This window comes from Sciurus carolinensis, chromosome 19 (assembly GCF_902686445.1).
Source record: "Sciurus carolinensis chromosome 19, mSciCar1.2, whole genome shotgun sequence".
NCBI lineage: Eukaryota > Metazoa > Chordata > Mammalia > Rodentia > Sciuridae > Sciurus > Sciurus carolinensis.
This window is the reverse complement of record NC_062231.1, coordinates 1,283,229-1,406,005: the sequence shown is the minus strand read 5'-3', so window position 1 is coordinate 1,406,005 and position 122,777 is coordinate 1,283,229. Positions and strand designations below refer to the sequence as shown.

The window sequence follows — 122,777 nt, the reverse complement described above, 5'->3', positions numbered from 1 at the left end:
ACCCATGTGTATCTGCTGCTGTTGGGAAATGTTGTATAAATGGTTATTAGGTCCATCGACTGTGCAGTGTAGTTTTGCTCTGATGTTTCTTTGTTGATTTTTCTCTCTGTATGATTAGCTTCATTGAGGCTAGTTGGGGACATTCAGGTCCTCAAATATCAACTATCAATGAGTCGAAGTCTGTCTGTCTCTTTAGAGCTGATATTACTTGCGCTACGTAGTTGGGCGGCCCCGCGTTGGGAGAGTGTATATTTGTCATTGTCTTCTTGCTGAAGGGATCCTTAATCCATGTGTAATAGCCTTTTCCTCTCTTTTTACCGTTTCCGACTTAAGTCTTAATTTGATGTGAGTATAGTTACCCCTGTTCACTTTTGATTTCTGATACAATGATATGTCTTTTTCTAACCCTTCAATTTTTGGGGGGATACCAGGGATTGAATCCAGGGGTGCTTAACCACTGAGCCACATCCCCAGCCCTTTTTATATTTTATTTAGAGACAGGGTCTCACTGAGTTGCAAGTGACTGAGGCTGGCCTCCAACTTGTGATCCTCCTGCCTCAGCCTCCCGAGCCACTGCTATTACAGGGGTGGGCCACCATGCCTGGTCAATTTTTCCTTCTCATCGGAAGCAGAATTTAGAGGTGGTGACTGTTTACGTAGCAGTTTTCAGTCTGTCCACAATCAGGGGGAAACAGATGACCTCAGCCTCTGCAGCCAGGGAAGGGGTGGGGTTTCCTTGGACCAGAAATCCTGCTTATTGGTTCTTGGCAGATATGGTCTCTGTCAATCAGGCTGTTTGGAGCTGCGTTGTGGAGCCATGTGCCTAGCTTCCAGACCCAGTTTTGCTCTTTAGTAGCTTTGTGACTTTCGGCAATAGTCTCCACCTCTGCCTCAGTTTCCAAATCTGTAAAATGGAGACAAGCAAAGAAATGCCCTGTGCTGTGAGAGTCAACCTGACATGAAAGGGGTGCTGGGAAATTCTCCAAGGCCAGGCGACAGGGACGGGGGCTTCTCAGATGCCATCAGGAACCGAAGTGTGAGACTGGAACCCTCCGAGACCCCCTGGTGAAGGAGGATTTTAGTCTCGGATGAGCAAAAGGATTGAACACAGCCTGACACATTACAGGGGTGCCAGCGTGTCCTTGTGCTTTGACCTCTCACCTCAGTCTGTCCCCTCAGGTTCTGGAACATTTCTGACCAATTGCATCTGGTCAGAAGTGAAGAGGGCCCCTTTACCTGTTGTAATGAGTCCTTGTACGACAGGGAGATGGTTTCTTGACTAAATTGCACCAGGTAACTTCCCTTCCTAAAGTACATCTATATTATTTAGCAGGGCGCGGTGGCGCATACCTGTAATTCCAGCGACTTGGGAGGCTGAGGCAGGAGGATCGCAAATCGGAGGCCAGCCTCAACCACTTGTGAGACTCTGAGCAACTTAGCAAGACCCTGTCTCTAAATAAAATATAAAAGGACTGGGGAGGTGGCTCAGGGGTTAAGCACCCCTGGGTTCAATCCCTGGTACTAAAAACAAAAAAGAACTCCCAAATCAAAAAATCCCAAATTCCTGCATAATTTTAAGAGATCTTATTCTTATAAAAATATTAGGTAAGTAGATGGGATCACAGGTGAAGGGAGGGCATGAACCACCCCCCCACCCCCCCCACCCCCCCATCCCGAGGACGGGACATTCTAAGGCGCTGCCCTTGAACTCCTGGCCGCGGGCCGGGAGAGCCCTGGAAATCCCCACCAACCCCTCCCTGCGTTCGGTGAACGCGCTCGCCACCTAGTGTCCCTACTGTGGAACTGCAGGATATTTTTTGGTTGGTGGATGCGGGCAATTTAAGGTCAACAGAATATTTTTGCCAGAAGGTGAGAGAGAGGACATTAGCATTTCCCAGAAAACATTTTTAATGAGTTGCAGACCATTTGAATAATCCCTCGGGAGCCCTTCTAGAAAAATGCAAAAGCCAGGCGCCGTGGCACACGCCTGTCATCCCAGCGGCTTGGGAGGCTGAGACAGGAGGATCAAGAGTTCGAGGCCAGTCTCAGCAACTCAGGGAGAGGCTCTAAGTAACTCAGCAAACAAACAACAACAAATTGGCAGCTTAAAATACTTTTTCTTTCTTTCTCTCTCTTTCTTTCTTTCTTTCTTTCTTTCTTTCTTTTTCTTTCTTTCTTTTTTTCTTTCTTACCAGGGATTGAACCCAGAGGTGCTTGACCACTGAGCCACACCCCCAGCCCTTTTTGTTTTATTTAGAGGCAGGACCTCGCTGAGTTGCTCAGGTCCTAGTGAAGTGGCTGAGGCTGGCCTCCACCTTGGGGTCCTCCTGCCTCAGCCTCCTGAGCTGCTGGGATTCAAGGTGTGCACCCCTGTGCCTGGAAGCATATTCGTTTCTTTTCCCACATGGTTTCTGTGGGTCAGGAACGTGGGAGTGGCCTCACTGGACAGTTCTGGATGGGGCTGCTGAGGTTTCGGCTGGGTGGGGCTCCCTGACGGCCGGAGCAGGTGCTTTGGAGACGTGAACCTGGCACTGGCAGGAGACTGTGGTGACCCTCGTGTGCTCCTCTCCATTGGGCTGCTCGGGACTGTGGCTGGTCGCTCCCCACCCCAGGTGATCTGAGGGATACAGCAAGTGGGGACCCCTCGGCTTTGAGTGACAGTGTTGGGGGCCACCCCAGCTTGTCAGGTGTGAGTCGCGACGTTAGCTCACCTTCAAAGGGAAGCCATCGGGCGTTACCGACTGAAGAAAGAAAACCAAAGACCTTGCAGATGTAGATTCCTCAAGAAATTTTCTTGACTTTCAAATTCAAATAATTGCCAGACATGTGTCAAGAAAACTCTAAAACTTTACTGAGCAGCATCAACCAACGGAGTAACTGATGAATAGTAGCTCTCAGGCCAAGCGTGGTGGCCGGCACTGGTCATCCTGCAACTGGGGAGGCTGAGGCAGGAGGATCACAAGGTGGAGGCCAGCCTCAGCTACTTCGCGAGGCCCTCAGCAACTCAGCGAGACCCTGTCTCTAAATAAAATATAAAAAAGGCTGGGGAGGTGGCTCAGGGGTTAAGCAGCCCTGGGTTCCATCCTGGGTACCAAGAAAAAAAGAAAGAAAAGAACAGTATAGAGTGGAATCCGCAGCTGCTGAGCAAGGCAGACTGGTTGAGTGGTTTGGGAGGGACAGGCTGGGCCTGAGTCAGCCCTGGCTCTGATATTGAGCTGGGAGGTCGTGGGTGAGGGTCCTTGTCCGCAAAGCGTGGAGGTGGGAGGGTGTGGGGTTTGGGGCTGAGGCCCCCACAAGCTCCTGTGAGTGAGTGCAGGACTGTTCTGAGGTGACCTTCCAGTTCATCTGAGTTTGAATGGACTGACCGGGTAGGGCCTGGCTGGAGGAGGGGAGTCCCTGGGGACGTGTCCTGAGCTGCTTCCCTGCACCTCACTCTTCCTCCATGATGTTCAGCCTCCCCTCAGGCCCGAGGAACGGAGCCGGCCGTCTGTGGACTGAGCCCTCGGCCACCCTGAGCCCCAAATCCACTCCTCCTCCTCTACGGCTGTGCTGGTGGGCATTTTGGCCACAGCAAAGCTCCAAACAGACAGAAGCAGCCCCTCTCCAGTGGGGGAAAGGGAAGCAAGCCCATCTTCCAGCCAGTGAGGTTTGGAGGGCCCAGGACGTTCCCAGCACAGGGCTTGCTCTCCGTGAGGACCGTGAAGAGGCTGCCTGTGTTCATCCTTTTTCTTTTTGGTCCCTGGGATTGAGCCCAGGGGTGCTTACCCACTGAGCCACCTCCCCAGCCCTTTTTAGATTTTATTTAGAGACAGGGTCTCGCTGAGTTGCTTAGGGTCTCGCGAAGTGCTGAGGCTGGCCTCCACCTTGTGATCCTCCTGCCTCAGCCTCCTGAGCTGGGATGACAAGTGTGCACCACCGCGCCTGGCCCATCATTATTTAACCAATTAAATAAATTCTTTAATTTAGCACTCATTTTACACACACTGCACTAGTAGCTCTCTTTCCCTCCTGTGTGATTTTAAGCTAGGAAGGTCAAACTAGTACCTAAGATGTATTCAGGAAGGTGGGGCTCCAGGTACTATATTAATAGGGACCCTTGCTGACACCACACCATTGCTTTTGATGTCACCACAGACTGAACGCCCTATTTGCCAGTTTTTGCCCATCTAAATCCTACCTGGATTTGGGGCTGCACTAGGCAGGAAAGTGAACCCTCTGTTCCGAGGACCAGGGAGACAGCATCAGGTGCAGGCTGATCCAGCACCTGCATGATTTTCCTTCTCTCTGTCGGTCTGTCTGTCTCTTTTTGTTGCGGCACTGAAGATTGAACCCAGGGACACTCTACCACTGAGCCACACACCCCAGCCTTTTAAAATTTTTTATCTCGAGACAGTGTCTTGCTAAGTTTCCCAACATGGCCTCCAACTTGAGATCCTCCTGCCTCAGCCTCCTGAGCCATGGGGATTCCACCGTGCCCAGCTCTGCAGGGCTTTAATGTGGACTTTGACGTCAGGAATGGAGGCGCTGTGTTGGAGTAGCAGTGACCTCCAGGGCCTCCACAGTACTGATGATGTGACCGCGGCCAGACTGTGTACAGAGGGCGTTCCGACGGCCTGAGTGTGGTCACAAAGATCGCGGAGGCCTATCACGGAGGCTGTTCGGATGGTGGTGAGGCCCATTGTGGAGGCTGGTAGTCGGGCTCATGGGCGGTGCCCACCGGCTGTGCCAGCGACCTCAGCAGGAGATGAGAAGGGGGTTGGCGGGAGCAGGGTTTGAGGAGGCCTGTCCTGGAGGCTGCCTCTGCAGGAGCTCACAGCCAGCCAGGGCTTGGTGCAGGGCGTCCAGGATGGCCGAGGGCCCGGGGCTTCCTTCTGCAGAGAAAGGACAGTCGGGAGTCGGGAGCAGGGTCACTTGCTCACCCCAGCTCTGCCCAGTTACACCCCTTCTTGTCCCTCTTCCACTGAAGATCCCTGTGATGGCGCTTCTAGCACACATTTCCTGGCCTCCTCCTGGATGCTGGGGACAAAGGCTCACATCTACTTGGGAGGACATTTTATTTTTTGGTCCCAGGGATGGAACCCAGGGGTGCTTAACCACTGAGCCACATCCCCAGCCCTTTTTCTATTTTATTTAGAGACAGGGTCTCGCTGAGTTGCTCAGGGCCTCACTTTTGCTGAGGCTGGCCTCCACTTGCGATCCTCCTGCCTCAGCCTCCCTAATGCTGGTAATACAGGCGTGCGTCACTGTGCCTCATTGACTATCTAAAGCCTGTTCCTGCCTCCCAGGTAGATGGGGGACCACAGTGTGAGCCCTCACTTGCTGGCAGGGCTCAGGTTGGCCCAGTGTCCTGAATGACCTCCAGCATCCAGGAGGAGATCAGGAAATATGTGCTAGAAGCCCCTCTGTCTGCAGGGGTGTTCAGGGTTGGAATAATGTCACCATTTTGCAGACAAGACACTCAGGATGGCTGGGCATGGTAGTGCATGCCTGTTATCTTAGCAGCTGGGGAGGCTGAGGCAGGAGGATCACAAGTTGGAGGCCAGCCTCAACCACTTAAGCAACTCAGCGAGACCCTGTCTCTAAATAAAATATAAAAAGGGCTGGGGAGGTGGCTCAGTGGTTAAGCACCCCTGGGTTCAATCCCTGACACCAAAAATTAAAAAAAAAAAAAAAAAAAGGCTCAGGACCGAGGGTTTCCTGGCTGCTGACCAACGTCTGCAAAACAGAGAGCTCCCTACCCTGTGCTGGGTTCCTCCAAGCGTCCAGTGTGCTGAGCAGAATCTTCCCCAGGGCTCTTTTCGATATGTTCTTCAAAAGAAATGGAGACAGGACTGGATCAGACACGGATGCCAGGTCCTCATTCAGCAGGTGGCTCTCTGTGCAGTATCCCCACCCCCAGGCTGGCCACGCCGAGCTCCTCAGAGACTCTTGGTGGGGGATGGAGCTGGGTGCAGGTGCCATGATCTCCCTCAGAGATCATGTATGCAGGGCGCACATGCCTGTCATGCCAGCGGCTCAGGAGGCTGAGGCAGGAGGATCGAAAGGTGGAGGCCAGCCTCAGCAATTCAGCAAGGCCCTGAGCAACTCAGCGAGACTCTGTCTCTAAATAAGATATAAAAAGGGCTGGGGATGTGGCTCAGGGGTCAAGGCTCCTGGTTGGATGCAGGGCACACTGGGTGACAGTGGCCCACATGAGGGAGCCCAGAGCCGGGTGCCTCCTGCCTTAGCTCTGCAGGCATGGCTGCCGGGGGCCTACCAGGTCCAGGAGCCTCTGCAGCAGCTGTAGCACGTCCACCAGCTTCTCTTCCAGCAGGGACAACCGCACCCGCTCCGTCTCCACCATCTGCAGCTCCAGCCTCAGGTGCTCAATCTCAGCTCCCTTCTGCCGCTCTGCCTGTGGGGACGGAAGGGGACCCTGCTGTCTTCCCAGTAGTCAAAGCATCCCAGAAGCCCCTGGCCTGCGGGACCCTTTTGTGGAGGACATCCTGTCCAGCTTCCCCCTGCCTGCTGGGCGGATAAACCACCCAGATTCCCTTGGGTTGACCCTGAGGCTCAGAGAAACCAAGGGCCTAACTCAAAGTTGCACAGCAACTCGGACTGACGTTAAGAGCTTTTATATTTATGTCCTAGTCTGAGGACTCCATTCTCCCTTCTCTATCGGTCTGGTTTCTTCTCTTTTTAAATACATTTGTATTCGTGGCAAAGCAAAGAAATCCATCTGGGAACTGGGTGCCTTGACCTGTTCTCCCAGTGACTCAGGAGGCTGAGGCAGGAGGATGGCAAGGTAGAGGCCAGCCTCCGCCACTTAGCAAGACCCTGAGCAACTCAGCGAGACCCTGTCTCTAAATAAAATAGAAAAAGGGCTGGGGAGGTGGCTCAGGGGTTAAGCACCCCTGGGTTCAACCCCTGGGACCCCACTCCGAAAAAAAAAAAAAAAAAAAAAAAACAGAAAAGCAACAAACAAAACTGTTGAGGACCTTTTTTCAAGATCACCAGCCGGTGATGTGGCCCGGATTTGAAGCCACAGTCTGGTCACAGCACATCCCCATCCTGTTGGCTCTGGGGAGAAACCTTCCCCAGCTCACATTCTGTGAAGGAAAACTCCCAGGACACAGTGCTTTAGAGTGAACGTCTGCACTGGGCCCAACAGAGCAGAAAACCAAGAAATCAAAATGGAGTCCCTTGTGCTAAAAGTTCCACCAAACTGAAACCTTCTGAAGATATGAAGAGGGACAGTGTCACATACCCAACCGGCCAGTTTCAGTTGACATAACAAAATTCCCTCTTTTTTTCTTTTCTTTTTCTTTTGGTACCAGGGGCGCTTACCCACTGAGCCACCTCCCCAGCCCTTTTTCTATTTTATTTAGAGACAGGGTCTCACTGAGTTGCTCAGGGCCTCGCTAGTTGCTGAGGCTGGCCTCCAACTTGTGATCCTCCTGCCTCAGCCTCCAGAGTTGCTGGGATGACCAACCAACCCCAGGGCCTTTGCACTTGAGGTTCCCACGTCCTGAATGCCCCGCCCCCTCATTTGCATTGCTGATTCCTGCACCTGGCTTGAGAGGGAATCTTTGAAGTCACAACCAAGAAATCTAAATCGAAGGCAATCGCATCTCCTTTCTGAGTCCTGGTTTCCTCCCCCGTGAGTTGCGTACAGGACCCCTGGTCCTTCCCGCTGTGGGAGACTCTAGAATTGGGCCCCACTGACCTCCTGCATAGGTGTCACCAGGGTCTTCCCACTGAAGCCCTGGGCCTCCAGCTGCCCCAGGCTGCGTGCGTGATCCACGCCACCCACGTGGCCGCAGGAAGTTTTGAGCTTCTTTGCTGTCTGGTCATCACCCCTGCTGGAAGGAAAGTGCCAGAACTGTGCAGAGGTACTTCCCAGCGTCTGCTCCGCTCGTGAAGAGCGGACCTCGTCTTTGAGCCCGAGTCCTCCTGAAAGTGACCCCAAGCTGGGACACCCGCCTGCTGAGCATCCTTCTATGCCCCTGTGCCAATCTGAAGAAATGCCAAAGGCCTCACCTGGGCCTCTCCAAGGTCCCTCCCCCTCCCCCCTCTGCACCAGCTACAGCGCCTTCCTGGTTCGCTAAGTTGCTGAGGCTGGCCTCCACCTTGCGATCCTCTTGCCTCAGCCTCCCGAGCTGCTGAGATGACCAACCAACCCCAGGGCCTTTGCACTTGAGGTTCCCACGTCTGAATGCCCCGCCCCCTCATTTGCATTGCTGATTCCCTCCGTCCCTTAGGTTCCTGGCTCAGAGAGCATCTCCTGTCCTCCCGCACTCTCTCTGCCAGTGGAGAGCCACCAGCTTGGTGATTGCTATTTTTCCGCTGCCTCCGTGCTCGGCACATAGTAGGTGACTCAGAAAATTCTGACGTGGGGAAGCGATGAGGGCGAGAACCCCACCCCATCGGCAGCCCTTCACGATCTAACGGGAGTAAGAGCGTCCTGCACCCGGTCGGCGTGCTCTACCCTGATCTCTGATGGACGATTGTCACCGTCCCATTCAGGGTGGGAGGACTGAGGCTCAGAGAAAGCAAGGGACTTGTCTGAGATGCTGGACCTGTCCTCGTCCTTGAGGAGTGACGGATTGGGAACGGACCGGAGAATGAAGGAAGGCTTTGGAGCCACGTGTTGATGGCGGAATCCACCAGCGGTGTCCTTGAAGGTGATGTCATTTCTTTCTTTTCTTTGGTCCCAGGGATTGAACCCAGGGGCGCTTAACTCCTGAGCCACCTCCCCAGTCCTTTTTATATTCTATTTAGAGACAGGGTCTCGCTGAGTTGCTCAGGGCCTCGCTAAGTGGCGGAGGCTGGCCTCCACCTTGCGATCCTCCTGCCTCAGCCTCCCCAGCTCATTTCCTCAGCTCCTTCCATTCAAGCTGTCACTCAGTGAAGGGGCCTACAGGGTGGGTCCTCATCCTCCTGGGGACTCTGGGCTTCCTGGACGACCTCCCGGAGCCCCAGGCCCACCGCTGGCAGGTCCCGGATGTTGTCCCACAACATACCCGCTCTGACAGCCGGAGGGACATGCCAGCAGCACCTCGGCCTGGGCCGCTGGTGGCCTCTGCTGCTTCCGCCACTTCTCTTCTTCCTCCTCTTCATCAGAGGCCGCCTGGCCCTCCACGGAGCGGAACAGCTGTTCGTCCCCTAGGAGGAGAAGCCAAGATGCAGGGACATGGGACCAGGGTGGGGAGACCGAGGCCCCTGGGGAGCTGGGCAGGGTCTGGGACACCAGGTCAGGCGGATTCCCAGCTTCTGCATCTGGGGGGACACGGAGGACGGGGGTGTCCCACAGGGCGCCCTCTGTGGTCTCCGGCATCGCGGGCTGTGGTCTCACTGGGCAGTAGGAACCCCCAGGGCTCGGCTGCCCTGCTGCCCAGTCTCCAGGGACAGCCCGACCCTCCTTGGGGACACTTCTCTTCCTCTTCCACGTCAGCTCCGGGGCTTGTGAGGCAGACCCGGCCGCTCAGGGGCAGGCTGCCCGGTCACAGCTGGGGCTCAGGAAGGGCCGGCGACCCCACGGGAGCCACTGAGAGCCAGGCCAGGCCTGGGATTCACGCGTCCAGACAGGGGACTGTGCTCTGTGCCTCAGGCTGGGGGCGGGGAGGACGAGATCTGGGCCACCAGGGCCACCAGGTCTGGGAAGGAGTCAATGCACAGGACAGCAGGCCAGGTCCCGGGGGACATGGGGCTCCGTGGACAGCTCACCCCACCTGACACCTGAGTGGACTCTAGTTATGTGAACCAGTAAACCTCCTTTTATTTATTTTTATTTTTGGGGTTCCAGGGATTGAACCCAGGGGTGCTTAACCCCTAAGCCACACCCCAGCCCTTTTTCTACTTTATTTAGAGACAGAGTCTCGCTGAGTTGCTTAAGTGGTTGAGGCTGGCCTCCAACTTGTGATCCTCCTGCCTCAGCCTCCCAAGCCACTGGAATTACCCATGTGCACCACCGTGCCTGGCTCCTTTTATTTTTTTTTGCCATATTATGAATTGAACCCAGATGATTTATCACTGAGCTCCATCCCAAGCTCTTTCCATTTTTCTATTTTGAGACAGGGTCTTGCTAAGTTCCGCAGGTTGGCCTTGAACTTGAGATCCTCCTGCCTCAGCCTCCCGAGTCACTGGGATTTTGTAGGTGTGCATGGCTCTGCCTGGCTGATAAATCTTCTGTTAGCTTAAGCTGATTCGAGTTGCATGCTCTCATATTTGCAGTCATACCACATCAGTTATTTAAAAACAAAATCTGATTTAGGGATTTCTTGCCCCCATGTGGTAGATCTGGGGTGGTCTGGATGTGTTTCTGTTTGTTTTGGTCCCAGGGTTGAACCCAGGGGTGCTCAATCCCTGAGCCATATCCCCAGCCCTTTTTCTATTTTATTTAGAGACAGGTTCTCACTGAGTTGCTCAGGGCCTAGTGAACTGGCTGAGGCTGGCCTCCACCTTGCGATCCTCCTGCCTCAGCCTCCGGAGCTGCTGGGATGACAGATGTGCGCCACCAATTCTTAAGGTCAAGGTTTTTATGATGATGGACCTGAGGGAACAGGCTCCTTTGGGCTCAGGAAGCCCAGGGGAGTGGGGCTCGGTGCTTCCAGACCTGGAGAGCCTGACAGCTGGACAGACGCATGCCCGGCGTGTCTCAACAGCTGGGGACGAACCTCCGTCCAGGGCTCTGCTTCCCAAGCTGCTGTCTGACCGCCAGCGTCGCTCTGCAGTGGTGGCTGTGTCTCCGGCCCCGCCCTCCTCAGGTCGGTCCCGCGGGTCTCCGGGCTCTGGGCGGAGCTGTGTGGGGGCTGGGCGCTGGGGCTCCTGCGACCTGTGAGCAGGGAAAGAGACAGGTGTCGCGGAGGAGGAGAGAGGCATGTGCCACTCCTTCTTCTGCACACCCTCCGGGCAGAGCAGCGTCCTGCAGTCCAGGAGGAAGTGCCAGATCCTTCCGCTGCCAACCCAGGCAGAGCCACGCAATCCAATTTTAGCAAGTGAGATTGCAGGGCAGATCTTCAGTAGGCACTGCAAGATCCTTACGCAAGGCAGCCTGGGAAGGAGATGCCTTCCCCCATCTTTACCCTACCTTTGGGCATTGTCAAGTGAGGGTGTGAGGTTTGGAGCTGCAGCAGCCATCTTGGGACCATGAAGCAATGTCTGAGAGAATTGCCAAGTAGCGGAATAAAAAGCACGGACATCTTTTAACTACTGAGCTTGGAGATATCTGCTTCTGGACTTATTATGGGTGAATTTTTTTAAAAAAAAGTTTTCCTTGTTTCAGCTACTTCGAATGACATATTCTATTCCTTGGCCCTGAAAGCTTTTAACTGAAGCATCTTCTCCCGTCTGGGCTTTGGATGACCTTTATTCTCTATCAATCATATTCCTTGGCACGCCAATTTTTTTTGAACCAGGGATTGAACCCAGAAGCACTTAACCCCTGAGCCACCTCCCCAGCCCTTTTTATATTTTACTTAGGTACAGGTTCTCGCTGAGTTGCTTAGGGCCTCGCTAAGTGGCTGAGGCTGGCCTCCAACTTGCCATCCTCCTGCCTCAGCCTCCGCAGCCGCTGGGATGACAGGCGTGCACCACCGTGCTGGGCTCATGAAGTTTACATATTTTTTTAAAAAAATAAATGACTGAAAATATTTCCTGGTTTTAGCAATACATAGTAAAATAAACTCATAGAATCCATTTCCTTTTTATTTTTCATTTTTTGGTGGATTCATTTTGGTGGCTTTCCCAGGCCCAAATCTGATTTGGAAAACAAGGACCCTGATTGGGCTTAGCAGCCATTGCTGGGCCTCCAGCAGAGCCCCTGGAAGGAAGGAAGCCACACGCCACCCAGGAGCGGCAGGGCGGGCGGCCCAGAAGCCATGAGGGTGGCCAGGAGCCGTGCTGGTGGGGAGGTCGCAGCAGCAATTCAGGACTGGCTGCAACAGGTGCAGCAGGTACAAGGTGCAGGCTTCGCAGTGGACACAGGCACCCAGGGGATTGTGGGTGCTTGAATGGCCCTCTGAGCCCAACAGAGGGTTCTGTTAAGCTGCATGCGCGACATGGGGAGGAACCTGGGCCAGAGCGGTGGCAGCTGCCAAAAGTCAACCAGCAGGTCTTGCAGGAAGCGCGAACAGGAGGTAGAGGGGCACTGGCCCCTCCCACTAAATCAACATAACCACACCCCTGGCGGCTGTGATTGGCTCAGCGCTGCGCAGGGTAGCCAATGAGACACGAGGAACTGTCTGTAGGGTTGGAGGGGGCGGAGCAGAACCTTTCCTTCCCGCAGCTCCCTTTGCGGCCGCTGGGTGGCATGGGCATGGGGAGAGGATCAGTTTGGAACTGTGACGGCCACCTGTGACTGAGGGGACCGTGGGGACATGCCCCGGGGCTAGGGGTAGAGCCTAAAGATGACAGCAATACAAACAGGGTCCTTAATAAACAGGCGTTGCTGGGTCAAGCTTTGCCTAAAGCCAGGGGTAACTCTAAATTTTTGTGATTTATAAGCCCATGACTGTGTTCAGAGACAGGCAGGGAGGAAGATGCAAAAATGATGGGAATCCACCCACGGATGAAGTAAAACGCGGTGCGGCCCCAGGTGGAATATTACTCAGCTTTTAAAAAGAAGGAAGTTCTCAGCCAGGTGCAGTGGTGCACGCCTGTCATCCCAGCAGCTCAGGAGGCTGAGGCAGGAGGATCGAAAGGTGGAGGCCAGCCTCAGCCACTTAGTGAGATCCTGAGCAACTCAGCAAGACCCTGTGACTAAAGAAAATATAAAAAGGACTGGGGATGTGGCTCAGGGGTTCAATCAATGGGTACCAAAAAAAAAAAAAAAAAAAAAAAAAATTCTCATACTGCTACAACATGGACAAGCCTGAGGACATTATGCTAAATGAAGCAAGACAGGCACAGAAGGACACATAACTGTAGGATCGCCTTAGATGAGGTCCCTGGAGCGGTCAGATTCAGACAGGAAACAGGATACAGTGGAGGGGCTGCGGGTGGGGAGACTCAGGGTTTAATAGTTCCAGTGGGGGGAAATGAGAGTTTGGAAGTTGGGTGGGTGGATGGTTGCTTAATGCACCAGATCTGTGCACCATGCCCAGCAAAATAAAAAATTTCAAAAGGGCTGGAGTAGCTGGGTGGTGGCTCAGTGGCGGAGCACTTGCCTGGTGCATCTCAGCACCTCATAAAAAAAAAATGAATCTAAAAAAAAAAATAGCGAGACTGGGATGTGACTCCGTGTTAGAGCGCCCCCTGGGTTCTTCCCCGGTACTGCCAGGGAGTCAGTAGAACAGGAACCGTAATACTGTCCTCGTGTCACCTGGCTGGCAGGGACTGTTCTTAGTACTTTAAACAATGAACTCACAACCACCCAGGGAGACAGGTGGCGTCATTGTCCCCACTTCACAGAGGAGGATCCGGAAGCCCAGACAGTGAGTGGAACCTGTCAAAGCCACACACCTTGGAAACGCAGGAGCTGAGATTTGCACGGAGGCTGGTGTCCTGTGACCCGCCAGGCAGAAAGGAAGGTCTGGAATGATCCAGCCCAGCTGCCGACCTCCTGAAGTGACTACGGGTCATAAGCAGCAAAGTCAGGACGAGGAAGCCACTGAGAACAGAGCCCTTCCACAAAGGAGGACATGCTTTCGAATTTTCCATGATGTGAGATGTGGCTGTAGGGAGAGCTGAGTGAGTTTTCCCCGGGAGACCTGGGCTGAGCTGCTCTTGCCTGGTCATTGGTCCCAGGGATGGAACCCAGGGGTGCTTAACCCCTGAGCCACATCCCCAGCCCTTTTTATATTCTATTTAGAGACAGGGTCTTGCTGAGTTGCTTAGTGACTGAGGCTGGCCTCCACCTTGCGATCCTCCTGCCTCAGCCTCCTGAGCTGCTGGGATTCCAGGCGTGGGCCACCGCACCTGCTATTGTGATTGGAAGTTAATGAACTCTAACTACTGTCCCTCTCTCTGTTTGACCATTATGCAGGGTCATTGCAGAGCCAGCATGACCAGGGGTCCAGCCTGATTGCTTCCCCACCCTGTGACCCCGAAGGTCACCACTCTGCTGCCACTGTGAGCTGCTTTCCTTTGGGTGTCATGGAAAGAATAGGGGTGGGGAAGGGGTGTTTCTGGGAGCTGGAGAGATGCCCACCACCCCGCGGGCACTGCGGGGCGTCTCCCTCTTGGCTCCGGGCGGTTCTGGGGAAAGGCGCGCCCGCTCTTCCCTCACACCCTCACTTCCTGACAGACTCCAGGGTCCCCAGTGTGGTTGGTGCTTCCTCCAGCTGGCCACATCTGCAAGCCTCCCGGATCCCCCAGGGAGAGCCTCTGATGTCTTCCTCCTGCTGGAGGCTGAGGGCCACATCTGGCTGCCAGCCCGGCGCTTACATAATCTGACAAGGGCCAGATGTTGCTCTTCCCCCGCCCCCTGCCGTGGTCCTGGGCCTGGCAGCTTAGGGGTCCATCAGATGCATCCCTCCCTCAGTTCTCGGACGCAAAGCAACAGGTCCCAGGAGCCACCAGCACTGGGTTTCCCTCCGCAGGACCTTTGCTGTGTGACCTTCACAACTTTCTGCCTGTCTCTGAGCCACCTCGGTTTATTTTTCCCATCCATTCGTTCAACAGTAAGCAGCAACAGGGGCCTGTGAATGGGGACCTGGGAGTCCTATGAAATGACAAGGATCTCCTAGACACTGCCTTTGCTAACGTGTGAGATGATTTTAGGTACCACTCAGATGAACTAATAAGGGTGTGTGTGTGTATTTTATTTTATTTTATTTTATTTTTTGGGGGGGTACCAGGGATTGAACCCAGGGGTGCTTAATCACTGAGCCACATCCCCAGGCCTTTTTATATTTTATTCAGAGACAGGGTCTCACTGAGCTACTGAGGGCCTTGCTTTTGCTGAGGCTGGCCTCCAACTGGTGGTCCTCCTGCCTCAGCCTCCCGAGCCTGGGATTATAGGTGTGCGCCACCACGACTGACCGGATGGATATTTTGGAATGCTTTCCTACTATCCCAAAATGAGCTGAAAAAATAGCCCTATTTTTACATTATTTTAAAAATTCAGTGTGCTAACGCCCTAACGGTAATTTAAATGAAAAAGAAAATTACTTTTATAATACACTATACATTGCAATATGTAAATACTCAGACATAGTAAAGTACTTCACGTCTTTTGAAACTCAGTTTGCCTATTTTTTAAATGACAATAAGTCATCCTAGCTCATGGGACAAGAATCAGAGATAAGCCAGGTGTGGTGGCATACCACAGCCAGTCACTCAGGAGGCTGAGGCAGGAGGATCACAAGTTGGAGGCCAGCCTCTGCTACTTAGCAAGGCCCTAAGCAACTCAGCGAGACCCTGTCTCTAAATAAAATATAAAAAGGGCTGGAGGTGTGGCTCAGGGGTTAAGCACCCCTGAGTTCAATCCCTGGTTAAAAAAAATTAATAATTTAATCCTCACATTCAGATGTTGGTAATATTTGGACATGGAGCCTTGGAGCCTTTGAGAGATAATCAGGGTTAGAAGAGATTGTGAGCCCCCCCCATGGCATTAGTGGCCTTATAAAAAGAGAGAGAGGACTGGGGAGATAGCTCAGTTGGTAGAGTGCTTGCATTGCAAGCACAGGGCCCTGAGTTCGATCCCCAGCACCGCAAAAAAAAAAAAAAAAAAAAAAAGAGAGAGAGAGAAAGAGAGAGAGAGAGCTGAACTTTCTCTCTCTCACCCTGACAACAGGATGGTACAGGAAGAAGACCCTCGTCAGGTCCTAGCATCATCCATTTGAACCTCCATTTAAATTTAAAAACCGCCACTCTATAAATGACCAAGTCTCAGGTACTTTGTTATAGCAACAGAAAATGGACTAAGAAAGTCCCAAATCCATGCAGAAACTATTTGACTAGTTATCACCTCATTCACTGATTCAGGATCTGACTGGGTTTCCCAGTCACATGTGAGTAAGGACAGCCACTCCTTGCCTTGTCCCTGGCCACACCACCTGAAGGGCTGGACTCTGGGTGGATTAAAGACAGGGGTGCCTGATCCTGGGGAATGGGTGGGGGCAGTGCAGTGGGGAGAAACAATGAGCAGATGGAGCCAGCGACACCGTGGGTCTGAAATCTAGCCCTGGTGATATGCACAGAAGCAGAGACAGATGGCACAGCGACATTTACGCAGACGCGAAACAGATGCAAATATACACATGGTGCGAGAAGATATGCCAAGAGGAAGATATGACTTCCGCTTCCCTTATTTCAGGAGAACACATTGCAAGATCCGCTATGGCCACTTAAATCGTTGATAGCACTGAACATTCTGTACACTATCTTTTTTCCCTTATACCTACGATGTGCCTGATGTATAAATCAGGCACAGTAAGAGATTAACAACAGCTAATAATAAAACAGAATGATTACCTTATTAAGTAAGTGCTACTTGAAAACAAGCACCAAGACACCAGTCAATCAAATGAGACTGCTACTATGACGACCGGGTGGGTAGCATATACAGTGTGGAAACACTGGACAAAGGGATGATTGACATCGGAGGCAGCAGAGGCAGACCAGGGTGGGCGGGGTGAGACTCCAGCCCACTATTTGGAACAATAAGCAAATTACAACTTGAGAATTGCTCATTTCTGGAATTTTCCATTTTAGATTTTCAGATGGTGGTTGACCACTGCTAACTGAAACCACGGGAGATGAAATTGAGGATAAGGAGGTTCTGTAAAAAGAAATCGCAGAACAGTTCCCTCCAGGACAGGAAGGATCAGGGGAAAAGCCCGTTCCTGTCCCCTCCTGGAATCCAAGCTTCCTGCTTTAGGGTACACGAAGTGTCCCCGGGTCAGATGATTGGTGTGTCCGTTTGTTTAGTTTTTGGAGTACTGGGGATCAAACCCAGGAGTCCCCCCACCGAGGTATATCTCTGGCCCTTTAAAAAAAGTTTTGAGACAGGGTCTCACTAAGTTGCTCAGGCTGACCTTGAGATCCTTCTGCCTCAGTCACCTGAGTAGCTGGGGTCACAGGTGTGCGGTGCGGCACCCAGCACAACGTCAGAGATCATGGTCACCAAGGACAGCATGAGGACTTTGCTTCTTTTCGTCTTTTTTTTTGGTATATATATATTTTTATATATGTTTTATATATATGTTTTAAATATATATTTAGATATATTTATATATAATCATAATTATATATTTATATATAATATATATTTATATATTTATGTATAATTTATATATAATTATATATTTAGATATACTTTAGATATGATTTATATTTATTATTTATATTTATGTGATTTATAAATTATATATTTACATTTCATATTATATAAATTATATATAAAATATATATATATAAATTATATCTAAATATATAATTATATATAAATCATATAAATATAAATTATTTACATTTATTACATTTATTTTATTATATAAAATATATAAATTATATCTAAATATATAATTATATATAAATCATATAAATATAAATTATTTATATTTATTATATTTATTTTATTACATATAATTTATAAATAATGACTTATAAAAATTATACTTATAAATTATATAATTTATATAATTTATGATTATATAATTTATATAATTTATGATTGTATCTATTTATATATATATAAATATATTTTTAAAAGTCTATTTTTTTGCCTGCTGGGGATGGGACAGGGTCTCATGCATGCTGTGCCCCTGAGCTGTGTCCTCAAGCTGACATTACTATTCAACTTTTCTGCAAAAAGCCAGAGAAGAAATATTTCTGGCTTTGAAGCCCAAGATGGTCACTGTCACATGAGCTCAGCCACGGAGAGCACACAAATCCACGTGACTGTGTCTAATGCGATCTTTATTTCTTGGGCACTAAAATATGAATTTCACAAAAATGTCTCATGTCATGAAATAGTAGTTCTTTTCCCAGTTTTTTTTTTTTTTTTAACTGACCATTTAAAAACGCAAAAACTGATTTTGAGCCGGGCGCAGAGGCACACGCCTGTCATCCCAGCGACTTGGGAGGCTAAGGCAGGAGGATCGTGAGTTCAAAGCCAGCCTCAGCAAAGGGAGGCCCTGAGCAACTCAGTGAGCCCCAGTCTCTAAGTAAAACACAAAACAGGGCTGGGGAGGTGGATCAGTGGCCGAGTGGCCCTGAGTTCAATCGCTGACACCCACTTCCCCAAAATAATTTTGACTTTGTAGGTTGTCCCCAACTAAGGCACGCCGCTGGATTTGAACCCAGGGTGCACAGTTGGCTACTCCCTGACCTAACTCGTTTTGTTCAAGGGGTCCGTGTTTGTAATCAGACCTGGGCCGCCGGGGTCTCATGTCCGGGGCCAGCAGCACGTTCTGGGTTTGCTCCCAGCGCTGAGGAGGCTGTGGACTAACCAGGCCTCTGGCTGCGATCGTGGGGTCCTCCTATATTTGGGGTCCATCGCAAGCATACCAAACACCCACGAGCCCGGCGACCTGAGCAGGGAGAGCTGTTGTGTCCAGCTGGACCTTAAGGGAAGCAGGTGATGACTGTCCAGGGCTCAGGAGGGCCCCAGCACAGCCACCACCGACACGGCCCGCTCTGGGATGCCCTGTCAATCAGCACCTGAGCAAAGCCGAGCCTCACGCTCTTTCCCATGCACGGCCTCCGCCCTGAGCTGGGGTGCACAGAGTTTCTCCAAGCAACCTCCACCTTCCCACGCTGGGAAGGGGCTCCCTACCCCCCGTGATCGTGTGGACCCCGTGGAAAGGAGACAGTCCATCCCTAGCTAGCTACTCACTCCACTCCCTTTCAAGGCACAGAATGTTCTCGACGGACCAGGAACAGGAAGCCAGGGCGAGCTGAGTGTAGGAAGGACTTGTAGCCGGTGGTCGCTGGTTGGAAGAGGGAGAGGCCCACTTGAGGGGGAAGGCAGAGGACCACCCCAGGCTTGTGAAGAAACAGCACCAAACACTGCTGTCCCCAGGACGCCTCGTTTGACATCACCAATGTCCTGAGTTGGGGTTTGTGTTATTTGCAGCTTAAGCACCAAGACTTAATCCCTGAATGAACCCGGTGGTAGATTCTTCCTCCGAGCCTCCAGTCAGAGCCTCTGGTGGAGGCCAAGGACCCTGGATTCTGGCCTTGTGAGATCCCGAGTCAAGAACCCAGCCAAAGCCCGCCTGGACTTCTGGCCTCGCCAGCTGTGAGCTCATGCACGGGTGTTATTTCAAGACACTCAGTGTTTGGCTATTGGTGACCGTTGTGATAGAAACCAAATACAACCATCCAAACAGTCACACCCCATCTGCCGCTTAGCACAACGCAGATTATACCCCTGGCAATGAATAGCCACGGGGTCCCAGAGAGCAGGTAGGATTGGTCTAAGTCATCATGATAAGCCTCTGCCAGGGATTGGTTTAGGATCAGGCACGTGATGTGATTCTGGCCAATGAGAGGTGAGAGAGAGTTTCTCAGGAGGACCTCTGGAAAAAGGGAAGTCCAAGGAGTAATAGTCAATTTTCTGTCTCTGGATGTGGCAGTGATGGCTGGGGCCACGGCAGCTCTTCTGTGACTATGGGGGTGGGCCATATTGACAGGCCAGGAGGATAATAAGCTGAGGAAGCAGAGTGGGCAGGTGGAGAATTAGGTCCCCGAAAACATTGAGTTGACCCACATGTTCTCCCCCTGGACCTCTCAACATCCTTGCCCTGTAAGCCATTTCAAATTGGGTTTTGTGTCACTGGCAGCTTAAAGCATTATCATGAGTAAACCATTCATATTATCTCTTGGGGGTTAAATGGGTTGCATAGATCAAGTCCTTGGCTCAGTGCCTCAGGCGCAGCAGGTGCTTAGACATTTTTGGCCTGCGTTTCTGAGGCAGTACTGCCCCCTCCTGCCTCAGAAGCAGAAGATCCATTTATAACCATGCCTAGCTCTGGGTCCAGGGCTTTATTTATTAATTTATATTTGTGGGGTACCAGGGTTTGAACTGAGGGGTGCTTCACCCCTGAGCCACACCCCCAGTCCCTTTTATATTTTCTTTAGAGACAGGGTCTCGCTGAGTTGCTCAGAGCCTCGTTAAATTGCTGAGGCTGGCCTCCAACTGGCGATCCTCCTGCCTCAGCCTCCTGAAATGTTGGGATGACAGGCCTGGGTCACTGCACCCCACAGAATTTGTTCTCTTTTACATGGAAGCCAGAGCCTTACTGGACTCCCTGGGATCAATTCTCTTAATAGACGCCTGCAGAATACCCCACGGCTAGTGTTCACAGATCAGTGTTCGGTTGGACCATCTGAGTCTGTAATCGAGGTGTCATATCAAAACCCAGGCGACTCATCAGAAGACCATCACCCCCGCTGGGCTCCGCTTTCCCTGGCCTGGATGGAAACTGGCACTGGAGTTTGTTCCTCTGGGTCACTCAGGCCTTGGCAAGCTCCAGGAAGCGGCAGGACTGGCGGGACCCCCCACCCGCCCAAACAACAGCCAGATCCTGCGGGGGCGGGTGTAGACGGCAGGTCTGCCCCTCTGCCAAACCCTCCCCGGGAGGTCCTGGGCTTTGCACAGAGTGGCTTCCTTTTTGCATGGTGTTTCCTGAACAAAGAAGCTCTCAGGAAATAAGAGACCAGCATGAGAATTAAGAGAACAACAGTAGGAAGAGCCAAAAATAAATCACCAGGAGGGGAGCGACGGGGACAGTCCTGGGGGTCTCTGGGCTGGAAAGCATCCTCTCTTTTTATTTTTGGTCCCAGGGATTGAACCCAGGGGTGCTTCACCACTGAGCCGCATCCCCAACCCTTTTTATATTTTATTTAGAGACAGAGTCTCACCGAGTTGCTCAGGGCCTCCCTAAGTTGCAGAGGCTGGCCTCCAACTGGCGATCCTCCTGCTTCAGCCTCCCTACCTGCTGGGATGACAGGTATGTGCCTCTGCACCTGCACCACTTGGGTCTTAATTCCAATGTCACCTCCTCAACAGTAGTCTCCTGGGATGGACTTTGTGTCCCCAAATTCACCCACTGAAGTGTAGAACCTTCAGATCCTCAGAATATGATGATTTTGGAGATGGGTCTGTGCAGAGGTAACTGAGGTAAACCGACGTCTACGGGTCTCAGCATGGGCTCTAATTCAATTTGATGTCATTACGGAATTGAGAAAGGTGAGAGGAAAACTCCCTTCTACAAGCCAAGAAGAGAGTCTGAAGAAGAAGGACCCCTGCGGATCCCTTGAGCTGGGATTTGCAGCTTCCAGAACTGTAGGCACCTGCAGGTGCTATTTGTTACAGCAGCCCGAGCTGACAGCTGCATACCCTGACACCGTGGGGAAGAAGCAGCCAAGTGGATGCTCTCTGTCCCACCCCGTAAGGTCTCTGACTTTGGAGAGCTCTCAGTTCTTCCAAATTGCCTCAAACCTCTCCAGGGAGACCCCACTCACCCACATATCTGCTTTGTTATGAAGAAATCACTGATCTTTCCTGGGCCAGGCCCTCTGCCAGGCTTGGTGGCACTGGGGGCAGAAAAGCAGGCGTTGGGGACCATCAATGCCCATAGGGAGCTCTGGGTGTAGAGGGAAAAATCTTTTTTGGACCATTGGCTCCTCCCCTTCTCCATTATTGGCTCCTCCCCTTCTCCACTATTGGCTCCTCCCCTTCTCCATTATTGGCTCCTCCCCTTCTCCACTATTGGCTCCTCCCCTTGTCCACTATTGGCTCCTCCCCTTCTCCATTATTATTATTACTACAGTATTGTCATACCCAGGGTGCTCTACCACTGAGCTACCTCCCTACCCCTATTTACTTATTTACTTGAGACAAGCTCCTGCTAAGTTGTTGAGACTGGCCTTCAACATGGGATCCTCCTTCCTCAGCCTCCGGAGTTGCTGGGATTATAGGCATGAGCAGCAGTGCCTGGCAACCCTCCCCAGGGGGGTCAGGGATGGCCTTGAGACCTCTGGCGGCAGTGATTGGTCCAGAAGAACTCACATGACCCTACCTTGGCCAATCAGCATACTCCATGTCCCACGGGACCAGTGATTGGTTCAGGAAGGGGCGTGGCCCACGTCAGAAAAATGAGTCACTCTCAATATTTTGTTTGAATTATTAAGAAAGTGAAGCTCTTTCTGTTGAGGGTGGTTGGGAGGGTGGGAAGGGATCCTGGTGGCTACCTTGTGATCTAATGGGAAGCATACAGGTGGCGTCATTAGGGGAAAACAGAAGAGATTGAATGCAGAATTTGAAAATGTTGGAATCAGAAGACTCACATCCCTGTTCCCAGCCAGAACAGGCTGAGGACACAGCAAATACATAAATGGAGAATTAGGTCCCTACCGACAGGGTAGGTCCAGCCAATGACAATGACGATTATTGAGTGTTTACTATATACCATCCTCCAAATACCTTTTTATATATTATCTCATTTAATTCTTTTTTTTCCTAATTGCATTGAACCCAGGTCCTCACACGTGCTTAGCAAATGCTCTACCACTGAGCCACATCTGCAGCCCTTTTTAGATTTTATTTAGAGACAGGGTCTCATGGAGTTGCTGAGGGCTTCACTAAGTGACTGAGGCTGGCCTCCAACTTGCGATCCTCCTGCCTCAGCCTCCTGAGTCTCTGGGATGACACGCCTTTGCCACCACCGCACCTGGCTTATTTTGTTTAATTGTTATCCTATGGGGTAAGCACCAGATTTATCCCCATTCTCCAGATGAGGAAACTGAGGCATAAGTGGGTTGAGTTGAATCTTCCCAAGAAGGGTCAAAGCACCAAAGAAAACTGATGGCAGACACAGGTACACAAGTTAGATGATGGCTGAAGGCAACTGACTGGCACCCAGGGCACCCCAAGGGTGAAGTTCATTCTCAACTTATTTGTGGGAAGCAGCAGAAGGAGCTATAAACCCCTGGACTCTTGCAAGGCAGAGTTCAGCCTGGGCGGTGGCCCTGGATTGCTGTGTGACACTGGTAAGATCGCTGTCCCTCTCTGGGCTCCTTCCTTCTCTAAAGGACACATTTATCTCATGAGGGCCTTGTGAAGGGACACAAGGCTCCGCACTTGAAAGAGGGTACATCCCTGGACTGTCAGCCAAAAGCGTGGACTCAGGTTCTGTCCTCAACCAACTTAACACACAGTCCCACCCCTGCCGTCTCCACCGCAGAGCTTGAAAAGGGCTCCATCACCCCGGAGGCTTGGTCCTCTAAACCCTGTTCTGGCCCACGTGCTTACAAGGAGGTTCATTAGTGGCTTCTGGGCACGTTTTGCTTCGTTCTGTTTTCCATAGAGTTGTAGAGGCCACGTGCTCTCAAAAACATTTCATGCAGCTGAACGTGGTAGCTCACACCTGTCATCCCAGCAGCTGGGGAGTCTGAGGTGGGAGGATCACAAGTTGGAGGCCAGCCTCAACAGCTTGGTAAGACCTTCTCTCAAATAAATAAGTAAATAAATAGAGCTGGGAATAGAGCACTCCTGGGTTTTATCCCCAGTCTGAAAAGAAAGAAAGAAAAACAGCTGGGTGAACACCTGTCATCCCAGTGACTCGGGAGGCTGAGGCAGGAGGATCACAAGTTGGAAGTCAGCCTCAGCAACTTAGTGAGGCCCTCAGCAACTCAGCAAGGCTTTGTCTTTAAATAAAAAATAAAAAGGACTGGGGATGTGGCTCAGGGGTTAAGCACCCCTGGGTTCAATCCTTGGTACAAAAAGAAAAAACCAAGCAACCAAACAAACAAACAAAAATCAAAAAACAGGGAGGGAACAAAGAAAGAAGGAGAAAAGGAGCAGCCTCCAGGGGAGTCCGATCCTGGCCTTCTTGTGATGAGGAGATGATTGACAGGCCTGTTGGAACATCTTGCTGCTGAAGATATTCCTGATTGCTAAGTCCGCCTGAGAGCGCTCTTTCTCGCTGCTGCCCATGGTCTGTCCCATCCTGCAGGTGTGGCCACTGCCCTCATGAGGTCCCCATGGCCAGCGTGGCGAGAGGCAGCAGGTTGCAGTAAGAAGTTGTCCCCAGAACTGGGATTTAGAGTCAGGCGGTGCCTCTGGCTGACGGTGGTTCTGCAGCCCTGACAGCAGCCGCAGGCTAGTGCGGCTGGGTATAGAAAGTTTGGCTCCCGCCCTGCCGACTCAGGGCTTCCTGTGTCTTGAGGAGCCGCCAATACCCTCCTCCTCGGCCTGCACCCAGGAGAGCTTCCCCAACATGGGCTCCTTGTCCCTGTCAGGGCCTCGGGAGCCCGGCTGCTCTTCTTTACCGACCTCTGAGGTCTGAATGCCTCTCTCACCTGCCCACAGTGATGTCTCAGAGCTCTGTCGACTCCCGGATGTCCCTGACCTACCCAGATGTGCCAGATGTGCCAAGACTTATTCTGGGAAACCCTCTGCTGCTCCTCCACCCAGAGCAAGGTCCTCGAGGTCAACCGGCTACTGTAGCATGTCCAGGATCTGCCTGAGCTGGCCAATGTTGAGACTCTGTCTTGGTTGGAGAATTTCCCCACCAGGATGGCCTCCAGATATGAGGCTGGAGCCTCCTGCTTTCTTAAGCACTGGAGGTCAGACCTCATCTTTTCTTTGTGGACGCAAGACAGCCTCCTCACCAGCCTCCTTGCCTCCTGCCTCTATCCCTGCACTGTCTCTACTTCACAAGCAGTCAGAGAATGTTCACAAAGCTCAAATCTGATCACTTCATTCTCTCCCTCAAGTCCTTTTCTGTCTCCCTCATTCTCTGGACGATAGCCCTTATGCCACTTCAAATCCTGCAGCCACAATAAAAGTCTCCTTCTAGCTGGGCACAGTGGCACATGTCTCTCATCCCAACAGCTCAGGAGGCTGAGGCAGGAGGCTCAAAGGGTGGAGGCCAGCCTCTGCAATTCAGCAAAGCCCTAAGCAACCTAGTGAGAGCCTGTCTCTAAATAAAATCTAAAAAGACCTGGGGAGCTGGCTCAGGGGTTAAGCACCTCTGGATTCAATCCCTGGGACTAAAAGCTCCTTTTTCCCAAGAATCACCAAACCATGTCTACAATGTCTGAGAAAACTCCTACTCATCCTTCAATACCCAGTTGACATCACCCCGAGAAGCCTGACCCTTAGCAGCGTCACTCAGGCCCTCCTCTGTGCTGGGGTGTTGCCACACTTAAACAAAACTGTCCAGAAAATTCCAATACCTAATGAGCACTTTCTGAATGCTTAGTGCTATTCTAGGTACTCTGTACACACTGGCTCTTTAAATCTCCAAACACTCTGTGAAGTGGGAATTCCTGGTGGTCTTCTCTTCCTCCCATCGAATGGATGAGGAAACCGAGGCCCACGGAGGTCACACGCCCACGTCTCCACCCCACTGCGCCCCTCACTCAGTATTCACACCGAGACCCCGAGGGACTGACCTCCCCCCCCACACGCACTTTATAGAAGAAGAGACTGAGGGTCACAGAGGTGAAGGGAGGCCTCAAGTTCTCACTAAACCTGTGGGAAAACTGAGCTGTCTCTGCTGCCTGCGTGTCTGTGGCAGCCTTGCTTCTTTGTGAGCCCTGGTATTGTCCCCGGGAGAAGGGCCTCTGTTCCCAGCAGCGGCCACCCACACGCCCGCCTCTGTGGATAATGGAATCTGAGGATCCCCAGCCCCAGCTGTGCCCAGCAGCCCGGCCCTCCCTCCCTCTGTCCGTCCCTCCCGACCTGCTCACTCTGCCCCCAGCTCCGGGTCAGCCGGGCCTCTGCAGTGGGCCAGGAGAAAGGAGGTGGCCCTGGGAGAGCCGCACTGTGTCCCCTCCCGGTGGATCCTCCTCCTCCTGGCCTTTTTATCTCTTCCCAACAACAAAGCCTCAGAGGCCAGGCGGGTGGCCCTCCCGCTGCAGCTGAGCTGAGCTCCTTTCTCTGCTCTCTGAGCTCCAGCCCCTGAGCCCTGTGCCACCGAGCTGGCCGCAGGCATCTGGAAGGTCCCAGCAAGAAGCCCAGCGAGGCAAAGGGCCACCAAGCTCCAGGAGAAGGAAATGCTTTGAACCTCCTGGAGACGTCCCATCCCAGGGCCAAGGAGCAGACAGCCCTTTAAAGCAGGACCCGGCCACTGGGCCACTGAGGGGCAGCCTGCGTCCCAGGTGTGAGAACCTTTCCTGCAGAGACAGTTTTTTAAAGATAATTTATTCTTCCTTAATATGTTTTTTTGGCACCAGGGATGGAACCCAGGGGTGCTTAACCCCTGAGCCACCTCCCCAGCCCTTTTTATATTTTATTTAAAGACAGAGTCTCACTGAGTGGCTTAGGAACTTGCTAAGTGGCTGAGGCTGGCCTCCACTTTTCGATCCTCCTGCCTCAGCCTCCTGAGCCCGACTTGCAGAGACATTTTTGAGGACGGGACCCACTCGCATGCTTGCCTGTTCATCTGTCCCTGCAGACTTACTGTGTGTCTCTGCCAAGTTCTCACGCTTCTCCAGGATGACTCCCAACTAGGGCGGAAGCTAGGAATAACTACCTTTAATGCCCATTCTCCCCAGCAAGCATGGAAACACCCAAACAGCACAGACGTTCCCCCAAATCACCCCTAAAGAATTTGTAGCAGGGAAATCTGACTTTTTTTTTTTTTTTTTTTTTTTTTTTTTTCGGTACTGGGGATTGAACCCAGGGCCTCATGCTTGCAAGGCAAGCACTCTACCAACTGAGCTATCTCCCCAGCCTGGAAATCTGACTTTAAGACAAACCTGTTCCTTGCCTAACCAGACTTCCTGCCTAGGCCTTCACCATCCAGAGAGTCTTGGGAGCATCTCAGTCCCAGAGTCTGCTAGGCCTTGCTCTGGCTCTAGGAGCGGATACGAAACTCAGATTCGGCCCATTTAATCATCCTGGCCCCCATAACAGGTTCAAGGCTGAACATATTTCCACATGGGTCTACTGAGGTTCAGTTCTGAGACTCCGGCTCAGACAAGAGATGATCTTTCTACTGGACTCAGAACTTTGAAAGATGTTGGTGGCACCCCAAAGGCTACTGAGGGAGAGAACTTGCCCAAGAGTCAAGCAGAACTTCAGTGCTAGTTATTGAGTACCTGGATCCAGCCATGCCTGAAGCTGGCCACGCCTAGATTTTTTCAGTTCTAAGCTCCAACTTTTTTTTTTTTAAATCCCATTAGTTTGAGTTAAGTTTTCTGGCTCTTATCTAAGAGACCGGGTTGATAGGAAGAAAAAAGAAGAGAAAACAGAACAGAAAGGCGGAGAGTGAGTAGGTCTAAGCGGGGAGACTGTCAGTGAATCAGCATGGTTGGGCAGGGGTTCGAGGACATTTTACGAACGGTGATTCCCTAGGAAGCTGTTGGGATGACTGCAGCATCGTCTGTCCCTGTCAAATCAACAATGAAGTGTACCAGGCACAAAAATGGGTTGTGGGGGGGATGGGCTGTTTTGTGGGATTTGACTTTCTTCACTCAGATCCGCTGGCGGGAGACCACAGCCCAGCTGTGGCAAGAGGGAGACAGGGACTGATGGGGCCACACCCTCTTGCGAGGGTTCCATGTCTTAGCAGACGGGGCTGAGGGGACAGGACTTTTCCCTAGGTCGCCTTGAACCTCCAGCTTGCTCCTATACGGCTGGACACTCCTACGACTCTGTAACTAGCCGTGGCTTCTCTGTGACCCCTCTGTACCCAGCACACTTGTGGCCGGTGTACACATGTATGACTGGCCCAGGAGAGTCTGAAGGCATGGGACAGGTCTATACCAGTTCTGTGTCCCCAAGGTGTTTGGCCCGGGGCTTGGTCCATAAAAGGTACTTAGAGCCAGGCGCGGTGGCACATGCCTGTCATCCCAGCGGCTCAGGAGGCTGAGGCAGGAGGATCGCAAGGTGGAGGCCAGCTCAGCAAAAGTGAGGCTCTAAGCAACTCATTGAGACCCTGTGGCTAAATAAAATAAAAAAGGACTGGAGATGTGGCTCAGGGGTTGAATGGAAACCCCCACGTCCCCCCAAAAAAGGTGTTTATAATATATTGTCGAATGCATGTCTCCAATATGTTCTGTGTATTTTTGGAGAATGGTAGTCGACATGGTGAACCGAGGTACTATGGGAACACCCTTCCTGTCTACAAATACAGAGATGCTGCATAAAGATGCATTTAAAAGAACAGGGACCAAGGTCAAATGCAAGAAGAAAGGTTTGCACCTTGGGTGGGGAGCTGGGGGTGAGGTTGAAATGTTTCCAGAGAGCTCAGGGTACTCTGAAGTCAGAGCTATTAAGGGCTGGCTCACCCGTGAACCAAGATGAGAAAAATTCCATCTATTGGTGTTTGGATTTTGTTCTCGAAATCCTTTGGGTCTTCATTGCTCCCTAGTTAGGAACCTCCAAGCAAAGAAACTAATTATAAAAATGATCCAGAATCAGACTTTGGTGGAAGCAGATGGTGAGTGTCTCTGAAGGAAACTCCACAACCCTAATTCTACCCGAGATTCCCAAGAATCCACCAAAAATGAGCTCACAATCAAAAATTACCAGGCACCCTGGGAACTCAGTGTTACAACAGAGACAGAGGATGTAAAACACCCCAGGACATTCAGGCTCTATGGCAACCCAAGGACACTATAAAATAAGTAGAGTTGTCCCTCGGGATCTATAGAGTCCAAACTATTCCTGGATACCGAAGGATACCCAAATCTAGGCTGCGCAATTCTCTTATTTAAAGTGGTGTAGCATATGCATGTAACCCATGTCCATTCTTTAAATCATCTTTAGGTTACTTATAGTACCTAATACAATGTCGATGCTATGGTAAAAGTTATTATAGTATGTTGTTTAGGGAATAATGATAAGTCTGTATATGCTCAGTACAGAGGCAATATATATATGTACATAAATTGTACAAAAATTATACATAAATTGTACAAAAAATTTATAAATATATATATATTTTTTTGTACTGGGAATTGACCCCAGGGGCACTTAACCACTGAGCCACCTCCCCAGCCCTTTTAATATTTTATTTAGAGACAGGGTCTCACTGAGTTGCTCAGGGCCTCACGCTCAGTTGCTGAGGCTGGCCTCCAACTTTCAATCCTCCTGCCTCAAGCCTCCCAGTGCGTCACCGCACTGCCCAGGTTTTTGTCTATTTTTCCATCCCATTTTGGCGAGATCCATGAATGTGCAGCTCAGGGATATGAAGGGCTGACGGAATGTTTATTATCCGAGGAATCTGGCATCTGGGAAAGTGTTTTGAAAACTAGAAGATGCTGGGAAAGCGTGAGTTGGGTCATTCCAAAAGGCTCCAGGCTGTCATTCCTGAAAGGGAATTCAGTCATCCCACTCTCCCCGGCTCCCGCCTCCCCAGAGCCCATCTGCAGAGCCCTGGAACATTCCAGCGTGATGTCACTTAAGAGGGACAGATGGGTTCTTTCCTCCCGACTGCAGGCCCTCAGGTCCAGCTGCAGAGGAGGGACAGGACTGCTCACCAATCAGTTTTACTGTCCTGCCCACACAGAGTCCATTCGTTTATTTGTTTATTCAGAGATCATAGTGGACTTACTCATTTTTCTTTTTCTTCTTCTTATTTTTGGTACCAGGGATTGAACCCGGGGTGCTTAACCCCTGACCCACATCCCCAGCCCTTTTTATTTTTTATTTAGAGACAGGGTCTCGCTGAGTTGCTCAGGTCCTCACTAAGTTGCAGAGGCTGGCCTCCAACTGGTGATCCTCCTGCCTCAGCCTCCGGAGCCACTGGGATTACAGGTGTGCACTGCATCTGGTGTATTTATTCTTATTTGTTCTCCGTTTGATCCTGAGGAGATCAGCATGGGCAAGCCCTAAATTAAGGTGGCTTGCCACTTTTGATAAGGTAGCACCATGAGGTGGGTACTCTTAGGTTCCTACCCTTCAAATGAGGAAACAGGTTTATAATGACCTTGCACTCACTGGACCAGGACAGGAAGCCGGACGCAGAACCAAGGTCCAAATCCTGGCAGGGCTGCTGACAGATGTATGACTCTGGGCAAGTCACCAGCCCTCTTGGGTGGAGTCCCTGCCTGTGAGATTGGCTAGGAGGTTCTGACTAGCACACAGTAGGTGCTCAATAAACAGTTCCCGGGATTTGAAATGCAAAAGTAGAGGTGACCTTGTAGCTCACAGCCTCCTCAGATTCCTCATTCACTAGCCTCTCCTCTGGGGTCTCTGCAATTGCAATTTTCTCTTCTTATTCTTTTTTTTTTTTGTGGGGGTGGGTACAGGGGATTGAACTCAGGGACACTGACCACTTAGCCACTGAGCCCCATCCCCAGCCCTATTTTCTATTTTATTTAGAGACAGGGTCTCACTGAGTTGCTTAGCACCTCACTTTTGCTGAGGCTGGCCTCCAAAACTTGTGATCCTCCTGCCTCAGCCTCCCGAGTTGCTAGGATTACAGGCTGCCACTGTGCCTGACTCCTCTTCTTCTTTACAAATGAAAGTCTTATTTCATTTGGGACTAACAACTCCCTTGCAGGTGGGAGGGGGCACATGACAATTTCTGCCTGGTGAGACATAGGTGTAAGTTCTATTGGGGAACAAAGGCAAGGCTCCCTTGGGAGAAAATCTTCCCCATTCCCAATGTTGCCTGTGATCTTTGTGCCTGAACAGCGAAGGCAAAGGCCGGAGGCTCTGCAGCCACCTTGTAACCATGAGTCAACAACAACAAAAAAAGTAAAGTGGAAAGAAAGAGAGGACAGAGCTTGTGGGGAGCAGGCAGACCTTACTTTTCTACTTTCTGACCTTGGGAATGTTATTTGGTTTCTCAGAGCCTCACTTCCACCAATCTGTAAAATGGGAATAAAACTTCTACCTTGTGTAGTCTTGTGAGCGTTCAATGGGATAATGGATAGGAATCCACTTTTTCTACTGTAAAGAGCAACTTTAATGTTTGCAGTTCCTTCTACAAACATGCCATAAAGGACTGATGGTGACTTCATGGCAAAACAAAGAAGAAATCCTTTATTTCTCTCTCTTGGAGAGAGTTCCAAGGCTGCACGTGGGCCTCAAGCCAAGGAGCCCTGCGCTTTAGCGGATCAGCTATGCAAACAGGAAGCCACTCTCCAAACACGCGGAGCTGCTGGAGGCTGGCCCCCACAGTCGGCCTCCTCCAGCCTTAGGCCTCTGATCTCCCAGCTGTGAGCACCTCAGAAGTCAAGGCTGGGATCCCTCCTAGGGCCACCAGCCGCAGCCTGAGCGGGTCACCTTCCTCTCCAGCTGAGGAGGGCAGGTCCTTTCCTGGGGCTCTTAGCTGTCTCTCTTCCCCCTCCTCCTGTCTCTTTGTTCCAACTGGAGCCGGATAATTCTTTATTGAAATGCAAATCCGTCTCTGTCACCGTTTTCCATGGGTTCTTTGGAGGGAAAAACTAAATTCCTTCTATCCACCTTCCAGACTCTAACTGGCCTGAACTTTCTGAACTTTAGTTTCTGGAATGTGCTATAAGGTCTGTCTTGCCCACACTGACTGCGTTTTCTGAGACAAGAATGTTCTTCCTTCTTCGTCTTCCCCGGCCCAACCTGCCAGGTAACGTCCCGCCGTCCTCTGCCTTCACTGAGAGTCACTCCTACAGAAGCATCAGGGGTCCCTGTGCCCTCACCCCCAGATTCCAGCCTGCTGCCCGGCACGTATTCTTGTGGGACGGGGATTTTGGTCTGTCTTGTTCACCGTCACATCCCTGGGGCAACGCACCCTTTCGGGCACAGTGCAAGCCAGGAGGTTGGCATGCCTTGAGATCTGAAGAGACAGGAAGCTCTGTGTAGGGAGCACCTACTATGTGCAACACAGAACCTCCCAGCCTCTTCCCAGCCAGCCTCGCAGGCAGGGACTCCACCCAAGAGGGCTGGTGACTTGCCCAGAGTCATACATCTGTCAGCAGCTCTGCCAGGATTTGGACCTTGGTTCTGAGTCCGGCTTCCTGTCCTGGTCCAGCGAGTGCAAGGTCATTATAAACCTGTTTCCTCATTTGAAGGGGAGGAACCTAAGAGTACCCACCGCACGGTGCTGCCTTGTCAAACGTGGCAAGCCACCTAATTCAGGGCTCGCCCATGCTGATCTCCCCGGGATAAGAATGACACGTTATTCTTAAGGATAAGAATAAGAATCAGCTGCGCGCGGTGCACACCCGGCGACCGGAGGCCGAGGCAGGAGGACCGCAAGTTCAAAGCCTGCCTCAGCAACTCAGTGAGACCCTGTCTCTAAATAAAAAATAGAACAGGGCGGCGGATGTAGCTCAGTGGTAAAGCACCCCTGGGTGCAGTATCCAAAATAAAATAAAATAAAATAAAATGAATCAATACATCTGTAACTCCACATCACGTTCAGCCACAAGAATGAGAAGCTGTACTCCATGCATGTGCTATATGTCAAAATCCATCCTACTGTCATGAATAACTAAGAACAAATAAAAAATTTTTGGAAAGAATGAATACATTCATTGCGATCTCCGAATGAATGAATAGACTGCGTGAAGAGAAGGCTGGAGGTAGAAATGCAGAATAAGCAAAAAAGTCGCGAAGCATTTAAGAACACGAGTAAACCTGGAAATGCTTGGGCTGGGGGAAACGCAAGTCTGAACTTTGGTAGAACCCGAGCTGGTTGGGCGCAGCCTGGCCACGCCCCAACTCTCCTTAGTGATGATTGGGTGCATCCTGGCCATGCCTCCTCCCTTATGGAGCGCTGATTGGGCGCATTCTAGCCACGCTCCCCATCCACAGCAATGAATGGGCGTATCCTGGCCTCACCCTTTCTCACAGGTAGCGCTGGTTGGGCGCAGCCTGGCCACGCCCCATCACTCCTTAGTGCTGATTTGGTACATCCTGGCCACGCCTCCTCCCACATGGAGCGCTGGTTGGTTGCATCCTGGCCACGCCCCTCCGCCCATAGCGCTGATTGGGTGCACCCTGGCCGTGCCCCTCTTGCACGTAGCACTGATTGGGCGCATTCTAGCCACGCCCCATCTCACCTGTAGCGCTGTAGCTCCGCCTCCAGCCGCCCCACCCAGCGCTGCAAGCCGGGTACCTGCTGCGCCAGCGCCTCCAGTTCGCGCACTCGGCGCAGGCTGCGCAGCACGGCCTGCCGGGCCTCCTCCGCACGTCGTCGCACCTCTGCCTGGCCCTGCTGCAACCTCCCGGCGCGGGCCTCCGCCGCCGCCAGCGCTCCCTGCGCCTGTCGCAGCTCCCGCGCCACCGCCTCCGGTCTGCCGCATCCCGCTTCGTGCGCGCCAGCCTGGCTCTTCCAGAGTCCGACCTGCGGAGAAAGGGCACCAGGGGGCAGGAGGTGAGCCCCGGCACCAGGTGCACGACAGGGACGCCAGCCACGACGGCCGCCTCCATTCCCGCGCTTGCAGACGCACGCTGGCAAAGCAGCGGCGCATGTCAGCTGCACGCTGTGCTTATCATGCCAGGCTCTGCTTTAAGAGTCTCCTGTGTCTGGATTCATGCGATACTCAGAATGTCCCGACGAGGCAGGAACTTGAACGGTTTCCCCCTTTTAGGGCACGAAGCCCATATTCTGTCCTTTTGCATGGTGACAAGGATTCCTAAACTGTGTGACTTTTTCTCGGCCTCCCTCCTGCATTTACACCATTGAACCTGGCATGGCTTCTCGTGCCCCAGACTTGGCCTAAGGGACCTCAAACTGGAAGAGTCCAGCCTTCCTTGAGGTTGTTTGAGGAGGGGCAGGGTTTGTCTGTCCTGTTGACCCCTGTGTTCCCAGAGCCTAGAACATACCTGGCACACAGTAGGTGCCTAATAAATGCTAATGCATGATCAGGGACCGCCTTTTCAGCCCTCATCCCAGGGATTCCCATAACGTGACTTGGGATTTCATGTCCTGGGGAAACTTTCCCCTCTCCACCCTTGGCCCTGCCACCTGCCCTTTCGCTTCTGCATTCATATGGCCACTGAAAACCAGCACGTTGCCACTTCTCTGCATCAGGAGCATCCTCTCTGCCCACTCCTAGCCAGGTGACTGGCAAGGGAGGAAAAGGTGTTCATAAAAAACTGAGGCAGAGAATCTCAAGTTCAAAGCCGGCCTTGTGGTTCCCTTGGGGTGGAGGCTATTCCTTTCCTCCTTTGAGCTTTGGCTCCCAGCACTGCCCCTGATACACGTTGGGGCATGGCACTGGCATTTATAGGCTGATCTCAGATGCCAGGACTGGGTCCCTAGCTCAACCAATGACTCCATCTCAGAAGACCAGATTGGGTCTGGCGCCTACAGACACTTGGTGACCAGGGATTGCTTGATCCACAGTTAATGCTAATTCTGTCTCACTCGGGCTGTAGGCCTGGCCCTGAGGGATTCCCATAATACTAGTTAAATGTGGGAAGAAACCCCTGCAGGGTGCAGGTAGGGTCTTCTTTGCTTCTCTTTCTCCTTAGCCTCACAGATATCTGTCAGGAAGGAGAGGAGAGAGAAGGCTACTTGTTGAACGGATAACTGAATATGCGACTACCCAGACAAGTTCAGTTCCTGGGTTAGAAGGGCAAGACTAGCTGGGCATGGTAGCACACGCCTGCAATCCCAGCAGCTGGGGAGGCTGAGGTAGGAGGATCCCAAGTTGGAGGCCAGCCTCAGCAACAGGGAGGTGCTAAGCAACTCAGTGAGACCCTGTCTCTAACTAAAATACAAAATAGGGCTGGGATATGGCTCAGTGGTCCAGTGCCCCTGGGTTCAATCCCCGGTACCAAAAAGGGGGGCAAGATGAAATGGGGAGAGGAAGGGGCAGAGAGGTGGCGGAAGGATGTGTGGGACTGAGGTTTTGAGGTGGTGGAATGGGTGACAGGGTGGGACTGGAGTGGACAGGCACAGGATTGGCACAGGAAGCAAGGAGGCTGAAATGGGGCGGGGTGGGGTCGGGCTGCCCGCTCTTCCCTTCCCCATTCTCAGCCCAGTCCGGGCTCAGCACCTCGCCTGCCGTTCGGATGCCGCCCACGATACCTCGCCACCTTTGCCATCGGCCGCCGGCGCGCACCTGCAACGCGAGGCAGCGGGCGTCACTGCTCTGCAGCGCGGCGCGCAGGTCCTCCACCAGCTCGCGCAGGCTGCTGTTCTCCTCCTCCAGCCGCGCCACGCGCTCGCCCTCGGCGCCCCCGGGGCCGCCCTCGGGACCCGGCGCCCGGGGCGGGTGGCGGCGGCGGCGGCGCGGACGGCGCAGGCGGATCTGCGTCTCGATGTGTTCGCTGAGGGCCCCGCGGGGCAGCCGGGGTCCGGCGCGGGTGCCGAAGTAGCCGCAGAGGCGCGCATGGAACTGGCGGAAGGTGAGCTCCGGAGGCTCCGCGCGCAGTGCCAGACGCGCCTCCTCCTCGGCATCCGCGTCCCCGTCGGTGGCCACTCCAGCGGCCCCTTCCCCGGAGGCCACATCCCCGGAGTTCGCGTCCCCAGGGGTCGCATCCCGGGGGGCCTCCCCGGAGGCGGCGCCCTCGGCGCGCAGCCCCAGCACAGCGCAGAGCGCGCGGAAGTCTGCGCGGGGCAGGCGGCCGGCGCCGCGGCAGTCCAGGTGGTGGAAGACCTCCTGCAGGTACTGGTCCAGGCCGGTGGCCAGCACCACGATCTCGTTCTCCACGCCGCGGTCCAGTCCGTAGTGATGCGCCAGGGCGCTCAGCAGCCACTGCGTGCGCCGCGCCGGCCGCCGGTACGGGTCTCCCGCCGCGCCCTCCGCGCCGGCCTCAGCGCCCGGGCCGGCCGGCTCCATCGCCGCGCGGCGCGTCGCTCCTCCCGTCCCTCCTCCGGTCCCTCCGCCCCGCCACTTCCAGGGGCGGCCCCGGAGTGTCGCGGAAGGAGGGGCTTGGCGATGGCAGTGCGGTGGGCCGCGTCCAGCGGCAGACGCTCCGATCGCCTGTGTTTACCCCCGTTACTCTGGAGGGACCCGGGGCAGGGGCTCCCCGCCCCCGTCTGGTTTCTGCGGGCGACCCGGGCGCTCCACTCTCCTCGCCCCCGCGGGGCGTTGCCGGCGCCTGCTGTCCTCCCACCTCGGGGCGGTCAGCTCGCTGCTCTCTCCACCCTCGGCTCCGCCTGCCTGGCGCGGGGAAGTTTGCGGAATGGCTCAATTCGGCCTCCAACTTTCCAGACACTTCTTGCCCGACCATTGTGGTGCAGAGCCCCCTATGGGAACCAGAGAAGAGGAGGAAACAGGTTTAGCAGGAGAGGGGACTGGGTTAGGGACAGTCGGCTGCTGAGAAGCCACTGAGAGGAAGCCTCTGATCTCTGTGCTGCCCGAGTGCGCGCGCACGCGCCCCGGAGGGTGGGGATTGGACTCCCCAGAAAGTCAGTCCCACCGGTCAACTGGCCTTGGGACCCGAGTTTCATCTCTGGCCCGAGATTAGCCTAAAGGCTACTTGAGCAATTTTTCTCGGGTGTCTTAGAACACTTTTCTGGAAGATGAAAGAAAAACCTACTTCTCGGGTGACTGCTGCTCTCTTTTCCCCCTTTTCCAGTCACTTTGGAGCAAAAGGTCCCACTGTCCTTGTCTCCAAGATGGGCAGAATCTTGCATTGTGTACAGCTCTGTGGTTTTATATGTCAAATCCTGCCGGGTGCGGTGGCCCACGCCTGTAACCCCAGCGGTTTAGGAGGCTGAGGCAGGAGGATCACGAGTTTGAGGCCAGCTTCAGCAATTTAGCGAGGACCTAATCAACTTAGCAAGACCCTTTCTCAAAATATAATAATAATAATAATAATAATAATAATAATAATAATAATAGGGCTGGGGACGTGGCTCAATGGTTAAGCACCCCTGAGTTCAATTCCCAGTTACCCCCCAACCCCCAAAAAAGATCCCACAAAACGAGACTAAATGTTTTCTGCAAGGAAGCTCATGGAAGATGAATGGAAGCTGTATAAAAGTTCATAGAAGCTTTTTTGGAAGCTCATGGAAGCAGCTCCGTTTTTTGTATGGAAAGCCATAGAAGATGAATGGTTCACAAATGGATTCAGTGGGTATTTCTGGGGACACGAATCTTTTAGCTTTCACTACAATCTGTCTTTTTGGACAAGATGATGCTTCCTCCCTCCCTCTCTCTCTCTTTCTCTCTCTTTCCCTCTCTCTTTTTATGATTGATGCTCCACCACTGAGCCACATCCTTTTTAATATTTTATTTAGAGACAGGGTCTCACTGAGTTGCTTAGGGACTCTCTAAGTTGCTGAGGCTGTCCTCCAACTTGCGATCCTCCTGCCTCAGCCTCCAGATCCGCTGGGATGACAGGCACCTGCCACTGTACCTGGCTTCTCTTTTTAAAGGGGAGAATACATTTTATCATTTACATACCCTAAAGTCCACCCATTTAAAATATATAAATCAGTAGATTTTAGTATGTTTACAGCTGTAAAACCATCTAACTGTTGAACATTTTCCTCACTCAAATAAATTCTCGTACATGCAAGTAACTCCAAGGAATCTCTTTCCTTTCCCACATCTCAGCTGCTCTTTCTATGGATTCACCTCTTCTGAACAATTTGTGAAATGGGAGTCACATACCCAGTGGCCTGTTGGCTTTTGGGGAAGAACACGTTCACATGATCTTTTTGAGACGGCTCTGTGCTGTGAGATATTCCTCTAATTCATTCCTTTTTAGCACTGATATTTCACTGCATGGATAGATAACATTTTATTTACTTAGTCATCAGTTGATAACATTTGCATCTCTTCTACTATTCGACTATAGGAAATAATTTTGCTAGAAACATTAGTGCACAAGTTTTTGTGTGTTTATATAATTTCGTTCCTCTTGGGTGTATACTTAGTAGTGAGATGACCGAGTCCTGTGGTAGTTTTTTGTTTAACGTTTCGAGGAATGTCCAAACTGTTTTCCAAAATGGCCACACCACTGTTATCTCCACCAACATTATTTATATATAACATATAAATTCTTAACACCAGGATTGAATCCAATGGAGCTTTACCCCCAAGCCACACACCCAGGAATTTTTATTTTTATTTATGTATTTATTTTTAAATTTATTTTTCAGTTGTCAATGGACCTTTATTTTATTTTATTTTATTTTATTTTATTTTTTTGCAATGCTGGGGATCGAATGGACCTTTATTTTATTTATTTATATGTGGTGCTGAGAATTGAACCCAGTGCCTCACAAAGGCCAGGCAAGCGCTCTAACCACTGAGCTACCACCCCAGCCCCCATTTTTTATTTTTTGAGACAGGTTGTCTCTAAGTTGCCCAGGCTGGCCCTCAACTTGCAATCCTCCCGCCTCAGAGATTATAGGCATGCACTGCCGTGCCTAGCTGCTGTTTTTGACAGCCAAGGGATGCTCTTAACAGTCTGGAGCAGGGTGCACACCTGTAATCCTAGTAACTTGGGAGGCTGAGGCAGGAGGATAGCAAGTTGGAGGCCAGCCTCAGCAATTTAGTGAGTCCCTAAGTAACTGAGTGAGACCCTCTCTCAAAAACATAAAAAGGGCTGGGGACGTGGCTCACAGGTTATAGACCCCTGGATTCAATCCCTGGTACCAAATCAAACCAAACTAAACAATAACCAACCAATTAAACAAACCGCACCTCAATCCAGATCATACTTATTTCCTGCTTTCTCAGGACCTAATACTTATTTCCCTCTCATAGGAGCTAAAGTCTTTAGCCTGCTCCCCAAGACCTGGCATATCAGCATATACGTCCTTTTATAACCACCGTGAACTCCTCTGCCACCACTTCCTCCTTCACCCATCTCCTCCTGTTCTTCTATCTGGTTTCTGCCACAGGACCTTTGCATCTGCTTGCCCCAGATACATACTGCTTATTCCTCAACCCCTTCAAATCCAGTGCTTCATTCCTTCACGTCCATGATGACCTCTAGCGCTTGGCTCTTCCTCTGTGTATTGTCTGTTTCCCTGCATTAAACTGATAGTGCAGGAGGGGAAGGATATTGCCTGTTTGTTCAGGTGGAACTGCATCTGGCACATGGAAGAAGACCTGTACCTCTGGCTCCCATCTCTGCTGTTCCCTAGGATGGCCATTGCAAATGGTATTCCTGGCATGCTGCATACTTTCTTTGCCTACAAGTGACAGGTTCCTTAATTGTGTGTGTCACAGCTTGGATATGAAGCATCCCCTACAGCTCCCGGGTTAATGCAGAAATGTTCAGAGATAGTGGCCCATGCCTGTCATCCCAGCAGCTGGGGAGGCTGAGGCAGGAGGATGGCAAGTTGGAGGCCAGCCTCAGCAACTCAGTGAGGCCCTGAGCAACTCAGAGAGACCCTGTCTCTAAATAAAATATAAAAAGGGCTGGGGAGGTGGCTCAGAGGGTAAGCACCCCTGGGTTCCATCCATAGTGGCAAAAAAAAAGAGAAATGTTCAGAAGTGAAGGGATTGGATTGTGAGAGCTGTAACCTAACCGGTCCATCCAGTCTGATGGGACTAACTTGGTGGTAACTGGAGGCAGGTGGGGCGTGGCTGGAGGAGGTGGGTCACTGGGTGTGTCCTGGACGGGTCCCATCCCATTGGACCCTCTTCCCTATGGTCCCATCCCATTTCCCCCTCTCTGCTTTCTGAGTTCACCACGGGCTGAGCTGCTTCCCTCCACGACTCCCCATAGCCATGGGCCCAGAGCCACGGACCCAACCGGCCATGGACTGAGCCTCTGATCGCATGATCCCACAACATCTTTTGTGCTTCTAAGTTGTTCTGGCTGGATCTTTTGGTCACACCATGCAAGCTGACCAAGACAGTCTGTGTTTTGTAAAAGCAGCCATTGCTTCTGTGGACCCCTCTCTGGGTGACCCAAGGCCAGGGACAGCACAGAGGAGGCACTGATCATGTTGGTGTGTAGGAACGAACTTATGTCGAGGTGAACTCGCGGCATCGAAAGGGAAGGAGTGTCCTTTGGCCCAGCGATCTTGCAGTCTCTGAGGCTCCAGATGTGGCTAGTGGATCATACCCTCAGATGGACTGCAGAAGCTTCCAGAACAGGAGCTTGGAACTGCATTCAGAGCCAGATTCTTGGACTCGGCTTGTTACAGAGTTGGGGGTCTTCCAGGAAACGGAGCAGTGTGAAGAGCCCCCTCTTCAAACCCCAAGTTTCACAATCAACTCAGAGATTTCAGATATGTCACTCAGAGTACCAGGCCTGAGTCTCCTGAAGGGACAGGAAAAGGGAAAGGGGACACTCTCAAGGGACAGAGTGGGTCATCTCAGAGAGGAGAGGGACAAGGTGCCTCTCCTGTGCTCCAGTTTTATTATTGGGGGTCCCAGAGAAGTTTCTGGAAAGTCCTGCCCAGGTCCACCTCTTGACTTTTGACTGACAGCAGGGTGACATCAGACTTTCAAGTCCCCACTGCCATGGCCACTCCAGGTCCCCTTGCCCTATGATGACAGATTCTCACTGGATTCTTTTATTTTTATTTTGTTTTTATTTTTTGGTACCTGGGATTGAACCCAGGGGTGCTCAACCCTTGAGCCACATCCCCGGCCCTGTTTATATTTTATTTAGAGACAGGGTCTCACTGAGTTGCTTAGGACCCTGTGAAGTTGTTGAGGCTGGCCTCCAACTTGTGATCCTCCTGCCTCAGCCTCCTGAGCTACTGGGGTTCTAGGCATGCTTAACCATAGGAGGAACTATCCTTAATTCCCAGAGTTTCAGGATCTGGTCTCCGAAATCTCCCCTCCAGGGTGACTTGGCTCCTCTTATGCACATTATTTGGGGCTGCATTTCTCCTGCAGGGAACAGGGAGTTTGCGGAGGGATGTGACATACCCTGTCCCCTGAGGCCAGGCAGGGTTGCAGGTAAATAGCTTCTTGGCAAAGAAATTATGTGGGGCCAGCGCTGTGAGCCCGCTGTGTGCAGTCCTCCTCTTAACCTGGGTTCCCAGCATCCTCTCCTGTCTGTCCCCTGACATGGTGAGTCCCATCTCTGCAGATGAGGCTGATTTCACTTCATGGCATTGCTGAGAGTCGGTCACCCAGGCAAAGAGGAGACGTGGATCTGTACACTGTCTGCATTTGCAACACTGCTTGGGCTAAAGGGCTCCTTTGGACAGTGGCGTTCCTGGGACAGTCGATATTGAAAAGAAAGCCTTTCAGGATCTGACTGCGGAGGCCGTCCCCTGGCCTCGGCTCCCCTGCGGCTCAGAGGCTGGGTTTACAATGGCGCGCTGTCGGGTCTGTCTGTCTCTGGGGCCGGGTTACCAGGGGCCTCTGCAATAATTCCGCTCCTATCCATAAGGGTTTTGTTTGAGGTTCAAAGGGAGCAACTCATAGCTCTCCCAGGGATCCTTTGTGGGGATGGGGGGTGGGTGACTGTCAGGGGGTCGAGGTCCTGGCAAAGAACGATTTTCTGAAGTCACCTCTGTATCGTTTGAGGCGCTTCCAACAGTATATTGTTCAAAGTCTAGAAAAGTGCTCAGAGGCAAAGGAATCCACCATCCTGCCACCAAGAGGGGACCGCGGGTCTTTCTGATGTATTTATTTCCAGACTCTTGGCATGTGTCGGTGTTCGAAAGAGCTTTCTGGGGTCTGTGATTCCGGCGAGCCGGGGGTCCCATGACTGTATGCATCTGTCAAAACACTTACGCAGGAAGCTTCCACAGTACGTCCATTGTTCCTCTTGGGATGGGACATAAAAAGCACAGATCTCTGCACGTGAAGCGAGCTTTAAAATAAACAGATTTAACATTTCTCTGCAGAGCAGGTCATCAGGTTAGTCCCCGTGATGACTGGACTAGAAGGTGTATCTGAGCAGAGGCTGTCCTCCTCCTGCTCCTCCTGCTCCTCCTGCTCCTCCTCCTCCTCCTGTTCCTCCTCTTCCTCCTCCTGCTCCTCCTCCTGCTCCTCCTGCTCCTCCTGCTCCTCCTCCTGCTCCTCCTCCTCCTCCTGCTCCTCCTCCTGCTCCTCCTCCTGCTCCTCCTCCTCCTCTTGCTCCTCCTCCTCCTGCTCCTCCTCCTGCTCCTCCTCCTCCTCCTGCTCCTCCTCCTCCTCCTGCTCCTCCTCCTGCTCCTGCTCCTCCTCCTCCTCCTGCTCCTCCTCCTCCTCCTGCTCCTCCTCCTCCTCCTGCTCTTCCTCCTCCATCTCCTCCTCCTCCTCTTCCTCCTACCTGTCTCTAAATAAAATATAAAAAGGACTGGGGATGTGGCTCAGGGGTTAAGCAGCCCGGGGTTCGATCCCCAGTACGCTCCCCACCCCCAAAAATCAGGTGCATAATAGGTGCTTGCTGGGAGTAGGAACCCCTTAATGACTGAACGCATGAGCGCTCCACGGGTTTCCGAACGCGAAAACGCCTGTTTGACGGACTTGACTGGGCGCTGAGGCCCCGCCCCGCCCCGCCCCCAGCCCCGCCCCCGAGCGCTGCCGTCTCCTAGCAACTGCAAAACAAAGCTGCCGGCGGAGCGGGCGGGACCGCGGGTTGAGGTGTCTGCACAGCGTTGCGCTGCTGGGCAGCCCGCGCGGTGGCCCAGGCCGGGGTCTGAGCCCAGCGGCCGCCGCCCAGCGCACAGGTACCCCGCGTCCTGGAGGACCCCAGCCCCACCCAATCCCTCGCTCTTAGATGCCCCGGCCTGGCGTCCGTTCCTGCCTCCCGGAGGGTCTGGGGTTCGCCTGGACCTGGTCGCCCGGGCCAGCGTCCAGCGCCCATTCAGCCTTGCCCTGCGCGGGCTGGGGGAGCGCCCTTCTTGACCCGGCCAGCCATCCTGCACTTGATGTCCCTTGTCCCCAGTAGCAAACGCCTACGGAGCTTTGGCGATCTCGCCGGTCACCCAGGCAGGTCTCCCGGAGCAGATGGCCCAGCGTCGCCGCCTGCCCGCCCCTCGCGTGGGCCCCGGGAACGGGGCTCGCCCAGAGCGCCCGGTGACTGATCCTGACCTGTGAGAGGAAGAGGTCGCACCTGGGCGGCGATCCGGCTGCCGGCCGCCCCCAGATCGAGAAGAGAGGAGGGAGGCAGGACGGGCGGGTCCTCCCGGAGGAGGTGGGCTCCCCCTGCAGGCCGAGGCGACAGGGCCTCCTTTCTTCCACCAGGACAGCCCGCCCAGCGGGCGCTCCGCACCATGTCGCTGAACGCCTGGGAGTGGGAAGACGAGGACCAGGCAAGCATCGACCCCCTGTCGTCGCTGCACAGCTTTCTGCAGACCGCAAACGAGTGTGTGGTGGACGACTACCTGAGGACCCGGGCTCAGGAGTACGACTCGGACAACCGGTACAGCAGCCTCGGGTCCTTGGAAGAGCCCGCCACCGCCTTCGACTCCGACGTCCCCCAGCTCGTGCCCTGCAAATTTATCATCTCGCTGGCCTTCCCCATAAATCTGGGTAGGTGGTCAAGCGGAAGGCCGATTCCCTTTTCACAAAGCCGGTGTGCTCCTGACCTGGTCCTGGGACAAGATCCCTCTGCCATCTTTCGATGTTCTGGGTGGTCCATGACATCCAGGAGCGGAAGTCGGAAAAGGAGGGGTTCCAACGGTGGGTCAGGGCTGTAAGTAGTTGCATGAGCTCCACAGAATCCTCCTCAAAGTCCTTAAGAAGCAAGTGATATTCTCCCAGCCAGTCTGCTTTTTATGCGCGAAGAAACCACGGAGTGCCAGACACCATGGTGCATGCCTGAGATCCCAGGGGCTCAGGAGGCTGAGGCAGGAGGATGGCAAGTTGGAGGCCAGCCTCAGCAACGTAGTGAGGCCCTAAGCAACTCAGCGAGACCGATGTCAAAATAAAATATAAAAATGGATGGGGAGGTGGCTCAGTGGTTAAGCACCCCTGGGTTCACTCCATGGTTAAAAAAAAAAAAAAAAAAAGAAAAAAAGAAAAGAGGCAGAACACAGTCACTGTGACAGGGCCCAGTCCCATTAGGTATATATCATGCTTAGAATGGATCCATCCCCTTGATAAATTGGACTTTCTATCATTATGTAGTGACCTCCTCTTTCCATAGCAATGCTTTATACATGGAGCCTGTTGATATCAAGCAGAAGAGTCTGGAAAAAGGTATCTGGCCAAGACCAAGCACAAGATAACTGGCCACCTTTAGCACAGGAATCCCTTTGCAACATCTCTTAGTCCTTTCTTCTTGTTTTTATGCATTTATACTGTGTTAGTCGCATTTTCGCTGCTGTGACTTAAAGACCCAATCAGAACCACTGTAGAGGAGGAGGAGTGGATTTGGGGCTCACGGTGGCAGAAGGCTCAGTCCACAGACGGCCGGCTCCGTTCCTCAGGGCCTGAGGGGAGGCTGAACATCATGGAGGAAGAGTGTGGTGCAGGGAAGCAGCTCCCCTGGGGACCAGGAGGCAGAGAGAGACTCCACTCCCAGATGCACATGTGTCCCCAGAGCCAGGCCCCAGTGCCACCTCCTCACCACACCACCTGCCTCCAGGTGCCCCCAGCAGATCCCCCAGGGAGCCAGGCACTGACCGGGTTGAGGCTCTCAGGACCCGATCGTGTCCCCTCTGAATCTCCTGCACCGTCTCCCACGGGGGCTTCTGCGGACACCCACACCCACACCCTAACACATACCAAAGGTATTTGCAAAATAAAATTTCAAAACGTCACAAGACCTTTGACACACCTTTAGCTGGGTACAAAATTCTAGGTTCACTGTTTTTTCCTTTAATACATATGTATTTATGGATATGTATATAATATTTGTATAAATTGTTTAGTTATTTTTTGCAGTGCTGAGGATTGAACTCCGGTCTTCTCGCATGCTAGGAAATTGTTCTACTTCTGAGCCATACCTCTAGTCCCTATAAATTGTTTATTTAAGAGAAATGATACCCTGCATGTTATATTCTATAACTTATCTTTTAAAAATTTGACATGGCAACTCTGGAGGCTGAGTCTTGAGGATCACAAATTGGAGGCCAGTCTCAGCAACTTAGCGAGGCTCTAAGCAACTTAGTGAGACCCTGTCTCCAAATAAAAAATGCTGGGGATGTGGCTCAGTGTTTAAGCGCCCCTGGTTTCAATCCCCTGTTACCTCCCACCCAAAACTGACACAAAACATCTTAGATATTGTAGAGGACATGAGCACAGGCTTGTTTTTATTTTGTTGTTTTATTTTAGATGACTGTATAGTATTCCCTTGTATGTCTCTAATTTATCCTACCCCTTGTTATTATTATCATGATTATTACTTGTGTTGCTAGGAACAGAAAGCAGGTGCTCACACCTTCTAGGCAAGTTCCCTACCAGTGAGCTTCACCACCAGCCCTGTCCTACCCCTTATTGGTGAATATTTAGATTGCTAACCATTATTTTTTTCAGGTACCACCTTGCAATAGACATCCTTAGACATATGTTTTGTGCATCTGTAGGTGTGGCTCTTCCGTGGCCTGAATTCCAAGATGTGGACTCGCTGGATTAAAAGAACACATTTAAAAAAATGTGCATACTTTCCAAATGCCCTGGAAAGAGAGTATCATAATTTGCCTTCCCATTGACAGGAAATGAGAGACTCTGCTTCTCTACTTCCTGGCCCTTCTCAGATTGAATCAGAACAGAATTCAGGCTTTCTGGACCATGGTACCTTCATAGAAAGTTCCAGTGCTTGTGAAGAACAGCCAGGGAGATCTGTATTCCAAACGGCAAAAATGCTAATTATCCTGATGACATAGAATTAGTAATGCCGTAGCAGCTTCCTGGGGGTTATAAACTTGAACTTGAAAAGCCTTTGGGTGAAGAATAGCTCAGTGGTAGAGAACTTGCCTAGTATGCACAGGGCCCTAGGTTCCCAGCACCAAAACAAAACAAAACAAAACAAAAAGCCTTTAAAGAGTCTTTTTTTTTTTTTTTTTGTACCAGGGGTTGAACCCAGGGGCGCTTACCCAGTGAGCCACATCCCCAGCCCTTTTTTTATATTTTATTTAGAGACAGGGTCTTTGCTGAGTTGCTTAGAGACTTACTACATTGCTGAGGCTGGCCTCCAATTTGCGATCCTCCTGCCTCAGCCTCCCAAGTCAATGGAATTATGGGTATATCCACTGCCCTGGCCCCATTATCCCTTTCAAGGTCATGTTCCCAATGACCTACGTTCCTCCCACGAGGCTCTATCTCTTAAAGATTCTACCACATCGCAACAGCCCCACAGGCTAGTGATCAAATTCTCAATACAGGGTCTTTGCGGGGGGCACTTCCAATAGCACTTGTCTGCAGGGAGCTGCGGGGATAGGTCTGCTTTTTCCCCACATGGTTGAAGCAAAACCGGTTCCATCTTTATCTTTTAGGCATTAAAGGAAAATATATAAACCTTCTCGAAAAATACAAGAAACACCCCAAACTGGACAACCACATTGCAAAGCTTCGTCGTTTCTACCACATGGAGTACTTCCTCCTGCCGGATGACGAGGAACCCAAAAGCGTCGAGATGGTGTTATTTCCGGGAATGGTCAAGGTGTTCCTGGACTCGGGAGTCAAGGTGCGTGTGTGCCTGTGTGTGCCTGTGACCTGGCGCCTAGTGTGACACGCACCAAGACAAAATGTGCTCTGTGGACTTGCAGCGTGAACATCACCTGGAGCTTGCTAGAAATTCAGGGTCCCAGACCACTCAGCCTTCTGGAAAATCTGCAGTACCATGACTTTTTCATATAGATATAATTTTGTTTTTTGGGGACCAGGGATTGAGCCCAGGGGCGCTTAACCCCTGAGCCACCTCCCCAGCCCTTTTTATATTTTATTTAGAGACAGGGTCTCACTGAGTTGCTTAGGGCCTCGCTAAGTGGCTGAGGCTGGCCTCCACCTTGCGATCCTCCTGCCTCAGCCTCCGGAGCCACTGCAATTTCAGGTGTGCACCCCTGTGCCTGGTCTCTTAAGATATTTTTACCCAGTCATTTCCGGAGTGTTTTGACAGTTCTGGTGTGTCTTAGATTTCTCTGCATGCATGCAGGTGTGGTCCTCATATACACGTGTGTGAATGTCCGTGTGGGCAAGCGCTACACGCTCCTGCCAGTCTGGCTCTGGGTCAGTACTTGGAAGTGGAGGCCAGATGGGACACAGGACCTGATGGCCCATTTCTTATTGTGGGTTCGAAGCCAGATGAGCTGCAGGCATTGAGGTCAGGGGGACAGTGACATGTGTTTCCAGCTCGGTTGTGGATCTGGACAGGTGGACAGGAGCCTCTATTCTAGCCCCACAGTTAAAGTCTCTGAGTGTGTGTGTTTTTCTTTCAATACAGACTATTAAGCCATGGCAAGAAGGTGACAAAGTGTGGGTGTCTTGGAGCCAAACTTTTAACGTCAACATGACGAAGGAATTGCTAAAGAAAATAAATTTCCATAAAATAACCCTGAGGCTCTGGGACAACAAGGACAAGATTTCAAAGAAAGTCAGGTATTACCGATTGAAGGCTGCCAGTTATTTGGAAGAAACAGGATCGTTTGGTAAGTCAGGAGTTTTGGGTTTTATCTGTTTCTGGAAACTTGTGATTTCTCCCTATGGTTTGAGTATCCCTGATCCAAACCCCTGGAATCTGGGTTTCAAAATTTGAAACTTTTTTGGGCACGGTGGCACATGCCTGTCTCTCAGGAGCTTGGGAGGCTGAGGCAGGAGGATCCCAAGGTGGAGGCCAGCCTCAGAAACCTAGTGAGGCCCTAAGCGACTCAGAGAGACTCTGTCTCTAAATAAAATATAAAAAGGGCGGGGATGTGGCTCAGAGGTTAAGCGCCCCTGGGCTCAATCCCTGGTACCAAAATAATAATAATAATAATAATAATAATAATAATAATACAAATAATAATAATAAAAATTTGAAACTTTTTGAGTACCAGTATGATGATTCAAATGGAAAATTCCACGCCTGACTTCCTATGATGGGTCACAACCAAGATGCAGGTGCACTGAAAATAGTCTATAAAATTATCTGTGGACTACGTATAAGGTGTATATGCAACATAAATGAACCTCACGCTTAGATCTGGGTTCTATCCCCAAGTTATCTAATTATGCATATTATAAATATTTAAAATCTGAAAAAAATCCCTAATCCCAAACAGGGAACTCAATTTATAGTCTCAGAATCAAATTCCTTTGTGTCTTTCATCTAATTGACACACTGCTTTCTGTTTTGATGGTATAAAATGCTTTCAGGATTCACTGGGGTGTTGGAAAGTCCCACCCCACCCAGGGGACTTATGGCCCTGGTGGGCAGGGTCTGTCTTCCTGTGTCACCTTTGGCGTCCATTGGTTCCAGGATGGTTGTGCTATCTGGTTCCCTGGACTACTATTGTATGTTTGCTGAAAAAGAAAAGAATTTGAGGATACCAAGAAACCAAGAGAAAATTTGACTGGAAATGTAGCTCAGTGTGAGGTCCTGGGTTCTATTCCCCACATCAGGAAAAAAAAAAGAGAAATTTAAAAGATTCTACTGCCCCAGAGCCAGATGCGGTGGTGCATCCCAACAGCTTGGGAGGCTGAGGCAGGAGGATCGCAAGTTGGAGGCCAGCCTCAGCAACTTAGAGAGGCCTTAAACAGTCACTGAGACCCTGTTTCTTAAAAAAATACAAAAAAACGCTGAGGATGTTGCTCAGTGGTTGAGTGTGTCTCGCTTCAATCCGGAGTTCTACTACCCCAAATGTGAATATTTCCATGTAGATCTTTCTAGATGTTTTTATTTGTATGAATATGTCATTGTCAGAGTCTTTTAAAGTCTTTTCAAATGAGTGAGCTGGGAGGAGTGGAGATCCAGGTTTTGAAGTCAGAGGAATTCCATCCTGTCTCCATTTGGTTCTAGCTGGTGACCTTAGACAAGTCCTTTGGTAGGGTGTGGGTGTGGGTGTCCCCAGAAGCCCCCGTGGAGACACTGCAGGAAGGTTCAGAGGGGACACGATCGGGTCCTGAGAGCCTCAACCCCGTCAGTGCCTGGCTCCCTGGGGGATCCGCTGGGGGCACCTGGAGGCAGGTGGTGTGGTGAGGAGGTGGCACTGGGGCCTGGCTCTGGGGACACGTGTGCATCTGGGAGTGGAGTCTCTCTGCCTCCTGGTCCCCAGGGGAGCTGCTTCCCTGCACCACACTCTTCCTCCATGAGGTTCAGCCTCCCCTCAGGCCCGAGGAACGGAGCCGGCCGTCTTGTGGACTGAGCCCTCTGCCCTGTGAGCCCCAAATCCACTCCTCCTCCTCTGCAGTTGTGCTGGTGGGTCCTTTAGTCACAAGAGTGAAAAAGCTGACTAAAATAGAAATTGGAACTGAGAAGCGGGTCCTTGCCTTGACTAACTTGACCCCGGGGCTCAGAAGCTTTTGGAGCTTCCTGGAATTGGCGGGAGCAATTTTGAGATGCTAACCGTCAGCTCATGGCCCACAAGTGACGGGAAGCAACCGTGGGATCAGCAAGCTCTCCTTCCTTCTGCAGCGAAGTCCATGGGTCAGGCACGGCGGGGCCCATGCTCTGCGTATGGAGTTGACCCCCAGTTACAGAAGGAGTCGGGGTCTCATAGTCTCCTTGGAAACGTGCAGTGGGACCGTCAGGGGTCCGTTGCACACGTTAGACCTTTAACTCAGGACGGCAGCTGTAAAAGGGTGGAAGCTCATGGGAACTGGGAAGAGGAGAGTCCAGGTCTCGAGGAAGTGTCCTCGAATCTTGCCCATTGCTTCACTTCCTCTGCATCCACTCTTCCCCAGAGTTTCAGTATTCGCGGTGCCTCCATTTAGGACTATTCGCGAAGGGGCCGGTCAAAGCCCAGGGCCCAGCATTGAGTACCTGCCTCCTTCCTTCAGGATGCACCGGGGTTGGGAAGGGGTGAGCATTTGCTTTTGGTGGAGAAGCTGCGGATGAACCAGAGAGGGAGGGAAGTTTGCTCCCCTCCCCCCCAGGGCGCACTGGTACTGGGGAGAGGTGCCCTGTTTGGCTAAATTCCCTCCCTCCTCCCGAGCCACACTGTCCCTCTGTTTTTCTTGGGGAGCCGTCTTGTGGGAATATTATTTTCCACGATCCTTCATGTAGCAGCGGGATCTGGAAATGCTTTAGATGGTTGTAAGTGGAGCTTAATGCCTGATTTCTGGTGGGAACTCAGAAGGCAATAGGACCATGATCAGGGAACACCCGGCTCAAGGGAGTCCAGAAAAGGAGGACTCTTGGAATTTGGAGTAGAGGTTGAGAAGATGTCTGCATTTTGCCCAGGTCCTGAGGCTCTGTGAGGCTGATTTTAGAAGTGATGGACTTCTTAGTTGGGCAGTAGAAAGCGTAGGCAGCACAGTATTCGGGGGGTGGCATGGATAGTGCTGGTAACTTTGAGCCAAGTTCACTGTGATAATCAGGAGCAGAAAGAATTGGGAACAGTGAACTTGAAAGGCTGGAGTACAACTAGGGCTAAGGAAGCTGCAGTTTTTATAAAGGACATTGCTGCCACTGCAGAAATGCTAGAGACTTCGCCTAGAGACAGTAAGAAAGTGGCTGGTGGGCATCTTGGGAGCTGGCAGGACCTCCCACCTCAAGCTCCAGGGAGTCAAGCTGAACATTCTCTTGAGAAGAGACCAGCGGGGCCGAGGAGGTTTTTCCAACATGCTCAGCCACCCAGACCCTCAGAGGCTGCAGTAGCCAGGGTCCCTGGAGGCTTGGCTACTGCTCGAGATGGTGACAGACCTTGGCATCCAGCAGGTGGGGCAAAATTCTGCCAATTAATGGATAATTAATGGCATTAATTGTAAGATGCATCCAGAAGTTTCCAGCTGGGTGTGGTGCATGTCTGTCATCCCAGCGGCTCCGGAGGCTGAGGCAGGAGGATTGCAAGGTGGAGGCCAGCCTCAGCAACTTAGTGAGACCCTGCCTCAAAATAAACATAAAAAGGGCTGGGGCTGGGGATGTGGCTCAGTGGTTAAGTGCCCCTGGGTTCAATCCCTGGCACCAAACAAAACAAAACCAAACTCACTCCACTGTGTACAGATACCACATTTTCTTTTATCCATTCATCTGTCACTGGACACCAAGACTGGTTTTGTAGTTTGGCTCTTGTGGGTTGTGCTGCTATAACATGTATCCCTGTAGTACGCTGACTAATTCTTCAGGATAGATACTGAGGAGTGGTATAGCTGAGTGATGGGGTGGTTCCCAGTCCAGTCTTTTGAGGAGACTCATTTCCAGGGGGATTGTACTGACTTATAATCCCACCCCTGATGTAAAAGTTCCTTTTTCTTAAGGTACACTCATACATTGCTGGTGGGGCTGCAAATTAGTGCAGCCACTCTGGAAAGCAGTGTGGAGATTCCTTAGAAAACTTGGAATGGAATGAAACCACCATTTGACCCAGCTATCCCACTCCTTGGCCTATACCCAAAGGACTTAAAATCAGCATACTACAGAGATACAGCCACATCAATGCTCATAACTGCTCAATTCACAATAGCCAGATTGTGGAACCAACCTAGATGTCCTTCAATTGATGAATGGATAAAGAAACTGTGGTATATATATATACAATGGAATATTACTCAGCCATAAAGAATGATAAAATTATAGCATTTGCAGGCAAATGGATGAAATTGGAGAATATCATGCTAAGTGAGATAAGCCAATCTCAAAAATCCAAAAGGCGAATGATCTCACTGATAAGCGGATGATGACACATAATGGGGGTGGGAGGGGGGCAAGAATGGAGGAAGGAGGGACTGTGTAGAGGAAAAGAGAGGTGGGGGGGTGGGGGGAAGGAAAAAATAACAGAATGAATCAAACATCATTACCCTATGTAAATGTATAACTACACAAATGGTATGCTGTTACTCCATGTACAAACAGAAACAACATGTATCCCATTGTTTACAATAAAAATAAATTTAAAAAGTTCCTTTTTCTTGCTGAAAAAAAAATCGAAACAGTACTACTTGCTTTTCCCTGAACCCTGACAAGTATGGTGTAGCTGTCTCTTCCCTTAAATATGTTTTTCCCACTAATAAAAGCAGTGCATATTAACTTTGTAAAAACAACTGAGCAGCAGAATAGCAAAGAGAGAAAAAATTAAGATCACATGATGTCTGCTCAGAGATGATCACTGTTAATAGTTCCCCTGTGGGTCTGGAGCATCTGCCTTTGAGTCCTCATGAGGTTCCTTATAGACACTCTTGTTCCCTGGGAGTGCAGAAACACTTCAAGAGGTCTGTTTTATATTACGAGGGAAAGAGGCATGGTAATTCATGCACCAGAACTTGTTACTTTTTAGCTCAAGGGTCTATTGTTGTTGTTGTTGTTTGGAGGAAATAGGAATTGAACCCAGGGCACTTATCCGATAAGCCACATCCCCAACCTTTTAAAATACTGTATTTAGAGACAGGGTCTCGCTAAGTTGCTTAGGGCAAAATTCCTGAGGCTGGCCTCCAACTTGCAATCCTCCTGCCTCAGCCTCCCTAGCTGCTGGGATGACAGCAGCCTGTGCCCGGCCTCATCTCCCTTACCTATAGCTTCCTGTCCGTCCCGAGCCCAGTCACGGTCACGTAGAGGATCTGCAAGAGGCGCTCTGACCCACTGAGTCCAACATCCTCTCTTCTGCATTCTAGAGGAAGTGAGGCGTTTGGTTTTGGAACAGAGAAAACAGTCCAATCTGGGCCAGGAGAAGGCCAGTATCAGCAAGGAGGAGTTGGAGGAGGAGCATCTCTTAGGAAAACAAGAGAAGCCAGAGAAACAATCAAAGCTTTTGCAAGGTGAGTAGAAGTAACTGTTGAAAAGTTGAGTAAGACTATGGCGGGAAAGCAGTGGGTGGTGCTGCAGGGGCCGTAAACGTGCACTGTGATCCCTCCTGTGTATAGACAGCTGCTGTAAATGTGCGCTGCGGCCCCTGCCGTACACGTGCACTGCAGTCCCTCCTGTGTATGGGCAGCTGCCGTAAACGTGCATGCAATCGCGCCAGTGCTTCAGAGGCTGTCGTAAACAAGCACCATGGTCCTTAAATGCGCACTGCGGCCCCTGCCGTAAAAGTGCACTGTGGTCCCTCCCCTGTATGTGCAGCTGCCGTAAACGTGCACTGTGGTCCCTTGCGTTCATCAGAGGCTGCCCTTAACATAGTCCATCCTGCAAAACAACCTCGCTCTTGCTTCCATGATCAATTTTGTTGTTGGTTCTTTTTCTTTAATTTTCATTTGTTGTATCACTTGCAAGAAACTTTGCTGACTCTAGAAGTTATAGCTGTGGTTTTATAAAGAAAATTCAATAGATAAAATATTTAAAAAATTTTTTTCTACTTGTAGACAGACACAATACCTTTATTTTATTTTTATGTGGTGCTGAAGCTCGAACCCAGAGCCTCACACATGCTAGGCAAGTGCCCTAGCACTGAGCCACAACCCCAGTCCCTAGAAAAGTATTTTAAAAAGTCAGAAAAATAATCATTCCACCACCTATTTCAATCAGTGTAACATTTAGGTTATCATATGAAAGCAAATTTCTTTTTTTTTTTTGCCCTTTAATTTTTTATTTGTCCTTTTTAGCTGTCCATGACAGTAGGGTGCATTCTGACACATCACACACACTCCCCATCCTTGTGGTGGGACAGGACGTGGAGTTTCCCTGGTCGTGTGTGCACATGTGAACAGGAAAGTTCTGTCCCCTTCATTCCACGGTCTTTCCCATGCCCATCCCTCAAATTTCTTTGGTTTTGCGCTAGAATTTTTTTTACATGGATGAGGTTATATGACTTTGTGTGTGTGCGCGTGTGCATGTGTGTGTGTGTTACTATGGATTAAACTCAGGATCTCATGAATGCTAGGCAAGCACTTGACCACTGAGCTACCTCCCCAGCCCTAGATGAGGTTATAGGTGAGCACACATGTCATATTCTTTTACTCTGAGATTCTTAATATGTCATCACATGTACTGTCCTTTAAAACTTTCCCTAAACATCATACTATTTCCTCTGCTAGTAGGACTGCAAGTTGCTTAACTCTTCCCCTAGAATTTGGAAATCTGCAGAGTTCCCAAGTTCCCATACGGAAGTGGATAATTTCATATATAATACATTTTCTTCTTTTTCTTGTGGGGGTGCTACGTAAAGGACTGGAAGTCCCCTCTTGCCTCCATCCATCCCCATAATTAGAATGTGCCTGGTCCACATAGTCATTATTCATGCATTTGGTTATTACTAACAAACCTGTTTTTTACTGGGTGCTTACCACACACCAGGATTTCTGTCCCAAGGCTGGCATGACAGAATTGTGTAAGGGAGTCCCTGTTTCTTAGTGAACCAACCTGGAACAAGAAGTTTGGTGACGTTTGCTAATATTATCGGGTTCTCACCAAGCAGAGCCTGAAATCACTTCCAAGAACAGCGAGGAATATGAGAAGCCTCTCAAAGCAGATGATCTCCCTGCAGTTCGGTAAGGATGGTAGCATGTTATTTGGGATGTGTGGGAGGAATAGAGCCTCTCTTGTTTGGGCCCTGTTATAACTCAGGGGAAGTTTTCTTTTTAATTTAGTAATTGTGGTTAAGTCGGAAGTCAGGCAATCCAGGCAAAATTAAAGAGCAGGAAAAGAAAGAATAGCTGGTGTTCACACACACATACGGGCATCAGGCATGGTGGTCTCTGCACAGTCTTCACACCGGTCACTTTCTGCAGTGGTATTTTTTTTCCCCTGTACTGGAGTTGACCCCAGAGGCTCTTAACGCCTGAGCCACATCCCCAGTCCTTTTTTATATTGTATTTAGAGACAGGGTCTCACTGGGTTACCTAGGGTCTGGCTAAGTTGCTGAGTCTGGCCTCCAACTTGCAATCCTCCTGCCTCAGCCTCCCGAGCCACTGGGATGACAGTTATGTGCCACCTCACCTGGTCCTCGGGATTCCTGAGTCCACTGTCTTTCTTGGCAGGAGTGTGGATGCTCTTAAAACCTCCAGTAACCTGAGAAGGATCTGGCCAAGGAGGTTCTTTGGACGCTGTGGGGACCAGAGAGAGACTGGAAGCCCAGCTGGTGTTTTGGGGGTTGCTGTGATGAGAACCCAGATCACATACCCTTACCCAATCTTGATTTCTTAATTTTCGTATTGAATGTATAGATTCATTTGAGAAGAACTGAGATTTTTTTTCCTTGTCACTTTACCCATGATCCTGGCAGATCCTTTCACTAAATTCAGATCCTCTTTTGTTTGAAGTGTTTCGTTTTTCATGGAATCAATTTGTTTGTTTCCTGTGGATGTTGTGGATCATTTCTTTGAGTGAATTCCTAGATGTTTTATAGTGTTAGTTGCTTTTATGAGAATGTATTATTTTCTGTTAAAGTTTCTAGTTGTTTCTGTAGCTTGGTGGTGTTAAGTGGGGCCCGTATAACAACCATGTCAACCTTACTGGGGAACTTCTAGAAATGCAGAGTTTCAGGCCTCCCAGGCTGATTGAACCAGTATCCACATTGGATTTGACAAATCCCCAGGTGATCAAAATTTGAGAATGGCTGTGTTAGAGGAGTGCAGTGCACTTAAAAAATCTGTTAGTCCAGTAAATACATTCTCCAATCTGGTCCCTGATTTTTTTGGGGGGGTGGGGTGGAGAGAATACCAGGGATTGAACTCAGAGGCACTCGACCACTGAGCCACATCCCCAGCCCTATTTTGTATATCTTTTAGAGACAGTGTTGCTTAGGGCCTTGCTTTTGCTGAGGCTAGCCTCTAACTTGTGATCCTTCTGCCTCAGCCTCCCAAGCTGCTGGAATGACAGGCACGTGTCCCTGTGCCCGGCTGATGTTTTTCATCTTCATTAATATTTCTCTTTGTGGATTTTCTAGACGAAGCACTTCAAGAACACCCATTTCTTTGACTGGGGCAACCATGATGGAGATTAAAGAACTGATTGAGAAAACATCATTAAGCAGCTTAACAGACATGTTAGAAAAACAAAGGTCTCAAAGTAAGTGAGAATGGAATTTTGAAATTTTATGGCTAGATTTAAAATTATGAGAATCAGGATGCTTTAATAAGATCAAATGTGATCAAATGTTACATACTATGCTCTGTGCACTTTCAACTTACCCAACCAATCCCTGCCATCCATCCATCCGTCTGTCCGTCCATCCATCCATCCATCCATCCATCTGCCCACCCATCCGTCCACGATGCATCTGTCCATCCATCCATTCACCTGTCCATCTACCCATCCATCCACCATCCATCTGTCCATCCATCCACCCATCCATCTGCCCACCCATCCATTCACGATGCATCTGTCCATCCATCCATCCACCCATCCACCATCCATCCATCCACCTGTCCATTCATCCATCCATCCACCTGTCCATCCATCCATTCATCCACCTGTCCATTCATCCATCCATCCATCTGTCCATCCATCCATCCATCCATCACCAAATCTATCTACCCAACCAACCAGCCACCTACTCATTCATCCCCATATATATCTATGGATCAATTCATCCATCTATCCACTCACCCCTCTTCATATCCCTTCACCCTGATATCCATTCACTCACACATCCACCTACCTATCCTCCACTACCATGCATCTATTCATCTATTCATCTGTCTGTCCTCCTATCCTTCCATCCGTCCATTCATCCATTCATCCGTCTGTCCATTCATCCATCCATCCATCCATCCATCCATTCAGCCACCCACCTACCTGCCACCCATCCATCTCATGTCATTTTCTGTGCACTTACCCTCATTGTCCCATCCATTCACTCTCTGTCCCATGCCCTCCCACCCCACCAGTACCTTTGTGTTCCTGATCTATAATGTTGTGCATATGTGGACTTGAAAATCTCTAATGTCTAATGGAAGTCTGCAAATATAGAATTATGATTCTGTGTGATAGGTGCTGTCGAGGGGTGGGTAGGTGGTACCTTAGGGAAGCATTAAAGAGTGTGGGTTAGCTGGCAAAGTGACTCATGACTGTAAGACCAGTGGCTCTGGAGGCTGAGGTAGGAGGATCGCAAGGTGGAGGCCAGCCTCAGCAACTCAGTGAGATCCTGTCTCTAAATAAAACATAAAAAGGGCTGGGGAGGTGGCTCAGGGGTTAAGCACTCGCCTGCTCTGCGTGAGGCCCTGCATGATCCCCAGCACTGCAACAAACAAAACTAATTAAAAAGAAATCTCTGTGTTTTTCTGTCTAAAATCAATTATGCATGAAAGAAACAGGACACTACTGAATAGGAAAACAAAGTCAAAGAACAAGAATGCCCTGAAAACTGGATTTACAGTTCAGAGAAGGTGAAGTTTATATGGCGAGAGAGAAAAAATAATTCTTCCTATTGGGTAATTCAAGGTCAACTCCAGTAGCTGAGTACAGATTGTTCCCTGATACCTGTGCTGTGCGTCTTCCTCTGCCTACTATCCTCTTATCTTCTCTTTAGTTTTCTAAGTTCTACACAGTCATTGTGGCCAAATTCAAGTGCCAGTTCACTCTGGTGGCTTTAATGGCTGCAACTGTCCTGTTCCTTCTGTCTGCGTTGATTGTGTCCTCATTTGTCCGGGATCTTACGTAGATACCTACATGGTGTGGTGTTTCTTCTTTCTTTTCTTTTACTTTCCTCCTCCTCCTCTTCCTCTTCTTCCTCCTCCTCCTCTTCCTCCTCCTCTTCTTCCTCCTCTTCCTCTTCCTCCTCCTCCTCCTCTTCCTCCTCTTCCTCTTCCTCCTCCTCTTCCTCTTCCTCCTCCTCTTCCTCCTCTTGCTCCTCCTCCTCCTCCTCCTCTTCCTCCTCTTGCTCCTCCTCCTCCTCCTCCTCCTTCTTTCCTTTCTTTGGAAGTAGAACCCAAAAGTGTTCTGCACTGAGCCACACCTCAAACTTTTTTCTTTTTTCTTTCAAAATAGGGTCTCACTCCATTACTGAGGCTAGCCTGGAATTTGCGATCCTCCTGCCTCACCCTCTACAGTGGCTGGGGATACAGGTGCGCCCACCACACCTGACTATGAGAATTGCATTTCTGACTTTTCATAAGTCGACTCCCAGCTAAATTTTAAACTCCTTGAGGGCAGAGACAATATCTTATTTTTATCTCTAGACTCATGAACACTACAGATAATGCAATAAATTGTTTTTAAAAACATTTTTAGAACTTTATTTTTTATTCATTTATTTATATATGGTGCTGAGAATCGAACCCAGTGCCTCACACATGCTAGGCAAGTGCTCTACCACTGAGCCACTACCCCAGCCCATAAATGCTTTTAAATTATGGCACAAGAATCTTGCCAGGGCATCTTCTAGTTCCAAGGCAACAGAATACAAGCTCATCAGCCAGATGGGGTGGTCCTTTCCTGTAATCGCTGCGGCTCAGGAGGCTGAGGCAGGAGGATCTCCATTTGGAGGCCAGCCTCAGCAATTAGCGAGGCCCGAAGCAAATTGTCTCAAAATTAAAAAAAAAAAGGGGGGGGGGGGCTGGGTATGTGGCTCAGTGGTTAAGGACCCCTGGGTTGAATCCCCGGTACCCCTTCCCACAAATAAGAGCACAGGAACCTAACAGGATCCCCACAAGATTGACAGGTGCATTGAGAATACCATGAACCCTGGAAGGATTTGCCACAAGGCCGGGTGGACTCTCTTGCAGACCTGGCCCTTTGCCTCGGCTAATCCAGGGTTGGTGCTGGGGTGTTCAGGTGACTGGTCGACCCTGAGTAGTTGCTTTAGGACTGACAGAGCCATCAACGCGAGAGGAGGAAATGCATGACCCCCCGCCCCCGCAAAAAAAAAAAAGTTTCCAGATTCTTCCTAAGGAAACCCCCTTTGCCCGGTCCTCACCCAAGAGCAGCTTCTGCCTCTCAGCTGGGGGCACCTGCGGTCCGAGGCCCGGATGGAACCCCAGGCGGCTGGAATCGGGTGTTCGCTCCTCAAGTGGCCACGCGGGGGCGCCCCAGAGTCGCCTCCTGATGCTGAGCCCCTCCCTTGATTCCCATTTCCAGGAAAAGAACCGGAGTTGAAGAGGAGAAGCCAGAAGAGAGGGAAGAAGCACCACACGGAAGAGGAAATCGACCCGAGCCAGTGGAAGTGCACCTTCTCCATGCAGCTGGCCATCATGCCGCTGCTTGCTGGTAGCTGAACCTGTTCCCAGCGGGCTCTGGCCCTCTTGTCACCTGTGACTACAATGTCCACAGAAGGACCCAGTCCCTGCTCTGTACCACCTCCTAGCATCCCCGCTGCCTCCTCAGGAAAGCAGGGATAATTGCCTCCACTGTATGCAGGAGGACATGGAGGTCCAGAGAGGTCAAGGGCACTGCCCAAGACACACAGCTTAGCAAGTGTGAAATTAGGAACACTAGATCTAATAACTGACCCAAGGCCACACAGCTCCCGGGCAGAACAAGAATTCAATTCTTTTGTAAAATTTATTACAATTTATAAACTAGGTTTTCTGCATATGGAGATATTGTATTTATAGAAATAGATTTTATATATGATATCATATAATTAAATATTGTTTTAGTCATATAGTTTCATGGTGGAAAGCTCAGAATATATTTTCAGTAAAAGTATGTGACTTTACTTTTTTAAAAAAGGACACAGTATAGGGGAAATCCTCCTTCCGGTTGGTCTTGGGGGTTGAACTCATGCGTGCTGGGCAGGCGCTCTGCCACTGAGCTACGTTCCCAGCCTCATCTTTTTCTTTTTTAAAGAAAGTAATTTCTGGGGCTGGGGTTGAGGCTCGGTGGTAGAGCACTTGCCTAGCATGTGTGAGGCACTGGGTTTGATCCTCAGCACCACATCAAAATCAGTAATCATATAAATAAAATAAAAGTCTAAAAATACAATAACATCTGACAAAAAATTAATTTCAGGCTGGCGGGGGGCCACAACTGTGATCCCAGCTACTGGGGAGGCTGAGGCAGGAGGACTGTAAATTCGAGTCCAGCCTTGGAAATTTAGCAAGACCCTGTAACAAAATGGAAATGAAAAAAGAGTTGGGGGTGTATCTCAGTGGTAGAAGACCTGGAGCTCGATTCCCAGCCCTGAAAAAACAAAACAGAACAAACAAACAAACAACAAACAAACACACACCTGTTTGTGCTTTAGACTGGCAGGTGGAATGGGCGCCATCTACTGGCTGTTTTGCAGAAGTGCAGGTATTTTTTTTTTAATGCTTTTTTTTTTTTTTTTAATTCTTAGTTGTAGGACACAATACTTATTTTATTTTATTTATTTTCATGTGGTGCTGAGGATGGAACCCGTGCCTCACACGTGCTAGGCAAGCGCTCTACCACTGAGCTACAGCCCAGCGCCACCCCCCAGCCATTTTTTAAAACTGCTTTTTAAAGTGCAGGTAATTATACATAAAGGTGGAGTTCATTTTTATATAGTCATATGTGCATGGAATATAATTTGCTCAATTTAAGTCCCTATTGCTTCCTATTTTCCTTTTTAAAAATTATTTCACTATTTTATGCATTTTAAAATAATATTTACAAATTATTTTATAACTCAAATCATTCTTTTATATATGTGCCCAAGAAGTTATGAGCTTCCTCTTTTCTTTCTCTCATCCCTCCCACTATTCTTCTTCATCTACTCTGCCAGTCTTCCTTCTATTTATTTATTTTAGTTTTTTATTTAAAAAATTTTAGCTACACATAAAGGTGGAATTCACTGTGCTATATTCATATATTTACATAGCACATATATATATATATTTGGTGCCAATGATTGAACCCAGGGGTGTCTAACTACTGAGCCACATCCCCAGCCCTTTTTCTATTTTATTTAGAGATAGGGTCTCACTGAGTTGCTTAGAGCCTCACTAAGCTGCTGAGGCTGGCCTCCACCTTGTGATCCTCCTGCCTCAGCCTCCTGAGCCCCTGGGATTTCAGGTGTGCACCACTGTGCCTGACTCTGATTTTTTTTTTAATTTTCTTTTTGGGTAGTGATTTTATGATTAGCCCTTCTCTGGTTGCTTGATCCCTCTGTGCCTGTCTGGGGTTCTCTAAAACACTGTGTGGATTTCACCCCAGGATGGCAAACCGTCATGAGTCGGGGCAGTGAGAAGTCAGCCAACATTTTAGACTGCGTTTTGACTTTGAAAACAGAAGTGCCTATCATGACCGAGGAGCAGAAGCTGGAATTAAACCCCCTGATCATAAAGATCGAGTCTGTTTCCTGCCTGCCGTCACAACCTGTGCCCTTCCATGAACTACAGGTAAGAATCAGCCTGACCTGTCATCTCAGCAGCTCGGGAGGCTGAAGCAGGAGGATCAAAAGTTGGAGGCCGGCCTCAACAAACCAGTGAGGCACTCTGCAGCTTAGTGAGACAGTTTCCAAATAAAATACAAAATAGGGCTGGGGATGTGGCTCAGTGGTTGAGTGGCCCTGGGTTCAATCCCTAATACCCAACCCCCCAAAAAAGAAAGCCTCTCCATCTCATCCAACTGCCCATTCCATATTATCTCTAATTTTCTCAATGGCCTTATGTGGGAAATGTTATTAACACCCACATTTTACCACCTGGAGAGACGTGAAAGAGATTAGTTCCTAACTAGGAGCCACCAAATCTGAGATCTCTGACTAAATCTCAAGTGCTCTACAAATGGAGTCTGTAGCCTCTCTTCAGGAACCCATGGGGGATGGAGCTGAAGAACATCATGCTAAGCGAAATAAGCCAGTCCCAAAGAACCAAAGTCCGAATGTTTTCTCTGATATGCGGATGCTAATTCACAATAAGGGGTGCTAGGGAAGAGTAGAGGTACCCTGGGTTAGACAGAGGAGAGTGGAGGCAGGAGAGGAGGTACGGGGTAGGAAGGACAGTAGAAAGATTCGGACATTATTACCCTGTGTGCATGTACAACCAGAAGAGTGAGAAGTCATCCTCCATTTAGGTTTGATGTGTCAAAATGCATTCTATTGCCATGTGTAACTAATTAGAACAAATAAAAAATTATTGGGATTTAAAAAAAAGGAACCCATGGGTTTTCCTGTTACAGCAGCAGCGCCTAGCTGGATGCTTACTACTCTTCCCCCTGCTGGTTGGATTTTCTTCTCTTTTGGACGCCACGCTTTCCTCTTCATTTGTTTGTTCTTTGGTTTTGCTGGAGCACATCCTCCAGTAACCTCTTCAGAAAAGACCAATGGAATCCATGCCCCCTGCCATTTTTCATATTTCTTAAAATATCCATATTCAACCCTTACTCTGTGTAGATAGTTTGGTTATAGAATTCTAGGTTGAAAATAATAATTTTCCTTCAGAGTTTTGGAGACAATCATTCCATCACTTTTTTATGTAGAACTTTTGTATATGTCTCATTTTTTTCTTCCCTCAAAGCTTGGAGAATCTTCTTTTTGTGGACCTGAGAATAGGACCTTGTTTGGACCGAGGGTAACGACAGAGACCTGGTCCCTGTGTGACCTTCACTGACATGGTGGTAGTCAGAGGGAGCTACGTTGCCAGTGGATGTTGATCAAAGTCCTGGCTCCCACTTGGTCTTTTCTGACACCATCCCAGCCAGGGGAGTGGCCAGGAGAACTCCTTAGAGTTGGCGAGGTGGAAGGCCATTGGGGCGGCTGTGTCTTCCCTCTGGTGTCCGTCTGGGAGAGGGTGATTATTTTCCGTGTTGCTAGGCCACCCCTTTTGCTGGTGCTCTGACTGGAGAAAACAGACTTTTCTCGGGTGTGTTTCCTGTCTCCTCTTTTTGGCACTTTTCCAGCTCTGCTCCAGAATATGTGAGTCCAGTAGAAAACCCAGGGCGCTCAACAGTTGTCCCTTGGGTCCTGTTTCTAGCCACCTTCCCTCCACTTTCCTTATTTGACACATAATGCATAGGGTTACAAAGCTGTAACTTAGCAGAAGAAGTAGGAAAAGTGTCTCTATTCCTTCTTGATTCAGAAACAGAACTCTGTATAGACACTTTTATCCATTAAGCTGGGGACTCTGAGCTCTTTCAACCTCAAAGACCATGTTCTTCAGTGCTGGGCAATTGTCTTGTATTATCTCACTGATTATTTCTTTCTTTTTCCCTGTCTTTTTGGTGCTCCTGTTTTTGAGATGCTGACTCTCCTGGACTGTTCTCACAGATGTAATGCATTGCTTTTCTCTGGTTGCTTTTAACATGTGTTATCTTTGCTTTTTATTTGTTCAATAAGGATGTGTCTGGGCGTGTATTTGTTTGAGTTCATCTGATTGGGATTTACTGAGATTCTGGAACCTACAAGTTAATGTCTTCTAACAAATTTAGGAGATTCTCAGTCTTTTTTTTAAATCTTTTTATTTGTTCTAATTTATTGTACATGACAATAGAATGCATTTATACATTTTGATAGATCAGACATAAATGGAGTGTAATTTCTTATTTTTCTGATTATACATATTGTAGGATCACATTGGTCATAGAGTCATACATGTACATGAGGTAATAACGTCTACTTCACTCTACTATCATTCCTTCCCCCTAACCCTTTCCTTCCCTTACTCCTCTCTACCTAATATAAAGTAACTCTGTTCTTCCCTAGTGCCCCCCTTATTTATCTGCATATCAGAAAATAGTCATTATTTCCTGAAAAAAATTTCCTATACATTTTACCTTCTCTCCTGATGAAACAGATGTTTGACCTTTTGATATTGTCTCACAGGTTCCTATGACTCTTTACTTTTTTTATTTTCAATCTTTTTTTTTCTGTGTTCAGATTAAATACTTTTTTTTGGGGGGTGGGGGCACTGGGATGGACCTTATGGGCACTTGACCACTGAGCCACACCCCAGCCCTATTAGGTATTTTATTTAGAGACAGGGTCTCACTGAGTTGCTTAGCGCCTTGCTGTTGCTGAGGCTGGCTTTGAACTCATGATCCTCCTGCCTCAGCCTCCCAAGCCGCTGGGATGACAGGTGCGTGCCACTGTTCCCGGCTCAGTTCTTGAATTTGTTTGATTCTGCCTTATATGTTCAGTTTGTTGAGTCAGGCTACCTTCCAGATGTTTCTGGATAGGGGTTATAACAGCAGCTTTAAATTCTGATAATTCCAACATCTAGGTCATTTCAGAATTGGCGTCTGTTGATCTCCTCTCTCCTTATGGTTGGTCAGCCTTTCCAGTTCTTTGTATGTCAAGCAGTTTTGGATTGTGTCTTAGACATTAGGTTACAAACGTTGGTTTATGAGACCATGGGTCTTGTTTAAGTCCTTGGAGAATATTGTCACTTTTTATTTGTTCTTATTATTTAACATACCCAGTTAGGGTCAAGATGAAAACTTCCACTCACCTTTTGTGAACCAACAGGTCCTGTTCTCACAGACTCTGTCTCAATCTCCCTCCTTTCCACCGTCTCTGGCATGTCCTCCATCTCCTACAGGTTCCTCAGGCTAGAAAGGTATAACTTCAGGGTTCCCACTGTAATTTACACTCCATGCCACTGGATCTGCCACTGGGGAAAAGTGTCGGGAAGATATAGTGGGAAAAAATAACAGCGGGTGGCTTCTACATGCTCTCTGTTTAGAGAGCATTTCTCTCTATTTTTTTCAGATGGTCCTCCGGTGCTACTTGTGCCACTAGGTTCTTTCCTAGTATTGATTTGTGGATGTTCTTTTTGTATACTAGGTAGAAGTCCTTTCTCAGATATTGTCTTAGTCTGTCGAACTGCAATACAAAAGATGACTTACAAACACCCAGAATTTACTTCTTACAGTTATAGAGTTTGGGAAGTCCAAGATCAAGGCAGCAGCAGATCTGGCGTCTGGTGAGGGTCCTCCTCCTCACGGACAGTCCCTTCTCCCTGGGTGCTCGTGGCAGAAGGGGTTTAGCTAGCTCTCTGGGGCCTCTTTTCTAAGTCACAATCCCAGTCATGAGGCTGGGCTGGGGACTCAGTTTTAACACATTTTTTTGGCAGTGGACACAAATATTCAGACCCTAATGTATATGTGTGTGTGTATGTGTGTGAGTGTGAGTGTGTATCAATAATGTTTCTGCCAGTCTGGGGTTTTGACTTTAATTTTCTTAGTAGTGCCTTTTTTTTGTGGGGGAGGGTACCAGGGATTAAACTCAGGGGCCCTCGACCACTGAGCCTCATCCCCAGCCTTATTTCATATTTTATTTAGAGACAGGGTCTCACTGAGTTGCTTAGGGCCTCACTATTACTGAGGCTGGTTTTGAACTTGCGAGCCTTCTGCCTCAGCCTCCCGAGCCAGGGGGATGACAGGTGTGCGCCACCGAGCTGGCAGTAGTACCTTTGATGCAGACTGTCTTATCAACTTTTCCTGTTATCATTAGTGCTTTGTGTTCTGTCGAATCTTTTTCTACCCCAAGTTCATGAGGATATTCTGTATGGTTTCTTGTAGAAGGTTTATATTTTAGACTGTATATTTAGGCTCATGATGTACGTTCATGGTATCGATCTCTATTTAAATCTTCTTTCACATCTCTGTAGTGTTTTCTCTAATTGTGTTTTTAAAATATTTTTAGTGGTAGATGGACACAATGCCTTTATTTTATTTATTTACTTTTATGTGGTACTAAGGATGGAACCCAGGGCCTCACACGTGTTAGGCGAGTACTTTGCCACTGAGCCCCAACCCTGGCTCTTAGTGTTCTTTCCATTTGATTTCTTCCTATTTTATATTTTGAATGGCAATTTAAAAACTGCTGTTTTACACTATTGCTAATAAATAGGAACATAGCTTTCCCTTGATGATGATCTTTTATTTTCTTTAACACATCAAACAGTCTCATTTTATATGTCTGATCGTTCTAATATGCCTTTGTGCACCTGATTTTTCCACCAGTACCTTCTTCCTTAGGTGTTTGGTTTACCGTGATCTCATATTGAATAGAATTTTCATAGTGAGAATTCTTTTTTTTAATTTCAGAAATGAAAAATATGTAAATTTGAGATTTATTGGAGCTCTTCACAGTGTTCGCTAAACTTGGAAGATATTGTGAAAGTATTTTTAAGTTGACTTTAAGTTATTTCCCAGTTTGGTTTAAGGCTCACAAAATCAAAAGATATATACATTTTTTACATATGGTGCTTGATTTTGCTTGATTTCCCCCCCACATTTTTTAATTGGTGCATTGTAGCCGTAGATAATGACGAGTTTGTTGTTCCATATTCTCATGTGCCCAGATTCACAATGTGACAGTACAGTCTGGCAGATGTCACTTCCGCCTCCTCCCTCCCTCTTGGTCTCTTTCCTCCACTGATCTCCTTTTGATTTGTAGGAGCTCCACCCCACCTTTCTTTTCCTTTTCTCTCTCTAGCCTCCGCATACTAGAGGCCACATGTGACCCTCGACTTTCTGAGCTTGGCTTATTTCACTTAACGTGATGTTCTCAAGTTCCATCCATTTTCCTGCCAAGTGCATGATTTCATCTTTCTTTGTGGTGGAATGAAGCTCCATTGTGCATATGTGCCACATTTTCCTTATCCATTCCTCCACTGATGGTCACCCGGGTTGGTTCCATAGTTTGGCTGTTGTGATTTGTGCTGCTCTAAATGTGGGGGTGCATGTATCACAGTAGTATGGTGACTATTTTTTGAGGCTTAGGTTGAAAATTAATTTCTCCATAGATATTTGTCAATCTCTACCAGATACCTGGGAGCAGCGCCGATCCAAGACTGTTTGGATAAATCCCGAGCTTCAGTGTAGATCGGATGGTAGTACACCTAGTGTGTGACTTCTGGCCGCAGGCTTAGCTTTTGATCATTCTGCCTTGGTACCAACCTCGAAGCACACATTACCCCCTCAACCTGGCCCTCCTCCTCCTCCTGAGTCTTTCTTCCCACCCTCTCAGACTGCCAACTCTTCAGACCCCTGTCTGGAAATGGGGATTTCCTCTTCTAGACATTTTCAATTTCTTTCTTTCTTTTTTTTCTTTTTCTGTAGTGCTGGGGGATTGAACCCAGGACCTCAGGCACTTTACCACTGAGCCACACCCCAGTGGGATTCCCTTTCCTGAAACTCCACTTATTTCCACCACTTGTGCCCAGCCTTGGGATGAGAGGTAGAAATAATGCTGGGCGCAGTGGTGCATGCTTGTTGTACCAGCCGCTCGGGAGGCTGAGGCAGGAGGTTGGCGAGTTGGAGGCCAGCCTCAGTAATGTATTGAGGCCTGGAGCAACTCAGGGAGACCCTGTCTCTAAATAAAATATAAAAAGGGCTGGGGATGTGGCTCAGTGGTTAAGCACCCCTGGGGTCAATTCCTGGTACCAAAAACGAAAAAAAATACGTGTGCCTACAAAGACCTGTGCTGGGCCTTTGTGGCCAGTTTGGGAGGGTTAAAAAAAAAATGACGGATACCTACTGAGTCCTTCCTGGTGCCAGCCGCCATCTTGGTGCTTTCATGGACAGTGGGCCGCAGAGTCCGGTGGGTTAGCCTGTGGATATTTAGTGGCAGAAGGGACTCAGGCTCCCGTTTGTGATCTGCTGTCGGCTCTGTCCCGCTGCAGAGGCTGTGCACCCCCGTGTACTGCAGGTACCGGTTCCACAAGACGCCCGTCCACAGGACCGAGGAGCGTCCCCACGGGACCCGCGTTTACTTCGAGGACGTCAATGTCATCTTCCTGGGGGCCATGCACCCCAGCGAGCTGCGGGAGTACCTGGAGGGCCCCCCCATGGTGGTGGAAGTCCATGACAGGGACCGCAAGGCGGACGAGTCCTCCCGGAAGCCCGCCCTGTATGGGGAGGACCCCCTGGACGCCCACGTGAACCTGCAGTCCCTCATCTCGCCCCGAGAGACGGAGCACAACCCCTTCGAGTCCCAGAACAAGCCCTGGGACCCGCACGGCGTGGCTCGGGTCAGCTTCGCCGACCTGCTCCTGGGCCACACGTACCTGCAGCTGGCCGTCCCCATCCAGTGCTGCGAGTCCCAGTGCCCACCGCCCTGCCCGGGCCGCGGGGGCCGGAGGGCCACCCGGCTCCGCACGGCCACCCCCGACCTGCTCCAGCACAGCCCCTTGTCCCCCGGCAACTACCTGGAGGCCAACTCCCTGCTGAAGCTGCGGGTGGACGTGGCGGTGCCGCTCAGCAGCTGGACCAGGGCGCAGGACACGGGCTCTCCCTTCGGCCGCATCGTCTTTGTGTTGGAGTCCAAGGAGCTGCTCCTCCTGCACGGGCTGCTCAGGGACATCACTGTCACCAATGCCCGGGCCCTGGAGCTGGACGCCTACCCCACCAGGAACGTGCAGCAGATCCTGTCCGCCTTCAAGATGCGCGTGAAGATCCAGCAGCAGGAGCACCTGGACGTCCTCACCGGCTTCCACCTGCTGGACGGGAAGATCCACCTCTTTGTTCTGGAAGGCTTGGCACACCGCGGCTTGAGGAAGCTGTGGGAGAGCCACCAGAGCCGGTAGGTGGCGAGTTCTGCAGTTTCAAGGGAAAGCCACGAAGGGAGGACGTGGGAGGAGCGGAGAGTTCTTTCAGAGCCCAGGACGGCCGGGTGCAGGGCTGCGCGCCTGTAATTTCAGCAGCTCTGGAGGCTGAGGCAGGAGGATCACAAGGTGGAGGCCAGCCTCAACTACTTGGTGAGGTCCTAAGCAACTTAACGAGACCCTGGCTCAAAATCGAATATAAAAAAGGACTGGGGCCAGATGTGGTGTCACAACCTGTCATCTCAGCGGCTCTGGAGGCTGAGGCAGGAGGATCACAAGGTGGAGGCCAGCCTCAGCCACTTAGCGAGGCCCTGAGCAACTCAGCGAGACCCTGTCTCTAAATGAAATAGAAAATAGAGCTGGGAGGTGGCTCAGTGGTCAAGTATCCTGGGTTCAATCCCCAGTTCAAAAAAAAAAAAAAGCCCTGGCCAGGTTCTGTGTCCTCGATTCAGAGAGGGGACGTTGATTCAGGTTCTCTCAGGGTTCACTGTTAGGTACTGATGAGGGAGAACAGGCAGAATTGGCTGCCTTTGGTGGAGGGGAAGAGTTGAAGGGTATGTAGAAGACAGGATGGTCCAGAAAAATGGGTCCTGTCCTCAGACTCCTCAACCAGGGGCAGAGTGTTCTGGGCTAGGAGTCAGCTCAGCCCAAGGAACATATACTTGATTATCTGGAGGCGCTGCCTGGGCTGCAGGAAGTTGCACTTCCCTGGTGGCCTCCAGAGCACTCAGGTAGCCACTCAGTAGGGACACTGTAGAGACCATTTAAATATCCAATTCTGGGCTGGGTGTGGTGGCGCATGCCTGTCATCCCAGCAGCTTGGGAGGCTGAGGCAGGAGGATCGCAAGGTGGAGGCCAGCCTCAGCCACTTAGTGAGGCTCTAAGCAACTCAGTGAGACCCTGTCTCTAAATAAAATAGAAAAAGGGCTGGGGAGGTGGCTCAGTGGTGAAGCACCCTCACCCCCCCCCAAAAAAAAAAAGAACTATCACACAGGATCATGATAGCGGGTATATTTAGCAATCCCCCCAGGTGGCATTTGGGCGCCAGCACAGAGCACGGTGGCGGGTTGGTGAGGCGTTTGGTGGGCAGGGGCGTGAGGACCGTGAGCTGCAACAGCTGGTTTCAGTAGCTTCACTGATAATTGCCTTTCAAGGTCCCGGATTTTGAAAGCGCTTTTTACCCCCATCAAATGGCTTTTGCTGATGACACTTTTCTTCATTTGTTTTCCAACAAGCAAAACCAAAATGTCATATAAAATAAGAGGCCTGGGGCTGTAGATCCGCGGAGCGCCCTTGCCTAGCATGCACGAGGCCCAGGATCTAACCCCCAGGTTCGCAAAGTGAATGAATAAAGGGGTAAATAGATTAAAAAAAAAAAAAAAAAAAATTTTAAGTGGCTGAGGCTGGCCTCCACCTTGCGATCCTCCTGTCTCGGCCTCCCGAGTCGCTGGGATGTTAGGCCTGCGCCACCGCCCCGGGTCCAAGTCCATACTTTTAAGCCATAAACTTGGAAGTTAGAGACTTGGAATTAGAGACTCCCGAGTGGCAAAAACGGTAGCGTTTCCGTGTCCCTTCCCCGTGCTGCCCCCTGGTGACGTCCTCCGTAACGACAGGGCTCTGTCCCTGGACTCCGCAGGGCTGACGGCGGTGAGGGAAGCTCTCTTCCCGTTTGATTCTGGGCAGTGGCGCCTGGAAGCGCCGGGCGCTGGGCGGGCCTGTCCCCGTCACCCGCCCGGCCGCGCCTCTCTTGCAGGATCCCGCAGCTGCAGCTCGGGAGCTACAAAGTGCTCTACGACTCGCAGCTGCTCTTCCGCCACCGCCTCTACGCCGACCTGGAGACCGTCCTCTACCACGTGCACCTCTTCAAGCCCGTGTCGCTGCTCATGCGACACCCGGGGCTCTACTTGCGCAACGCTGTGCCGCACAAGACCTTCCAGGCGCTGGCCAGGTGCGGCCCCGCGGGCGGCGGGTGGAAACCACTGTCCTTTTTCTTAAAATTTTTTATTTCGTACCAGGGACTGAACCCAGGGGTGCTTAACCCCTGAGCCACCTCCCCAGCCCTTTTATATTTTATTTAGAGACAGGGTCTCCTGAGTTGCTTAGGATCTTGCTAAATTGTTGAGGCTGGCCTCCACCTTGTGATCCTCCTGCCTCAGCCTCCCAAGCTGCTGGGATTACTGGCGGGTGCCACCACACTGGACCCTGGGAGTAACAGTCCTCTGCACTCTGCTGGCCCAAGGAAGCCAGCCAGGGTGCAGACTCGCCCCAGACTGTGTCAGGGAGGCTGGTCCTCCGTGCTACGTCTGATCCTCTGTCCCGCAGGAAGCATCCTACAAGTGCAGCCACAGGGCAGTGGCTGGTTAAAATCCATTTCCCAGTGAGCTTTGGGGGAATGATGGTTTGAACCCCGGGCGACACAAGAGTGCCACTGTTTCTTCCCCGGCACAGTCTTGCCCTCCAAGCCCATTCCTCAGAAAGCCAGTGTCTCGAGATCCGTCTCTTCCAGCTTTTCGGTGTCTGCTCTCTGGTTCTGCTTTTCCCCTGGGCATCCCAGGCCTCCAGGGGGCGACTCTGACTCTTGCAGACAGAGATCTCTCACCCTACTGTGGTGGTGGCGCCTGCCTGCCAGCCAGAGGGTCTCACCAGTGGCTGGGGAGGCCGAAGCAGGAGGATCGCAAGTTGGAGGCCAGCCTCGGCAAGTTGGAGGTCAGTGAGGACGTGTGATCCTCCTGCCTCAGCCTCCCAAGTTGCTAAGATGACAGGTGTTAGTCACTGTGCCTGGCAAAGGAGGCTGTAGAAAGCAGGATGACGCTCAGTCTTCGAGGTTCGCTCAGAAGTCAGGCTCTGTACGTATTTTTTTGCTGCTGTGACCAAAAGACCCACCAGCACAGCTGTAGAGGAGGAGGAGTGGATTTGGGGCTCAGGGTGGCAGAGGGCTCAGTCCACAGACGGCCGGCTCCGTTCCTCGGGCCTGAGGGGAGGCTGAACATCATGGAGGAAGAGTGTGGTGCAGGGAAGCAGCTCCCCTGGGGACCAGGAGGCAGAGAGACTCCACTCCCAGATGCACACGTGTCCCCAGAGCCAGGCCCCAGTGCCACCTCCTCACCACACCACCTGCCTCCAGGTGCCCCCAGCGGATCCCCCAGGGAGCCAGGCACTGACCGGGTTGAGGCTCTCGGGACCGATCGTGTCCCCTCTGAACCTTCCTGCACCGTCTCCACGGGGGCTTCTGGGGACACCCACACCCACACCCCAACAACCCCAATCAAAGAAGAGGCTTCCGATCACGGGAGCCCTTCAGCTCCTGGGGGTCCAGGGAAGAGGGAAGAAAGCCAGGAAGGAGGCCAGACCCCACTGGGCCTGAGCCCTTCATTTGTGATCTTTCTAGAATTTTCCTTTCCTACCAAACAGGGACGGCTAGCCCTGCCTGTCAGGGTCCCAGGGCTGAGTGGGGTCCTTCTTCATTCCAGAATCTACACCATCTGCTACCACAGCACCAGGCTCAGGGAGGTGATTGTCAGAGACCTGCTGCCTTCCGCCACCATGATCAGAGACCTGAGCCTCGACTTCGGCCTCCCCATTTCTCAAGACGACCTCACGGATCAGAAGCTGCTGACCGTGTCCCCCCCGCCCGCCCCCAATCTTGAAGAATTTCGAAGTCGGGCCACTACCCTCAACTCGGAGGTCCTCGCCCACCAGGAGAAGTACCTGCGGTGGCGGAGCAGCATGCTCCTGAGGGCCAAGCAGAAGGACAGTGTCATCCAGGTGGGCCTCCCTCCGCCCTGCGAGTCTGGGCTCGCAGCACCGCCTGGGTTGGGATGAGAGGGAAGGGCGTCCTTCTCTGTCCTGCCTCGGTGCGCACGTGTGATATTTTATGTGACCTGCTAAGAGCATTCCTCAGTTGCCCCAGAAACAGGAAAAAAAGTAACTTGCATGATCAGATTTGAGGAGCCAGGCGCGGTGGCGCACGATGATTGCTCCCGGCGGCTCGGGAGGCTGAGGAAGGAGGATCGCAAATTGGAGGCCAGCTTCAACAAAAGAGAGGCCCCGAGCAACTCAGTAGGACCCTGTCTCAAAATATAAACAGAGCTGGGATGGTGGCTCAGTGATCTGAGTTCAATCCCTGGTACCCCCCCAAAATTTTGAGGAATGGTCTCCCCAGCCCTCCACCTCCACTCTCTGCCTCCAGTCTCCATTCTTCTAAGTCTTCTAGAAGCTTAGAAGCAATGTATGTGTGTGTTGTGTTTTTTTTTTTTTTTTTTTTTTTTGGTATGTTTGTTTTTTGGTCCCAGGGATGGAACCCAGGGGTGCTTACCCACTGAGCCACCTCCCCAGCCCTGTTTATATTTTATGTAGAGACAGGATCTCACTGAGTTGCTCAGGGCCCTGCTAAGTTGCCGAGGCTGGCCTCCAACTTGCAATCCTCCTGCCTCAGCCTCCACAGCTGCTGGGATTACAGGCATATGCCACCACGCCCAGCTGAGTCAATACTTTTTGTTAATATTATTTAACAAAACATCTGGAAGGTTTTACAGTAATGTGGATGCAGAGAATTTTATGTTAGTTGACAATCTTAACAGTTCCTTATCTTGAATAATTTATTGACATCACTTGGAAATAACTGTTCCAGGTTTTTTAAAAGTCATATTTCTATTATCATAGGAATTGCTGCTACAAATGGCTTTCAATTTTCTGTTCATAACAGATAACTGAAACACAGCTCGATTTTAGCTTTTCTATTTTTCCACTTTTATTGATGTTACAGGCATTAAAATCTACCCATTGAGTACAAGTAAATCAACAATGTCTCCTGAGTTTTGAGTTATGATGCCGTAGTCCACTTTTAGGACACTGCCATCCCACATAAAGTGTTCTCATGTTTGTTTGTGGTCAATCCTTCCTCTTCCATTCTCCAGGAATCACAGATCTGTGGTCTTTAAAGATTGGATTTTCCTGGATGTTTCATTTAAGTGAAATCATACGTGAACTTGTGTGTGCAGCTTCTTTCGCTGAGCATAATGTTCTGGAGGATCATCCACCGTCCTGAATATATCAGCTGCCTGTTCCTTTTTTATTGCTAAATAGTATTCCATTGGTTGACTGTACTGCGTTTTAAAAAATATATCCATTACTCAGTGAAATTCATATTGTTTCGTGTTTGGGGCTATTATAAATATTTGTGCTGTGAACATTGGCATACAAATCACTGTGTAAAGTGTTTTCATTTTCTCTTGGGTAGAAACCCAAAATAAGCTTATATTACTTTTCCTTTTTGTACCAGGGATTACTCAACCACTGAGCCATATCCTCCCATTTTTTTATATTTTATTTAGAGACAGGGTCTCACTAAGTTGCTTAGGGCCTCACTAAATTGCTGAGGCTGGCCTCCAACTCACGATCCTCCTGCCTCAGCCTCCCGAGTCACTGGGACTACAGGCATACACCACACCCTGCAAGAGAAACTTTTGAGGTGCTAAGTTACTCACTTTGAGGAATTCTAATTCATCAGTTTCTTATTGATTATGCTTTTTAGGTAAGACTGCCTAATCGAAGGCCACAAAGATTTCCTCCTCTTTCCTGGGCTTAGTGCTATGAACTATTTTCACTATTTTGGGGGATGATATAAGGGTCAAAATGAATCGCTTACACGTGGGTGTCCAGTCGTCTCTGCAGCGTCTTCTGAAAGCCTAGTTATTCCCCTACTGAATGGAGTTGGCAACTTGGTGGAGGCTCAGTGGACCATAAGGGCAGGAATTTGAGTTTATTCTCAATTATATTCCATTAACTTATATAGACATCCTAAAACACAGTTTCCCGATCGCTGCAGTTTTATAGTTAGCTTTGAAACTGGGCTGGGTGTCCAACCCCTGAGCCATGTCCCCAAACCAATTTTGTTCTTTCTCAAAACTGTTTTGATGATTTTAGGTCCGTTGGGTTCCATATGAATTTTAGGATTGGCTTGCCAATTTCTATAAAAAGTCCCAAGGGGATTTCATAGGAACCGAATAAAACCCAGAGATCTGTTTGAGAAGAACAGATGGCCATCTATCATCTGGAATGTTCCTGGCTGTGACTTAGGTCTTCTCTCCCTCAGCCATGTCTGTAGTTATCAGCATGTAAGTCTTACCCCTCTTTCGAGAAACTGATGCTGTTATGTGTTGAATTTTAAAATCTTTGCATTGTCCCTAGAATACAGAAATAGAATGGACTTGTATTTATTAATCTTGTATCCGGTGACCTTTTGAAATCAGGTCACCTGTATCCCTATGTTTTCTGTTGCTGTAACGAAAGAACGGAGGTTGGGCATTATAGAAAGAAAAGAGGTTTATTTAGATTGATTTTGGAGGCAGAAAGTCCAAGGCCTCACTAGTCTGCCCAGGGCCTCCTTAGCTGCCTCCCAACATGGCAGACGGCATCCCAGAGGTAATCCAGGCAAGAGGGAGGGATCAAATGGCAAGACAGGAAGCCACGGAGCAGGGAGGGATGAGTCTTATGACAAATTGTCTGTTTGCAGGAACCAGCGGATCCTGGGAGAACTGTTAGCCTCTTCTGAGGCTGGTGCCCCCGGGGCCGTGCCACCTTGTCTGGGCTCCACCTCTGATTGAACCCAGGGGTGCTTTTATCACTGAGCTACATCCTCAGTCTTTTTTTTTTTTCATTAAGACAGGGTCTCAGGCTGGCCTCGAACTTGGCGATCCTCCTGCCTCAGCCTCCTGAGTTGCTGGGTTGCAGTCGGGTGTCACCACGCCCAACCATATTTCTTCTTTTCCAAAAGTGTCAATTCAGATCATCTGCCCATTTTTCAATTGGATTATGTAGTTTTCCTGTTTTTTAAAGTATATCTTTATGAATAAACACATCTCAGTTTATCATACGCCTTGGCTCCTTTTCCAGCGGTTGCGTCTGACAGTTTTCTCGTCGCTTTGCTTTTCTTCCAGTGCTGGGTTAACCCAGGGCTCCGTGCATGCTAGGCAAGGCTCAGCCACTGGGCCCAGCCTGGGTCCAGAGACCGTGCCCTGAGGACAGGGTTTCCTGAGCTCCTGACCTGCTCCGCTGGGAATTCCACTCCTGTTTGCTGGGATTTCTTGGGCTCGGGTTTGCTTCACATTCTGTTTTTCCTTTCAGAAGCTTTTGTGGGGTCGTGAGCTTTCATGTTTCTGGCGGGTGTAGGGGCTGCCATTGGTTTTGCCCTTGAACCACAGCTGGACTGTCTTTAGGGCCGTGGCTTCACCTGCCTCCCCTATTCACCCAGAACCCACCGCTTTCTAGAATCCAGGGCTGCAGCTAAGTTCGATCCCTGCCTGATTCGTTTCTTCTCTCAAACTGATGCAGAGTGTCCATCTCTAGGTGTTCAGGTGGGGCTTGGAAAAAATCCTTTAAAAACGATTTGTTTTCAGTTTTTCTTTGGTACTGGGGATGGAACCCAGGGGCACTTGACCACTGAGCCCCATCCCCGGCCCTATTTTGTATTTTATTTAGAGACAGGGTCTCACTGAGTTGCTTAGGGCCGCGCTGCTGAGGCTGGCCTCCAACTTGAGATCCTCTTGCCTCAGCCTCCAGAGCCACTGGGATGATAGGTTTGCACCATAGCGCCCAGTTTTTGTCTTCCTCCTGCACTCCCTCCCTCTGGGACGAGTCTAAAACAGATTCTGGAACTTAAAGAGCCTCTCTCTGTCATTTCCGCCCTCTTTATTTATACTTGCTGGCCTTTTGTATAAGTTCTGATGGGTCAGCTCATCAACTTGATCTTCCTCTGTGATCATTATGTCAGCTAGAAATTTATAGCTTTAAGTTGCAACTGTCAAATTCTTTTCTGGACACTGTCGCTTCATGAGAGATACAACATTTCAGCAAATACATATGTATGAGTGTATTTGTGTACACTGTTAAAAACAAAAAATGCCAGGCATGAGGCACACGCCTGTCATCCCAGCAGCTTGGGAGGCTGAGGCAGGAGGATCAAAAGTTGGAGGCCAGCCTCAGCCACTTAGTGAGGCCCTGAACAACTCAGCAAGACCCTGTCTCTAAATAAAATATAAAAAGGGCTGGGGAGGTGGCTGAGTGGTAGAGGCTTGCCTAGTGTACATGAGGACCTGAATTCACTTCCCAGCACTGTGGGGAAAAAAAGCCAATGGCCTTATAACTCACCATCTAGCTTAAGAAATCAAATATTATCAATAGTTGGTGGTTTTGTGTTGCCCTTTTCCAGTAATCCTTACCCACGTTATGTATTTATCCCAAATTATGTATTTCTCTCTCATTTGCTTTTCTCCATAGTTTAATCACATCTGTGCACATTCACAAATATTGGGTAGATCTGCCTATCTTCGAATGTTACACAAATGGAATTTGACACACACACACATCTTCCATAGTTTTGATTTTTGCTCAACCATGTAGCTGTAGAAACATCACCATTTACTTATTGGTAGGGATTTTGTTTCTTATCTTTTGCTTTTTTTTTTTTTTTTTTAGTACTGGTGGTGGAACCCAAGTCCACTTTCCCATTTAGCTAATCCTAGTTCCCCCTCTTTTTAATTTTTTGTTTTGAGAGTTTGCTAAATTGCTGAGGCTGGCCTCCAACTCGTGATCCTCCTGCCTCAGCCTCCACAGTTGCTGGGATTACAGGTGTGCGTTACTGTACCCTGTAATATTTTGCTACTTAAGTGATATAATTGCAAATATGTTTATATGTCTTTGTCTAAAAAACATGCAGGATTTTTTCCCCTAGGATATACACTCAGGATTAGACTGAGTGGGAATTCCACTTATAGATAGTACGTTGCTTTCCAAAACCAACGCTGTGGCATTTATACCTGTGGCCAGTACCTCCTGGTTTCTGACTTCCTCTTTTCCCTCTCTAATGGTCACCGAAGGTCAAGTGTGGTAGTTCTCCCGTCTTTTCTCATAACTTGCTTTTGGCCTTATCTCAGGAACCTGTTATTACCACAAGGCCATAACCCCACTCAGCATTTTCGATGAAAACATTTAAACATTAAATGATTCGATTTTGTTCATCATATTTCAGCTTGCGGTCCATCTGGGATTTTATTTTTGTACGAGGGAAGAACCCGTTTCATTCCTTCCATGAGGATTGCTCTTGACCAACTAGTCATCCTTTCCCACAATTCCGTGGGGCCGGTTCTGTCCACTGAGTCATGACATGTGTCTGTTTATGGCTGCTTGGGAGCCCACTGAAGTCGCTGCTTTTCGATTTCCATATTGTACTCTTCCCATTGCCCTGATTTCTGCTCCCATTTTGATGTTTGCATTTAACATACGCCTCTTTTTCTGGTTTCTTCAGCTGCTAGGGGTGTTCTGGGAATCCAACCGAACCCACCCATTTTGACTATAAGCTTCTTAGGCTCATTAGGTGAATCCCACACGTTTATTTCCTGCTGCCTCAATTTCCATTTTTAATTTCTTCTCTGATCCACTGATCATCCAAGTATGCGGTAGACTTTCCAGATGCTAAGGAATCTTTCATTCCCCATCTCTTTTGATGGAGTCGCACCTTAATTTCATCTGCATGTGTTGTATATTTTCTGTCCTTTGTTGAGATTTGCTGCCTGGCTTAGCCTGATGCTTTGCTGAACATTTCAACGCCCTTGAAACTAGGTTCCTCCCAGAGCTGTTGATGTAGGTCAGTTACCTCGAGCTTATTTTTACGTGTGTTCTATATCCTTAGTGATGTGTCTAAAACCAGTTTCTTCTATCAGTTACTAGACGTCTGTTAAAATCTGCAAATATGATGAGTTTGTTTGCCTTCTTAGGCATGTTTTCCTATCTCAATATATGCAAATATAGGATCTTATTTTTTCTTTTTTTTTTAATTGTACATAGACACCTTTATTTTTTATGCGGTGCTGAGGATCGAACCCAGTGCCTCACATATGCTAGGTAAGTCCTCTACCACTGAGCTACAGCCCCAGCACCTAGGATCATCTTATCTTGCCAGTTTGATCATTTTATAACCATGAAAGGCCTTTTTTTTCTTTGTGGTGCTGGGGATTGAATCCAGGGCCTTGTGCATGCGAGGTGAGCACTCTACCAACTTGAGCTCCGTCCACAGCCCCGAAGGGCTTTTCTTAATGTAGAACGTTCCATCACCCCCGAAAGCATCACACACCTTACTAATTAACCACTGTTCTGAAATCAATGACCATAAAATGGTTTTACTTGTTCTTGAACTTCATACGATGGAGATACTCCTTTTTGCTACACATACATTTTATTTTTTAAAATTTATTTTTGTGGTGCTGGGGATTTAAACCCAGGGCCTCGTGCCAACTGAGCCATATCCCCAACCCCTACACATACATTTTAAAAAAGATTCCTCCACCTTCCTGCATACATATTTCTTGCTCAAGTTTTCCACTATATGTATTTGAACCATACCAGCTGGGTTTTTTTTTTGTGAGGGGATCATGAGGGAAAAGTAGCCTCCATTTTGGTACAGATCCTGAGAACTACATTTAATTCCTTGTGGGTATATACACAGAAGTAAAAGTCACGGGCAGGTATGTCTTTAGCATTTAACTGCTGTCTTTCCAAAGTGGTTGTATTATCTTGCATTATCAGCAAACGAGAGACAAGGTTACTCTTCAACCGTGCGAGCACTTGGATTTGTCACTCTCATTTTAGCCACTCTGGTGAGGCATACTGGTATTACATTTTGGTTTTTGTGTGTGTGGTCCTGGGGATGGAACCCAGGGGTGCTCTACCACCGGATACATTCTTAGACCTTTTCTTTCTTTCTTTCTTTTTTTTTTTTTGAAACAGGGTTTCCCCAAGTTGGTCAGGCTAGCCTTGAACTTGTGAGCCTCCTGCCCCAGCCTCCCAAGTGGCTGGAATGACACTCATGTGCTGCCACACGTGGCTACATTCTGGTTTCACTGTGCCTTTCTGATTGATGACCTTGAATGCTTTTCCACATTATCAACTGTCTTTTGTGAAATGCTTGTTCAAGTTCACGTTTCCCTCAAGATGAGTCGTGTCCTTACTCATTAAATGAGTTACTAGATGTTTTATGGATCTTTTCCTGATCTGTCCTTTTTTGTTGTTTTAGTGCTGCATTTTGGTGAGAAATGTTTAATATTAACTAATACCAATTCGTTTTTTGATTAGTTTGGGGATATCTTTCCTGGATTTAGAATTGTAGCTGGACAGGTTTTCTTTTCATTCCATTGTCTTTTGACTTCCACCATTCCAATTGATCGGCTGTTAATCCTATACTTCTTTTGACGATGACATGCCTTTCCCTAGTTGCTTTAAAAATATTTTCCTTTTGGCTGCGTGCAGAGGCACATGCCTGTCATCCCAGTGGCTTGGGAGGCTGAGGCAGGAGGACTGCAAATTCAAAACCAGCCTCAGCAAAAGTGAGGCCCTAAGCAACTCGATGAGACCCTGTCTCTAAATAAAATGCAAAATAGAGCTGGGGAGGTGGTTTAAGGTTAGTTGTTGATGAACCTTTATTAATTTTTCCTCGTCCTTTTCTGCTAAGAAAACTTTGCTAGGATATTGGATGCCATTACTTGTCAGCTCTGAGTCTTCCTGGATTTTCTTACTCTAGTTCCGATTTGCTTCTAGAATATGTTCAAGGAAAGGTCTGTGTAAACCACCCAGGGCTCTGAGCCCGCGCTTGCGCCCTCACAATTAAGTGGCGGTCTGCCTGGATGTCAAAGTGGAGACCGAAGCTGTCTGTCTGCAGCTGCTGCTGTGGACCCTGATGTCACGATGACACTTCTTGCTTGAACAGGCAGCCCACTGTTTCTCTCTGGAGTTTGGAGGATTTGTCTTCATACCTATTTTCTTAAATCTTACTACTGCTGATGTTTCTGGGCTTGGAAATTTCCAGGACATTCCCTGATGCTCATTATTTCTGGAATTTCCCTATTTCCATTTGCCCCTCCTTTTGGGACTTGCTATTTGAATGTCACCACTTGTTTTCAGCATCTAGATGTCTTTTATTTTTTCCAATCCAGGGCTGCCTTCTGGGACCATCATCAAAAGCTGACCTTTCAGTTCATTACCTCATTCTGCAGTGAGTCTTTCCCTGGCATATTTCATCCATTTGCATTGAGTACTTTTAATTTTTGGGAACCAGGGACTGAACTCAGAGGCACTCAACCACTGAGCCACATCCCCAGCCCTTTTTGTATTTTATTTAGAGACAGGTTCTTGCTGAGTTGCTTAGTGCCTCACCATTGCCGAGGCTGGCCTCCAACCTGCAATCCTCCTGCCTCAGCCTCCCGAGCTGGCTGTTAAGTACTTTTATAATCACTCTTTCTTCTTTAGTGTGTCTCGCCTGCTTCCAAATGCTAGTACCTTCTCTCTTTCAAGAATGATTGTCACTTTGAACCTTAAGTTGCTCTAGCGATCTGGGTTTGGCTGTTCACTTATGCACCTCTCAAGCCTCTGGTCACTTTGGCTGCGAGGTCAGATCCCCGGCGTAGAGAATCCCAGGCACCTGGGGTGACTGTCGATCGCTACTTTCTTCCCCTCCACTAACAACTCTTTTGGTCAGAATTTGAACTCTAAGCCACGAGGAGACAGCGCAGGAGCACCTGCTTCCCTGTGGCAATCGCCCCAGCTCCAGGGTCTGGAGGGAGGAGCGCACCTCTACTTCCAGGGATGACAAAGCGACTGAGCCTCGCGTCCCTTCCAGGACACCTAGGAAAGCCAGGAGGGTGAAGGGGTGTGCCACTGAAACCCCACACAGCGCACGACGGGGCTGCGGCCCCGTGTGGCTCTTCAGCATGTTCTTCTGGAACGTGCTCAGCGGCCTCAGCTTTGTCCCTCACCCCAGGACCCTTGCCCGGCCCTGACTGTGGATGCCAGCCACGGGCTTCCTGGGGTGACCTCTCCTCCGAAGCGCAAATCCAGCCCTTCCCCTGACTGACTCCCACTGTTCCGCAGACTCCAAGGTCCAGTCTCGGGGGGGTCAAGGTCGCTGTTGTCACACCAAGAAAAAAAAAAAAGCTTTAAAAGCCAAGATGGTCACTTTGCCAAAGGTCACTGGGCAAAGGGGAGGCGAGCCCGTGACGCAGGACACTTGGAGTGGCCTCCTCCTTTCTCTTCCCGCAGTGCTGGGGTGGAGGCCCCGTGCTGTCGATCTCGGCTCACGGCTGTTTCCAGCCGGGTCCTGCGTGGCTGCTGGAGAGGACGCAGCCCGGCTCCCGGCACGTGGCCCTTGCTGCTCCGGGTGCCAATGTCCCCCAGCCTCACGGTGACAGCCTCCCTCCTGACCATCGCAGCCACACCCTCGATGGCGCGTTCCTCCTGGTGACCGTGGGCACGTCACAAACTCGGGGCCCGATGGAGTCCAGTGTGACAGTGACGGGTGAAGTCACAGCGGCCTTTGGATGAAGAATCCTGCGCTTGCCCACCAAGCGCATGTCACTGCGCGCTGGGTGGCAGCGGGCGTGGGGCCCGTGTGGGTGGTGACAGTGGGTGACGGTGGGTGACGGTGGGCCATTTCTTCCTTCAGAAAAACATCAGGGAGGCCTTCCAGGTGGCCAGGAAGCCCGTCTCCAGGGCGAGGATGATCAGAGTCCCCAGCCCCGTGGACAAGGGCGTCCACAACTACAGCACGCAGGCCCTCAACTCCGCCCTGCTGGCCAAGCAGCAGCTGTACCGAGAGATGGCCAAGGTGCGACAGGCCCCGGGGGCGGTGGCGGCTGGCCGACCCCCGGCTCGCTCCTCTCTGACCACCGCTCAGGGGGCCCGGGCGACGGCCAGCTGGGGAAGTGGGGGTGGGGCCGCTGTCGCCTGGACGGGGCTCAGTCTCAGCTCGGCTCCGGGTGGAGAAGGTCTCGGTCGTCAGGGGGCCACAGCGGGACACCCGGGCCAGGAACCGTCAGCGTGCCCCCCGCTGCTGCCAGGACCCACGTGGGACCCTCGTGGCCACCAGGTGCCACCAGTGTGTCACCCTCACTCCAGGAGCCAGGGAGGAGGTTCACGTACTCGCAGAGTTACCTCTCGGCCACGGTGGAGCCTCGGGACTCGGAGGAGGCGCAGAAGGAGGCCCAGCGGAGGTCGCGCCAGGCCTGGCTCACAGCCGCGGGGTTCCAAGTGACGGGGCTCCAGAGCAGCGTCACCAGCCACCGTCGGGACTTCATGCTGCTGCCCATCGGAGAGCTCGCGGAGGTGCGTGGGCAGGCGCAGGCCTGGGGCTCTGCGTGGGGACCGCGTCCCTCTGACCTTGCTTGTCCCCTGGCCTAGGTGTGGCGGGAGAGCCCGTCCTTCTACCGGGTGCCGCGTCCGGTGCTGGACCGCGAGAGGTGGAGCTGGGACCGGCGCCACCTGGACTTTGAGCTGTACAAGAAGCCGCCGCCTTTCCTCGGCCTGCCCCCTCCCGTGGCGCCCAGGCCTGTGCCAGGTAGCGCCGGGGACCCGTCCAGGCCGGCGGGCAGGCGCGCTGGCCCGCGCTGCGTCTTCGGCGCTGCCATTTGACTGTCGGTGTCCGTCCAGTCCCCAGGCTGGAAGTCCCGGTTCAGAGGGGCCTGGGGCCGTGTCCGGGGCTGGGGCCCCGGAGCTGTGGATTCTAGCCCGGGGGACGCCAGCCGCGACGAGGTAGGTCCCTTCCCCGCGCTGGGCCTGGCTCCTCAGCCATGAAACGGGGGCTCGGGAGGCAGGTCTAAGGGCCGCCGGACCCTCCAACGCCCTCTGTCTGCGGGGAAGGGCGAGGAAGCCGGGTCGCCTCCCCCAGGTCCCGTCTCAGAAGAGTGGCCTCGCCATCATCGAAAGGCCATGACCCAAATTTGTTGGTTTGCAGAGAGAATTTAGCTGGGGAGAGAGGAGGGGACCCAGCAAGGAGCCGGCCACACACAGCTTTCCAGAAGCAAGACCAGAAAACTAGCTCCAAACACCAGCAGCTCCGTCAAGAGGTCCCTTCTCCACGGGCCTGCGCTTCACTCTTCCCTCCCGACACGCCCTGGGCCTTTGGAGACCGCGGAGGAGACTGAGCCCAGAACGCCAGGCGTGTCCCAGGGGTTCCACCACCAGCCTCCCCAGCCGGGGCTCCCTGGGCTCCACTGGCAAAAAGGAGGCTGAGAAACGCAGGCTGGACCCCCTCTGCTCCGCCACATCATGCTTAAGAACACTCAGAATCTCTGATGGGAAAGGGGGGACGTGGCCTGGCGGCTAAGCCGGTGACACGCCGCAGGATGGATGAAGAACTGGAGCCCGCGGGAGTCTGAAAGGCCCCAGAATCAGGGTGGGGTCTCATGGCCTCCCCCAGCTTCTCTTATTCAGAGGAACGCTGTGTGGCCTCCTGTCCCTTTGCCACCATTGATTACTAGTTGGGGAAAAAAACCCCAAATCAAAAAATAAATAAAGCTTAGGTTTCAGGCAGGCAGAGTGGTGCACGCCTGTCATCTCAGCGGCTCGGGAGGCTGAGGCAGGAGGATCGAAAGGTGGAGGCCAGCCTCAGCCACTTAGCGAGGCCCTAAGCAACTCAGTGAGACCCTGACTCTAAATAAAATATACAAAGGGCTGGGGAGGTGGCTCCGTGGCTAAGCAGCCCTGGGTTCCATCCCTGGTCATCCCCCCACCAAAAAAAAAAAAAAAAAAAAAAGACTTTAGGTTCCACTGGAAAGTCATTTCCAAAGTCACGATACTTATCGATGTTCCCCTTCAGAAGATGTTACCCCAACTGGCAGAGCGCTCCCTGAGCCCGTCCCCCTCAGCCATCCGGCTTCCTGTGGCCACTCCTGCCCTCACAGCAGAGTGCCCGGCGCCCAAGTCACCAGGGCTGACAGGAGCTGAAGGCCCGCAGATGAGGCGCTGGGACTCCGCGTCCTGCACTGGCAGGAAGCAGGCTGGAGGAGCAGCGAGCCTGCTGTCCCGCCCTGTCCTCAGGGGCGGAAGCCATCCTTGCCAAGACCCTAGCGGGGACAAGCGCACACTGGGCCCGCGAGGGAGGATCCAGGACCAGGGCTCGGCCAGGACGCTTCTTGAGCCCCGAGGCTGTGGCCAGACACTGACCTCTGTGCTCAGGGCCCGTCTCACGCGGTGAGGACGGAGGGCGCCAGGAGGTTCTCAGGAGCACGCAGGCCCCCTAACGGCCAGCTCTGTGGACGAACGTGACCAGCACAGCGAGGCGGGAGGGACAGAGACCGCGGCACTTTATATTCCTTTCTGTTGAGCGTCCCTGACGTGAGCTGGGAGGGCACTGTGCTCCGAGTTTGGGTGACAAGGACGCAGCGAGCGAGCTGCCCCTGCCCGATTCCCACGAGCTCCCTGACGCAGCTCCCGTCCTGGTCCCTGTCCCTGTTCGGAAGCCCCACGTCCCTGGATGCAGGGCCTGAGGTCAGAACCAGCTGAGGCGCGACAGGGCGGAGGGAGCCGGCGGGCCCCGGGGGACGGCTGGGCCCGGGACCACCCGTGGCCTCCACCTCGGGGCAGGGCTGTCGGTGCCGGCTTGGCCGGGCAGGGACGCGGTCCTAGAATCAGCACGTGCTCTCCAGGGGGTGGGCACAGAGGTAGGCGCGCTTCTCCAGGATCTGCCGGGACACTTTCTTAATGTGCTCGTCAAGGTTTTCTGGAGCGTCTGGGGGGAGAGGGTGTGGGTGACCTTCCTGCCCTGCGACCCCACGACAGGGCTGGGGCGTGTCCTCAAGGTGACCACTCGGGAAGGACAGGCCTCAGTCCCAACTAAAGAGGCTCGTCCTCGTCTCTAAAACGCCCCAGGTGGTGAGGGGCTGGGAGTGGGGACAAGGGCCTGCTCGGCAAATGGACAAATGGTGGAGAAACCCCTTCATCCAGCACGTGCGCCGGGACCAGCCCAGCAGCAGGAGGCTGGGCACACGCCACTCCCCTGGCGATGGCTCTGCCATCAGCAGCCACCGCTGGTCCAGAGCCTCGGCCTGCGGGCCGTGGGGGTGGGAAGGGGACCCGCGTCACGTGGCCAGGAGGACGAGCAGGCGGGGCACACCGAGCCCACACCGCACGCGTTTGCTGGCCCTCGGGGGAGGGGCAGGCTGACGCCATTCCCCAAGTCGGGTACGGAGTCCCCTCTTGGTGGCCTTCCCTGGGCGGGCGGCCCGTGCGCAGGGGCTGCTCCCGCCTCGCGCCACTTACACTTGTCCAGCTGGGACAGGCTGAGGAGGTTCTGGACGTAGGCCTCCGTGCAGAACATGCTGGCCAGCAGGACCTGTGAACCAGGTCGGGGGCGGCTGTGGGTCCTGGGGTCCACCTCTCACCTCCCAGGACCCCAGCTGGGCGGCCGGGCTGAGGTCCACAGCCCTGGCACAGCGGCTGTGCAGTCAGCCTGACCCCAAGCCACTGTCCCCTAGAACGGGCAGCTCAGCCTGAGACCGTCCTCTTCTGTGAGGGGACAGCAGCCCTGTAGCGCTGTCTGCACCCTGGACTGTGCCCGACGCCCGTCACTCACCGCCCTCCTCCCTCAGGCAGGAGACCCAAGGAGGCTGGGGCCAGGTCCCCGAGCAGCAAGGACCCCCCGAGGCCACAGTGTGGTGACCTGCACAGCTTCCTGGGTGGCACCTCCGTGCGTCAGGGACCCCACCAGACACCGCGCCCCTGGCCCTTCTCCAGGACGTCCCCCGCGGAGCCGGCCCAGCCCTCCAGTTCCAGCTGCTGGTTCCACTAAGGGCCAGCGGGCAGGAGGCCTGGCGCTCGGCAGCCTCGCCTCTGGTTCCAGCCGGGCCCACACGCGCCTGTCCCCAGGCCGGGCTCTGGGACCTGTGCAGCTGGCTTCCCGCGCGGGCTGCCGGGCTCACCTCGTGGTCGTGGTTCCGGAGTCCGACGCGGATGGCACGGCTGGCCCGGGACAGCACGGCCGTCATGCCGTACAGGTTGATGAGGACGTTGGCCACCCGCTTCATGGCCAGCTGCTCCTCCACCATGCTCTGGGGACGGTCTCGAGTGGAGCCAGCCTGCCCGCCCAGCCCCCCCAGCCACGCCCTGGCCGACTGTCCCGGGCAGGTCCCAGGCTGGACCCAGGCCCCGGCGGCCGCCTCGCCCGCCCCTCCTCCCAGGGAGCCCCTGTCCCTCGGAGGTGCTGGAGGACCTGCAGACCAGCACCCGCAGGCTGCCCGGTGCAGGCCAGCCGCCTGCTCCCACCCAGAGTGACCAGGGCTTCGTCCCAGGCACAGCGTCCCTGGCCGGCAGGGCCCGCCTACCTTCCCGAAGCGGAGCAGCAGGGTCTCCACGGTGCGGCCGAAGTAGTAGACGTTCTCCTCCAGCTTGCTGGCGCTCTCCTGCGGCGGGACGGGCGCTCAGCACCTCCCCCTGGTCCACGAGGGAGCCAGGTACCTCCCCAGGAGCCCGGGAGTGTCCCTCTGCCTGGCCCTGAGCACACTCACCGCCAGGCTGGGGTGGACGGCCCCGAGGTCACCCGTCAGCCCCAGGTCCACCGTGCGCCTCAGAGAGTCCCGGAGCCTGCGGCCCACGGTCTCCACGATGGTGCTCACGTTGCCCCGTTTCAGTTCGCTGCCGAGAGTCCACGCCCAGGACTTGAGGCCCCGCGCCGGTGCCTGCGGCCAGATGCACCCGCCCACCCAGCAGGACAGGCGGGCTCCAGCCTGAGGGCTCTGCGGGCGCCATCGGCAGCCTGGACCCGGGCTTCAGAGGGACCTAAGCTGCGGCCCTGGCCGAGGGCAGGGTGGAGCGGGGAAGTGGCCTCCTGCTGGCCTCAGGGACACCCACACCCATGAGGACAAGCCCGGGCCCTGTGAGCCGCACCCGCCCGGTCCCCGGCCCCGCAGCCCTTGCTCTGCTCTCTGGCGGCCGAGTGGGGCCCTGGGAGCCACGGTGGGAACGTCACCTACTGGATCCTCGCGGTCAGGATGCGGCCGGCGTGCTGCATGCCCGTCAGGGCGATGAACATCCGCAGGATCTCGTTGGTCCCCTGTGGCCGGCAGTGTGGGGTCAGCAGCCCGCCCTGTGGTGGCCCGGCCAGCCAGGCACAAGCCCACACGGCAGAGGCCTCGCCTCAGAAGCCCCGGGAGCAGGGCGCTCGGGGAGGGCACCCACCCATGGACCAGCCAGCGTGGCCTCTGGGGACCCCGCACCCCCGTGCCCACCTCCCGGGGGGTGCCCCGTCCCCTGAGCCCCAGGCTCCTTGGTAGATGGACTCCGGCTGTCCCTGGGTGCCAAGGGCAAGACACTGGCCTGGAGTACGGCCCGCGCCCCCAGGGAAGCTGCCGCCGGCTGGCGCCACCTCTGTGCGGGACACTGGCCTCGGGTCTCACCCGCCCGGGAGAACCTCCCAGAACAGGCGTGGAACCGTCCCTCCCTCTCCAAGGCTGCCGAGGGCGCCCAAGGTCCCTGTGACCTGCTAGCGGTTCCTTTTCCGTCTTGGTCCTGCGCCCCTGCGTCCAACCCCCTTTCTGAGGCCAGAGGTGACCCGAGCCAGGCCACCGTGGGAGGCTCGGCTGCTGCTTCCAGACCTCCCCCCACCCCACCCGGGGCTCGCCTTCGAGGTCCTGTCTGGGCCTGGAACCTTCCAGCTGCCCTTCTCTACCTGCTTGAGACCCCGCTGCCTCGGGGAGACGCCGGGCCCCGTACCCGCACCACAGCACCCTCCCGGGGCGGCCCAAGGTCGTGGCTGCGGCCCTCGCCCGACCCTGCCTGGCCCACGCTGGCCAAGCTGACCCTTTGGGCTGGTGAACTCACGGACGGGAGCAATTGAGAAGCCAGGGCCGGGAGGCCCAGGGACGCCCCTACTGACCTGCCTCCATTTACGGACAAGGAAACCAGGACCAGAGGGCAGAGCCGAGGTGGGACTGCAGCCAGGTCTCCCCCAAGATGCGCGGCCATGCCGGCTGCCCAGACGCAGCTTGGCAAAGGCCCACAGAGAGTTCCCAGGAGACACCGGGCTCAGGGGCAGGACCTGGGGGGCTGCTCAGCCTCCCCCGGCCTCCACCCTCTGCTGATGGTTGAGGTCCGTGCAGGGCTAGGAGGGTTCCATGGAGGACACAGCCCGTCCTGGGCCACACGGGCCACCGCTGGGCCCTCTGCAGCACTTCCCAGGTCCAAACAAACAGGGAGGGGAGGACGGGCCACAGGCGGGGGTCCCGGGGCAGCTCACCTCGAAGATGAGGAGGATGCGGGCGTCGCGCAGCATGCGCTCGTAGGGGTAGTCCTTCATGTAGCCCGAGCCCCCCAGGATCTGCAGCGCCTCGCTGACGCACTGCCAGGCGCTCTCGGAGCTGAACACCTGCCACGGACCAGGGCGGAGTCAGCGCGGGGGTGTCAGGGCCGAGTCCCTTCCAAAAGGACCTGCGCCCCGCACTGCGGGCTGGAGGGGGCTGGAGGCTGTTTGAAGAACTGGAACCTGAGGACGAAACTGAGCCCTGAAAGAACTCACGAGGTGACCACAGGCAAGACCTGAGGCAAGGCCTGGAACACACTGAGCGGCTCCCTCCTTGGCCTGTCACACCTCTCGAGCCTTCCTTCACCCCTCCCCCACCCGGGTCGACTCCTGTGCTTTAAGACCCATCTAGGGCCAGGCACGGTGGCGCACGCCTGTCATCCCAGCGGCCTGGGGGCTGAGGCAGGAGGATCGCAAGTGGGAGGCCAGCCTCAGCAACTCAGTGAGACCCTGTCTCTACGTAAAAATATAAAAATGGCTGGGGATGTGGCTCAGTGGTTAAGCACCCCAGGGTTCAATGTCTAGTACCCACCCCACCAAAAAAAGAGCCACCTCGGATTCCACCTTCTCCAGGAAGTGTGACCCACTCCTGCGTGGCCCCCTTCGCCCACGACTCCCTTCTCTAAAAATCAGGCTGGACACCCGGCCCTGCATGACCGTGACGTATTTTTCTGTGTCCCCTGCGAGCAAGCCGGGAGCAGAACGCTGCTGTAGCTAGCAAGCCCCTGGAAGAGGGTCAGCTCACGGGCACCCGTGTCCACAGTCCCTGCTGAGAGGGCCGAGGGCGAGATGCTGAATGGAAGCAACGGCACCCCGCCCGTGGGCCACCCTGGACGAGACTCGCTGCAACCTGCACGGAATCCTCGACCTTCCCCACCGTCGCCCCGGGGTGCGCCCTTCTCTGAAGCTGTCCGGTCTCTCTTCACGTCTTCTCAAGAGCTCACTTAACTCCAGAGGCCAGGACCTGGACACGCTGGGAAGTTCCCCCCGAGCCAATGCCCAGCCTGCCGCCTTCTTGTTTATCATGGTAAAAATGACACGCCCCCAACAAAGGCATCAGGAAATGCTGGGATCTACCTCATGGAACATTCTAGAAAGGACGTTCTGATCTCCAAGAAGGCCGGGAGCTCAGGGACAGAGGCCTTCTCAGGAAAGCCCAGCTGCACACTGATGTGACGTTATAACGTCCGTCTTTCCTCCTGTGGCCACAGCCCACCAGAGCCAGGACCTGGCCCACCGGGAGGCAGCGTCTCCCAGCGCCTGGCTGGACCCTGTTCCTTGGGCTTCTCCCAGCTGCACCCGAGGGCCACCCCTATGTCCCCGGAGAGCTGCGCACAGGGTGCACCACAGACACCGGTCAAGGACAAGCTGAGCTGTGACTAAGGAGAGAGCAAGACGACCCCGGGGGTCCAAGGGCTGCAGTGGAGGAACTCGTCTTCAGCAGCCCCCAGGGTGACACCCTGGCTCTCCGGCTGTGACGGCATTACCTTCACCATGGCCGCCTCGATGGAACAGTCGGGAAACTCCGGCTGGTCGAGCATTCCCGCGGTGAGGTAGGTCATGCTTTCCATGACGTAAGCCTTCTGAGCCATCAGTGCAAACTTTTCCTGGAACGTTCAGGAAAAAAACACAGTCAAGGAGCGATCGGAACCAGGCGCAGTGGCGCATGCCTGTCAACCCAGCAGCTCGGGAGGCTGAGGCAGGAGGATCACAAGGTGGAGGCCAGCCTCAGCAGCTAAGTGAGGCCCTAGGCAACTCAGCGAGACCCTGTCTCTAATTAAAACAGAAAAAGGGCTGGGGGGTGTGACTCAGGGGTGAAGGGCCCTGGGGTCAGTCCCTGGGACCCACACACGCAAAAGGGAATCTGCACGTGCCAGGACAGAAGGCCGTTAAGTCAGAAGCCCGGCTGTCCCGGAGAACCAAACCTAAGTGTATTCATCAAAAGGACTTCTGTCAAATAAAGCCTTATTCAGCCTTCTTCCAAAATCCCTGCACACGACATACCAAGATGGACACACAGGTTTACATCCCCAGGGTGAGATCTTGGCCCCTGGTACCTGAATCAACCCAAATTCACTGAGGTTCTTGTTGAACTGCTTCCGCGTGCAGGCGTACTCCGCGGTCAATTCTGGAGAAGAGCAGAGTTGTTAAAAAGAACCAGAGCATTCCTGATTACCCGAGAATGATTTCCAAAGGCCACCGCCATTACCCTTCCCATACCCGGCAGGAACGGCAAGAATCACATCTGCTGCTGAGCGTGGTTGCCTATGCCTCGTCCCAGCAGCTAGAAGGCTGAGGCAGGAGGATCGCAAGGTGGAGGCCAGCCTCAGCCACTTAGCGAGGCCCTGAGCAACTCAGCGAGACCCTGTCTCTAAATAAAATATAAAAAAGGCTGGGGAGGTGGCTCAGTGGTTAAGCACCCCTGGGGTCAATTTGCGGTACACCCCAAAAAAGTCAAGACTGCTGAGGTCAGATGCCCCCAAAGTCAGAGCCCCCACTTCCGGCATCTGGGGCAGAGCCACGACGCCTGCTCCTCTGGGGGCCTGCAGGTGTGGGCGGGAGCGACAGAGGCAGGGTTCCGAGTCGGGCGTGGCGTCCTGGCCCTGCTCACCCTGGGAGCCGGGGCCACCCCGTGCCCCAACACTGCCTCCTGCTCCGAGTGGCCGTGACGAGGCAAGTGGATGGTGGGGAGAAGGTGCCCAGCCCAAAGCCAGGGCCACAAAGTGCCCCCTCAGGTGGGCGTGGACCTGGGGCCGGGGCTGCGACCAGGGCTGAGTCCCGGGAGCTGCTGAGGGACACCTCAGCTTCCAGCCAGGCACCGCCTCCCCAGGCCTGTTCTGAGGCTTCCTTGAACCAGGCACAGGGGCGCACGCCCGTGATCCCAGACTCAGGAGGCTGAGGCAGGAGGATGGCCAGCCTCAGCCTCAGCCTCAGCGAGGCCCTATCTCAGGAAACAAAACAAAAGCAACTCCGATGATGCTTCCATCCATTGATGGGCGGTGTGGCCCGATCCTCCGCCACGCCCAGGACGAGCCCCAAAGCCCCGGGATCATCGGAGACCCTGCCTCCTTTTGGGGGCGGGCTGACCACGAGTCCCCTGAAGCTCATGCTGGAGGTTTCCAGGTGGGACAGCGGAGGCCTGCGAGCAACACGGCAAAGGGAGACGATGCTCGCGCTCAGGTGGACAGGCTAGGGTCAGGGCCAGGGCCAGGGGCACGGTCTCGGGCAGATCCGCGGCCCTCTCCGGGCCTCGGTTTCCTCGTCTGTCGATGGAGGGAGGAGCACACACCAGGGCTCTGCGGCCCCGCCCCAGGGCCCTCCCTGCCCGTCACGCTGGTGTGAAGGAGTCGCAGAAGCCGCGCTTTTGGGATCGTAATAGAACAGAGGAGGGGCAGGTCCAGAGGCCGGGGACCTGGACGGCCAGCCTGACCCTCGGCTCCCTGTGCGTCGCCCCCAGGCAGGACCCGGGAAGTCACAGCAGCGCCCCTTCTGCTCTGACAGGAAGCCCGTCCACTCCCCCAGGGGCTCCAGGTAAGGAACACGGGGACGCTGAATGGGAAGGGCACCTGTGGGCCCGGAGGGAGCCTCTGTAGCCTGAGCCAAAGCCAGACGCTGACCTTGAGCTGGCCGTGGTCCAGGGGACACGTAGAGCCTCCTGGGCCAGGGCGGGGACCGCAGGGGCGAGACGGCGCCACGGCCGCCCGGGCTCACCTACCTATCAGCTTCTTGAGGATGCCGGCCACCACGCTGCCCATGCTGAAGCGCCCGCTGTTCAGGATGTTCATGGCCACCTGAGGGAGCGGAAAGCCCGGGCGCTGAAGCAGGCGCAGGAGCAGACCGCCCCTGCCTGTTCCCCAGAGAGGTTTCTTTCTTTTTTGGGGGTGCAGGGGGACACTGGGGATTGAACCCAGGGCTGCTTACCCACTGAGCCACCTCCCCAGCCCTTTTCTATTTTATTTAGAGACAGGGTCTCGCTGAGTTGCTCAGGGCCTTGCTAAGTGGCTGAGGCTGGCCTCCACCTTGCGATCCTCCTGCCTCAGCCTCCCGAGCTGCTGGGAAGACAGACAGGCGCCACTGCATCCAGCTCCACAAAGCTTTCTTGGTAACAAAGGCAGGCGTCTAGAGAGTTCCGTGCCAGCACCTGCACTGACCATCCCGCCTGCCCTTGGGCAGGGGGAAGCAAAGTCCCGAGAGCCTGAACCAAGGAGCTCCGTCGTTGCTGCGACCCTCTCCGTGTCTCCTTCAGTCCCCGCCCCCAAGGCCACTGGGCAGCATTAGTTCAGAAGCACCTGCCACTGCTCTGGTCCTCGGGGAAGGGACGAGAGGCTCAGCTGGATGAGCACGCACTGCGGGCTGACCGGACCTTCCCAGCCGCCCAAGGAGCAGCTGAGCTTGGTGGGCGGGACCCCCAGGGCCCTGCAGCCAGATTCCGCCTGACGGGTGGCCTGTGTGCCGAGGTGACACAGCCCCGGTTCAGCCAGATGCCACCGTGATGACCGGACGGCTTTCCAGCGTCTCTGCTCTTTCTGTCCTTTCTTCTGACCTTTCCAGACAGTGAACAGCCAGGACAGGGACAGGTCCAGCCAGCCTGCTGGGTGCAGCAGACTGTCCACTCAGGGAGGTGGCTCTGATCACCATGGAGGACGTGGGCCAACAGCCTGGGAAGCAGCAGGTGGCTGATGTGGAGGGTGGACAGAGGGAAGTGACCCAGCAGCGCGGGGACGCTGGGCAGCAGGGGCTTCCCAGAGACAGAGCAGGGCCTACCAGGCCTCGGGGGAAGGGTGCCCAGCCAGGACGGACGCTGGCATGACCTCGCTCAAGGACGGATCCGACCACCAAGCCCAAGACACCCAGAGGCAAGGCAGGGAGGGTCTGGGGGCGGGAAAGAAGGTGGCAGACTCGACGCTTTTCCTAAAAGCTCAGCTTCAGTTCCATTCTTGCTGGGCACCGCGGGTTCTGTGTGACTTGGATTCATGTAACATGCCACAGATTTTGAGTTTATGATTACTTGTTAAATAACCCGAAGGCCAAAGTCTTTCAAACCAGATCCTGACCGAGTGCCCTGGCGCATGCCTGTTATCCTAGCGGCCTGGGAGGCTGAGGCAGGAGGATTACAAGGTGGAGGCCAGCCTCAGCAACAGTGAGCTGCTAAGCAACTCAGCGAGACCCTGTCTCTAAATAAAATAGAAAATAGGCTGGGGTGTGGCTCAGGGGTTGAGTGCCCTGGAGTTCAATCCCTGGTAAGCCCCCAACCTCCCAAAAAAAGACGGGGCTGGGACTCAAGACTGAGGTTGTGTGTTAGCGTCTCTGGAGTTCAGTGGCCCATTTCTTTTTAAACGCCTTTCTTAGTCGTAGGTGGACACAATACCTTTATTTATTTTGATGTGGTGCTGAGGATGGACTACCCACCTACCTGTCTTCCTTCCCTTTTTTTTTTGGTACCAGGGACACTCAACCACTGGGCCACCTCCCCAGCCCTTTTAAGTTTCTTCTTTTTATCTCGCTGAGTTGCTCAGGGCCTCACTAAGTGGCTGAGGCTGGCCTCCAACTTGCCATCCTCCTGCCTCAGCCTCCCGAGTTGCTGGGATGACGGGCATGTGCCACCTCGCCCAGCTTGAGCCATGTTGCTCACATGCCACCAGAGAGTCACATCTGCTGCCAGGTCAAGCTCAGGCTGGTCTGCCAGGGGCAGGGACAGAGCAGACAGCGGGACCAACGCTTTGTACAAGTGAAACAGTACGGTACTCATCAGGGGCTCGGCCAGCAACTCACCTTAAAGCCGCCCCCGACTTCTCCCAGGACGTTTTCAATGGGGACCTTGGTGTTTTCAAAATGGACCTCGCAGGCTGAAAACAACAGGAAAAGTGAGACTTTAGGGGACAAACGCAAAGCACTGCACCCTTGAGCTGGGTGTGCGGCTCGTTCCTCCACCAGCATCTGCAGGTTCGGTGCGCAGAGGGGAAGGAAGCGCCTGCCCTGCCGGAGCTCAGACTCGGGTCAGGGTGACCACACCATGGCCTGCAGGCTGTGGGCAGGACCGTGCCCCTGCTGTCCCTCCTGGGTCCCTGGCAGCACCAGGGCAGCACCCACCCAGAGTCCGGTGCGCACTGGGTCCCTGGGGAGCTGCTTCAAGACAGCCTGACCCGCTTCCTCCTGGGCACCTGCCAACTCTTTTTAAAAAAATTTTTCTTTTTTAACTCGTGCATTGGACTTAACACAACACTGGGATTCGTTTCGCCATTTTCTTCCGCTCTTCCCCAGGACCTTCCCTTTTCCTCTCCTCATCCCAGCCCTGATCCACTTTTCTATCCATGTTCTACTCTAGGATTATTATCACTATTATCATTTAAATTCCTGCATCATCCATTACAGACATGAAAGCAGGATTCAGGCCATGGCGCCCGCCTGCCATCCCAGCGGCTCAGGAGGCTGAGGCAGGAGGATCGCAAGGTGGAGGCCAGCCTCAGCAACTAGCAAGACCCTGTCTCTAAATAAGATACAAAAAGGGGCTGGATGTGGCTCAGTGGGTAAGCACCCCTGGGTTCAATCTATGGTACCAAAAAAAACAAAAAAATCAGGATTCATGACATGATGGTATTTGTACATGGACATAATTTAGTAATTTCATTCTCTTTACCCTCCCCTCCTTCTCCCCGTGAACCCCTTTCCTCTACTCTATGGGTCTCCCTTCTATTTCCTTGAGCTCCCCTGGGCCCTTTCTCTCTCTCTCTCTCTCTCTCTCTCTCATTTCTACAAGTGAGAGGAAAAAACGCCACCTTTGACCTTCTGCGCCTGTCACCAAGCTCTTGCTGAGCGGAGGGCCTGCGAGCGGCTCCCTCCTCTGCTGGCAGGTTCCGAGTCCTCAGAAGCCCCCCTCGCTGTGGCGGTCACACTCACAGCAGAAGCGGAGGCCCCAGTGCTGCCCTGCGACCCCGCCCACGTCACACCCCACTGTGCTGGAGTCTGGGCGAGACCCTCCGGCCTCTATGTGCTGGGGTCAGGCTGGAGCTCAAGGCTCTCTGGTCCCCCAGGCCAGGGAGACTGTTGGGGTGTGTGTGTCCCCAGAAGCCCCCGTGGAGACGGTGCAGGAAGGTTCAGAGGGGACACAGTCGGGTCGTGAGAGCCTCAACCCGGTCAGTGCCTGGCTCCCTGGGGGATCCGCTGGGGGCACCTGGAGGCAGGTGGTGTGGTGAGGAGGTGGCACTGGGGCCTGGCTCTGGGGACACGTGTGCATCTGGGAGTGGAGTCTCTCTGCCTCCTGGTCCCCAGGGGAGCTGCTTCCCTGCACCACACTCTTCCTCCATGAGGTTCAGCCTCCCCTCAGGCCCGAGGAACGGAGCCGGCCGTCTGTGGACTGAGCCCTCTGCCACCCTGAGCCCCAGATCCACTCCTCCTCCTCTATGGCTGTGCTGGTCAGATTCTTTCAGTCACTGCGACAAAAATAGCTGACTAAGCCAGACAGAGAGCTGAATTCTGCCACCTGGAAGGCAGAGTCCCCAGACACAGGTCACACACCAGAGGATCTCAACTAGAAGGGGCAGGAGGACCTCGGGACAGCCCTGGATGGGCAGAGGGCCAGCAAACAGGACACCTGCCTCCAGCGGACTCAGCAGGGATGACAGGTAGACTTGGGAGGGAAGGTGGGGGAGGGAGAGGACAGAGGCCACGGCCTCCCCCAGGATGGTCACCTGGAACACCTGCTGTCCTCTTTGTGCTGCACCCCTTGAGGTGGCCGAAGCTGAGCGCACAGAGAGGTGGCAGCCGGCGACAGCAGAGCGAGGGAGTTCAGTTCCAGCCGTTCATTCCCCTAAGGTGTTTCAATTGACCCTTTTGTGCGCCGGGGACTGAGCCCAGGAGCACCTTATCACTACGCTGCGTCCCTGTTACGCCACCTGCAAGTCCCCTCAGTGCCTGACAAGGATCCCACTGAGTAATAAAGGTGTTTGCAAAGTCTCATCTCCTAGGAATTCGGTTGCGGGCTTTCCTTCCTTGCTTGCTTAATACGTGTAGGTTTACTCTTAATATTTTATATGTTTTCCCTGAAAATAGGGGTCTTAACACGTCCAGGGTTAAAACAAAAAAACCAGACTTCTAATGGAGCAGTGATTTCAGATTGAGTCATTTGCTATGAAACTCTGAGTAGCCAAGATCACCATGAGAAAATACAGAAACAGATTCTAGCTGCCGATCCCCTGTTGACTACCCTCAGATGACCTGAAGCACATAGGCAAATAACTCCAACCCCATCAGGAAGGAAAGAAATAAAGGGCTCCTCAATGTTAAGTTCACACAGTATAAGATGATATATTTGTTAGCTCAAAATGTCTACCATTCATTAACCACAGCAGTAGCCACACGACTGACGTTTATTCAACCCTACTGAGCTTGCTTTAACCTTTACGATCAGTTAAATATTAACATGTCTTATTGTTTCGTTACAGGTTATCACAAGTAAACAATTACTAGAATAATCAGAAAACTTCCTTGTCTAGTCTAGTAATGATCATACGAAATATTTTTGTTTTTCTCCTTGTGACTTTTTCCCATTCTGAAATAACATGTGTGACTGCCTACCTTTTAATGTATAAAAAGCTGGCTGGGAAAAATAAAATTTAGAACACAGCATCCATTCCTTGAGTCTGTGTTGCTTTGTCCTCCACCTCGCCGACGCCTACTCCCTCACCTGTGACCACCACGACCCCTGCTAGGGCTGGACCCCGGCACAACCCCAGCCCTTTCCGTTTTGAGCCAGATTGGGGCTGAGTTGCTGAGAGTCTGGCTAAATGGCTGAGGCTGGCCTCAGAGTGGAGATCCTCCTGCCTCAGCCTCCCGACTCACTAAAGGGCAGCTGCGTGCCTCTGTGCCTGGCTCCAAAGCATTTAGATCTTATTTACCTGGATATTTTTACAGAGCAGAGGGACAGACACACGCTCTTGTCTGTCACACACACACACAAACTACTTACTGTTCGAGCCCCGAATGCCTAATTTATCCTCAGGTTTCCCGTTAGTGACTCCACCAAAGTCCCTTTCCACTATGAATGCTGTCATTTTGTCCTTCACCGAGCCATCGGAATCCACTACCTCGGTCTTCGCAAACACGGTAAAAATACTGGCCAGTCCTCCGTTGGTGATCCAGACCTGAGGACAGAGAGCAGGGGTCCTTAGAGATTCCGCAGCACCACGGGTGCCTGGGAAGCTCCAGCTGCCTCTCAGGCCTCGGCCACACGGGTCAAGCCCTCGGCTCTGCGGAAGCTGGGACTGTGTGGAGGGGGTGGGGGCCGGTACTCAGGACACAGGTGGCGAGAGCCAGGAGACAGGTGAGGAGGGGCTCAGGTTTCACTGCCAGGCCACCGGAAGCCTTCAAGAAGATGGGCTTTCACCATTTTGCCATGTGTGCGTAGATGTGACCACACACATGTTCACTGTCAATCTAAATGGTGCAAAAGGGGACGCAGGGAGGCAGGACTGAAAAGCAGGGGTAAGAGAAGAGAAGACATGAAAAAACAGAGACTGCTCAACACAGTGCGACTGATGGAACTTATTTTGATCTTTTTTTTTTTTTTGGTCCTCAGGGATTGAACCCAGGGTGCTTAACCACTGAGCCACACCCCCAGCCCTTTTTATATTTTATTTAGAGACAGGGCCTCGCTAAGTGGCTGAGGCTGGCCTCCCACTTGCGATCCTCCTGCCTCAGCCTCCCCAGCCGCTGGGAGTACAGGCGTGCACCTCCACGCCCAGCTGTGCGACTGAGATTTAAAGCAAACACACACAATTAGCTGGGGGAGGCAGCTGGTACTCCAGGGACAGGGAGCCTCTGGGGTCGGAATGCCCGGCTCTGTCTCTAAGGGGACAGAGGACCTGTGCAAGTCACTTGAGCACCGAGTCTCAGTTTCTTCTGGAAAAGGAGTAGCATCCACCCTGGGTGGTGACAAGATGACCCCAGACCTGTGGAAGTGGTTGCGTGGTGGCAGGGAGACGCGACGAGGCTGGGGGCCTACCTTGGAGCCGTTGAGGACGTAGTGCTTCTTGTCCTCACTCAACGTGGCTCTGGTCCGGATGGAGGCGGCATCGCTCCCACTGCAGAGACAGAGACGGGCAGGGAGGACATGTTGGCAACACACGCACATGGCCGTGGGGCCGGAAGTGGAGGGCGCTCCTGGCTCAGGTCTGCTGGGGTTGGCAGACGTGCTAAACGCAGCCTCAGAGGAGGCGTTCAGCTCTGCACGCTACAGGGGTCCCACCTCCACTCTGCTGCAGGAACATGGCAGTGGCTGTCGATGTAGTCTCTAAGCAGATGGTGTGTTCCAATAAAACTTTATTTAAAGGCAGGTGCGTGGTGCACACCTGTCATCCCCGCGGCTGGGGAGGCTGAGGCAGGAGGATCACAAGTTGGAGGCCAGCCTCAGCTACTTAGCGAGGCTCTAAGCCACTCAGCGAGACCCTGTCTGTAAATAAATTTTAAAAAGGGCTGGGGATGTGGCTCAGTGGTCAAGCACCCTGGGTTCAATCCCAGGTACCAAAAAAAAAATCACTTTATTTAAAAAAACAGGAAGCTGGATGGACTTGGCCCATGTTTATTTCTGATCCACGGGAAAAAAAACTGGCAACGGAAACAACAGAAATGCAGCTCTGTAAGGCGCACACAAGGGGCATCGAGGAGGCACTGGGCACTAGAAGGACCCAGGGCTGCTCAGGTCCCAAGCGCAGGGAAGCCAGAGTGGGCGTGGCCACCCCAGCTGCGCTCCACCCAGCTGTGTGACCACAGGCTGCCGCACAACCACTCTGGGCCCTCGGCTCCTAATCTGCAGATGGAGACCCGCCACTCGCCGGCAAGTGCCTTCCGGAGTGGCAAGGGGGTTGTCTGTCACAAACTGAGGTGGCCGAGGCTGCCGGGTCCCTGAGCTCACTGGGAAGTCTCGCTGGGAGAGAGAAATGAAGATGGCCATAAGAGAGTCGGCCAGAGGAGGGCTGGGTTGGTCTCTGGGACTACGCGTCAGCCGCTCCGCACGGACTACAGCCCCTCGTCCCAGGGAGCGCTGAGCGGGCCAGGCGGCAGGGGCGGGCACGCAGGGCACACCTGGACGGCTCGGTGAGGCAGAAGGCTGCGATGTGCTCCCCCGACGCCAGTCTGGGCAGGTACTTGGCCTTCTGCTCTTCGTTGCCGACCAAGAGGATCCCCTGGAAGAAACGCACGGACTGTTTTATTCGTTCCTCTTAGCCCTCCGGGACGGCAGCGTGCACTCTGACCTGTCACACACACAGGGAGCGCGACTCCCCATCCTTGTGGTGGGACAGGACGTGGAGCTTCCCTGCTCGTGTGCCCATGTGTGAACAGGAAAGTTCTGTCCCCTTCATTCCACTGTCCTTCCCATTCCCATCCCCCTCCCTGCCCCTCAGTCCCCTTTGTCTCCCCCTCGTTGTGATCCACATAGCAGAGAGAACACTCGGCCTTTGGTTTTGGGGAGTGGCTTATTTGACTTAGCATGAGAGTCTTCAGCTCCAACCGTTCACCAGCAAATGCCATCCTTTCATTCTTCATGGCTGAGTAATATTCCGTTATGTATGTACACCACATTTTCTTTATCCATTCATCTGCTGAAGGGCATCTAGGTTGGTTCCACAATCTGGCTATTGTGAATTGAGCTGCTCTAAACATGGATGCGGCTGCGTCACTGTGGTAGGCTGATTTTAAGTCCTTTGGGTATAAACCGAGGGGTAGGACAGCTGGGTCAAATGGTGGGTCCGTTCCATGTTTTCTGCAGAATCTCCGTCCTGCTTTCCAGAGTGGCTGCCCCCATCTGCAGTCCGCCAGCCACGGACGAGGACCCTGGTCCCCACGCCCTCGCCCACATTTACTATGCCTCGTCTCCTCGATGGCCGCCATTCTCAACGACCTGTTGGGGCTGTGAGGAGCGGGGTGGGGTGTGCTTGTGCGCCGGCCCCTTCCCAGGGCAGTCTGGCTTCCTGCGAGAGGAGACGGTGGGGCCGAGCGGACAGCCGCAGGCGGCCCACGGGACCAGGCTGCCGAGGCCCGACCGCGCATGCGCCAGGGCGCTGGGTTGGAGTCCGGGACGTTCATCCTGAACCTTCCGTGCGCGGCGGGCGGGCCGGGGCCTGGCTGTCCCTTCCGAGCCTCCACTTTGTGTCTCCCAGCAGGTGGTCTGGATGGCGGGGCTGAAGACGTGGGTGCCCGATCGGCGCACAGGGGACGCGCGCAGGCAGCTCCCGGGGCGCCCACGAGGCGCCAGGCTCCGTCGCCTCCCCTGAGCAGAGGGACCCCTGCCGAGGCTGCACCGGGGCGCGTCCCTGGGCCGGCCCTCGGCTCTGGGTGAGGAAGTCGCTGCAGCTCCTCGCCTGCGGGACGTCCCACCTGGTTCTCCAATAACGTCCCCACCCCGAGGCAGACAGGAGGGGAGTTCGGCGCGAAGGGACACCACGAGCTGGGGGCGGAATAGAGGCCCCATGTGCGCCACCCCGAGTCCCAGGTGTGGCTGCAGCCAGCGTCCCGGAGGGAGACTTGTGCTCCAAAACCCTGACACGTCAGGCTGGAGTCCCTTCTCCCAGGAGTGACCAAGTCCCCTGCCTCCTTAAGTCCCAGAGAGAAAGCCCGGGCGTCTGACCTTGAGGCCGATGGCCTGGTGAGCTGCCAGGGTCACAGTGATGGAGCCGTCCAGGCTGATGATCTCCCCGAGCCGCGCGTACATGGTGTTGGACAGACCCAGGCCGCCTAGGGGGAGGGAGCGCAGTCACAGCTCAGCCCAACTCCTCCCATTAAGGCACAAGCTTTCACTGTTTTGTATTTATTTTTTAATGGTTTAAGTAACACTGGATCACCATTGAAAAAATCAAAAAAACATGCCATGCAGTGGCGCATACCTGTCGTCCCAGCAGCTTGGGAGGCTGAGGCAGGAGGATCAAAAGTTGGAAGCCAGCCTCAGCCAGTTAGCGAGGCCCTAAGCAACTCAGCGAGACCCTGTCTCTAAATAAAATATAAAAAGGGTTGGTGAGGTGGCTCAGTGGTTAAGCACCCCGGGTTCAATCCCTGGGACCAAAAAGGAAAAAAAAAAAAAAAAGACATCAAAAGGTAGAAGGAAAATAGAAATTGCCCTTGATCTTATTTCTCAGAGCATTTCTAGACATATAAACATGCGTGAAGGCATGCGCACACACACACCCACACCCACACACACACACACATACATTTGTGTGGTACTAGGGATTGAACCCAAGGCTTTACACAAGCTGGGCAAGTTCTTTAGCAATGAGCTACACCCCACTTCTTTTTAAAAATGATTTATTTTGAAACAGGCAGGGTCTTTTGCGAAATTGCTGAGGCTGGCCTCCAACTTGCGATCCTCCTGTCTCAGCCTCCTGAGGTGGGGTTACAATCAGCTGACATTTTAAAAAATGCAGGCACCTATTAACACATGGAGTCGCTTACTATGGTACAACCCCTCCTACCAGAGGCAGGCCTTTGCAGTGCCCTCTGCCCAGGATCTGGTGGGTCCAGGGCAGGGCTTCCCCACCCTGGCACTGGGGCGTTTGTGGAGGGCTCACTCTGCTGCGGGGCGCCGTCCTGGGTAGGCTAGGGCGTTTGGCAGTGCGCTTGGCCTCCAACCACGAGGTCGGGCTGTAGAAAACCTCCTACCCTCAACAGTTTGCACAACCCAAAATGTCTCAGTAAGCTGCCAAATGCTCCCACAAGGCAGAGCTGGCCCTGAGCTCAGGGTGCGGGTGCGCGGTGCACCAGCAGAGGGCGCCATCGACACACACCCAGGCCAGGGCCCTTCATGTGCAGGGCCCTGCGCTCAGCACCCAGCGCCTGCCCGACTATTTCAATCAAAAGACTTTTATTTTTTGAACCCAGAGTTACTCAACCACTGAGCCACATCCCCATTCCTTTTTTATATTAAAAAAAAAAATTTTTTTTTAGTTGTAGACGGACACCTTTATTTATTTCTACGTGATGCAGAGGATTGAACCCAGGACCTCACACATGTGAAGTGAGCACTCTGCTACTGAGCCCCAGCCCCAGTCCTCTTTTTAAAATATTTTATTTAGAGACAGGTTCTCGCTGAGTTGCTGAGGGCCTCGCTTTTGCTGAGGCTGGCTTTGACCTTGCGATCCTCCAGCCTCAGCCTCCCGGCCTTTTTCAACTATTTCCTTTTCAGCATGAGAATGAAACAAAGTCACATTAAGGATCTGGAATGTAAAGAAGATGGTTTCTGAGGAAGCAAGACCCTCCAAATGTCAAATTTTAGCCCCATTAAGAAATTACCTACTCCGTGTCATGCAGGACCATAATCCTGGCAATTAAGGAGGCTGAGGCGGGAGGATCAAAAATCCAAGGCCAGCCTCAGCAACTTAACAAGGCCCAAGCAATCTGAAGAGACCTTGTCTCTAAATATAAACACGAAAAAGGATGGGGATGTGACTCAATGGTTAAGCACCCTGAGTTCAATCCCTGGTACCAAAGAAAAGAGAGAGAGGAAAAAAAAAGAAACTATGTCTAAAATTTTTATCATTATTTTGGGGTAACCGGAATAGAATCCAGGGGTGCTTAACCACTGAGCCACATCCCCAGTCCTTTTTTATATTTTATTTAGAGACAGGGTCTCGCTGAGTTGCTCAGGGCCTCGCTAAGTGGCTGAGGCTGGCCTCCACCTCCACCTTGCCATCCTCCTGCCTCAGCCTCCCGAGCTGCTGGGATTACAGTGTGCACCACCCTGCCCAGCCTCAATCTAAAGACTTTGTCTTATTCCTTTAAGTTTTATTTGGGGGGAGGGGTGGGGACCTGAAGTTTTCCAATCAAAGAGTGTGGGTAAAATCACAGGGTGGGGGTGGGGACAGCAATCCCATGGGGACAGCGGGGTGCTGGGGCATGGTGGCTGTTGGTGGGGCAGGGACTCAGAAGCAGGAAGAAGTCACACAGGGTAGGCCCTGGACTGAGGAGGAATCCAGGCTCAGTCAGTGGAAATGCCCGTTTCCAGCACGGTCGTTTCTACCCAGTCCAGAGAATTCTCCTGGCTGGAAGAATTCTCCTGAAACTCTGTGGGTATGAACATCAGGTTCTGTTGCCTTCTTTTGAAAGCAGGTGACAAGCACAGCAGCTTTGTCCCCACCTCCTTTCTACCCATTTTTAGCACTCGGAGTGGCCGCGCACGATGGCAACGGTACCTCCCTCGCCTGGGGGATCCAATCCTGATGCTGCACATGGCTGGGAGAGTCTGGTCTCTCCCGTGGCCTCCATAGAGGCAGAGTAGGCGACCTGTGCTAAGAAGCACAAGGCGAGCTGGGTGCGGTGGAGCACAACTATAATCCCAGCGGCTCGGGAGGCTGAGGCAGGAGGATCACAAGTTGGAGGCCAGCCTCAGTAACTTAGCGAGGCCATAAGCAACTCAGCGAGACCCTGTCTCTAAACAAAATATAAAAAGGGGGCTGGGACTGGGGCTCAGTGGCAGAGTGCTCTCTTGGCATGTGTGAGGTCCTGGGTTGGATCCTCAGCACCACATAAAAATAAATAAATAAAATAAAGTTGTAAAACGATATGCCACCAAATGCTGACCTGGCCGTCATTCTCACCTTGCTCTTAGCCTGGACCAGCTCTAGGTGAGGTCCCAGCAGGAGCTGAGGTACAGATTTGAAAGACCCCACCCTCTGCTGTAGGAAGTGAGGTCTTACTTCCCAGTTAAGAGCCCAGGCAGGGGAGAGAACGGCAAGAGCGGCTTCCGGGAGGGCCGTGGAGAATCCACCTCGTGAAACACCCTCAACGGTGCATTTCCAAATGATCTGCAGGGCCAGCGAACACAGCTGACCCTTAAAGCGCCCTCCGGCCCTGCCTGGCCCGGCACCTCCAGACGCTCCACGGATCGCAGCTGGAGGCCGCCCCAGCAAGGGCCCAGAGGTCAGCAGGGCCAAGGACCCGGAGCCACGGTTTGGTGCAGGTCTCACACCTTCCTGCACGGCAGCCTCTTGTGGACAAATGCAGGACAACGTCTGGACAACCACGCCAGCTGGGGACGGCGGCCTCCACTCACCATATTCTTCTGGGATCTGCATTCCAAAAAGGCCCAGGCTCTTCAGCTTCTCTAGGGTGTCGTCCGGGATTCTCCCCTCCCGGTCGATTTTCCGAGAGTCCACTGAGAAAAGGAAACATCTTGGTGAAACGGCACAGAAGACGCTCCCTTCATTCACAGAACAGGACACAGGACGCTTCCTGCAGAGCTTCGGACCCCAGCGTCACGAGCATTTGATTTGAAATTGTACACTTTCGTATGTGTTAAGGTAATGCCCGCCACTTTTTTTTTTCTTAACCAGGGATTGACTCAGGGGCCCTTGATCACTGAGCCACATCCCCACCCCTATTTTATATCTTATTTAGAGACAGGGTCTCACTGAGTTGCTTAGCACCTGGCTTTTGCTGAGGCTGGCCTCTAACTTGCGATCCTCCTGCCTCAGCCTCCCGAGCCTCTGGGATGACAGGCATGCGCCACCAAGCCCGGCAAGGTAATACACATTGAATGGCCGAGAAGTTAAACATTAGCACTATTACAAAGTGCTAAAGTCATCATGACTTACTCTTCTGAACCCCTCATTTGTAATTCTCTTACAACTTCATTGACATAATTGGTGTACAAAAAACTGCACATATATTGATATTGTATAATTTGCTGAGTTCTGATGTGTTCACCTGGAAAACCATCACAATACTGACGAGAATGCTTCTTTTTCCACCAAAGGTCCCTTGTGTCCCTCTGTAACCAATTTTCCACCCACCTGTATCTCCAGGCACCCCTGAGTCTCCACCTAGTCTTCAGTTTGTGCTGTTGAGTTTTTTGTTTTGTTTTGTTTCTGATACCAGGGATGGAACCCAGGGGTGCTTACCCACTGAGCCACCTCCCCAGCCCTTTTTATATTTTATTTAGAGACAGGGCCTCACTTTGGCTGAGGCTGGCCCAACTCTCCATCCTCCTGCCTCAGCCTCCCCAGCTGCCGGGATAACAGGTGTGTGCCACTGTGCCTGGCTGCATTGTTGAGTTTTATATATAGGGAGTCACAGAGTACATCTTGATTCTGTCTGGCTTCTTTCCCTCTAGCAGTTACTCTGAGATTCATCCATACTGTTGCACATATAAATATTCCATTGCATTGTCTGATACTCCATTGCGTAGTAGAATCGTTTATCTGAATTCCATAAAGTGTGTAAACCCCTTCTGAGCACAGACGCTCAGAGCCTCAAGCAAAAGAAACGTACAGGAAACATACGTAATAATCGATTTCCCTAAAACCACTTAAAAGCAGCTACAGATGAAACACCACTATGCACCAAAGAACAAAAGACAAAGGGCCGTGGAGGTCACCTCAGAGATAATGTGAAGCCAGGAAAGAAGAGATTAACACTATGAGAGGCTTGAAAGGAAAATGCTGTCAACACAGAAAACTTTAAAGATGGGAAGACGTGTGTAAACCGGGAGAGGTTAGATTTAAACCCAAGAAATCAGCAATCATATTAAAATGATCAATTAGAAGGCATGGACTGCCAGATGGGATTCAAAAGAGGCAACACTGTAGCCAGGTGTGGTGGCACATGCTGTCATCCCAGTGGCTTGGGAGGCTGAGGCAGGAGGATCGCAAGGTGGAGGCCAGCCTCAGCAACTTAGCAAGGCCCTAAGCAACTCAGTGAGACCCTGTCTCTAAATGAAATATAAAAGAGCTGGGGAGGTGGCTCAGTGGGTAAGCACCCCTGGGTTCAATCCCTGGGACCAAAAAAAAAGACTAGACAGGACAGTCAGTAGCGGCTGTTTGGCCTACAGCTAAGGTGTGCATATACACCACGTGTCAGTCACTCAGTGATCAACCAAGTTTGGAATTAATGGATGAAGAATCACTGCTCAACTCCAAAAAGGAAGGCTATTAATGATGCGACATGGAGGAGACTCAAAATTATTCCAGGAGCAGCCGGATAAAGATCAGCACAGTGATTCAGCTTACATGAAGTTGGAGAAAATACAAACCAAGTGAGAGAGCAGATCCGCGGCTGCCTGAGGACAGGGAGAGAAGGAGAAGGGGAGAAGGAAACTTCTGGGGTGATGTACGTGTTCACTATCTTGGCTGAGTTAATGGTTCCTCAGGGCACGACTTAAATGTGTGCCATTTACTGTAAATCAATTATACTTCAATAAAGTATGTGTATGGGGAACCCTGACCCATTATAGTATAAGCCTAAATGAAAGATCATGGACTAAGCAACTAAAAACAGGTTAAAATAGAAAGATAACCACTAGAACAAAACCAGAAACAAACATTCCTAATATGTAATAACATATATTTATATGTAATAACATATATTTATGCACAACTAAGAACTCTGAAAACTAGCAACCTATTAATAATTAATGCTATACAGTAGGAACTCTCAAAGAGTACCTGGGCTTACATGCACCCTGAGTTGCTTAAGGCCTTGCTAAATTGCTGAGGCTGGCCTCCAACTTGCAATCCTCCTGCCTCAGCCTCCCAAGCCACTGCGATTACAGGCTTGCAGCACTGTGCCTGACATTCAGTTAGCTTTTATGTAAAGTTTTTAATAAAGTAGCAATTGGGATGGTCCCTAAAACAAACTGTTAATGACATTAATGGCACTCAAGAGGGCCTCCTTTATATTGACACTGCTCCTAATATAAATATCGATGCAATCACCTTTACAATGTAAATGAGAAATAATGAAGAAAATCATACATACCTTCTTCAGCGAAAAATTTTTCCACAGGTCCCACAAACTGATTGATTTCATTAAGCTCCTCTTGGCTAACCTCTGGAAACGGGAAGACTCCTTTCTAAAAATAAAACATTTGCTAAGAATTACTATTATTATTATTATGTGATGGGCTGACAGATCTGGCTCCATGAGAATGTTCTAGGCCAGACTCTAAGGGAAATGACTAAACAGAGCCCATTTTGCTCTGAGACTCCATGTTATGTAGGAAATAAGCTTCTCCCATGGGAACACCCCGCCTCTGTGCCCATCAGCAGTTACTTGGTGTGACATGTTTAATGATATACAATGGCAACTCATTGCTCTCCTTTGATCTCTATTGCTCTTAACCAATGTACTATGTAAATGGTAATTGTGTGGATGTTAGTAACCATTCTTTAGTTTGTACCTAGGTAAGGGTCAGTTTGACCCACTTCCCCCTCTTGTCAATGATCTCAAGATGTTAGTTTATAATTTTGAATCATAGCAACAGACACTTATGATTAATGTGATTTTTGGTATAAAAACCCCTACAACCCTGTGGTTGGGGCTGTTCTCCCAACAGCCATTTTTTGGGGCATTGTGTGAGACAGTCAGCTGCCAGCTTAATAAAGACTCTCAAATTTGGACTTCTCAGTGGTGATCGGTCTGTTCTTAAGTTGCGCCCCATAACAATTATTATTATTATTATTATTACTTTGTTACTGGGGATTGAACTCAGGGGCACTTGACCACTGAGTCACATCCCCAGCCCTTTTCTGTATTCTATTTTGAGACAGGGTCTTGCTGAGTTAATTGGAACAGCTTTTGGTCTGTGGTGATTAAGTTCAGTTGCTCAGGGCCTCGCTTTGCTGAGGCTGGCTTTGAACTTGCGATCCTCCTGCCTCAGCCTCCTGAGCTGCTGGGCTTACAGGTGTGAGCCACCTTGGCTGGCCTAAGAATTACATTTTAAGCAACCTCCCACTGTGATAATATCAGTCAAAATGGAAGGAAAAAGATGTGCTACATTCTATGCCTGTCCAGCAGGACATGACCCATAGAAGGATCCAGCAAAAAAAGCTCACAACGCGCTTCAAATACAAGGATTGGGTGTAAGATGTCACTCCTTAAGTCCATCTTCCTCCTCACTCAGGCGGGTTTACTCCTGGTTTCCATTAGCTTCTTTATCAATGAAAAGTGAGGTGGGGCTGGTATTGTGGCTCAGTGGGAGAGCGCTTGCCTGGCACGTGAGAGGCACTGGGTTTGCTTGTTAGCACCACAAAAAATAAATAAATAAGCTGAGCACGGTGGTGCACATCTGTAGTCCCAGCAGCTTGGGAGGCTGAGGCAGGAGGATCACAAGTTGGAGGCCAGCCTCAGCCACTTAGCGAGGCCCCGAGCAACTCAGTGAGACCCTGTCTCTAAATAAAATATAAAAAGGGCTGGGGATGTGGCTCAGTGGTTGAGGGCCCCTGGGTTCAATCCCCTCCCGCCCAAAAAAGCTGCGGCTGGAGAACAGACTGTGGTCACCAGCCCTGACTCCCCAGAGCTGCTGTCCCTCTTGCCACTGACACTAACTCCCTGAGCTGAGTGCAAGACCACTGATGTCCCTCCTGCCAACAACACTGGCTCCCTGAGATGAGAGCGCAGGGCGTAGGGTCCCCCATTCCTCCTGCCACTGAGAAAGGTTCCTGTTCCGAGCGTGTGGGGGTGGGGTCGCGGGACCTGTCCGGTTGTGCAACCAGATCCCGGGCCTGGCTGGTTCTTGGATGTGGGGAATGGGCCACGCCCAAGGCCTCTCTCCGGGTCAATTTTGCTTTGATTACACATGACCCTGTTCATCTCAGAAGTACCTGCAATATTCAAAATGGGTCATGGGTCCTGGGACATGCAGGGACTGAGTCATGGTGGCAGACTGCGGCTCTGCTCCTATCCACACTCGTAGCCCAGAGGATGACCTAGCTTCCAGTCTCTGGCCTTGGGATTCACCTGACATTGGCCTGAGCCACTGGCCTTGTGGATTCCAGTCACCCCTTCAGCTGCTGGGACACGTAAGATGGTGGCTTTGGACCATCTTTGGCTTTTGCTGAGCCCTGGCGGATCACCCGCAGGAACCAAAGGTACAGAAAACACATGAACTCTGAGGACAAGAGGAATCAGAGACCAGACCCAGGAGCCCTGCCTTGTGGGGTCACTCACCAGGTGACCCAGGAAGGTCTCCAGAGGGGCCCTCAACCTCCCCTGCACCCTCTATACCAGACCCCTGACGCAGCTGCTCTGGAGGTGCGCCCGCAAATCTGTTCGCTCCTCTCCCGCCCCAGGACCTCAGGGTTTTGGCCCTAACCAAAGTGACAGATGACTTAGAGGAATCCCCGACTCTCCCTAGGACACCGTCACCCAGAGGAAACACGCAGGTGACTCTCATCGTGTAGCCTCTCAGTACAAAGCTGTCCCTTCCCATGAAGACGTGGCTGTCCGAAAGACCCTGGTCACTCTGTGTTCACAGACTCCCTGGCCATCCGGGTCCTGGGCACTGTGAGAGGAAGGTGATTCCGGAATGAGTGGGCAAGCTGGAAGGGACAGGTGGCACCTGAGAGCCACCAGCAAAGGGTCACTGCTGCAGGAGGGAGATCCTGGGAACCTGAAAGAACACGCGCTGATAACATCAGACAAAAACCACATGGGACACGTCCCGGGAGGGAGGTTCAACGTCAGCGAAGAGTCTGCAATTTCATAAAGCAGCAGGGCCGGTCGGTCGGCTGAACCTGAGGCTGAGGCCAAATATGTAAAACAGATCAAAGTCAAGTGGCCCAGTTTGAGGATGCTGATGTGGAGAACAGCTGCCAAGGCCACCCAATCACCCTCCCATTTACCCCCTCGGTAGCTCCGGGGTACTTCCACGAACAAGAAGGGAGGAGAGTGACGGCTGGCCTTCGTGACCCGGAAGCTCTCTCTCTATTCTGAGATTTTAAGTATCTCTGCCATGTAGCTGCACAAGACCCAGAAATGCTTCGGAGATGACAATGGCCTTATTCAGGGTCACTGAAGGGAAGGTTTTAGACAGGGCCCAAAGGGACAGAAAACATGTGGCTCTGCAAATAAGAGAAATCAAAGGTGACTCCAGAAGACTGGTCCAAACAAGTGGAACCAGTCTCTCAATTAGCTATGACACATTAGGCTGGGGAGAGGTGCAGGACTGGATGGGGACCAGGAACAAACTCCCAGACAGAGCCAGGCATGGTGGCCTGTCATCCCAGCAGCTCAGGAGGCTGAGGCAAGAGGATTGCAAGGTGGAGGCCAGCCTCAGCAACGGCAAGGTGCTGAGCAATTCAGTGAGCCCCTGTCTCTAAAAAAAATACAAAACAGGGCTGGGGATGTGGCTCAGTGGTTAAGCACCCCTGGATTCAATTCCCAGTACCAAAAATTCTTCAAAAACCCTCCCAGATTAGAGATTTTAATTAGAGATTCTCATTACAGCACCTAAATGGAGCTCCCGTAGACATAAAGAGTCTGGAACTGAGGGAGAAATCTAGGCTGGAGAAATCAGTTTGAGGCATCAGGATACAGATAGTATTTAAAGCCAGGACACTAACCTAGGTCATCAAGGGGGTAACTAGATGAAAAGAGAAGTTCATATGCTCCTACTAGGCTAGTGGGAACCACTGGCCAATGTCTAGAGGTTAAGGAGCCCAGAGAGAATCAGCAAAGTGGGCACAGGTGAGGGGTGGGTGGGTAACTGCAGGGTCAAAGTCCTCCTCAAGCTCCTGCTCCCATTCAGAGATGTTCTCAGTGACATGGAAGCAACACTGACACAGAGTGAGGGCGAGAGTGGGGAGGAGGCGCCAGAGGCTGAAGGACTGAAAGAGTCTTAAAAGACTTCAGTTTTTCTTCATCACGCAGCTGGAAGGCAGACGGCCCCAAGACAAAGCACCCACAGTCCCAGGTTCTGGGGAAAATGGTTTCCTACGTTTTAAAGTTGCTAGCTCTGAACTTTCCAGCAGGGTTAGTGACTCCTGGTCCGAGTAGTCCAAGAGAACAAAGTGACAAGTCTTGAAGCCAGCACTTTCTTTTTTGGGGGGCCGGGGGATGGTACCAGGGATTGAATCCAGGGGCACTCAACCACTGAGCCACGTTCCCAGCCCTATTTTGCATTTTATTTAGAGACAGGGGCTCACTGAGGGGCTGAGGCTGGCTTTGAACCCGTGATCCTCCTGCCTCGGTCGCTGCGATCACAGGCGTGCGCCCCCCGGCCCGTCTCGTTTGGATCGCAGGCACCACCCGTCTCGCTGGGGTCCTGCAACACATTTGTGGGATAACACACACCACCAGCTCCATTTTTCGTGTAAATGCACGGACATTAAAAGCCAAGGTAAAAAATCGGGGGCTTCTGACTCCGAGAGCCGGGGGATGCTTCCGTTGCCAAGCTGTTGCTAGGGCTGGGCTCTGGGTTTCTGAAAGGGACGGCGTGCGACAGGAACCCTGGAGGCAAATGTCCGAGGAAGCTCAACGGCACGGTGAAGCGCTAGGGCCGAGCTGCGGAGAGAAGCCCGGACCCTGGAGGGCGCCGGGGAGGGCGAGGACTAAGCCGCGTCTAGTGCGCGCTTTCTCTGCGCAGGCTCCGCGCGCTCTCGGGCTCTGGGTTCCCCATCCACCTTCCTAGGCACGAGAGGCCGGAGAGCGAGGGTCGCCGGGCTCGCTTACCTTCTCGATTTTGCCCAGGAAGAGCTCCTTGGCGAAAGACGGGCTGGGCGGACTGGTGCGCAGCGGCCGCCGGCCCGCGGTGAGGGCCACCAGAGCCCGGCAGGCTCGCGCCGCCGCCGCCCGGCGCAGGAAGAGCACGCAGCCGCTCATGCCGCCCGCGGTCGCTCCAGGAGCTCGGTCACCTCCAGCCCAGTGCCGCCTGATGATGCCACTGGGCCGCGCCGGCGCGCCAGCGCCATTGCGCTTGCGTGGCCACGCCCCCGCAGGGCAGAGGGGCGGGGCCGCCGCCCAATGAACAGCTGGCCTTACTCGAGGGGGCGGAGCGTGAGGAGCCGCAGTTCAATCAAACGCCGTCAGTCTTCCGCGTGTGTGGGCGCCCCGGAAAGCTTCCCTGGTGCCCGGGACCTGAGCGGCGCCTCGTGCAGCTTCCAGGACGAGACCGTGGCAAAAGGAAAGAAAAGCAAGGGAGCAGGGAGAATGCACGACCCAGATGGGCCCGGAGGGAGCTCGGTGCAGACAAATTCCATGCGCCAAGGGATGGCGGGTGCGGAGGAGTCGCTTTGCTCTGCTTCGCTTGGCATGCGCATTGCGCGTGTGCGCACGCGTGCCTGCCTGTGGGGCAACCCGACGGGCAGGCAGCCGGGGACAGTGAGGGCGCAGCGTGCCCACCCCGCCCCGCGCGGCCACCGTGCTTGCAGGACTCAGATGGGCGTTCTCTTTTTTTTTGATCAATCCCTGCAATTTTATATATATAATATATTATTATTATATATTGTTTATGTTATGTATTATTAATATATCAATATATAATTGTTGTGTTATATATTTAATATCATGTTGATATGTATATTTTAATATGTATAATTTACATATTTTATTATATATGAAATTATTCATATATATGAAATTATATATATGAAATTATTCATATATATGAAATTATATATGAAATTAGATATTCTATATTGTTAATATTCATAATGTATAATTGTTATATATTAACATATTAATATGTATATCTTAAATATGTATATTTATATTATATATGAAATTAGATATTCTATATTATTAATATTCATAATATATAATCGTTATATTATTAATGTCCTATTAATATGTATGATAATAACATATTATTTATTTTTTGTACCAGGGATTGAACCCAGCAGTGCTTAACCACTGAGCCACATCCCCAGCCCTTTTTATATTATATTTAGAGACAGGGCCTCGCTCAGTTGCTTAGGTCCTCACTGAGTTGCTGAGGCTGGCCTCCACCTTGCGATCCTCCTGCCTCAGCCTCCCAAACTGCTGGGATTACATGCATGCACCACGGTGCCAGGCTGGCCTGTGTGCTTCCTGCATGCTGTGAGGTGAGCAGCCTGTACTCTTCCACATGCCCTGCCATGACGTACTGTGCCACTGTGGACTCCAAACAACAGGGTCAAGCCAGTGTGGACTGAGACCTCTGAGACCATAAGCCAAATAAACCTTCCCCCCTTTTATCTTAAGCTGTTTGTCACAATGAGGGAAAGAGGACCAGCATAGTGCTCTAAGGGAGAAATAAACAATACTATTAGGAGACAAAAGAATGTCCCCATTGTACCTTTTAAATGTTCCTTCCATTCCCAGACACTACCTACCAGTGTTCATATTGTATGAGTTTGTCCATTAGATAAAATGCGTTGATTGGGAGGATGAGACAGGAGGATCTCAAGTTGGAGGCCAGCCTCAGCAACAACAAGGTGCTAAGCAACTCAGTGAGACTCTGTCTGTAAATATAAAAGGGCTGGGGATGTGGCTCAGTGGTTAAGCAGCCCTGGGTTCAATCCCCAGTACCAAAAAAAAAAAATTTTGTATTCATTCTAATGGGTATGAGGTTGTGGTTTTGATATCGTCATGGCTGACTGGACAGCACCTCTGGAGAGAGGTCTATTCGAGTCCTACTCAAGTCAGTGATTCCAATTGATGTATTTGATGTTTGATTGAGTCTAGGAGTTCTTTATGTATTCTGGATTATTCTTATCAACTGTGTCATTTGCAAATAGTTTCCACCATTGGCCAGATTATCCTTGCACGCTGTTAGTTGCTTTTAAATCCAGCGTCCTATTTGTGTACGTTTCCCTTTGTTACTTGTGATTTTGGTGTCATAACCAAGAATCCTTGTTGACTTCAACATTGTGTCAAGTTTTCCCCCTATGTTTTCCTCTGGGATTTTTTTTTTTTTTTTTTTTGGTGCCAGGGACTGAACCCGGGGGTCCTTAACCACGGAGCCACATCCCCAGCCCTTTTGATATTTTATTTAGAGACAGGGTCTCTCTAAGTTATTTAGCACCTTGCTAAGTTGCTGAGGCTGGCCTCCACCTTTCGATCCTCCTGCCTGCCTCAGCCTCCTGAGCTGCTGGGGTGACAGGTGTGCACCACTATACCTGTTTTTTTTTGTTCTTATTAACAGAATATCTTTAAAAAGTTCTGCAAAGATCCCAGGGTGGTTTGAGACTTTCTAATTTCCATGAGGGCTAAGTTCCTCTGTCTGGCAAAAGCTCAATTTGCCTGCAAACTTGATACACAAAAATTGTTCCTTCTGCATCCTGTGTAAAGACTTTTGAGTCCTTTGTATAGCCTAAAAATATGGACAAAGAGTAACGAACTGCCGTAGCTAATCAACCTGCTTCCTGCTCGTTCCCTGGGTGTCCAGGCTTATCTTTCCTATATCAATTCCTAAGGCTCCTGAGGAACCAGGAGGGTGCTCCCTGGTGGGGTTTTCAAGTCACACATTCTGTGCCTCAGATGGGACCTGGGAACCGGGAACTTGCTGTGGGACACACCTCCTTCCTGCACCCCTCTGTTCCTCTGGGCTGCTGTCTCTGACGCTCAGCACCCCTTGGAAACACAGGATGACAGAAGGGCCCATCCTTGCATCCATTCCCTCCCAGGGAATGGGGTAAAACATCACCTTTGGGCGGGCTCAGTGGCACAAGCCTACCATCCCAGCAGCTCAGGAGGCTGAGGCAGGAGGATCCAAAGCTGGAGGCCAGCCTCAGCAAAAGTGAGGCGCTAAGCAACTCAGTGAGACCCTGTCTCTAAATAAAATATCAAAAGGGCTGGGGAGGTGGCTCAGGGGTTGAGTGCCCCTGGGTTCAATGCCTGGTATCCCTCCCCTGCAAAAGAAAGTCACCCCTGCAAGACCTAACTCCTCGTAGGACATCGTCAAAGAACTGGACAGCACTCAAATGACCCGGAAGCTGCTCTAAAGGCAGGAAAGGACCCCACCACCCTGCCCCCCAGCAGAGTCTGCTTCATGGGATCTCCTTAGGCGATTGTGGGCGTCTCCGCAGAACCAACATAGGGCGACAGCTCCCTCTGTCTGTGGTCCCCTAGAAAGTGATAACCAGGCCCATCAGTGACAGATGGTCACACAAAGGGTCTGGCTTTCTGTCCCTTGGGCTGCTGAGTCCATCGTCCCTTCAGAAGCACACAGAAGAGCCCTCTGTTGCTGCTGGGGACCCTATAAAGTCATTCCCCCTTGCCACACGCCCAGGGGGAGATCCCCAGGTACTGTTCCAACTGAAGCACGACCCTGCAAGGAGCAAGGAAAGGAGGGGACAGCCGATTCTCTTTAGAGCCTCCATTTTATAAGAAATTTGAGCAACAGAAATGGGTGAAGCAGCATCTCTGTGACCCCCGCATCCTGGCGGAAGGACTCCGCAGAGCAGGGGGCAGCGAGGGTCCTCGGAAGCGGCTGGTGTCTCCTCCAGGTGCGGGAAGGAGGCCTCGGGGCTTCTGCGCCCCCTCCAGCTGTGGCCCCAGGCCGTGAGGTCCCGTGTCATCTGCCTGCGGAGACAGGTCTGACGCTTAGCAGGACCGTCATCCCGGTGCCTGGCTTCAGCTCAGCGTCACCCTGATCCCTCCCTGCATCCAGCCACCACCAAATGGCATGCAGAAAGGAGCACGTGGGGAATACAAGCCACACTGCCACACCTACTTGGCTTTGAGGGGCTCTCAGCTGTCCGAGTCCATCAGAGCCACTTTGTTCTCGAACCTTCCGCCAGTCTGGCCTCTATGCGTTGGAGCCACTTGGTTGGGGAGTCCAGTCTTGGGGGCCGGCACGCAGCAGCACACTCGGGCCATGCAGGTGGCGATCCTCCTGGACAGACCCCTCCAGCCTTCGCTGTGGTCGTGGGGGGCCTGGTCGGCAGGGTCACCAGGGGGTGTCCCCAGGGAGACGGAGCTCTCTTCTGAGGACACGAGCTGGGACTGTGTGCAGCTCTCCCCCTCCCACATGCTGCTGCTGGACCAGGAGCTGGGCAGGCGGGCGGTGAGGCTGGGGACCGGGGTACCGGCCTGCGAGCTGCAGGGGGGAATCGCAGGCTCGCTGGCCCTTCTGTCCTTCAGCCCTGACGGCTTGTCCACCACGGGCAGCTGCTGCTCACCGGGCAGGAAGAGGGTGGAGCAAAGGGCAGGCACGCTGGCAGACCTCTTTGGGTGCACGGCGACGGTGGAAGGAACTGAGGGGCACGGGCGAGGCCCAGCCTCCAGCCGCACCGGCCTGGGGGGGACCAGGCAGCCTGCCCCCCAGGTTTTCTGGTACTGGAGCATGAGATACGTGGCCATCGCCGCGTCGAACTTTCTGGTCTTCAGAGACATCCAGGTCTCAGACAGACTGTAGCCCAGGTCCAGCATGACCTCCATAATCGAGGGGTCCAGGAGCGGGTCTCTCCACGGGCTTGGGGTGCATTCCTCACCCTGGCTCAGCCACGGGTGCCTCAGTATCTGGTCTACCGTGGGCCTCTGCGTAGGGTCCATGGTCAGCATCTGCGCGATGAGGCTCTGGACCTCGGGGGACATGTGGGCGGGGATGTCGTACCTTGCATGCAGGACCTGCTTCCTCAGCTGCTTGAAGGAAGTGCCATCAAACGGGAAGCGCCCCGTGACCATGTGATAGAGGAGGACGCCCAGGCTCCAGACGTCCACCGCGGGGCCATCGTATTCTTGGCACTGGTACAGCTCCGGGGCCCAGTAGGACGGGGTGCCGCAGAGCCTGTGGAACTTCTGTCCGGCCGTGAACCTGTGGCTCAGGTTGAAGTCACAGAGCTTGACGTTGCCTCCGGCGCCCACCAGGACGTTCCCCAACTTCAGGTCTCTGTGCACGATGCCCTTCGTGTGACAGTGACACACGGCACTCACGATCTGCCTGAACATTCTGCGGGCCTCCTCCTCCTGCAGGCCCACGGCCTCCGGGATGTGTTGGCTCAGCGGTCCCCCACCTGCATACTCCATCACAATGTAGACAGCACCGAAGGTCTCGATGACCTCAAATAGCTGGACCACGTGAGGGTGCTCCATGGCCTTCATTATGTCCACTTCGGACACAATGAAGGGCAAGTCCTGCTCTATCTTGGGTAGGACTTTTACGGCCACCTCGGTCCCTGTGAGGATGTGTTGGGCCAGTTTCACTGTGGCAAAGCTGCCCTGGCCGATGTCCCCGAGAACCTCGTAGTGGCAGGTGAGGGCGTCCTCCAGGGAGGAGCTAGCCGAGAGTCCCTGTCCCATGCTCATGACTATACTACTCTGACTACACATCCTGAGCAGGCACACCCAGCACGAAGGCTGGCTGAAGACCAAAACCCAAAAACCTCAACGAAACAACCCCAAATCACAGAACCAACCCGAAGGCTGCAACCACCAGGTCACCAAACAAGAGTCTGATGGGTCACCGACCAAGAGCTCCCCGTATTTAGGGACAAAAACCCAGCTGCGACCGCTGTCTGATAGATATACCTGCTGCTTGAAATTCCCTCACAGTGGCTCCTTGTGAGGTCAGGGCAAGAAGTGGCCCCGTCGTGACTGAGCGGAACCCACGCCGGTGGGCTCACGCGTTGACCTCCAGGAACCTGGCCACCAGCGTGAGAGGATTCTGGAAGCTTTGGGCTTCAGGGGGTTATGGAGGCTTGTTTAGGAATTAAAAACCCGTAGGATGTTCCAGGCAGGTCCAGAAAGCTGTGATCGCGACCGCCTTTTTAATATCTTGTCATGGGGACAGTCATGGTATTCCGTTCTTTTCTTCTTTCCACTTGGAATGACTGGTGTCCCAAGGTTGGTAGCACTTCACTCACATCATGAGACACTGAAACAAAAATGCTGTTTTCCCAGACACCACAGGGCATGTCACTAACCTCTAGGGGGCTGAGAGGTAGGGGGCTTGTCCTCATTTCCCCAGAAGGTCCTTGTCCCATCTCTCATGGGAAACCCTGGAACCCAGAAGGCACTGGGTTGATCCATTCAAAGTGATGCAGGACTAACCTGTCAATCAAGAATCCCAGGGCCAGCAAAAGGGTCCTTCCCACAGGAGAGAGTAAGGGAGGCCTCCCAGATGCCAAGGTCCCTTGGCGCTGCTGCATCCAAATACCTCAGCGGGGTCACTGACTGAAGTTGACTTCTCCCAGAATCCAAGTCCAAGGTCAAGGCACCAGGAGACTGGGTGTCCGGATGGGGCTTGCTTGGGCCTTCTAACATGGTATTTGGTTGCCGGGTCCTCACACTGCAGAAGGGGCAGAGGATAGAACTCACTCCTTCTAGCTCTTTCCATTCTGCCCTCCTGTGGTTGAAACTAGTGTGTCATGCAAATGTTAGGCAAGCACTCTGGGGGGCGGGTCCTGAGGATGGAACCGGGGGCCCTGGGCATACCACACAAGGAAAGGCACACATCCCAACCAGGAAGTCAGAGCCCCAGGCCCTCACCCCCTCCTGAAGGGCCCACCTCTCAATACCGTTGCCCTGGGATAGAAGTTTCAACAGGAATTTTGGAGGGACACACACATGCCATCCATAGCACTGGTAAAAGAAAATCAAGGGACTTGGTCACCCCTGGACCTGCCTTTCATGAGAAGGGTCCTTCACGTTGAACTGAAAAACCTCAGACAGGAATTCAGAGCTGGATAAACATGGAAAGATCTCTAAAAGACAAATTCATGACAATTTTACAAGTTGGAATTCAATTTTCGAAGCTAGAATTTTACAAGCTAGAAGTAGAGATGAATTTAGGGCGGACAAGTCAATTATGAGTCTGTGATCCCCACCCCTTTTTAAAATTTTATTTAGAGACAGGGTCTCACTGAGTTGCTCAGGACCTTGCAAAATTGCTGAGGTTGGCAATCCTCCTACCTCAGCCTCCCAAGACCCTAGGTTTACAGGCATTCTCCACCACGTCCAGCTGGAATCTCATGTGATAAATGGAACTCCCCTGGGAACTGCAAAGAGCCACCCCAGGAACATACCCCAAAATAAAGGAATGGGGATTGAAATATTTAACTCCAAAAATCGACTAACTAGGAAAGAATATATTCATGCAGGAAATGAGGGGGCTGGGAATCTGCAAGACGTGGGAAATAATCAATAAAATGGAAAAAGCCAGTCCTTCCTTACCAGGAACTGCTTTCAGCGACAATACACTCCCTGCCTCTCCGCCCCTCCTGCTCAGAGGCTAATCTGCAACAGGTCTCCTCTCACAGGGATGATGCTGAGGACCTACTCCTCTCCCCACCCAGAGCCCACTGAGCTCCTTTAGCCAGCCCTGGAATTCAAGGGAATCCCCTCCTCCCACTGGGTCCTTCAGCAGATTCCCTGTGCCTGCGAGTTTGGGCTAGCGAGGGGAACAAGGGGTGGACCAGCCAGTCTGCCATTCCACAGGCTTCCCAGATGTTCCTCAGGCTCCTTAGGAACCAGGAGGGTACTCCCTGGTGGGGTTTTCAAGTCACACATTCTGTGTCTCAGATGGGACCTGGGATCCAGGAACTTGCTTTGGGAGACACCTCCTTCCTGCACCCCTCTGATCCTCTGGGCTGCTGTCTCTGGCCATGCTTCCTCCCTCTGACCCCAGGACTGCTCAGCACCCCTTGGAAATGCAGGATGACCGCCATGCCTGTATTCTGGCTGGCGTTACCTGTTCCCAGGAGCTGGGATCCCCAGCGCAGCCAGCGAGGCCAAACTTGGGTGCCTAGTAGCCGGTGAGGAAAAGACCAGCCCATCGTTGACACCCAGATCCTCTATGTCCCTTCATGACCTTGATCACCACTGTGGGTCTGTGGCCTCATTACCCTTTGACATGCATCCCCTCAGCTTCCAGCGTCCTGCCTGGCATTGGGTGCACCCGCTGGGGGGGTAGATGCCTTAACCCAGGCCAAGAAGGTCAGGGCATGGGTGGCTCCAGAAAGTGTCATTTTACACACACCATCCACCTTCCAAAATCCAGGCTTTTGCTTTGACAAAACTGACCATGACCTGGAGCTGGAGACGCACAAGACAGGATCTTCCTGTCAGTGCGGACCTGGAGGAACAGCAACGGCAAAGGTGGAAGCTCCGTCCACCCTCCTCTGCCCGGGATGCTTGTCCTGGAATCGGGGAGGCAACACGGATGTCCCGCCCTGGTGGCCTTGCAGAAGGGAGGTGACCACGTGGCACCAGGCGCCCTTGCAGAGACCGACACAAGCCAGGGGGTTAGCTTGGCACCCTGCACCCTGGCAGGTCCCAGGCCAGGCCAGCCAGCCCCGCCCGGCTCACCCTGGAGTCTTCCCCACCTGTTGCTCCCCACCCTGTTCCACCACGGCCACCAAGAGGACCGGGTGAAGGCTGGTGGCCATGGCGTCCTCAGGCGGCGCCCAGCGGTGCCCCCAGGAGCAGAGCAGCTCCACAGGCCAGGTCAGCAGCGGCCAGGAACGGCCGCAGTGGGGGCCCGCTCCCGCCCTGCGACCAGGACTGAGCCGTCATCCAGGGCTCCCGGCAGTGAGGGGCAGCCTTCAGGGCCTCGGGTGCCCGTCGGTTGGGAGCCGCTGCACGGCGGGGGCGGGGCTTGTGAGGGGCGTGATCAGCGAGGGACCAGGGTCCAGTAGGGCGTGGAGTGGGCGGGGCTACCCACGAGCCAGGCTCCAACCGCTCTCCACGCAGGTCCCCGCCCTGCCTGTGGGGGCGTGGCCTCGAGCATAGGGGCGTGACCCCGGCATGTGGGCGTGGCCTCGACCTGTGGGCGGGGCCTGAGCATCTGTCTACTGAAAGGGCCTCCATAATTATCAAAAATGGGCTGTGGCTGAGTGGTAGAGCACTTGCCTAGCACGTGTGCGGCACTGGGTTCCATTCTCAGCGTCACATAGAAATAAGTGAATAAAATAAAGGCCCATCAACCTCTGAAAAAAGAAAAAAAAATACAAGCAAGAGCCTTCCCAGGTGGCCCGCGCCTGTCATCCCACAGGCTCAGGAGGCTGAGGCAGGAGGATCTCGAGTTCAAAGCCAGCCTCAGCAACAGTGAGTCTCTAAGCAACTCAGTGGGACCCTGTCTCTAAGTAAAATACAAAATCGGGCTGGGGATGTGACTCAGAGACCCAGTGCCCCCAAGTTCAATCCCCCGTAACAAAAAAAAAAAAAAAAAAAAAAAAAAAAAGGTAACAATAAATGTTGGAGAGGATGTTGGGGGGAAAAGGTTCACTCATACATTGCTGGTGGGAATAAAAATTGGTGCAACCATTACGGAAAGCAGGATGAAGATTCATCAGAAAACTTGGAATGGACCCACCATTTGACCCAGCTGTCCCATTCCTCGGTTTATACCCAAAGGCAGCATACTACAGTGATGCAGCCACACCAATATATGATGGAATATTACTCATCTTTAAAGAAGAATGAAATTCTGGCATTTGCTGGTAAATGAATGGAGAATATCATGCTACGTGAAATAGCATGAAATAAAAACCTAAGAAACAAAAGCCTAATGTTTTCTCTGATAAGTGGATGACCATATATAATGAGGGGGGATGGCAGGGGGAAGAGAAGAATGAAGGAACTTTGGATGGTGTAGAGGAAGATAGGGTGGGACGTGGTGGGGGACAGAAAGGTAGTAGAATGAAACAGACAGTATTACCCTATGTACATTTATGATTACATAAATGGTGTAAATCTACATTGTGTACAACCATGAAAATGAAAACTTGTACCCCATTTGTGTACAATGAATCAAAGTGCAGTATGTAAAACTAAAAATAATTTTAATTAAAAAAAAAAAAAGGGAGGCTAAGTAGTTAAGAAACACCAACTGGATTTCAAGGGCAGACACCAAGGTGCGCATGTCAACCCCAGCCAGTCTCCTTACTCCGGCTTTTCTCGGGGTCTGCTATGGTTTGGACATGTGCTGGAAGTTTGCTCACCCGCCTCCACCACCGTGTGGTGGTGTTGAGGTGGTGGCCCCTTTAAGAGGAGGGGCCTTGTGGAAGGTGGTTAGGTCAGGAATAGATTAGTAGGGTCTGGAGGGAGGGAGTCAGGTCTAGGGCTGGATTGGTTCTCTGGAGAGTGGGCAGAAGAACAAGCCCCGCCCCCTGCCCCTCCACGCCCCGCCCCACTCCACCCGCCCCGCCCTGCTCTCCTGCTTCCTTATACTCCTGCCCTTCAGCAGGTGGCTGGCTCCCTTTCCAGTTCTCCATAGCTAGGGTGTCCTTGCTTGACACAGGTATCTTGCTGTTTGGACCCTCCAGCCCCCAGAATCCTCAGTGAAATACACTTTTCTTTATAAATTACCCAGTAACAACAAAGTCTGAAATCCAGCTCTGACCTTATGCACTGAAGCCAGAATTTGACCTTCATTTGTCCTTATGGTGGTCGGTCCTGCTTCTGATTTTATTATTATTTTTTTGGTACCAGGGATTGCATCCAGGGGCCCTTAACCATTGAGCTACGTCCTCAGCCCTTTTATATTTTTATTTAGAGACAGGGTCTCGATTTGCTTAGCGCCTCACTGTTGCTGAGGCTGGCCTCCAACTTTTGATCCTCCTTCCTCAGCCTCCCGAGACACTGGGATGACAGGCGTGCACCACCTCCTTTCATCATTATTCTGATTGCCATCCCAGCCTGACTGAAGACCATGCATGCCTTCAGCAGCACCCCAGCCACGGCCTGGTTCTAGTCCACCCGCCCTTGTGAGGCCAAGGATGTTGCACCCACTCAAGTTAAAGAGGCTGACTGAATTCCTGGAAGATGGGGACCATGCCCTGCAGGTCCAGGAACTCCCAGTCCTGCCCCACTGGCTCAGGACAGGGATCAAAGCTGGCTGGCTAAGTGACCCAATTCAGGCTGCTCTCTGCTGCTGCTGGAGTCATCCTTACCTGAATCAGGCTTGCTAGCAGGTACAGTACCCTAAGGCCATAGCTGCTTGTAACCAACCGCC

General features: G+C 52.1%; 4 protein-coding genes across 10 annotated transcripts; 1 reads left to right on the top strand and 3 right to left on the bottom strand.

Annotated features, from left to right (window-relative positions):
• Positions 1-4,694: 4,694 nt before the first annotated feature.
• Efcc1 (EF-hand and coiled-coil domain containing 1) lies at positions 4,695-35,941 on the bottom strand. 4 transcript variants are annotated; one of them, XM_047534462.1, is made up of 8 exons: positions 34,819-35,938; positions 32,875-33,158; positions 10,656-10,813; positions 9,003-9,144; positions 7,706-7,841; positions 6,257-6,394; positions 5,739-5,808; positions 4,695-4,871 (listed from the first exon to the last, which is right to left on the bottom strand). In XM_047534462.1, exons 1-8 carry the CDS (start codon positions 35,602-35,604, stop codon positions 4,735-4,737), a joined length of 1,851 nt encoding a protein of 616 aa, XP_047390418.1. In that variant the 5' UTR covers positions 35,605-35,938; the 3' UTR covers positions 4,695-4,734. The 4 variants fall into 4 exon arrangements, with proteins under 4 accessions (XP_047390418.1, XP_047390419.1, XP_047390422.1 ...); XM_047534463.1 differs by having other exon boundaries at positions 7,706-7,838; positions 34,819-35,937; XM_047534466.1 differs by having other exon boundaries at positions 34,885-35,933.
• Positions 35,942-42,241: 6,300 nt separating this feature from the next.
• On the top strand, positions 42,242-83,413 carry Cfap92 (cilia and flagella associated protein 92 (putative)). Of its 4 annotated transcripts, XR_007106246.1 has the most exons (16): positions 42,242-42,350; positions 42,868-43,155; positions 46,062-46,252; positions 47,009-47,213; positions 52,312-52,455; positions 54,051-54,123; positions 55,521-55,642; positions 58,652-58,780; positions 60,692-60,876; positions 67,105-68,003; positions 69,779-69,973; positions 71,496-71,790; positions 81,515-81,676; positions 81,967-82,173; positions 82,249-82,599; positions 82,802-83,413. XR_007106246.1 is itself a non-coding variant. In XM_047534612.1 (15 exons), exons 2-15 carry the CDS (start codon positions 42,897-42,899, stop codon positions 82,477-82,479), a joined length of 3,297 nt encoding a protein of 1,098 aa, XP_047390568.1. In that variant the 5' UTR covers positions 42,242-42,350; positions 42,868-42,896; the 3' UTR covers positions 82,480-83,413. The 4 variants fall into 4 exon arrangements, 2 of the variants coding, with proteins under 2 accessions (XP_047390568.1, XP_047390570.1); XR_007106247.1 differs by lacking the exon at positions 69,779-69,973; XM_047534612.1 differs by having other exon boundaries at positions 82,249-83,413.
• Positions 83,414-83,589: 176 nt separating this feature from the next.
• Positions 83,590-111,773, bottom strand: Acad9 (acyl-CoA dehydrogenase family member 9). The gene is made up of 18 exons (XM_047534844.1): positions 111,575-111,773; positions 106,883-106,976; positions 104,181-104,282; positions 100,764-100,870; positions 99,221-99,321; positions 98,142-98,220; positions 97,107-97,281; positions 93,914-93,987; positions 91,857-91,932; positions 90,199-90,269; positions 89,629-89,748; positions 88,079-88,207; positions 86,817-86,896; positions 86,352-86,478; positions 86,169-86,246; positions 85,767-85,895; positions 85,108-85,180; positions 83,590-84,577 (listed from the first exon to the last, which is right to left on the bottom strand). Exons 1-18 carry the CDS (start codon positions 111,722-111,724, stop codon positions 84,477-84,479), a joined length of 1,866 nt encoding a protein of 621 aa, XP_047390800.1. The 5' UTR covers positions 111,725-111,773; the 3' UTR covers positions 83,590-84,476.
• A 3,800-nt stretch (positions 111,774-115,573) lies between these two features.
• Positions 115,574-117,124, bottom strand: LOC124971135 (sperm motility kinase 3A-like). The gene has a single exon (XM_047534924.1). It carries the CDS (start codon positions 117,122-117,124, stop codon positions 115,574-115,576), a length of 1,551 nt encoding a protein of 516 aa, XP_047390880.1.
• Between the last annotated feature and the right edge of the window lie 5,653 nt (positions 117,125-122,777).

What these genes read in the sequence shown, in the direction of transcription:
- Efcc1 (XM_047534462.1), bottom strand. Translation starts at nt 35,604, where the DNA reads ATGGAGCCGGCCGGCCCGGGCGCTGAGGCCGGCGCGGAGGGCGCGGCG. An exon ending in GCGGAGCTACAGCGCTACAG is followed by an intron (nt 10,814 to 32,874) that starts GTGAGATGGGGC and finishes CCCTGCTCACAG; the next exon opens with GTCGCAGGAGCCCCAGCGCC. An exon ending in TGGTGACACCTATGCAGGAG is followed by an intron (nt 6,395 to 7,705) that starts GTCAGTGGGGCC and finishes CCGTCCCCACAG; the next exon opens with GCAGAGCGGCAGAAGGGAGC.
- Cfap92 (XM_047534612.1), top strand. Translation starts at nt 42,897, where the DNA reads ATGTCGCTGAACGCCTGGGAGTGGGAAGACGAGGACCAGGCAAGCATC. An exon ending in CATCATGCCGCTGCTTGCTG is followed by an intron (nt 58,781 to 60,691) that starts GTAGCTGAACCT and finishes ATTTCACCCCAG; the next exon opens with GATGGCAAACCGTCATGAGT. An exon ending in CCATCGGAGAGCTCGCGGAG is followed by an intron (nt 82,174 to 82,248) that starts GTGCGTGGGCAG and finishes CCCCTGGCCTAG; the next exon opens with GTGTGGCGGGAGAGCCCGTC.
- Acad9 (XM_047534844.1), bottom strand. Translation starts at nt 111,724, where the DNA reads ATGAGCGGCTGCGTGCTCTTCCTGCGCCGGGCGGCGGCGGCGCGAGCC. An exon ending in TGCTGCTCCGCTTCGGGAAG is followed by an intron (nt 85,896 to 86,168) that starts GTAGGCGGGCCC and finishes GACCGTCCCCAG; the next exon opens with AGCATGGTGGAGGAGCAGCT. An exon ending in CCTGTCCCAGCTGGACAAGT is followed by an intron (nt 84,578 to 85,107) that starts GTAAGTGGCGCG and finishes CTCTCCCCCCAG; the next exon opens with ACGCTCCAGAAAACCTTGAC.
- LOC124971135 (XM_047534924.1), bottom strand. Translation starts at nt 117,124, where the DNA reads ATGGGACAGGGACTCTCGGCTAGCTCCTCCCTGGAGGACGCCCTCACC.